At 38.2% G+C, this 122,991-nt stretch overlaps 4 protein-coding genes across 8 annotated transcripts; 2 read left to right on the forward strand and 2 right to left on the reverse strand.

Annotated features, from left to right (window-relative positions):
- The first annotated feature begins 4,295 nt into the window (after positions 1-4,295).
- Positions 4,296-15,347, forward strand: LOC117341501 (beta-1,3-galactosyl-O-glycosyl-glycoprotein beta-1,6-N-acetylglucosaminyltransferase-like). Its single transcript, XM_033903372.1, is given in 5 exon segments — positions 4,296-4,544; positions 7,317-8,095; positions 9,099-9,325; positions 13,014-13,228; positions 13,230-15,347. Coding segments are annotated over 4 exon segments (1,335 nt in total). The 5' UTR covers positions 4,296-4,544; positions 7,317-7,319; the 3' UTR covers positions 13,347-15,347.
- Positions 15,348-16,307: 960 nt separating this feature from the next.
- Positions 16,308-22,851, forward strand: LOC117341224. The gene is made up of 4 exons (XM_033903084.1): positions 16,308-17,587; positions 18,462-18,555; positions 18,756-18,953; positions 21,963-22,851. The coding sequence occupies exons 1-4, from the start codon at positions 17,291-17,293 to the stop codon at positions 22,127-22,129; spliced, it is 756 nt and encodes a 251-aa protein (XP_033758975.1). The 5' UTR covers positions 16,308-17,290; the 3' UTR covers positions 22,130-22,851.
- On the reverse strand, positions 22,849-34,592 carry LOC117341222. The gene is made up of 12 exons (XM_033903082.1): positions 34,381-34,592; positions 31,107-31,133; positions 30,244-30,603; positions 29,466-29,677; positions 28,765-28,926; positions 28,379-28,526; positions 27,666-27,823; positions 27,166-27,317; positions 26,513-26,637; positions 25,968-26,045; positions 25,099-25,164; positions 22,849-23,408 (listed from the first exon to the last, which is right to left on the reverse strand). Exons 1-12 carry the CDS (start codon positions 34,403-34,405, stop codon positions 23,221-23,223), a joined length of 1,701 nt encoding a protein of 566 aa, XP_033758973.1. The 5' UTR covers positions 34,406-34,592; the 3' UTR covers positions 22,849-23,220.
- An 11,955-nt stretch (positions 34,593-46,547) lies between these two features.
- On the reverse strand, positions 46,548-120,080 carry LOC117341221. 5 transcript variants are annotated; one of them, XM_033903079.1, is made up of 8 exons: positions 86,821-86,927; positions 61,002-61,096; positions 59,190-59,270; positions 57,021-57,357; positions 53,401-53,592; positions 52,158-52,447; positions 50,988-51,751; positions 46,548-48,835 (listed from the first exon to the last, which is right to left on the reverse strand). In XM_033903079.1, exons 2-8 carry the CDS (start codon positions 61,088-61,090, stop codon positions 48,492-48,494), a joined length of 2,097 nt encoding a protein of 698 aa, XP_033758970.1. In that variant the 5' UTR covers positions 61,091-61,096; positions 86,821-86,927; the 3' UTR covers positions 46,548-48,491. The 5 variants fall into 5 exon arrangements, with proteins under 5 accessions (XP_033758970.1, XP_033758969.1, XP_033758967.1 ...); XM_033903078.1 differs by lacking the exon at positions 86,821-86,927 and adding an exon at positions 65,969-66,425; XM_033903076.1 differs by lacking the exons at positions 61,002-61,096; positions 86,821-86,927 and adding an exon at positions 119,189-120,080.
- Between the last annotated feature and the right edge of the window lie 2,911 nt (positions 120,081-122,991).

The raw sequence follows: 122,991 nt of genomic DNA on the forward strand, positions 1-122,991 counted from the left end.
TATATTTTATCGTTGGGTGTTGACGCTGTGGTATATTTTATCGTTGTGTATTGACGCTGTGGTATATTTTATCGTTGTGTATTGACGCTGTGGTATATTTTATCGTGGTGTGTTGACGATGTGGTATATTTTATCGTTGTATGTTGACGCTGTGGTATATTTTATCGTTGTGTATTGACGCTGTGGTATATTTTATCGTTGTGTGTTGACGATGTGGTATATTTTATCGTTGTGTGTTGACGCTGTGGTATATTTTATCGTTGTGAGTTGACGATGTGGTATATTTTATCGTTGTGTGTTGACGCTGTGGTATATCTTATCGTTGTGTGTTGACGCTGTGGTATATTTAGTTGTGTGTTGACGCTGTGGTATATTTGTTGTGTGTTGACGCTGTGGTATATTTTATTGTTATGTGTTGACGCTGTGGTATATTTGTTGTGTGTTGACGCTGTGGTATATTTTATCGTTTTGTGTTGACGCTGTGGTATATTTTATCGTTGTGTGTTGACGCTATGATATATTTTATCGTTTTGTGTTGACGCTGTGGTATATTTTATCGTTTTTTGTTGACACTGTGGTATATTTTATCATTGTGTGTTGACGCTGTGGTATATTTTATCGTTTTGTGTTGACGCTGTGGTATATTTTATCATTGTGTGTTGACGCTGTGGTATATTTTATCGTTTTGTGTTGACGCTGTGGTATATTTTATCATTGTGTGTTGACGCTGTGGTATATTTTATCGTTTTGTGTTGACGCTGTGGTATATTTTCTAGATATTAACAGGTTTACAATAGACACAGAGGTAACTGATATTAAACTATTCCAAACAGCTGCTTCTTCCGTCCAGGATTCGTCAATAATATTAACGGCAAAAATGTGATAATTTGATATACATTGAGGATTATAAAAATCCACATTTGATATTTCGTCAAATGTTATCTGGAGTAAAGATCAGTAAGGTAATACTATTGAATACCCATTCACACTAAATCCTGTTTTATTTGCGTGTCATTTAGATGTTTCCTTTACATTATACAGTATTCATAATGTATAACATGATGGAATAAAAACGTATTGTCAATATGAATAATTTTCCCAAAGATACACATCTTTCCCATACATGACTTTATCCTACACTCACTTGGTGAACGGAACCTACTTATATAGACCTGCAGATTCAGGGTTCTTCTTTTGATAATTTAAGCTATTTGTATGTATGACCAACCTGATTGGTTGGGATATCGGTATCAGAAATCTGTCTGTGAACACGAAACTGACCACATTGTTTCACGATTAGATTCATAAGGATGATTGAGTTATCTCCCTTCCTCTACCTGATAAAGCATCAACAGGTTTGGTGTTCGAAACAAATTTTATTGTTATTGTTTGTTTATTTATTTGTTGGATTAATCTGTTTCATGAACAGTCAGTGTTGCTATGAGTTACTACCTCACGTGATATTCAGATCAATTAGGGCAGTGCCTCTCAGAAAAGACAAGAACAACTACAGCATTGTGTGGTCAATGATCTCAGATTCCCGAAATATCACAAACAGCTCCAAGTATAAAGACTCGAGACGCACACTTCCTATCTTCACCTGGAATCCATTATCTTGATACTCTACCGACAAATTAAACTATTGCGACCGTAACTGTAATCGAGACTAAAATGCTTACAACACAACACCTGCATGAATTTCAGTTAACACGTGAAATAACAACCGAGTTATGATGATAATAATCAACTAATCAACCAACCAGACAGCCCGACGGACGGACGGACAGTCTGATTGGACAATTTTTATATCGTCCTATTATAGGACAGCAGTTACTTTATTGACCTCATTATAATCTGACTTATAACATTACCACCAGGGCCAGCCTACAACTAAACTGTATAACACAGGCGCCTGCTTCTGGTTAGTATTCATAGGAAAACATATTAGACCCTACTCCTACTATATTATTAATGTGTAACACTTGCAGATCTACGATGTATTGACTTTGGAACGGAAGTAGACATGGTCGACAATCAGATTGCCCCTTTATACCACTATAAAATATACAGACTACTTCCGTCCCGTGGTCGATGCATCGTCGACTATCACGATCGCTTTTGATCCATCTTCTTACCTTAAAATCATTGTCACACGTCAAAAGAATAACATGCATTAATAATTAATTATTCTAAACCAAGGTACATTACTGAAGTTCGTAAACATTTGATATTTTAGTCGGATTGAACTTAAATCCAAAGTGAATCGAAGCTCAACCCCACTTTCGGTTTTCTAGTGTTATACCTGGCGTCTCGCTGTCGTCTAGGTGGTGTAGGTGACGTGTTGGGGGACTGATTGACTTCCGGTGTTGTCTAGGTGGTTTATGGGGACGTGTTGGGGGAATGATTGACTTCCGGTGTCGTCTAGGTGGTGAAGGGGACGTGTTGGAGGACTATGTGACTTCCGCTGTCGTCTAGGTGATGCAGGGGACATGTTTGGGGACTGAGTGACTTCCGCTGTCGTCTAGGTGATGTAGGGAACGTGTTGGGGGACTGAGTGACTTCCGCTATCGTCTAGGTGATGTAGCGAACGTGTTGGGGGACTGAGTGACTTCCGCTGTCGTCTAGGTGATGTAGGGGACGTGATGGGGGACTGAGTGACTTCCGCTGTCATCTAGATGTTTAGGGGACGTGTTGAGGGCCTGTGTGACTTCCGCTGTCGTCTAGGTGATGCAGGGGACGTGTTGGGGGACTGAGTGACTTCCGCTGTCGTCTAGGTGGTGTAGGGTACGTGTTGGGGGACTGAGTGACTTCCGCTGTCGTCTAGGTGGTGTAGGGTACGTGTTGGTGGACTGAGTAACTTCCGCTGTCGTCTAGGTGGTGTAGGGTACGTGTTGGGGGACCGAGTGACTTCCGCTGTCGTCTAGGTGGTGTAGGGGACGTGTTGGGGGACCGAGTGACTTCCGCTGTCGTCTAGGTGGTGTAGGGTACGTGTTGGGGGACTGAGTGACTTCCGCTGTCGTCTAGGTGATGTACTGCACGTGTTTTTGGGGAGTTAGTGACTTAATGTTGAAACCAGTACACAATATTTTGATAAATTAGGAGTTTTGACGATTGTCATTACATATTATTAAAAAATGTCGAATAATCAGATATAGGTTAAAATTGATTAAATGTGACAATATTGTTCTAAATCTAGTTTATTGAGACATTTGAGGATTGTAATCACAAATTGTAATTGGCGTTGTCAAGTTTAAACAGTATTGTTGTCTTCTGGTTTTGGTAGTGTCTGATTAACTCATTATTTTGATAATTAAAACATATTTTTACGTCGCTTCTAGCAGAGTGTGATAGATATTTTTATTCAAGAAAGAAATGAATTTATTTAAAGGTCATCTAAATGTTCTGAATATAAATTCATTACAGAAATACTTACATTACAATTTTACATAATAATGTCTATCCCTGATGCATATCGTAAACTTATTTCGAAATCACGACTTTTATCGCATAAGCTTTATATAGAAGGTCGGTACCGTAATACCACAGGGGTTGATATTTTATGTCGTTATTGTAACCAAAACCAAGTTGAGGACGAGTTCCATTTTGTTGTTATTTGTCCACATTATGTTAATTTTCGTAAAAGGCTCATTATAATATATTACTGGAACCGCCCTTTCGCGTTCAATCTCACCAACTGCTATCTGTACGTAATAAAACGAGCTTTGTAATCGTGGAAAGTATACCGATCAAGCTGGTTAGTACGCTTGATTCCAGCCTTTGGTACAGAACAACACCACATTTGTATCTGTTTATCTCCAGGTATACCCGTGGTGTGACCCATCTACAAATTGTTTATTTGCTGTTGAAACTAATTGTTCTGTGTACTTATCATCCCCTGACTACTCTTATAAATTATATATGTTGAAATAGTATTACGCGAGTCTCCTATCACCAGTTACGCCTATCGTTTCGTCCATCTCCTAACTTACATATTGATGTTGGAATTGATGTTTCTATGAACAGGCTTATGAGCCGCTAGGCTTCAAGTTGAATAAATTATTGAACTTTTGAACTATTAAACCTCTAACTTTCCCTATTCATTACTTATCAGCGCATATTTGTGTACCACAGGTAAGATACAATTGTATAATTTGGTTGATACAACAATCTTCAATAAAATTTTATCACTTAAAATGACCCAAAGGTTAAACACCTTCGGACATGACACACATTTACGGATATGTTACAAGCTTCGTCACGGATAGGGAAACTTTAATTTGTAGTTTATGTGGAGAACATCTTGTGCCGGACTAATTTAGTGTGATTTGTAAACTGTGGCCAGGTGAAGCAAGTTAATAAGAAGACATTTAGTGTCGGACTAAATCTGTGTGATTTGTAAACTGTGGCCAGGTGAATCAAGTTTATCAGAAGACATTTAGTGTCGGACTAAATCTGTGTGATTTGTAAACTGTGGCCAGGTCCAACAAGTTTATCAGAAGACATTTAGTGTCGGATTAAAATTGTGATTGGTATACTGTGGTCGGGTAAGTCAAGTTTATAAGCGATGTGGCCAAGTGAGTGGAAATTGAAATGACCTCTCTGAAATTAAAAGAATATCTGAAGTAAAAATAATAATATAGAAATGAAAATAAAATAAAATATGGATATTTAAAATAAAATAATATAGAAATAAAATTGAATATCTGAAATATAAAGAATATCCAATGTAAGATATAATATAGACATCACAGTAAAATATTAAAAATAAAACAAACAAAAAAAACCAAGAACTTCAAACTGAAAAAATAGAATAAAGATTACATTCATTTGAAAACAATACTACATGTACTTAGAATAATTATAAGTAATCAGCGAAAAATTAAATGGTGAGATATAAATACAACAAAATATAGCTACCTTAATTAAATGGTGATATATAAATACAACGATATATAGCTACAATGTACCTTAATTAAATGGCGATATATAAACACAACGATATATATCTACCTTAATTAAATACATGTAATAACTCAGGGAATGGTTATAACACATTGATACTAACGGAATAATATAACATCACGCTGGATCGGATATACACACATAATGTCCCTGAGCGACAAACTACAAAATAAGATGTAGTAATATTTACAAATAAATTAGCCTGTTAGCAGTGAGACTCATTTACAAAAATTAATTTAACCTTATGAAATAAACTGCCCTTCGGGTAATTTTTGTTTTTAGTTATCTCATAGATTTTTTTTGATTTTTTTTACATTTTTTTGACTGTGTTACCACTGTCGGGGCCGCGGTGGCCGAGTGGTTAAGATGTCCCGACACTTTATCACTAGCCCTTCATCTCTGGGTTGCGAGTTCGAAACCTACGTGGGGCAGTTGCCAGGTACTGACCGTAGGCCGGTGGTTTTTCTCCGGGTACTCCGGCTTTCCTCCACCTCCAAAACCTGGCACGTCCTTAAATGACCCTGGCTGTTAATAGGACGTTAAACTAAATAAACCTAAACACAAACACAAACCGTGTTACCACTGACATGGATCACAGTGATTTAGATCCTTGGTTAAACTGTTGTACCACTGACATAGATCAAAGTGATTTAGGTCCTTTGGTTAAACTGTTGTACCACTGACATAGATCACAGTGATTTAGGTCCTTTGGTTAAACTGTTGTACCACTGACATAGATCACAGTGATTTAGATCCTTGGTTAAACTGTTGTACCACTGACATGGATCACAGTGATTTAGGTCCTTGGTTAAACTGTTGTACCACTGACATAGATCACAGTGATTTAGATCCTTGGTTAAACTGTTGTACCACTGACATGGATCACAGTGATTTAGGTCCTTGGTTAAACTGTTGTACCACTGACATAGATCACAGTGATTTAGATCCTTGGTTAAACTGTTGTACCACTGACATGGATCACAGTGATTTAGGTCTTTGGTTAAACTGTTGTACCACTGACATGGATCACAGTGATTTAGATCCTTGGTTAAACTGTTGTACCACTGACATGGATCACAGTGATTTAGGTCCTTGGTTAAACTGTTGTACCACTGACATAGATCACAGTGATTTAGATCCTTGGTTAAACTGTTGTACCACTGACATGGATCACAATGATTTAGATCCTTGGTTAAACTGTTTTATCACTACATAAACTCTGAACAGATTATGATAGTTATACATATATATATGTTAGGCGAATGTAAACATTTCGGGGATAAAGAAAGCATTCCTAACAACATGTATGTTAGAATATGTACATTGACAACCAATATATTCAGCATGTACACAATATCCCCGTACCGAGGTTATGAACCTGTCAATCAACTGGTGTATCAAAACAGATACATCCGCTTTGGACGGTAAATTAGTATCTAGTCTGTATGAGTACATATTAGGAGTGACAATACTTAGTACAGGGACCTGGTCATTTGTTGGGGCAGTCGAACTGTATTAATTCCTATACTATAATATGTGCATAGAGTAAACAGGATAACTGTATTAGAGAAGTTGTAAAACGTCTAAAATACTCTTTATACACTAGGATATAGGTCCGAACTCCTAGATGGTAACGTATCTTAGACACAGTAGGTTACAGTCCATAAACACCTAGACAGTAACACATTAAACACAGTGTAACAATACCCTTGTCCCTGTACCATACACATCATTATAGGTCCATAGATACGATCACTTGTCCTTTAATGATCAATTGATATTCAACATATATAACATGAGCGGAACTCACCGTCCGCGAAGCTCGTTCCCGGTAACATATGTAAGTATGTAAACAAATTTTAAAGCTTCCTTAGACTGGATTACCTGCCTTGATACCATCTCGCGCCGCTAGGTTGCGCTCATGATCTGTCTTCGAAGTGACGCCTAGCGGGGAGTACAAAACCACGGCAGGAATCCAGTCCACATAATTCTTTGTCACAGAAGTAGCGAGTACCGGTTCTGTGACACAGGGGCCCCAACTCACGCTCCATATATTTACATATATATTTACATTCTGTGTTGAATTTGCCTGTATGTTGTTAGTAAACCAAAATGTAGATATGAGACTGTATACTACAGTTTACAGTGTTTCGGTCAGTGTAGGAATACAGCTCAAGGTGTTGTAAAACATACATTCGAACCTTTCATAAAGTTCAATAATATATTTGTATGTTTGATTATTCTTACTTTTTGTAGATATAAAATTTGGCATTGTTGTACAAATGGCGGCATTCTGGCCCAGGAATACATTTATACATTTCTTAACAACTTGTTTTTTTTTTTTCTATTTTCAGCCAATGGGAAACATGCTGTTTTACCGGAAAAGGAATCGGCATATCATCATACTGGTCGTGTTACTGTCTTCTATATATGTAATATTTCGGTATCAAATATCATCAACATCAAAGTTAATGGAACACTATATCAGAGATCATTTAGAGCTACCCAAGACAATTATTTCAAATTCAACTACTGGACACGCTTTTCCTTACACACGTTTACCTGTGGAAATCGACTGCAGAGCTCTGTTTGATGGGAAGGAGTCAGAACTCCTTATCGCTGACGCTCAGTATAACCTAATCACAAACCAGTACATCTCTAATCATGTTTACATTAAAGAGACTGTAGATTGTGCAACATTCAGAAAGTCACGTGGTTACATTACCAGTCCTTTATCAGAGGAAGAAGAACTATTTTCCATAGCGTATTCATTGGTTGTCTATGAGGATGCAAATCAAGTTGAAAGATTACTACGCGCATTATACCAGCCACAGAACTATTACTGTATACATTTGGACATAAAATCTCCACCTGATTTCCGCCGTGCCATTTCCGGTATAGCAAAGTGTTTTGATAATGTATTAATATCTTCCATGTCTGTTTCCGTCCTAAGAAAATCGTATACTGTCCTACAGCCTGATTTGATATGTATGGAAGATTTGTGGAAATACAATGACTGGAAGTATATCATTAACATTGCTGGCAACGAATTTCCTCTTCGAACTAATTTGGAACTTGTGAATATTCTAAAGACTTTAAATGGGTCAAATCATGTGGAGGGAATTTTAAACAAGTAAGAGGCAAACTATTGTGGCAGAAGTTTTGCTAGGATCTCTTTTCGAATATACAATTGCTTCTTCAATGAAAAAAAAATGTTTCTGATCTACACATTGATTCAGGGACAAGATCTGTAATATATATACCGCAACGTGCTGTTCTACTTATATCCCAATAACCAAAATCAAACTATGATAACATTTAGTATTGTATTTCATTAGGACACATGTCGGGACATACTTCGACCCATCATTTTATCGATAATAAAGGATAAAAGCGGATTGGGATATCGGGTATCACACACATCAGTAAATACCAGGACAAATATTGTATTTACGTGAAATGTGACATTGGAAGAAAGCATATATGGTACAAAACTGGCCTCATTGTCCAGTATCACAAGTATGCAGTGCGCATTAATGTAAAGTGACAACGAAATTCTTTACCTAGAATACAAGCCTCTTTATTGCTTAAAAACTATATCTCCTAACCTTTTCTATATTGACGATACAAATGTATGTACTCCTATGAGGTATCTAAGGTATGCGAAAGGTTGGTCTACAAAACCCCTCATTTGATAATTAGTATAGTAAAAACCAAACACTTTTCACAAAATCGCATTATTTGCTTTGATATAAAGTATCGTACAATATGTACATACAGTATATATATTTTTCCTTTTCTGTTTAATCATCTTTTATTTTTTACTTTTGCTAAAAACACAATACTATCTAAAACAGATCACTGTATATACCAATTATCTATTAGTAACGTGATAAATGAAATATCTTAAGCATTTTCGTTGCTCCTGCTCCATTTTGACCGCAATCATGACAAACGGAGGGAGACTTATTCACGATGAATCCCTATCAGAATCTTTAAGCTGTGGTCCACCATAAACTTGTGCCAAATTTAGTGTTTTATAAAAAAAAAAAAAAAAGTAGTTTTTGTACATATCTAGCTCTTAAACTTTCCATTATAAACATTGATATTTAACACGGCTCTTTTGTTGAATATAGGGCAAACACAGATAGATGGAAGGAAGCCGTGCTACCTCCTCATCACATCCGCCCTGTAAAAGGATCAATGCATATACTAGCCACACGAGAATTCGTGGACTATGTTCTCCATAACCAAGTAGCAAAGGATTTCCTCGACTGGACAAAACAGACCTTATATCCCGAGGAAACCTTCTTTTCTTCTCTCAATTATAATCCACACCTTAATGTGCCGGGTGCTTTTAAAGGTACGTGTATATTGATTGAACAATCACATTGTAATTTATATAAAGAACTTGGACAGTATTTCTTATTTACAATATCTAGTTAAAAACGTCTTTGACTAACTTTTAAGGAAAGCTCGGCTTCATCTCAATGATCAAATGCTCTTTTACCTGTTTTCAATTTATCCAGGTCAGGTAAATACAGGTAATTTGTTTTTCTCGATTTCATCGATGACGTCATGAAGGTCGGGGTCACGCCTCTGTACTCTAATTTATCTAATGTTAATTTCCCGCTGCTACACCAAACTCCTTTTCTGTTTCCGGACCAGCATAAGCGTACATGGTTTAATATACAATGTATTTTCCCATTCAGAAGAACTTGTCTCGATTTCGAGTTGATATCAGTGCACATAGTGACGGAAACATTTGCTATCACCCCCTACCTATTTCCTCATCCGGGTATTCCGCCATCGTGAGGCCTTCGAGAGGAAATGTCGCTTGGAAAAAGATTATAGTAATTGTAACTGACCTAAGACGGCATTATCTATTATGGGTGAAATGAGTTCAGATGTTTAGCTGACCGTGTCACCCTTCATGGTCAATTGATAACTTGAATTCCTGTAGAGCTTTTTGGACGGTATAAACAACCGCCGGAAGTCCACAAAACGACCGCTGCACAAGATCATAGCCATCGCCGGTTTACACAAAGTACATTTACCAGTGTAAAGAAGGAACCGGATTTTCGAACAGGGCCGGATTACAGAATAGACAGTGTCTCGATTAAGCAGAGCTTAACTTTTATGGATAAAGACATTTTCGGGGTCAACTCAGTTTTCCGGTTTAGATAAAGATCGGGATTTGACCCTTTGATTTTTGGAAAGTGGTCTTATCGTGACCAGTACTGTTGGTATCGAGTCCTATGTATTATGATAAGTGATCTTATCGTGGCCAGTACTGTTAGTATCGAGTCCTATGTATTATGACAAGTGGTCCTATCGTGGCCAGTACTGTTGGTATCGAGTCCTATGTATTATGATAAGTGGTCTTATCGTGACCAGTACTGTTGATATCGAGCCCTATGTATTATGATAAGTGGTCTTATCGTGACCAGTACTGTTAGTATCGAGTCCTATGGATTATGACAAGTGGTCCTATCGTGGCCAGTACTGTTGGTATCGAGTCCTATGTATTATGATAAGTGGTGTTATCGTGACCAGTACTGTTGGTATCGAGTCCTATGTATTATGACAAGTGGTCTTATCGTGACCAGTACTGTTGGTATCGAGTCCTATGTATTACGATAAGTGGTCTTATCGTGACCATACTGTTGGTATCGAGTCCTATGTATTATGATAAGTGGTCTTATCGTGACCAGTACTGTTGGTATCGAGCCCTATGTATTATGATAAGTGGTCTTATCGTGACCAGTACCGTTAGTATCGAGTCCTATGTATTATGATAAGTGGTGTTATCGTGACCAGTACTGTTAGTATCGAGTCCTATGTATTATGACAAGTGGTCTTATCGTGACCAGTACTGTTAGTATCGAGTCCTATGTATTATGACAAGTGGTCTTATCGTGACCAGTACTGTTGGTATCGAGTCCTATGTAGGATGATAAATGGTCTTATCGTGACCAGTACTGTTGGTATCGAGTCCTATGTATTATGATAAGTGGTCTTATCGTGACCAGTACTGTTGGTATCGAGTCCTATGTATTATGATAAGTGGTCTTATCGTGACCAGTACTGTTGGTATCGAGTCCTATGTATTATGATAAGTGGTCTTATCGTGACCATACTGTTGGTATCGAGTCCTGTGTATTATGATAAGTGGTCCTATCGTGACCAGTACTGTTGGTATCGAGTCCTATGTATTATGATAAGTGGTCTTATCGTGGCCATACTGTTGGTATCGAGTCCAATGTATTATGATAAGTGGTCCTATCGTGACCAGTACTGTTGGTATCGAGCCCTATGTATTATGATAAGTGGTCTTATCGTGGCCAGTACTGTTAGTATCGAGTCCTATGTATTATGATAAGTGGTCCTATCGTGACCAGTACTGTTGGTATCGAGTCCTATGTATTATGATAAGTGGTCTTATCGTGACCAGTACTGTTGGTATCGAGCCCTATGAATTATGATAAGCGGTCTTATCGTGACCAGTACTGTTGGTATCGAGTCCTATGTATTATGATAAGTGGTCTTATCGTGGCCATACTGTTGGTATCGAATCCTATGTATTATGATAAGTGGTCTTATCGTGACCAGTACTGTTGGTATCGAGTCCTATGTATTATGATAAGTGGTGTTATCGTGACCTGTACTGTTAGTATCGAGTCCTATGTATTATGATAAGTGGTGTTATCGTGACCAGTACTGTTGGTATCGAGTCCTATGTATTATGATAAGTGGTCTTATCGTGGCCAGTACTGTTAGTATCGAGTCCTATGTATTATGATAAGTGGTGTTATCGTGACCAGTACTGTTGGTATCGAGTCCTATGTATTATGATAAGTGGTCTTCTCGTGGCCTGTACTGTTAGTATCGGTTTTTGTTTGTTGTGTGTTGCTGCTGCTGTTGCCGATTTTTATTGATATTTGTTTCTTTCTGTTTTTAATTTAGACTCAAAAGTCAAAGGTCAAGGTATCTGTTACTTTTAATAGAACATTATCAGTTTTTGTATAATAGTTTTGGTCTGTTTTGTGTATTACACAGACTTTATCCAGTGTTTCCCAAATGAAGTGCTTGATTAAAGTAGCTTTACAGACTTAAAGGTCAATCTCATTCTTCACTGTAACTGTAAAGTGAAAAACAGTTTTTGAACAAATGCTTCGAGTTCCCTCGAATTGTTTTGACCTTTTTTTTCAAGATCACGCATGCTTCGAGTAGTTTTTTTCAGTCTAAGATGGTATTACAAAACGAAAATGTTTAGAGACACATTGATGAGTCTTTTCTAACATATTAGTACTTTATTGAATACATGTGGGTCACAGGTGCTCGCTTCGTCTGTCAATATAATTAATTTATAACCAAGATCAGTAGCAAAATCAGCCAATGGAAACAAACCGATTTCAGAAAATTGTCAACAAACCATTCAGGATATGTCACTGGGATTAGTTTAAATCGACAGATATATCTTCTTTTTTTTCTTAATAAGGTGTATGATTCAATATCTATATACTATATACCTGGCGCTACGCTGCATATAACTTCGCAATAAATGGGCATATCTAAGTTAGTCGGAGACCCATCTAAACGTTGATTGGCTCGTTGATTTAACCACACAATCAGCGTTGAGAATATAAAATAGGCTATGCAGATGAAAACAAAGGCGACGTTTGACACCAAGTTTTCATTGATTACGATGGACATGGGATCAGTAATAGGATAATCAATAAATAGCCTCTAGCATCCATGTAAGTTTGTTTTCTACAGAACTTTGATTATTATGAAGCGGAAGTGTTGACATGGCGTAATTTTAAAGCTACCCATTAAAGGCGTTGTATGTTATTCGTTGGACAGATGAGTGTCCAAGTGACATACCTTGAGCGGTTGGTCGACAATCTTTATTTCCCGAAATAACACCGTTACACTACCCTGATTGAGTTACTGACTTCGGCTATATAGTGAGTGTATCGACAGATAAAGCGAGTTATAGTACCTGTGCATGTCATTTTTATTTATTAAAATGTAATTCTTTTATACAGGTAATCTAAAGGAGAAGGATGGCTCCCTAAGGTTCTTCGGACGTTTTGTAAACTGGGTGGATTGGATAAATGGTACTGATCAGTATAAATCCGAATTCTATTGCCACGGCAAGTTTATACACGGACTATGTGTGTTTGGAGTACGAGATCTGCCCTTAATCGTCAGTCGTCCGGAATTATTTGTCAACAAATTTTACAGATACTTTCATCCCGTACGTGATGGACTGTATGGAGGAACTTTTATTTAATCGGACAAGGAACGATTATCTCACCAAACAGACAGTCAACACAGATGTCTATACTAAGGAATACGGGTGGATCGCTAATACGTGATACAGTGGTGGTGGACCTGTTGAGATTACATGTTAATCATTTTGTGTTCGCTAGGTTAGATTTTTTATTGAATAGGAATACACAGGCTGCCATTGAAGCTCATTTTTTTTCTTCTACAAATGTTACATATAAATAGAATACCAAAACAAAATTGAGAGTAATTGTCAATTTATTAAATGACTAAAATGTTTAGAACACCACTGGGAATTTTGAATAAAAACAAAACAATTTTTGTTAAAATCATCACATAATCATTCACAATCTCATTTATAAAACAGTAAAAAATATCTTGAAAAGCGGTGGCGAACCAAAAAAGGCAATTATGCTTGGTCTTTTTATTTTTCCATTTGCACTATTCTGCGGGTTTCCTCTGAATCTTTTGGAGGGGTGATATTGAAACTAAACACGGGTATGCGAGGCATCATTCAAGAGTTTTCTAAACATTTTCTTGTTGTTGGAACGTATGGTTTATGCTAGGATATTTCATTAACACAACCGAATTATGTTTTTACGTGACGTTTTGGTGACTATTACACTGCCACTTTCATCAGAAACACAACGAGGACAGCAATCAAGATTGTTTCAAATTACACTGTACTGAATTATGTTTGGATTACTTTTGTGCGAATGGATGGAGCGGATGTGTATAGGACATGGTCTAAGATGGAGTTAAAAAACAATAGAATTTTGCCCTTGATTTCATTTCTATTGTTTAATGCCCTTAGGGAGATGGCTTGTGTAGAAATTAGCCTGTTGCTGAATATCAAGTGAATTCATTCAATAGAATCTTTGTGAAATGAAATATCTTATCTACAGCATGGCCATTCAAGGACAGTCTCCCCTAAGGATCTATATAGAAGGCATACAGTCTGATCAACAGAAACGGTGGAAATATACCTCATCAAAACCATGAACGGCAATACCAGGAACTCGACCTGTCACATTATACTGACATCGTGTGAACGAGTCGTGACTTTTATAAACAGCTCAGCTTTATGGAGGAGTAAAAACTATCATTTTATAGACTCTAGCTTGTCTCCGAGTGTAGAACCCAGAGCTTCCTCATATGGGCGAACGCTCAACGTAACGCCAAAGTGAAGTACTCTATCAATAAGGAAGAAACAAACCAAATTATGCCACCACATACGAGTCATGCAATGAGGACAGCAATAAGCACGTGCCACTTGTTTAAACATATAAACTGTGATTATGTCGCATTATTTTTGTCGTTATTTCGTTCTGTCGCTGCGAAAAGACGATTTTTAGCGATACGAAATAATACAATAACGAAATGGCACATATCAGCTACCATAGATAAAACACAATTAGAAATTCGATTACCTCATTCCACATATGACATGTTTAATAATTAATTAGTCTTGTCACTGTTGTTGCTGTTTTTAAGAAACACAAAGTGATATCAGATGAACTCGTTTGTTATTACCACGATTATCATTCAACGGAAATTTTAATATTTACCGTAGTGTTACTCGTGGGGAACATTAAAAGGTTTTAATTAGATTGTATTTATATAAGTGTCAGTCAGTGGCGACATCTATAGGGTACACTGTCATTGAATAACGTAGGGACATGATAGCACTGTTTATTTTCTCATTTAGATGCTGTAGGGCGTACAGTTTGTCGCTGGCACTTTGGGTGTTGATAAAATCATCATATATATCATCCATTTTCAATACTTAGAGGATCTATCATACAAACACTGATTAAATATCATTTTATTGGTATGTGAATGATGTAAAACATGTTAGGAATGACATAGTTTCTATGTGTAAAGCTACATCAATATAGTCCAATTGTCATTGTATTATAGTGGCGCCAGACACGGCAGTTACTATCTAATTCTGTGAATATTTAATGCTAAAACTAATTTTCTACGTTTGTAAACTAATATACTACTTTGTATTGGTCAGGGGTGACAGAGTTCTCTAAATAGTACATCCCTATGTGTTATTAAAACAAACACACAGCAATAAGATAAAAGTACATGTTTATGTGTTATTCAAACAAAGACACAGCGATACGATAAAAGTACATGTTTATGTGTTATTCAAACAAAGACCCGAGTGGTTAAGGTGTCTCGACACTTTAACACTAGCCCTCCACCTCTGGGTTGCGAGTTCGAAACCTACGTGGGGCAGTTGCCAGGTACTGACCGTAGGCCGGTGGTTTTTCTCCGGGTACTCCGGCTTTCCTCCACCTCCAAAACCTGGCACGTCCTTAAATGACCCTGGTTGTTGATAGGACGTTAAACAAAAACAAACCAAAAAAAAAAAAAAAATCAAACAATGACACAGCAATAAGATAAAGTACATGTTTATGGACCAAAAGTTACTAAAGGTACAGAGGGAGGCGATAGATTTTTTTTACAGGATTTAATTAATTTTTGAATCACTTGAGATTAAGAATCGGAAAAACTTGGATACACTATCGATTTAAGGAATTTGAAGTTTATAGTACTTGGTTACAAAATTGTTTATACTGCTTATTATGATATTAGCTGTCTTTTATCACTGATTGGTTTTGTTATATATTAATACTACCACCTTAGTGAATCAAGGACCAAATATGCGGAAATATAGTCACATTATTTAAGCATGAATTTAGAAGAAAATTTTATTTAAAAAATACCAAAGGCTGTCTTTGTTACATACTTTTCTATAAAAAAAGCTTGTAATCATAACGTTACTGAAAAAACTTGTGTAGATATAAAAAGAAATAAAATAATCAAGCACAATTATGAGAACAAAATGATATGATTTCAACATATTTTATTATGAATCAAATGGATTGAACACCAGGCTAAGCCTATATTAAAGTTCTCTCCATAACATATTACATTTATTTCAAATAATTAGTATCTGATTATTAGTCAAGAATGGAAATTACAGTATATATATAGAAAGAGTATTTGTGAATAATATATAATGATAATCTTATGTATTTTCTTTTCCTTATAATAATTTTCAAATCATTGTTAAATATGTATTAGAACTCGTTCACTACACAGGAGAGAGACAAGTGCCTGATCAACAACAGAGTTTCAGACTATAATGTCCATCTGGTAAATACCAGTAGTCTTCTACTCATGTGTTGACCAAACACGCATCTCCCTACCGCATATAAACTGGTACCATATAAGAATTTAAAATAAAACATACAATTGTCTAATTCTGATTAAGCCCAAATCAAATAAGATTATCAACTGAGATTGTTCCCATGTATTTCCCTTTCTTTCCCATGTCTCTATCATATCTTCCCTTTCTGTTTCCATGTCTTTCTTATGTCTTTCCCTTTCATTCCCTTGTCTTTCCCATGTATTTCCCTTTCTTTCCCATGTCTCTCTCTCATATCTTTCCTTTCTGTTTCCATGTCTTTCTTATGTCTTTTCTTTTCTTTCCCATGTCTTGTCCATGCCTTTCTCCGTCTTTCTCTGTCGTTCCCATGTGCCCTTCTGGTATAATTTTCCGAGACACATGGCCTCTGTACATCGTTCATTCGAACCTACAGTGTGTTTATGTGGGAGGAGAATAGTGTATGTTCCAGTCATTTTAGCAGTCTTTGATATGCTTTCTATAGAGTGACACTTACTCCTGTCATTAAATTCTCTAACCGATCTGACGCCATGAGAAATGTTTCTGACATCATAGCATAGGAGTTGGTAGATGGTTCCATACCCTCAATAATGATCGATATCGATGCCGGTATGAGGATAAACGCGCATGCGCATTGACAGAATCTACCTTGCCTGAAGTAGACACGCCTACTATGTGATAAAACTCAAACAATATATTTTCATCAGTCAGTTACATGGACGTCGGCTGTAAGCCATATAATATGTCGCGGTCATACTTTGAATTAAACACTCAGAGTTAACCTGTGTGATGAAAACAAACATAGCAAATGAGTGAATCTTTGACAAGAATATGGATCTGTTTTATAGAAATTTCGTTATACTGGTGTTTATGGCAGTAAACAGAGAAGTTGTTGCGCACGTGACGTCAGCAATAGATAAGGGTGCATATGACATGTTCTGTACAAAACCAGCCCTGATTCTTTACGTAATTGGATATATACAGTGTCAACGTGTGTGCAATCGTCGCTCCGACTGTTACGCCATCAGATACAATCAAGATCAGCTGGCATGCCGTATCTACCAGGACGTAAATTGCATCACTGGTGTAGGAAATTACACGTTCATCAGGAAAACAGATATTCAAGAGGTTAGTATGCTTGGAAAATAATACTTGACAAATGTAATTACATGATAATAAGATCTTACTGACAGTACAGTATTGTCATATTCGGGTATAGTTTAGCAATGGAGTCAGTTATTGAATTCATCTGATTTCTTTAATCAAGGAACAGCATTTTATGGCATCCATCCTATATCATGATAATATCCATACAGAAATTTTCGATTGTGACGTCACAAATATTTAATGACATAGCAATGATGTCACATATGTATTGTAATTTTTATCTATCTTTTTTGTATAGCCATTCTGTAGGTCATCACGGCCCTGGATCAATGGTCTCCATTCTCTTAATAATCTCAACAATCCCATAATCAGTTTGGCAGGTCACCATCACAGGACTGTGTCCGTGGTTATGCTCTCATGTCAACATTTCTTTATTTCTTTCGGAAAGCTTATCTTTATTATCTGTTTCAATACAATTTTGGTTCTTTACATAGCTAACTGATGACCATATTCAAGACGGGTTCAATAAGGTATTACGATGTGCAAGGACCAGTTAAAGGAACAGTCATTTATGTGGGATACTACATTACATACAACCATAATAATGCTCTTATTCTATTCGGAACCTTTACAACTGAATCCGTCTCCAGCATATAGAATACACGATAATCACAGTTGCCTATATTAAAACTTATCAATGCATAAAGGAAATCGTAGCTCTACATAAACATGAGGAAAATTAGAACAACATCATTATGAAAAAAGTAGTATTTCCATGACTACGCCAATTACAACAGATGTTTAATATTGCGTTCACAAAATCATACAGATTACATTATGTCACAGGTAACAGCCATATTTCTTCAAAACTAATACTTTTCACTTCCTGATGCAGAACATTGAGGGGCTGTGTAAGAGGAGCGACTGTCCAGAAGGACATATCTGTCACTCTCTCCGTAACGGCTTTCAGACTTGTCTACCCGATAAAGGTAGGTTTTTGGTTTCAAACATGACCCCCCCCCCCCCCCCCCCCCTTTTAAGTGCAAATAATGTACACATATCTAGAGTTTTTTCGTTTGTCTTATGCTTAGACCCAAAATTGATGATGTCAGACCCATAAGATCTACTATATATAAGTCTATAATGTGTAATGAAAAGTTAATGTTCTTTTTTCAAATTTTGTTTTAAGAATTAGTATTTGGACGTCAAGTGGGAGAAACTACATTTCTTCATTTCGACGGGGTGGTGTTTATTCTGAAGGCGATCCAGTTCAACCGAACCACCGCAGCCGAGCATTGTTCAGTGGCATTTTCAGGACACCTAGCCGTTTTAAACACATTTCAAAAAAGACAAATCCTTGCGGATGCGTTTTCGGATATACAGACACGTAAGTTTCCTCTTGGTGTCTTCCGAAGTTGTACTGATTTGAAAATCAAATGGAGAGAGTTAACAAAATCACACACTAATACGTCACATACATGTATCTCTAACTCAGGGTAGGCCGTCCTGTCTAAGACATTATATTATACTGACTTTACACGTGTTCTTCCCCTAACAACTTCACAGTTTATAATACATTACCAAATTTATATCTTAAGATAGTTAACAAAGTATGTCTTTTTACCATTTTACTGTCTGGACATTTTGACATCAACCATACAAAATCAAACCAGGCCGAACTACGTTTAATACCCTGTTTATATTGAAATTGTATTATATTGTACCATATTAGACCAAATAGTGTCGACCAACTGTACAGAAGATACATTTGTATATAGACACACTCTGGAAGGTTCTAAGGGTTTCAAGAAGGACGAGCCAGCTGTATGGTTGTAACCAGGACTCGGGGTTCCTGCTGACATAATCTCATGTCTCAGAGATAGAATATCAAAAATTGTTATCTGACTCAATATATGGATATTAACCAAATTTGACTGTTTTCCCGAAAGATGAATGCTAAAACATGCTATTCATGAACTGTTGCCCGGTCACCAGATTTACCGTGAATGTTACCCATGAACTGTTGCCCGATCACGCGCTGCCCAATCGAACGCGCCTAATTCCAAACGTACAGATGACAGTGGCTACACTACTTGTCGTCTGTTTGTAAACATCGGTTGACTGTAAAAATGACTTCTAGGTTTGAAGACATAAGCGATGACGGTCTTTTAAATCTCATAGAAAACAGAGACCCAGCTAATACCAAGAATATCATCAAAGGTTATGTGAGTTATCAAATTTTGAATTTCAGACTGGACAATTGTTTTTTTGTTGTAATTTATTCACCTCAATAGTCAGATAACAAAACAGTTGTTTCATGCCTCATCAGCCGGTAGTCAAAACAGTTTTCACGAGGTGTTGGTACTGACCAGGTGAACTGTTTCCCCGAGGCCGAAGGCCAGTCGGCCTCGGGGAAACAGTTCACCTGGTCAGTACCAACAACTCGTGAAAACAGTTATGACTGTTGACTGATGAGGTATGAAACAACTGTAAAATATCAACCATGTGGAGGAATAAGACTATTGGAGTCCTTGAACCGTTTTTACGTTTTTCGGCCCATAGAGTCACTGACGAGCCCTATAAGGACGAAACAGCTGTACATGTATAATGCAGTTTGATTCATTGTATTTGGTCTATGTCTATGTATCGTATGTAAATTTAATGATGCTAAAAGGCTGTGTGTTTTTGTAGAATCCATTTTCATTATAACAATATTCAGTAAACATACTGGGTCGAGGTGGCCGAGTGGTTAAGGTATCTTAACACTTTACCACTAGCCCTCCATCTCACCTCTGGGTTACGGGTTAGAAACCCATGTGTGGGAGTTGCCTGGTATTGACCGTAGGTCAGTGTTTTTTCGCTGGGTACTCCGGCTTACAATGTACCTCCTCCAAAACCAGGAACGTCCTTAAATGACCCTGGCTATAGGACGTTAAACAAAATACCAAATAAACCAAACCAATAAACATTATAACTAGAAATTTTCAGTGGTGCTACTGACTTTCACATATTGTTACAACGATGAATACAGGAGACAGTTACAAAACCACAAGTCCAGCTAAAATGAGAGCAAAAATAGGAATAAAGGTATATATTTGAATTATAATAGGACCATGTGTTTCACAGGAATACGCGTCCTCAAATCAACCCTCTGATATAATTTGTTAGGTAACATATTTCTGGGTAATTATACCCGTTCAGTCTTTAAATGGCAGGGATAATGCCATTACAAGGATACCACTAAAATCTATTCTGGAATGAATTCCTCCTAAGTATCTCCAATATCAATAACAATAGCTGTAGTCGGTCTTCTAGTAAGCACAGTTGCTTCTTGACCATCAGTTTGAACATCTAAAAACTTAATATTTCCTTTGAACATTTCAAGTTGGGAAACACTTTATGTTTTTAGTTTAAGCATTGATTGAAGAGACTTACATCAACGAAACAGTCGCAAGATATTTTGTCTTGTGGACAGAGCAATGTACGCGGTTTCGCCCCCACCCCCTCCCTTTTTTAATATGAAATAAAACGTAACAATTCAAATGCAATCAACATAAAATGAGCATAATTGAAAATTATACATTCAGAAAAAAGTAGATATGATAGGAGTTTCTACAACAGTCATAATTGACCCGTGCCTCGATTCGGCCTTCACAATCACTGCCTTTTTAAGGATTACATTCCTGTTGCTTACATCTTGCAATTTATTGAAATCTCAATGTCTTGCTGTTTAAAAGCGAGATCTCAAATTTGGTTTTACTAATCACTCATTAGGATATCACTTTATATATTTTACTTCTAAACAACACATTTTTTATATGATATCGCATCGCTTTTGGTATTTAGTTGAACTCTTCCGAATGGGAGGAATATATCGAGGTTGTCCTCGGGCCGTGACAGATTATAATCACAAAGCTGGTACTCGATGCCAAAACTTGAAGTTACGCAATACAAGAGGTGTATAAAGGAACGTTAATGTCCATTTGGATTTGATGCCAATCTAATTACGCTGTGACATTTCTCTAAAGTTCTATCTTACTTAAGTAGGCGCCATCCAGGAATAGAGTTAAATGATGTGTTAATAGGATATTGTACACACATATTTTTGTTTCATGTTTCATTAGAATGAGATTTGTCTGAAATCACATTATTTGACGAACACTTAGCAACAGTTTCCGTTCTTCACCAACTACATGTAAGTATCTCCCTAACAGTGGAGGTCATTCTTATATGGTCATTTGTGCTGTTTTGAAAAAGACGTTAATCAATGAAACAAGATATAGGTTTTATGTAACACGGACGAATGTCAGCTTTCTATGCTATGTGTTGATACTCATTCGTTTTAAATCAATTCTTCTACACTTTATATAAAAAATGTTATTATTTATTTTTACAGCGAGTTATTGGTGGATTGGAGCAATTTATGACGGTGTTGAAGTATTTTGGTATCCCAATGATACGATAAGTGATGCCAGTAGCCAGTGGTGTATTTTAGTCAGCTATGATGGTATTTTGAGGTATTCGGATTGTTCTCAGGCTTATCATTTTGTGTGTGAAATGTGATACTCCTATTAAAGTACTTCATTGCTGTTTGGCGACAGAGGTGACTGACAGGAACATTTTTACGCGGATTAAATTTAGCATCATGCTAAAGGCCCACTGTATTCCATTGAGTATTCAAGGCTACCTTTGGACTGACGTTTGTGGAGCCCTAACAGGGTGGGGTTTTTTATTCTTAAGATTACTTATTTTTTCAACCGCTCAGTTCGGACCGACAGGTTTTTCAAGTTTTCAGACTGATTAAATGAATAAACCTTACCCAAAGTATTCCTTGTGCATATTGACATTTTGTGTCTGCAGCCAGCAGCTATAACACTGCCAGTCATCAATTTAGATGACAGCTTGAACTTTAAAATTTACCAGTGTAATAAATAACTAAAACGAAAGTAACTTTGGTTACTCATAAACAGGCTATGTGGTCTAGGCGACATCATTCAAACTAACTCTATCGATACTGTATGTTTTCACTGGTGTTCGATGTTTAAGGACTTAGTTAGGTTTGTTTATGCTGTACCAGTTACCTTGAATATTGATGCTGTTTTCCAATATTTTTTCTCTAATAAACTTTTACAAATTATTTATTTATTCATATTGTAATACCTACGTTGAATGTTGGTACTGTTTTCCAATAAACTTTTTTTTAATATTAAAAAGTACGGCTATTTGAATTTGTCATTAACAGTGTAACTATCCACAATCAACATAAAAACACGTACCAGTCCTTGGTTACATCCAATGAGAAGATTTATTATCCGCGTTGTACATTGATAAAAGAAAACACAATGATGAACATGAAGACTAAACAGTATATACACGAATAAATAAGTATTTTATGAGATAGTATATATGCATGTAATATATTTTGAAATTCTATTTTTTATAGAACTTTAATTAAATTCTTTGTTGACAAAACCGTCTTTTTGACCTTCAGCTCTTAATGCTCTATTGGACAGCGATACTTAATCATTGTATCTTGATGTGGATTTTCTATAGATAGTACTCTCCAGGTATATGAGTTTATTTGTACTTTTTTATATAGTATTTTAATTTAATCTGAAAGTTATTGTAATAGAATCTGAATGCTTGAACGAGTTTCATGGTCCTCTGCACGTGCCAGAACGCGCTACACAAGCTTTACTGTTGAAATCGAAGATGAGGTTTGCAGGACAGGGCCTTACAAAATCACCGCTTGGTGCGCATGTTAGATAATAATGGCATCCGTTGCAGGACTGATAGTCTCCAAGCTGTAGATTACGACAGTCGGAGGCTTTGTGACATCCCCCTGTAAATATGATGGCATTTCAAAATCAGACTCGTTATTACAGATCAACATTTTAAGCATGATTGTCTTATGTTTTTTTGTTGTTTTTTGTTTGTTTTTTGTTTGTTTTTTTGTTTTTTTTGTATTAACCAACCGTTCATAGTTTTTCTTTGTTATATAATATCGTACGCATAATTTGAAAGAAAAATGTCAAACACTAATAATAATGTCTAACTTAAACTGTATGGCATTTTAAATCATACTAAAACATCGGCTAACAAGGAAAACCTAACATGTTGTATGTTTCCACATTTCGAAAATAAAGCAAAAAGCGAAAATGAAAAAAACAAACAAACAAAATGAAATCGACCTTATTGATGTATCCAGTATATAACGTGTGTTGATATATTAACATCTCTCTACCTTTCACATAAAAAAACTAGGGTTTTTTCAAATTATGAAAATATTGATTTAAATGCATGAACAAATATTATATTGTTTCCCAAACGCACGCCTAAGTTTGCTTTCACGAGTATGGAAGCACACGTATCAAAGTGTGTACTGTCTAACTTATCTCGAAGTCAGTGAGGGTTATGAAGACTTTTGAATATTCAAGTATATTGTATATGTAATTTTTACTTACTGGACTGAAATTTTACTTAAGCAAGGTCTTCGAGTTACCAGAGTTGGACATAACGAGGCTTTACCATAATATGATGGCGATGTTGAAATATTTTTGTTAGAATACAAATTAATCTGATGGTTAAATCCACGACTACAATGCTCGAATCATATGAAACATGTTTGTAGGCGCAGAAGTTTAATTAATATTGTTAAAAGACGATAAAATGGACTGACTAAAACGCATTATAGACATGATACAACATTTTCATATGGTCGTCATCGTCAGCTATTTTTATACACTAATGATGGTAATCTATATAGGGAACAACCAACCAATTGAAAAAAAAAAACAGATTTTTGAAACATCCCCTGTGTATAGAAAGTTGAGCCAAGGATAAAATGTCTGGCAGTCTCTGATTGGCCAGTATGTTATGAAGTAAGAAAATAGATATTTAACCTGATAGGTAACTATCAATAAGAAATGTTGATATAAATTTCGTAAGTCCGATTGATTTTTCCCCCAAAAGTTCGGGTAATATTAATTAACAGGTAAACATTTCCGATTTTTGAGAATTTTTACTATGAAATTCACCCATTTTCAAAATGGCTACCCTGGAGAAAATTTGAGCTGCAGGACCCAACTTTTTTTGTTTTTTTGTTTTGATTAGGTGTTATATGAGACCCTAAGCTTTTGTTATAAACCATAATTGTCATATTGAATTCAAGAATTTGAATGAAATACTCCAAAACGTTAACACTAAATTCTATGGAAAAACAATTGGTTGGTTGGTCTCTATTATGATCTTTGAGAAGACTTGTGCTAAATTTCCTTCGCGCTGATGACTGAAATATCTTGCCTTGTAAGAAATTTTGATCGTAATGAAACCTGAACGATCTTTGTCATGCTAAGTGCTAGATTTTTATCGTGTTGACAACTGAAACTATTTTTTGTACATTAGTTCATTGTATATATATGCTATTAGTGTACCAATTAATGAATTGATACTGCACTTGAAACACAATACATGTGCACTTAAGAGTGATTTACACACTTCAGCACTATCAAAACCTTCCTACATATACCTACTTGTGAAGGTACTCTGCCCAATCGTCTGTACACTTCCGCCTATAGGGACTGGAATGTTAGAGTGTACTGCAAAATAACGCAACAGACATTATTCATACATTTTACAAATATGACTCAAACAAATGACAGAATTAAAAATGGTCATCTTATGCAACATGGCACTTTAATATAAACACATCATATGGCCACAAGAATGAGAACTCATCTTAAGATGGCTATAATGAAAATATCATGAAATGTGAAAAGGCCATCATTAGATTATAAATCACCACGACAGGAGATCAGATCCTTGGGTAGGGAGTTACATCACAACGTGTTCACTGCCTAACCTTGTATATATACACATGTACAATGTATATATACTGAGAGGGAAAATTAAAACCATTATTATATAAAAATATAATATTGACACACTCAGCCTTATTGTTTTAAAGAAATGAACTCTAAATGAACAATCTTTAATTATTTCAACAAAATATTGAATTATTCTGGAATATTATGTTGAAAAAAGAAGTACCGCATTAATAATTAACACGTTAATATAGAATTAGGTTTCAATGATTTCTTTATCTTGAGACTTAATTAGGGTTCTCCGCGTATTGAAATTCATCTAATCTTCATCAAACAGATGACAACGACGACGACGACGATAGAATTATCATGATATCGTAAATGTAAATTGAGTGATATCTATCCAAATTATTAATCTTATTTAGTAATGATTGTCTTTTTCTGTATTTAATTTCCGCAAAGGGGGGGGGGGGGGGGGGGGGTGTAAAGATAGCTGAATTTGCTTTACAAGTAATTGACATCAGATAATCCAGTATTGAGATTATTGTGGTTAAGCTACATGTACTGTAATATCTTACTTGTTGTCGGAGCCACTGTTGAGGGCGTTGTCGGTATTACAACAGCTGGGGTGAAATTGTTAACGGGTGCATTCCAGTCTGAAATTGATCAGATAATTTATCATTTCAATAATAAAATTTATTATTAGAGCCGATTTAATTATCCAGTTGGGCTAAAAAAAAATTGCAATATCATAATTTTGTGCAATATAATTACCATTTTATTAATAATTCTCAACGCATGAATTTCTTTTTCTAAGTCATTGAAAAAGGATACATAGACATACACTGTTTAGACACTGTGCTACTAAGACTAACTTGTTAATCATACCATTGAAGTAAGAAGATAACATTTTTGTAATAATTATAGCCTGTTTCGTCGTTAAATATTTGACACATAATGTAAAACAAACATTGGGTAAGTGTTTGTACATAAATGTATTTTGAATTGGTTTCCCTGGTGATAAGAATTTAGGCTTGACATACAGGATACCTGTACACCTCCATAAATCAAAATTGGCTGAAGCAAACAATATTTAAATTAATTTCCTAACATAAGAACTTACACTTCTTCTTTTCACATATGTAATTGATGGGGTTGTTACAGTTGATGTCGTTGAGTCCGGAATTCACTAACTCTCCACAGTGTTCTATCGTCATGTAATTATCCGGCATCTTGGGTAGCCAGGGACTGTAATATGTCAATTGAAAATAAACCATTAAAACTATTTCACACGTTTTAACGCATTGACGATATCCATGTGTTAGTTCTGTGTATTTATTACAGTACATTGATTTATTTATAAAAATTGTCAATATAATAGTATTATATTGAAAAGACAGTGGATCAAAATATCAAACTGAATATCTGCTGTGTATGGAAAAGAATAAATATTTCACATTTATCAGTATATATATCTATAAAATTAAACATTCACAAGACACTACAAAATGCTAGTAAAATTATATAAAATTAGCGATATTTTAATATTCTAACACACATTAAATCTCAGTTTTTAGACTAAAAAATAATTAATTCTCAATAATAACTTTACAGATTATTAGATGAACACGTGTGTGATTATATCATTTCTACTTTATCATCAATGACATTGATTCTATAGAAGTTTTGTTAATTATATTATCAATTACATTTTAGATATTTTCGTGATATTTCTGTTTCACCATTAAGAAACAAATATATAATTGTATTGCTCACACAATATTGGTATTATGAGGGGTCCCGTCTATCCACTTGTAGTCAATGGTGTCCCTACGCGGTCTGTTGCTAAGGCCAACCCACACTTGAAATAGGGGCGAGTTCGGGAATTGCGTGTTTTTAACGATATTCAACTGCTGAATCAGCCAGTTCTATAAATAGAACATGCATGTATTAATTAAAAACAAACACTAAACCAATTAATGGAGAGACATGATAATTGTTTACAATGGAGAACAATGTCCGTATGTTCCGGAAGAGCAAGCGTCTTCTACTTCGTCAATTACGATAAAAATCACATACATATAATATATGTACTCGATTCAAGGACCGAAAGTTAGGTAATCAAACCAAAAAGTATAATATTGAACTTCGCTCTAAGATTTCTCAAGGAGCGACCTCTCGTCAATATAAAATGATAATACCTCGTCGAAATTCAAAGTAAAGAAACATTCGTTAATAAGTTTAATGTGTGTAAATAGCCCTCAGGCCACACTTACTCTCTCCTGGACCGTGTCGATCTGGACGAGGTCGCCCTGAGCCAATCTACAGGCTTGTCTGGCGTCGTCGAATCCCTTGGACTGGTTTGTAGTGATGAGATAACACTCGTTACTGTTGGGTCTCTCCAACCACCCAGCCGGACACTGACCGTAAGGACCTTAAACAAGTATTACTCATTGGTAGACAGTTGTAGACTAGGTTGTACTGCCTTAAGTTAACATACGTTTAGTGATATCTGTTAGTTATTTGTAACAATAAAAGATGCAACATGAAATGAATGTCGGATCCAACTAATGAATTGATTACGTATGTGAGTTATGTTTATGAACTAACACATAATCTTCCTCGTTATTTCGAGATGTTTTCACAGTCGTATTTCAATGTTCGGTGTCCAACGCCCTTATTTGCATGTTTTCTTTGGTCCTCGTTTGCTCACGTGGTCACGTGACCAGCACGACAGACCTTGGTCGATAAATATGGTCATAGCATTATAATTGGGCGCAACATGAACCCACGTGTAAAGATATTTATACGACTATAAGATTATATTCATAACATAACTCACATATCCGTTTTCTTGTAATACATTCGAATTCCTTTCGACAATCATGTGCCATCATTTTTCTGACTTGAGCCATGCGATGCATATTCCCTATTGCATGAAACCTATTTTATGATAAAATCAAATATTAAATTGCTACATTGTACTCACTAGCATCAGTGGGGCAGCCAATAGCGTCCCATCTCAGAGACACGTGACTATCCCATGTGACCGGATACAGGCGAATATACTTGGCGATTATTGGACAGGGCAGCATGTTTGTGACCGGAGTATCCTGATCGGTGTTTCCTGGGAAAATCTGGAATTGATACAACGTGATAACTTTAGTAGACAGAATAGCATAGTTTCTTAGCTAGAAAGTAACATTTGTTTGTAAAAAGTTTAAAGTTATCGCTCAACAGTTCATACAAGGATAAGTGTCGAGAAAACCCACAGCCAGGATCATGTAAGGCGGGAAACCAACAGCGAGGATTATGTAGGGCCGGAAACCCACAGTGTTTTTTTTTTCATGATCAGATTACATGAATTTGACATACCATATCATTAGGTCCGTTTTTCACCATCTGCCAAGTGGTGCCGTCAATACTGTAGCCGACTTTGTAGCTGGTGACTTTCTGACTACAACAGTTGTCCTTAGGGTTAACATTTCGTCCCTGTGTAACCATTCCCCGAATGGTCGACACCTTCGTCAATTCGGCCTAAAATAAACATTAATGGATAACACAATAGTCAACTCGCCCAAAGTAAATTATTACTCTCCTTGAAATTATATCATTGCTTATCGTCGTATTGTATTGGCCTAAAGTTATCTTTATTTTTTTTACCATGGGTCAACGCTGTCTTGCTTACTACGTTATTAGATATTTGCTTGAGTAACAACTTGAGGTATTAGAATTATAAAGATGATTGTTACAGGGGCATAAACATGCTATTTGGGATCAATTATTGTAAATAAATACATATATGAACCTGTATTGAGTATTGTATCTTTCCTGTATGACGTCAGATAGTGATATCCTACCTACATGACGTCAAATCTAACATGTATGACGCTAGATAAACTACCAGAATTATTTCAAAAACTCTACATGTATGACGTCAGATTTGTTACTGGTATGCTGTCAAAAGTCTTATGATGACGGACACTATACCTGTATGACGTCAGCAATGTTACTGGTATGCTGTCTAAAGTCCTATAATGACTGTTACTATACCTGTATGACGTCAGACATCTTACCTGTATGTATTGGTTCTTGTCGTTCACCCCGGCACTCCATGCTCCCCTTAGGTACGTCCCGTTGGCGTAATCCACGGCGGTGGTGAACAGCCGAGACCGGTGAGGTTTGTGGTCATCGTTTGTTTTGTTTGACCACGTGGAGGAAGCAGTCAGTTTGTTGTCGGGGACACCTCGATTTCCGGACACCAAATATTCATGACACACCTGAGGAGCTGTAACAGGTGTTATGAGGATACGTTACGGATTGTAACAACTGAAGGGTAGTGATGTATTCTGACACACCTGAGGAGCTGTAACAGTTGTTATGAGGATACGTTACGGATTGTAACAACTGAAGGGTAGTGATGTATTCTGACACACCTGAGGAGCTGTAACAGTTGTTATGAGGATAAGTTACGGATTATAACAACTGAAGGGTAGTGATGTATTCTGACACAGATGAAGGACTAAGCAGCATTAGAGTGTATTTTTCGCTTTAAGGCTGCAAAGACATTTAATGGAATAATTGGAACTATTTTGGATTTGGAAGTTATTAACCACACATTATTAAGCTGTATTGGACAGCCTTATAAGATCATTTTCTGACGTCCTGCTGTTGTGTTGGGGTTGTTTTATGGGGTTTTTTTGTTGTTGTTGTTGGGTTTTTTTGGGGTTGTTTTTTTTTTATTTCGTTTTCTTTCTGTGTGTGTGGGGGGGGGGGGGGGGGGGGGGGGGGGTGTTGTTGTTTTTGTTTGTTTTTGTTTTTGATTTTTGTTTATGTAAATATAATTTGCGTTACCTCCTTGTTGCGTCACCGTCTGTTGTGTTACCGGGGCAGCTGTGGTGGTGGTAGTGGTGGTAGTGGTGGACGTGGTCGGAATGGGATCACAGTCATATTGCAGATCAAGGTATTTAGAAACTCCTGGACACGGATTTTCACCAATCACATTGCTGTCTGCGGTCAGCTGACACGCATTAAGTCCGTTACATTTGGTTGCTAGGTAACCAGTGGTTCGGCCAGAAGAGTAACAATTTGTCGTAGGATCATTACTGCACACAATCTTTGATGTCCGACCAAAGTTCACACTCCGAATTTTTAACGCATACCCACTCTTACAGGAGATAGAATCCGTCGAATGCTCACAGATGAATTTATTCACTGGAAACAAATGGATAAAAATTCAATAATGGAAGTTGAGCTATTATTTGTAATGTCAAAATCAAAAACCCGATCAACAATCGTAGCACACTACAAGATAAATCTGCGATGTATAGCTCTATAGGACTGATCGTAAATAGTGTATCGTAAAGCTGTCTATAGCAGGAACTTGGTATATTGTATCATTTAAGAGTCAAATGTTCTACGATATTCTGAAATTACCTTAACTCGCATTTATCTCTATAGTTGGTATAATCAGTCTAAAATTACACTTTAATGTTAAGATACAATTTGTATTATCAATATTCCTACTTAGAAATACGAAATGAAACTAGGTATGATACAAACTAGACAAAAGATAAGACTTATATCAACTTATAAATGCCGAACATGGAATATTGAAATAAAACATCATGAGTCTTCAAATGTCAACAACATCTGGACCGTTCACTGAAACAGAACTGGAACTCATTATTTTTGGACTGAAATGTTTGATTACTTACACGAGAAAACCACACCCGGCAAAAATACTGAAAACAAAAAATGAAAGGTTAATGATAGTAAACATATAGTATAGATGTGGAAAGCATTTTTTTTCTTTCCAAAATTGGTTTTTAATTACGTTATTATACATATATACAAATATTTCAACCGACATTCATTGGTTTGCATGTTTAGGGTTTACCTTCCACGTAGTACGAGGACGGTATCCAATAAAGCCTTGCAATAGTGTCATAACACATAGAAAACATACACACATACATACCATCATCATTTACCCCGTTAAAATTGTTTTAAAATTGCGCTACTCGGTTTTTTTTATCAAACCCATTTAAAGTTGAACAGCAGAGAGAAGTAAATGTCATAAATCGGGACAGGGCTTCAGATTCACTATTCCTTTGGGCATTTGGACCAAAATAGAAACATATAGTTTAGATTGTCACCAAGAGGACAGAAAAAAAACATATATACGACATGCAGCGTTCTCTACAGCAAATAGTTCTCCTCGTATCACAATGAAAAGACCGAAAAGGGAAGAATATAGGTTTTTTTCACTAGCAACATATGTTAACATACCAGGTAGAAAGATAGCAGCTGTTGGACGGTATTTTCCCCCTACCTGCATAGATAGCCACTCAAATGAGGGAGAATACTCAGGAAAAGGTTAATCAAACATTGAAAGAACGGCAGAAGACAAAAAGATAGAAAGACACGTGTGATATATAGAAGGGGTGATATATATAAACATGTTTTATTTCCAATCACCTCTTTGGTAAAGATCAACCGACATGACTTCACTTCCAAAACAAGGGATTATAGGTTTTTCAGGAAAACTGATCACAACGATAAACTGATGTGAATCTGAAATATAAATCTATACACACTGGAAAAACTACACTGAGATTAGGACCAGGTGTTTCAGAAGGGTCAGTAATCTCCAAAGGAGTTAGTGTTTTTGTTTACGTTGTATATCTGTGTGACGAATGAGGACTGATATTACATACGGGACCTGTATCCCCTCTTGGTTTTCGGCGAGGTTTTCCCTGGCATCTGTTGTTAGACTCCAAACAATTTGTCGCTGTGAAGTGTCACGCTACCATGTATAGGTTAGGCCAGTTAATGGATATGTCACTGTTAAGTAGTCCTTTGGCTGCCCCATCACCTGTGGACACCGCTTATAATTGACCTTAGCTGTTGTGAGTACTGTCACAGATAGAACTGACAAATATCTCCCTAATATCTGGCGTATACCCCGCATAGGTAGGAAGTCTTGTACGAGATTGACTCTAATTGTTATCAAACAGTGGCATTTTATTTTCTCTACCAAGCAAACAGAGCACGATTGGTTCTGTTAGACAAGGAAGATACCATAAGATATGTTTATTTACTTTACCTTGAAATACAGAGGAGGTTTGTCGTATCGCAGAGTGTTTATTTATTTCTGTAATCTTGGCCAAACACTAATGTCGGAGATGTCCACAAAAACAAGAATACCGATATGACAACAAAATATTAATTTTACTCGATAAAACGAGGGAATATACTAACATATATATCTATAGATTTACACAGAGACCCTGAGACAGTACAAGGATGATAAGACTTCGATGTTCCGGAAGAGTAACCGTCTTCTACTTCCTCAACGACACAAATCGTGGTCTAATTCATATCAACAAACAGAACACGTCTGACTTCGTATCAAACACGGACATATAGCATTTCTAAATAAAACTTCACCGTGATCTGCATCAACCTACATCTAACGTAATAATGTTTCAATATACAATTGTACAATGTAATAATGTGGCCTTACAGCGATAACTAGTAATTTTAAATGGTTACAATAAGAAATAATGTATATACTAGTTTATATCAATAAGTGTTTTTATTTATATAATAAATTCTTATTAAACAATTTTTGAAGAAAAAAGTTAAAACAAATGTTATAACTAATATGCAGAATAATTTACAGGATGTTCCGTGTACAAGAGGTTATGAATGTATTTGGCGAATCTAATATTCATTCTAAAGACATGATTTTTTTGTTTTTTGTTTTTGTTGTTGTTGCAAATATTACAAAATAAATACGTTTTCCATGTCAACCCTCGTTTTATGACTTCACATTAGGTAATATAATGCGAAAATTATTCAACATTAATTAATTGCATGTGTTTTATATTGATACATTATACTGGCAAATGGTGTAATATATTACAACAATTTCTATAGGTTGTTGAATTTAAATGGAACCATAGACACGCGTTTGCCGAAAATTCAATAACAAACTGCACGTAGAACTGTTTCGCCATTTTAAATCTGTTATGGATATCAAGAGCAAAAATGTGGAATTCCACGATCGTAAAAGGCGACACAATTTTGCGATTATATATTTTCTCTTCTTCCTAAACAACATTTTTTTCTAAATGACTCTCCTGGCACTGTCCTATGTTTGACTTTAGTTGAACATTAGCCCATGTGAGGACGATTGGGGGTTCTGTCCCCTGGCCGAACCATACCATAGTCTAAAGCAATGGTATTTACCACTTTTGCTTAACGCTCAGCATTGTGAGAGTGGGACGACTGGATTGTCCGTTGGCAATATAATGTGACCGGATGAAGCGTCATGCTGGATGTCTTCAGTATGTATTTCGTACATAGGGGAGACAGTCCTTAAATGACCTTAGCTAGTAACACGACGTTCAATAATACTAAACCGAACCAGAATTAAAGTCAGTAAAACAAGACAATGTTACGATACAATGATGGCTGTACTGACCTCATCTCCAATTTCAATTTGATAGCATCTAAGCGGTTCATCTGCAGTACAAAATCAATTTCGAAACTCCAGTCTTTGTTCAAGGTATTAAAACTAACCAAGGATTGCGCCTCTCTTTATCGTCAAAATTGTCATCCAATGGAAAATGTCATCCAAGGGAAAATGTCATCCAAGGGGAAATGTCATCCAAGGGGAAATGCAAAAACGTCCTCACAATGATATCTACATTTTTGATATTGATCGATTCGGATAAAAACATCTTATATATAAGTGATAGACTTTAATGTCTTCTATTACTGTGTTTTTAGAAAAAATGAAGCAGATTTGTATCTGGAGTAACAGTTTCGTCACCAAGGCAACCACTGTCATGAAAGCCCAAATGAAATGAATATAAAAATATACAGTGTAGACTTTGTACGAGGTCATCTTTTTAAAGTGATTTTCTTACTTTTGAAAACGTTAATATTATAAAGGTATTGAAAGAGAATAAACGTACTTACCGACTGCTAAAAAATATGTACGCATCTTTGTAAAATCACGAAAATACGTTTTGGAAATGTCCCGTCAATGAGTGTGCTCAACAGAATCGACACAAGTTATTTGATGGAACCAATCGTAACCTTAGGTGTCGTGTGTGCGGTTATGCCTCCATAAACCGTCTAAGTTCTGATGTGACAGAGAATACTAGGTCTATATATCCTTAGATCCACACCCTACTATCGAGATACCATCCAATGGTCATATCTTACATTCCATCACAGCATGTAACATCACGATCACTACCTAAACCGTGCTGTTGTTTCCAAGCTCGACCTTTTTGAATCAGGGGTCCGATAAGGGATAGTATTATAAATGACATAAATGGGTTTTCGCCCATAATTAGTAAATCAATTTGATTGGATAAATGTATCGTTTATGTGTATAACTGTTCAAACTATATCATCATTCAATGCAATTTGGCAATAATAAAATATAATTTAATTCTGTTTCTTTATTGTTGAATGAATATGGTCGCCGTGACTTTGTATCAGTGAACCGTTTGTTTTGACAAAAGTAGGAGGGCCATTGCTCTGTTTACAAAACTTTCCATTTGTGGTGAACTCAAACCCTATATTTGGGGATTACCAAGAGTGGACACGGAGCGGGTGGTCAGCTATCCCAGATAACGCGCCAGGTACGTACACACTCACTTGACACTGATGGGGCGTGGAGAGTCCACAGTACACAAAGACGTCACGAATATTCGGATGATATTTAGGAACTTTTTCATCCTGTATTTTAGTTAAAATGTTTACTTCCTAATGACGACATAAAGTTCCCAAACATGCAAATTCTTCATGTGATATCACGATTTTAATCTTAGTGAGTTGTCACGAAAACTTGTCCTTTTCCCTTCCATCTCGATAAATTTATCAGCATTAATGACCGATTCCAACGACTAAGGTCATTCACGCTTACTATAGTTAGAATGTAAGGGTTAACGTGTGTAAGAACGTGTTGTTGCAAACAGTCTGTGTTTGAGATTCTGTACTCAACGGACCCCTCCACGAACGTCATGTAATAGGCTCAATATAAAACTTCAGACTGAACTCACAACTGCAAAACACCTTAAGATATTACTGTATTTATGAATAATTAAATGGCATATAATGATTATAAACCTACATCATACAGCTTGTTCGTCCTTCCTAGTCTCATTAGTAGTACCAGGGAACGTGTGGAAATACGGGAGGCAGGCCAGCAAAAATAGTCTGTAAGTAAATATTTAAAGATAATAGGTTAGTGAACGTGTCCTACAATTTAATGAATTGTGTGCATTTTAAGAACAAGATTACTTTAAAAACATGACAAATATGTGGGTTGATTGGGGTAACGGAAATGCCTCTATAAATATATAAGATTTATTAAAACAAAGATAATTTTCGTAACCCTTTAGGTGTCGGATATAATTGGTAATGAATAATCGAAGAAACACATTTTATATTTCGGACAGGTTTGTTTTTCTTACCAAAATGTCTGCAAAATTACTGTCATAATAATTCCTTTTCATAATATCAATTAAAATATAAAAATGTAAAAATATAAACTTAATTTATCTTACAACATCTGTTAAACAAGTTATACCAACTTATATTAATCACGCCTGTTGGTCCGGCCGATGGAGGTACGCGAGGGTTCTTACTGTGGGAGGAAACCGGAGGACCTAGGGAACACTCACTTGCTACTTTGCCACCCCACCATATTAATTAACATGATGATTTTTTTCGGCATAGCCGTATAATATTATTTTGGCCCCGGATAGGACGCGACAGGTGGCGTTACTGGTCAAGATGAAGTGGTCAATGTAGCGGTAAATGCAAAATGCAGATATGCAGTTAAAAACGAAACAAAGTTAAGATTGAATATAAGCTGAATAAGTGGATGTATCTTTTCAAATGACACATTAATAAAAGTATATTCCTGATACAAATGCAGTCCTATTATCGTCAAAAATGATCCAAACTGATATATTTTCTTATCCGTGCTGAAACCCATTAGTTTGTTAATTTATTTCACCAGCAGTTTTACATTATAACAACAAGCATTAAAACTATGCCGTTTATCTTTTTTAAAGATATTTCTTTTTCTTTTTATTTCTATTTTTTTTTTTTTTTTTTTTTACAAATCTGTTATTATTCAATAAAACCAAGCTATAAACGTTTTCCGTCGGGATGTTCTTTGTTGCATATAACGTGAGACTTGCAGACTATCTCTGTTATAAGGTTACCCCTACATTTAGACAGTAAATGTACCCGAAAGGAACTCCGTCCGTATGCTCGATGCAGCATTTTTATTTTGAAATAAAAATGAATGAGAACTGTTTCAAAACTAAATTCAAGGTACATCGCAAAATTGACAATCGTCTGAAGCTTAAGTTTTAACTGGCTTTGGAATACTTTAGTTAGCGAAAATAACATTATTCTTATTTAAATAATGATACCTTTTACTTCCATAGGTGAAATGAAATTCAACGTTGTTCATATGAAGCGTGATTTAGTTAGCACTACCTCGATTCTTACTTGGAGAATGCGATCTTGCATGAAGCGGATATCACCTTTCCCAAACCTCCGAAGGATTCAGTGTAGACATTTCTATATATGGCTGCCCGCGTTTCGTCGTTTGATTGCATATCGGATCATATCTCGGCGACAGGTTTTACTGGTCATTTACTTTTCCGTGATATGTGTATTAAGCTTATTTTGTGCGTGAAACACTTAAATAGAATAATATTCTTAAAATATGTTAAGATAAATAGCTACTATTGTGTTCCACCGTGTCTGATATTGTGTCAAACGGCAGAAGAGGAATCGGTACTAGCACATTGTTAGGTAAACAAACGATAATTACGTCTCTGATAACAAAGCATTATATTGGTAATGTTACAAGGCTACAGTACCATTCGTCACCACCAGGGAGACTACACCCTCCCATAGAGGACAATAATAATGTGAATGATAAGGAAATATCTAATAACAAATATATGTACATTGCATAATTTTATTTCGTCATCATTATGTATTTTTATTTTTTTTATGTTTGCATTAAACACTCTCAAGCTTTATGAATAAACTTTATTATTACTGATTGGTGATTAGGAAAATAATAATCTGCTGGTTTGGTATTGTGTATCAGCTAATGGAGTCATCCACGGACGACAGGTGAATTATTAGTAGTTATTGTTGCCAATCACACGTAAACACTGACCAAACTTAAAAGTTCTGTTTCCATTATAACATTGACTTATTTTCAATCCTTCTTTAAATACTCCTTTACGTTAGATGTATATGTTAAATTTGGTGAGGTGTCCTGCTGGGTGTCTTCGGCAGTATGCTTCAGTGAGGTAGCACTATAAAGTAGACATCAGTTCTGCATAATCACAAGGAGACAAACAAACCTACTGCAGCTTCCCAATACATACACCATCTCGCACACATAGGAGTCAGTCCGTAAATGACCTTAGCTGTTGACATCAAACATCAAACCAAAACACACCCGATACCCTGCCTCTGTTGACATTGTGTTTACCGTTGTAGGCCGATATTTACTGCCATTTGGAATTAGATATACTTAAATACACTTATGAACATTTTCAAGATTGTTTTTATTTCGCGCTTCTGACCGCCATCATTAACATATCCTAAGGGACGAGAGAGTTTATGGTCGGTACAAAAAATCATATCTAATATTAATAAATATTTTGTGGAGAGAACTTATAAACCTCATGTTCAATCAAAAATGTTTGATCAATAGAATATGCTGAAATCTATATATGTTTACTCGGATATGGTTTCAAATAATAGATACAAGTAGGTTTGTGGATTGTCTATATCACAACCAAGCATTCTATCAGGAACCACTTGACATGGACGTGAGGTCAGGATGAGTGGGGTATGTATGATTCCATTGGTCACAAAGCACAAACATTATTCTTGTTGCGTTGAGAAACGAAATAAGTTGTTTTCTTATCAAATCAATCATGTTGACCACCAAATGAAAAAGTAACTAAATGGATTAAAAAATAAATTTAAAGCAATAGGTTCACAAATACAACATGACCCTCATGTTTGGTTCCATCTTAAGAATAATAGAATAAAAGCTAGCTATTGCTGCTGAAAAAAAAGTTGATCTGCTTCCGATAACTTTCCTCGTAACAGTAACCCCCCTTTATTGAAGTGGCACACCATAAATCAACTGATATAATTAGTATAAAAACGGTGTATGTATATAGAGGTTGGATGAGAAACCTTCTGTGTGAGGTTGATTTATCTATATTTTTTATGACTGAGAAATACAATGTTTTCACCTGAAAAAGGGGGAATATACCATAATAGATAAGTAAAGATCACAATAATAGCAAGTTTACGTACCAACAAAAGCGTATTGATTGTGTACACAAAGTCGGCAATAAGTAAATCAATCACTGTAGCTATATCAACAAATATACATGTACCTCCCATTTATAGTACAGTAGTACTATACAGTGTCTTGGACGGAATAGGTTAAAGGTCATAAATGTTTACCATAATATTTACAGAGATGAAAATTATATTTGCATCCGTACTTTATTCAGTGTAAACTAAGTGTAAGCAAGGATGAAAGCATGCGCATTGTTATTTTGTTTTTGGAGCATGAATTATTTTTCATTCATGGACTAAATTGATAAATCTATCACATTTTCTGATGCGATCACGTTTTAATACGTATTAAAATATGATTAACTTCTATTATGTTTACTAGTATATAACCTGCCACCCGACCACCTATCTATCATTGTATATGACAGCCTAATCATGAGAATCATAAATGGGAACAGATATCCACTGAAAGGGCACAACTATATGTGTCTGTCAACTACACGCAATCGTGATTCTCTTTCATATGTAATTGTAAAAACAGCAGATGTCATTGATCGTGGCGTTTGTGTGACCTATAAAGAATACCCCTCACCCTTTATTCTGACACGACTACGTACACTTCGCCCTCGTTCATGGGAATGTCTCTGCATTTTGTGTTGGACTTTTAATCAAAAGTGTTCCTAGATCTATCACCACATAATGGTGTCTAAAAAATCATCAAAAACACCATCACTACAACCACTGAGATAACATCATCATTCCGTCTCTACACCATTACACCATCACTCCGTCTCTACACCATTACACCATCACTCCGTCTCTACATCATTACACCATAACTCCGTCTCTACACCATTACATCATCATTCCGTCTCTACACCATTACATCATCATTCCGTCTCTACACCATTACATCATCATTCCGTCTCTACACCATTACATCATCATTCCGTCTCTACACCATTACATCATCATTCCGTCTCTACACCATTACATCATCATTCCGTCTCTACACCATTACACCATAACTCCGTCTCGCCACCATTACATCATCATTCCGTCTCTACACCATTACATCATCACTCCGTCTCTACACCATTACACCATAACTCCGTCTCTACACCATTACATCATCATTCCGTCTCTACACCATTACATCATCATTCCGTCTCGCGACCATTACATCATCATTCCGTCTCTACACCATTACATCATCACTCCGTCTCTACACCATTACACCATCACTCCGTCTCTACACCATTACACCATCACTCCGTCTCTACACCATTACATCATCATTCCGTCTCTACACCATTACATCATCACTCCGTCTCTACACCATTACATCATCATTCCGTCTCTACACCATTACATCATCACTCCGTCTCTACACCATTACATCATCATTCCGTCTCTACACCATTACATCATCACTCCGTCTCTACACCATTACATCATCATTCCGTCTCTACACCATTACATCATCATTCCGTCTCTACACCATTACATCATCACTTCCGTCTCTACACCATTACATCATCATTCCGTCTCTACACCATTACATCATCATTCCGTCTCTACACCATTACATCATCACTCCGTCTCTACACCATTACATCATCATTCCGTCTCTACACCATTACATCATCATTCCGTCTCTACACCATTACATCATCATTCCGTCTCTACACCATTACATCATCATTCCGTCTCTACACCATTACATCATCATTCCGTCTCTACACCATAACATCATCATTCCGTCTCTACACCATTACATCATGACTCCGTCTCTACACCATTACATCATCATTCCGTCTCTACACCATTACATCATCATTCCGTCTCTACACCATTACATCATCATTCCGTCTCTCCACCATTACATCATCATTCCGTCTCTCCACCATTACATCAGCATTCCGTCTCTACACCATTACATCATCATTCCGTCTCTACACCATTACATCAGCTTTCCGTCTCTACACCATTACGTCATCATTCCGTCTCTACACCATAACATCATCATTCCGTCGCTACACCATTACATCATGACTCCGTCTCTACACCATTACATCATCATTCCGTCTCTACACCATTACATCATCATTCCGTCTCTACACCATTACATCATCATTCCGTCTCGCCACCATTACATCATCATTCCGTCTCTACACCATTACGTCATCATTCCGTCTCTACACCATTACATCATCATTCCGTCTCTACACCATTACATCATCATTCCGTCTCTACACCATTACATCATCATTCCGTCTCGCCACCATTACATCATCATTCCGTCTCGCCACCATTACATCAGCTTTCCGTCTCTACACCATTACATCATCATTCCGTCTCGCCACCATTACATCAGCTTTCCGTCTCTACACCATTACGTCATCATTCCGTCTCTACACCATAACATCATCATTCCGTCGCTACACCATTACATCATGACTCCGTCTCTACACCATTACATCATCATTCCGTCTCTACACCATTACATCATCATTCCGTCTCTACACCATTACATCATCATTCCGTCTCGCCACCATTACATCATCATTCCGTCTCGCCACCATTACATCAGCTTTCCGTCTCTACACCATTACATCATCATTCCGTCTCTACACCATTACATCATCACTCCGTCTCTACACCATTACACCATAACTCCGTCTCTACACCATAACATCATCCCTCCGTCTCTACACCATTACATCATCATTCCGTCTCTACACCATAACATCATCATTCCGTCTCTACACCATTACGTCATCATTCCGTCTCTACACCATTACGTCATCACTCCGTCTCTACACCATTACATCATCATTCCGTCTCTACACCATAACATCATCCCTCCGTCTCTACACCATTACATCATCCCTCCGTCTCTACACCATTACATCATCCCTCCGTCTCTACACCATTACGTCATCATTCCGTCTCTACACCATTACGTCATCACTCCGTCTCTACACCATTACATCATCACTCCGTCTCTACACCATTACATCATCACTCCGTCTCTACACCATTACATCATCATTCATTAAATATTACATCGCAATTTCATTATTACATCGCCATTCAAATTATTCATTCACTGCTTCTCTACACAATCAGTCCATAATGTCATCACCATTCAGTAGCTATATCATCATAATTTATCACTACAACACTACCACTAGTGTTTTTTAATGTTTAACTAATCATAACATACTTTTTAACCTTTCCCCAAAAGTATAGCAATCTTAACAGGTAAGAAAGGATGGGTTAGTTTATATTTTTTTGTTTCATAATGTTGTCACCATTTCCTAAGCTGAATTTTGTCCACTATATTTGAAAACATCAATCAGTGTCTATGTTATATTTGTGAATAAGTCCATTATATAAAAACAATGGGTTCGTATCAGAATCTTCATACAGTCTCCTATCAAATAAATGCCTTTTACAAACCACCAATAGTTAAACTGTTATTATGTCATATAGATGTTTGCAAGAGTAACTTCCCTTTAAGTGCTTCATATTTTGGCAAGACAATATATCCTATTTACTCTGGATGACACGCGGCAGGCCTCCCATTACCCTATCTGTTCATGGGACGATAGACCCAGCAAACAAACAAACAAACACACTAAACGTTTTGAATTCCGATTAACTGCCGTGAATGTCTTTCAGGATTATGACTTTGGTAGATGCGGAAATGTTAACTTTATTGCATCTTATTGTATTTTATTCACAATGCCACATCCTGCGATTCTACTAATGTTTATTTACTTTTACAGGAAACATTACACATGTTAAATTTAATAAGTGAGTACTTTTTTTAGATTAGGAATTAGTATAACTAGAAATATGAATTTTTGCAAGAACGCAAACATTTAAAAAATGATTTGGATTTAGATTTCGTCCTCCCCACGTTCCATCTTTCAAAAAATAAACCAATTGGAAAGGATTTAGTCGTCGTTTGTTTTATGATAGACCTTATTCCTGCATCCGTCTTTTGATCTAGGTCTACAAGCCCTTTACTTCATTGCATTTTGATACATGTCTTCAAGCGCTTTGACTCGATTTCTGTTTTATCCATGTCTTCAAGAGGTTTGGTTCCATTGCCTTTTAATACGTGTCATCAATCGCTCTGTGTGTGTTTTTTGTCGTCACGAATTGTATATTTCCATTTACATAATTCAGTAATGTATTCATATTTACAGTTATACTACACGTATATATATAGATACAATAATCTTTAATGATATATTGCCGCTACAAAAAAATCATGATTTCAAAACTGAACTGAATTAAATATCTGTCGTTGGCGTGATGTCTCGCCGAAAGCGTACTATCATCTCAGAAATCGACGAGTACAAGTTATGTCCCTTTATACGCGATAACTATATATATCTACTCCACGAAGGCTAACCTTCGCTCTCGACCGTAGAAATACATCACGGGGAAATCGACGGCTTAATCACCGCCTTAATGTGGATAGAATTAGATACTTGTTTGATCTTTTGATGTGCATCAAACGAATAGCCATTAGGTTATGGAATGGCTTAGAACTTGGTTGTCGCTCATATGTAATCATCAAACAAAACGCATCAACTTAACGGTTTTCCTGGTACCAATCAAATAGCTAGTTAAGTGTTTTCGATTTGACATGATATATATTCCAGGGATACAGAGAGCAAAATCAAACGTGCACAGGGACTTGGCCCGGATTCCTAACCTACGGTCAATGATTTTGATTGATTTAAACATATTTCTATTGCCATAAATCAAAAAGGATTGGGCACAAGTTATAACAACATTATTAAAGCCATTTCCCACATAATTACAAAGGTTTAATATTTGCCAAATGTGAAAGGCATCAATTGAATATTTTTGTAACATTATTCTGCGAAGATTCAAAAGCCAATGAAGTACAGGGGAAAATAATTTTATACATTATTAAATCTATTGCTATTTTTTATAAACCTGTGCACATTTCTGAAAATAATTATGTTTGTGTCTAAGGACAGATAATCATGTCCAGAAAGAACTCTAAGTTGATAGCTACATCTAGATTTTGAAGACTAAGAAAAAGTAAACGCCTTAGCATAACATAATGTGGACAAAGAAAAAATGATAGGCATTTTCACAAGGGTTACCACAAGTGCATTCTGCATTTTCTATCAGGTTTACTCGACATAAGTCATATTCGAGAGAACTGTTTTGGTACCTTAACTTCGTATGGATCATATTAATTTTCCTATCGCCGAAGCCATTACAACTAGGATCTTCTGATGCATTTAAATCTGGAGTAAAAGGGTTTTTGAATATGCTCAATGAAGGTGAAGATCTAGTAGTATGATCTAGTAGTTCATTCCACAGACGAAGAGTTGAAGGTAAAATGTGTACTAGAAAGCCTATAGGTAGGAATAACAAAATCATTTATATTCCTTAGTACATACGGGTATTTTGACCAACCATTTGAGGCAATGCAGAATTTTTAAAGTCTGGAGTTGAATTATTTTTCATCTTGTACAGTTGTTGTAATTCTTGTTTTTTTATGTCTATTAGAAAGTAACTCTAAACCTGCTTCAAAATGTAAAGAATTGCTACTAGCATATGAAGGTAACCCCGTTATAATACGTGCCGCTTCACGTTGGGCCTTTTCTAATAAATTGGATTGTAGCACAATACACCCATCCCATAATTCACAGGCACATTCCAAAACCGGTAAGATAAAAGTTTTATATATCTTTAATATTGTACGTTTATGCATATATTTCAATTTCCTAAGATCCTAAGAGCTTTTTAAGAACAGATGTATAGGTGTTTTTAATATGGTCGTCCATTTACCTTTCGAATTAAAAGTAACACCCAAGTGTATATGGCAATTACTGAAGTTAAGGAACTAATTATGAAATTTAAGTTCTATATCCCCATCTTAATTTTCAGAAATCGAAATAAATATCACTTCTGATTTACTAGGGTTAAACTTCACCAACGATCTCTTTGCCCAATTACTTAAAGATTCTATGTCTAGGTTAATGTTTGTTTCAATTTCACTACAAGAGGAAGATGAACTCATCAGTGACGTATCATCAGCAAAAAGAAGCTGATTGCAAAACTTCATCAACATCATAATTGTGAATTAAATATAGTAGGAGACCAAGGATAGAACCATGTGGCTCTCCTGCTTTAATAACACCAGTGTCAGAAAATGAATTTGAAATGAATACTTACTTAATCATATCAGTAATTCACCTGATATACCGTAGGATTTTAATTTAGTTAACAAACCCTTATGCCAAACACGATCAAATGCTTTAGATATGTCACAAAAAAAATAAACAAGCATGTTTTTTCTCCTCTAATGCTAAACAGATGTTGTGATAAATTTCAATTAGCTGAAGAACAGTTGATTGACCTGGCATAAACCCCGATTGATAATGTAGAATAAAGAGTTTTCAATAAAATAATCATGAATATGTTTTAAAATGACACGTTCGGAAACTTTACCTACTGTTGCTAATAATGATATTGGCCTATAATTAGACGTATAATGCATATCACCTTTTTTTTAAACAATGACATAACTGTGGCCATTTTCCACATATTTGGATAAATACCAGAAGAAAGTGACAAATTAAAACTTATTTCAAGCGGCCTTGACTGAGCAGTATATTTGAGCATATGATGACTTATTCCATCACGACCCGAGGCTTTACCTAATTTCAAAGTTTTTAGTATATCTATAATTTCTGATGAGCTTACTCTTAAAGAGCTATTTTTCTGGGTTTGTTTTTCTAAAATAAATATATCTGCGTTGCTAACGTCAACATCGGTTAAAGAGCAAAAATACTTATTGAAAATATTACCTTTGTCACCATATTCTGTCACTATATTTCCCAGAGCTGGGTCAGTAAGTGTGGGGATACATTGTGAATTTCCTACTGATTTCATGAGTTTCTTATTTAATCTCAAATAGGATTTAGGATCAGGGGAAGAATACTGATCAACTAGTCCGTGAACATTTTCGTAAAAACCTTTGGTATTAAAAGGTATTATGAATTACCTATCTCATATCTTAATTACTCATGAAAACAACTACAAACCTCAGAAACACATTTCCTTAAACAATGAAACTGATTGGATAATTTAGTTATGCGAGACTTAAAACCTGTGTTCTATTATCATACAGCTGTAATGTACACTGTTCCGTCGGGCAGCTGTGACTGATGAAACTGATCCAGCTAGCGAGTCTAGATAAATAATAATATAATATACCACAATATCACCAGAGGGATAATGTTGACATGTGAAAATTGAATTTGAACTTGATGTAATTTAAGAGAAATAGGCGACCTACTTTATTATTTATTTAACTGTGATCAACAGCTTATACTCGAAAGCAGGCGGAAATATGTCTAGATATTATTATGATAGACCAAATACATGTAATTTCATACATTATTCAATCACGTAACTCAATATGAACTTAATTCATTAGCTAAATTTATTATTGATATAAATGAGATAATTAATTCACAATACTATGTCCATCCTGTTTTACCAAATTGTTATCCATATTCATATTCTCTGTACTGTACTGTTTACGACAATATACTATTGTCATTGTCATGGTATGATGACGCTATATTTGTTCCGTCAGTGGCCTCTTCTGTGTTATGACATGATATGTCGCAAGAATCTAAACATTTTAACAATCAAACGATTTCAGGAATAGTGTTAATACAAATTAATAAATAACAACATTATACATGCTTGTCTTCTGTTTTATTTAATGTTTCCTCATACACAGAACATGTATTAATGTTACACAGTTAAATCAATAAATAAATGAACAAACGGATGTGTTGTAAATTTGTACCACAAACGATATGAAAGCACCTTGCAAACTACAATCTGTATGGTGATTCAACGACTAAATCACCTCTGGACAGCTTGACTTGTCTACAATATCACTAAGATGGACGGATAAACAAAAGTGTAATGGAAAGTCTGTATTTTGATGTAGATTCGATATTTGATGACGCTGCAATAATCCATTGATGGCAGGGTGAAGCTACAACCACCCATGTATATCAGGACGTAGCTACATATAATAACCCATAGAATATCTGATGTACAATAAACCATAGAACATCTGATGTACAATAACCCATAGAACATCTGATGTACAATAAACCATCAAATTCTGATGAAGCTACATATAATAACCCATAGAATATATGATGTACAATAACCCATAGAATATCAGATGTACAATAATATAACCCACACTCAAAATTCTGATGTAGCTACAATAACCCACAAAGTTCTGATGAAGTAACAATAACCCATAAATTAATGACGTAGCTACAATCACCCTTTAACTTCTTATGTATATCTTCATTAACTCACCAAGTATGATGAAGCTACAATAATCCATAACGTTATGATGCAGCGTCAACACAACCAAACAAATTTTGATGTAGCTACAATTACCCGCAAAGTTCTGATGTAGATACAATAACTCATACAATTCTGATGTAATTACAATAACCCGCAAAGTTATGATGTATCTACAATAACCAATAAAGTTTTGATGTAACTTCAATAATCCACAAAGTTCCGATGTAACTATGATAACCCACAAAGTTCAAGTGTAGCTATAGTAACCAACACAAATTTGATATAGCTACAATAACCCATAAAATTCGGATATTGCTACAAAACCTCGTAAAATTCGGATGTAGCTAGAATCCATACTATTTTGCACAGCTACCATAATACATATACATTATGATGTTACTACAAACCTATAAAACTCTGATGGGTTTACTGTAACTGAGAGGAAATGTAGAAGCAACAATCCTCGTCTGTTCCACCTTCTTGATATACCATCAATTATAAGGTACAATTATCAGATGTACACGAATAGATTAGTTATACTCCTAGGTAGTTTTTAACGAAATGTGCAATTTTATTTAAAGTTAGCATGACCGGTTTTAAAGCACATAAGGTATATATATATATTAACTGAATATTTCATGGTTTGTTTAAATTGTAAAGCACTACCCACGTATAATGACGTCTGTACTATATTAATTATACACTTATACATCAGTAATTATACACTTATACATCAGTAATTATACACAGTGATAATAGTTTATGGTGTAAGGGTATGGGTCGGGTGTCTCGTCTCGCTAATATACAAACTCCGACATTCCAGTCGTACACATATGTATTCAAATAACATTCATTCCATGAATGGCGTCTTCAAAAAATGTATAAATATATTTTCCTCTTTTGTGAAATAATGTGATCATTCCCCATCGAATGTCATCAGTTTCCCACAGCTTGGATACCAACAAATGAGCTTGAAAATGCATCATAATATGAGCGCTAGTATCATATTATAAGTGTTGCTAATGACGTGTTCTTTAAAGTTGTTCCAATATATATAACGGAATTGATGAAATTCTAAATCTGTTGTGTATGGCACGATTTCAAGGATATCATGTATTCCGATTGATATTGACATCATTGAAAGACGAGTGTAATTTCTGCTTGAAATAATTGCCTTCTAACGAATGACTATAAATATCAACGTTTATATAGACCTCATAAGCATATGAACGAAGCAGATATAGTTTTCATAATTGATGTAAATATACGAAAATATGGCTGATTTAATATTTATGTAAAGTACGAAACTATGACTGGTTCATCACTTCAAACGAGTCCAAGGTCAGTTCCTTGCTGTCCTTGTGACACTGATTGACAACAGTTGCTACGTCACCACGTCCCATGTCACGAAGGGCGGTTGCCAGACGATCCACGGCGCCATCTTTCTTGTCTTTCATCTGACGTTTCCAATAGAGAAGGATCTTATACGTCACATCCGCCATGCTTAGGCCGTTAGATATTGCGTCGAAACCGAGTCCGGTAATGGTGCTGTCCGGAAGATCCAGATGCACCGCCAATGTAAGCCCTTCCGGAACTAACTTCGATAAAGTCCGTAAACTCTTCCCGGATATTGTCTTTGATTCTTTTTCCACTGAAATTACAAAATAAATCCATCAGAAATAGCACATGTAGGATACGTTTTTTCTCTTACCCTGGACAGGGATATCAGAAATTTTACCAGGACATGATTTTCTTATCTCACCCTACGGATAGGACAAGCTACACGTGCTCTTTGCACGTTCTCAAAAATTGTATGACGTCTTTGCAACAATACAATGACGTCACGTCGACAATTCAATTACGTTACGTCAACATTGTCTTGCATTGATGTAATGGCTGCATAAGACACATAAGAGGGTAAACAGGGTAAGAGAAAAATAATCATTCACCCCCATGGAAGTGAGACAGGGGAATATCAACCCTCGTAGTCAGATACTTGAGCTGGCAAACACTCGGCAAGCATCGTGTACGGCAACTTAAGATTTCGGGTCGATATTTACCTGTCCCGTCCCCAAGGGGTGAAATATTTTATCATTCAAACATGGTTAAAGGTACATGGAGTTGAGCATAACTATAAAATGTACAAATGCCCTTTCGTTTTGTTAATACCATCCAAACTCAAACACTGACTAAATTAATTAAATATAAATTGAAAGTGTTGCCTATCGAGTGCCAGGTCTTCTACATGATCTAAATGTCCTTCACTGTTCTGATAGTTCTTAATTTGTCATCGAATTACACGGCTTCAAAACTCGACGAAATTCCCCTCTTACAATATAACTTCCTTATCAACCAAATTTGTTATAAAAATTACTCCCAAACAACGTTTGTCATTACAGAACGAAGTTAATTTACAACAATCAAGCATTTCCGTCTGATCATATTCCGTAATGATGTAATGTGTCTGTATGTGTACTTTACCCAACATCGAGGAACACAACCATAACGTGCATGCTTCAATTCTGATGTTGAAATATGAAAAACGCATGCATATCAATACCCGAGAAATGAAAACAGAAATCCACTAATGTAATACTGAACATAACCATGTAACATGCTCACAATACAATGATGTACTAATTGATAACAAAAATTATAATAAGTCTCTATGCTGTTCTCTAGGGTCTGAGAATTAAATGATTAGGGCTATAAAAATGGCTTAGCCGGCATTTTTTTCCTTTTCTCTGTCGAAAAATGCATTTATTGTAAGCGAATTATAGGAACAAAGTAGAATATATTGCGGCTAATGCCTGCTTGAACAGCTAAATATAGATATGTATTTTTAGCTGCGAAGTTCTGTAGTAACTTAAAAGTACCCACAGGAGATAAGCAGTGCGACCAAACAGCCAATATAAGGCCATGATGTCTTTATACTACACTCCTATTTGTTTTTAAAGCCTGATGTTAACATATAACGCTTATTAAAGGATCAACTCTTGTATTCTATTTTTAGTCATTATAAGTACATGTATTACCTACTACTTCAGGTGCAAGTTTTTTCCGTCAAATTTGTCTTTTTTTGTCAGTATACCCATTGTATTTATTGTCGGTATAACCATTGTATTTATTTTCAGTACGAATATTCCTTATTTATTAGTCGCCATGTTGTGACTTTTTCTCCGTAGTCAAAAATATCAAAAAACAAATATTCATGCATGGAGAAAAAAGGGAGATAATTCTGGAATCTACATAAGCATACTATACACACACTATATATCATTGCTACTGAGGAATGACGGAAGTCTGCTGTCTAAATGAAAAGCGCATGGATTACAACAATACCTACCTCTTAAGACACGTCCTAAAACACGGTAAATACTGGTATAAGTTCTAACAGTCTTCTCAAGATAAGAATTTTAACATTGATGAAATATCAATCAAAAATCGAATTTTAGTAGAAATTAACATCTACATTTAATATTTCATTCTAGAAAATGTTGTGTTATATTGCCTATTATAAAAACACTTATTTTCGCGAAGTCAAATAATTTTAGAGTATTTTAAAACTTTAACAGATTAGCGCAATTGTGAATCAATAAAACAGTGCTACTTTAAAAAGAAAAAGTATATATGTACGCTAAGATAGCCTTACATTTTTTATTTTATAAAAAATGAAAAAATAACCCGATAAAATTCCACGTACAGGTAATATAACCATCCATTTAAAGTTTTATCTGGTAGGAATATCGAAAGACTCATTGTTTTACTTAACATCACCATAACGACAATTCTACGGTATCTACCTATAATAGGTTTCCTGCTCGTCTTCATCAGCCGTTCCATGACTGTCGCCGGAAGTGGTTTGAATTTTGGAATTGTGGGTATAAGTGGCTTCTCCTCCTTCACAGTGTTCATCATTAGAAGGTCTAGATTTGGCTTTTCTTTGACTGGTTCCGGTTCCTCCGGTACAAACTCTGGCCGGAAGTAGGCTTTCACTGTCTCCTCGTCTAGTTCGATCTTCAGGAAAAAGGTCGACGCCTCCTTCATTTTCGCATCATTCTCCATATTCACAGGGAGCAGATTTATTGCACCGCTTATTGCTTTTTCATCGTTATTTTTCGGCTCAATTATAAATTTCCGACAACTATCCGGTAAATGTCTGAAATACTGAAATTCCCTGTTCTCCATGTAATCACTGTCAAAACTGACTTTAATATCCTCTACTACCTCCATTGTCCACTTCATACCGTCAAACAGCTCAAAGCCCTGTATCTCCTTCACTTTATTGTGTTTTGGCTGTGACCTTCGGAACCCCTTATTTTCTACCACTTCCTCGCGCCGTAGAACCTGTTTACCAATATGTTTGAATCCCCTGTCCTTCATCTCCTTAATCCGGGTCTCTGTTTTAGTTTCAGGGAAACACTCCAGCACAACGAACCACAACTTCTCCTGGATGTTAAGGAAGGCGATCACCTCCCCTTTTTCTTTGTCACTCCTTCCCTCGACGATAGGCACCGCTGCCAGCACCCGTTTTGCCCGATCAGGCTTGGTCTGGACGACACAAAATCTATAAATAAAGCAAGGCGTTAACAATGGTTGAATGTGGAATTACTCACTCCGGAAAATGAAAAGAAAGAAGTTTGAATATTTGCAACGTATGTTTTATAAGCGCTTAACTTAAAGAGCGATGCCAAAGTTTCAGGAATAGCTTAATGCAGATAATATGTGTTATATAGGACAATGTAAACAATATTGATTTTATAATATTGATTCGCAATCGTCATGTTTTAGATATAACGTTAATATCACATGTATGCTTTCCTCCTATTCATGCTAAGGTTGTGCCAAACATATTCATAATAACTTAACATATAATTTCTCACTATATGTTGCATACAATTATTTGTATATTCTGGTAACAGAATGCATTGTAAAGTAAGCTTGACAGACAATTGATATATTTAGACACTTACCGTGATAACGATTTGACGTCGAAAGTGACAGTAGTCCGTGTGTATTTGTATTTACTCTCAACTAACTCCCAACCTTTCTCCATTTTCTGGAAAACCCCAATGGTGTTCGAACTTTCATCTTCAATCTCTACACCGCCCGGTAGAGGGAGCTTTACAGTTGCCGCTCTCCGGAAGTTGCACGGAACGCTGGGAATTAAGTCTATAAATTCTGTTGTCTGAACAAGGTCGCAGAGCTCGGTCGGATAAAAGTCTTTGGCTAACTGTAACTTGTCCGGAGAGATTGGTGTGATCTACAGAGTAAGACAGTCCTAACAATCAGCAGTGGTTGATACTGAATCAATTAAGACAATCCTAACAATCAGCAGGGGTTGAGATAATTAATGACATAAACTTAAACACGGATAAAATATAAGCTTGACGGCAAATGTGATTCGGTCCATCGACATTTATTTCAATTTTTATTGAAACAGGGCTCTATAAAAACTTGTCGTTAGTCGTTTCTATTGGCCATTAATTTTTCCTGATTACCATTGTATTACTGAATCTATAGCTAAATTCAAACTACTCAAAAGAGCGTTAAGCTATAAATTCAGTGATACGAGCAATGGCAATCAGGATAATAATGATTAATTCGCCCGCTCAGAAGAAAAATTTTGGGTAATTGTCAAATGTACAAAATATTGACAAATTAAGAAGTGCATTGATCCGTCATTCCTATTTATTATTGTTTCATAAGATCATTTTATAGGGTCAAAAGATTATCTTTCCTTTCCCGATGCCTTAAATCTGGATATTGTTGATAACATCATTACTCATTTGCGACGAAAATAGGTTAGATATTTAATGTTAGGGAGAATATGGTCATCACAGTTGTTTGTTTATCGTTATTTCTGTAATTCTTTACAACATGTTACACGGTTCCTCAGTTATATTCCTCTGTGGAGAGGGCCTGTATAATGTGTGAAAACCAATCTCCAAGTCTGTTGCATTACATTATGATTTCAATGGAATGATTATTTTAAATAAATCTGATCAGTACATATAGGACAGTGGTGTATGGACACCCAGGCTTCTAAATTGAAGGCCTTTAATATTCATGAATGCAGGTTGGCAGTACTGCGTTCGTGTTACAGAATTTCAACATACTAATGTCAAATTACAAAGTAATTGAATACTCGACTGGAGTAGTTCTCAAATATATCTATACATATATCGAGAGATAATTAGTTGTCGGTTTACTTACCTGTATTGCGCACTGGAAGGACTTGTCTGCAGCCTTCTTTGGGAAGCGGATACTGATGTACCTACTAATATGTGCATTGTATAGACAGCCCTGGGGTGTGACGTCAAACAATTCCTTCTTAGGTGTAAACGTCACCACGAAAATACCAAGACGGTCAATCTCGAGTTCAACACATGGAGTCGAGCTGTCCTCCTAGAGAAACAAGGAAAAGAAATGAAGGTTTTAATATACGTCTTGTTGTATATGTGAAGATCTCTGTGAATTTTTTACGTTCTATTCCCATGGTTGTCACCTTGACTCTAACTCGACTTCATTAACAAGACAGAATATCGAGGTTGAATTGGACAACTGTATATTGCTTCAGAATAATGACCAGTCGTCTAATAATGATAAATATTTCCGGTGGAGGTGCCATATTATGCTGTTCATATATCATATGTATCCCACATTGTCGAATATACGTACTACAAAATAAAACTGTTAATAATACACTAGGGACGTTTTAGTAAAACTACATTATAGTTTAAGTTATAACAATTACGACTGAACGTGTTCCTCTGTCACTTCAGTGTCATTTATAAAAATACTATATTCTAAACTTCATTATCATTACCACGTTATACCCCTACAATGACTTTTGCGTCCTAAAAGTTGGGAATAGCTGTAAGATGCAGTTTATTTACTTTTGGCTCTCCCGTATCTAAATTTTGATTTGTATTGAAAGGTGCCAATAATCTTCTGTCTATTTGTATAATTCTTTAAAATATAAGTGAAGAGCAGCTTTAATATGGGTTTACTGAACACTATCATAAAATAAGTAATATTCTATGATATAAAAAGTAATATTCTATCATACTATAATTAACACACTATTGTACAATAAGTAATACTCTATCATACAGTTGTGTTCTTTCTCGGTAGTGTAACTAGGGAAGCCAGAAATATTGAAACCGATCTGAATCTTTAAAACACTAGAGCTAAATTGTAATAGTTTATACAATACACCTGTGAATTCTACCTTCTACATTCACCGATATGTCTTAAAACTCAAACCGACCCTAATCGTGTTATGGTGTCTTATAGTTGTGTTTTGAATCCGTTTCATCTCCCAACATTAACTACAATTAGTTTAGTTTGATTGGTATGTTTAACGTTCTATCAACAGCCAGGGTCATTTAGGACGTGCCAGGTATTGGAAGTGGAGGAAGACTGAGTACCCGCGGAAAAACCCACCGGTCTGCGGTCAGTACCAGGCAACTGCCCCACGTGGGTTTCGAGCTCGCAACCCAGAGGTGGAGGGCTAGTGATAAAGTGTCGGGACACCTTAACCGCTCGGCCTTAAACTACAAGACGGCGTCCTCCACGATTGTAGACAAGGAAGCAGTGTTACAGTGTATAGGGGGTTCGTACTTTATGGATTCTGCCACGGTCTGAAGTGTGGATTACAATAAGTTAATCTTATCAATTGAAAATGATTGGAAATTTATTATATAATAGGATTAATCTTCTCTCCCGGTACCGAGTAAGGGTGAACTTAACATGGAGTAAACAAGTTTATAGTTTTTCAGGCTGACACGGATCCAGTGAATTGACGACAACAATAAATTTGTCACGTATATCGTAACAAATAAATAGGAGATAAACAACCAGATTTAAATGCCTTGCGTTCCCTGGATGTTTTGGCAGGGAATGTGGATCGCTCATAAAAACTGAAAATGTCAGAATCTTTGAATAGAAGAATATCGTATTTATAGCAGCTTCCAGACTAACAGGCAGCGACTCGAATTACTACCTGATCAAGTTAAACAAAGTAACTCTCTCGATGTCACTGTTTATAAGTATTATATGAACGCATTGTGTCTTTTTATCTTCTTGGAACAGAGTAACTAAACAACACACACACAAAACAAACTGTTCTTGGGTTTAGTGCATGTACTGTTCTACATTATATTTGTAATGACAGATGTAGTATCATCCATAAGTATTATTTAAATGGTCAATAAGTACCTTTAGAACACAGTTTAGGACATCATATATATAGAGGATATCTAACAGTGTCTTCAGTAATACCAAATACATTTCACGAGTGGGCTAATATTTTGATATTTTTCACGAGTGCGCAGCACGAGTGAAAAATATCAAAATATTAGCAACACGAGTATCAAAATATCAAAATATTAGCAACACGAGTGAAATATATTTGGTATTACTGAAGACATTGTTAGATATTCTGTTTATTACATTTTTTTATCAACGAAAACCCTACCCCGTATGCTAACTAGGCCTAATGTAAACATAAAAAGTAGTTTCCCCTGTCCAGGTGCTGACATGTATGTCGGGCTTTCTGATTGGTCAATTATTTTGCTATTTTCTAATCATTGATTTGATTGGTCAAATCAGCAAAAATGGTATTTTTCACTAGTGAAAAATATCACTTTTATAGAATGAATAATTTTTGATATTTCACTGGTAAAAATGTAATAAATTGTAAATATTTGAAGATTTATTTGTCGTTCTTTCAACAATGGGGTTTCTCTATCGTTTGGTTTTCGTCGAGAATAGATTTGTTATTTCGTCAATATTTTGTCGAGATTGATTGAAGTATTTCACGTTTATTCTGTATTAATGATTAACATTATAACGATTTATTTGACTTTTTCTAGAGTTTCCCACTGGAAATAGTCTTCATTCATGTGTTAATTTAACAGGAAGCACACACCTCCGTAACCTGCTTGCAGAAAGGTCTTGTTGATTTGTAATACGGGAGTGACAATCGTTAAACAGAATGTCAAGCCAATAATTGAATATTTTAACATGTAATCGGCTGTGAATGCTTACTGCCTTTGCCAATAATCAGTGTGCGAGCTGACAAAGAACTCTTGTCGACCTTTCGCGATGACTGATTTTTCATACTTGAGGTTTCGAGGTAAAATGCAGCCGATATTGTGATTGCTATTTGAAGAGTTTGGCGTAAGTCGGCACATCAAACGCATAAATTAGATTATGAGTAGCTATATGGATACGGAATTGGCGATATCACTGCTGTCCGGATATTTGCCATTTTAAATACACATTATAATACTTTGTCCACTGGCTTTGTCAAATTTGCTGTCATACTGCAAGTGACGCGTACAGTGGGAACGTATTATACAGTCCAATGACACGGCTGTATACACATTGGTCCACAGGTGCCAATACATACCTCACCTGTAGATATTCTGTAAGCAATATCGGCTCCAAAACAGCCCGATATATCTAGGTTTTTGTCATGATTGCTATCGTGTATAGGACGTTTGCTTAGGTCGCCAATTCGTGTCTCTGTTTTACCATTCTGTTCCATTTAGATGCTATTCACCATTAATGGTGTAAGGTATGTGTGACTGATGGGCTAACGACACTGGGCTACGGGGTGAAGGAAACAGCGAAAATTGAGATTATAGGTCCCCGTACATTTACATTTAGTCTAAGTGGCTGTGCATGTACTTAGAGGCCACCAGAGGGCGTGCGTTCGAGCCCCCGTCTCACTGTGAAGTGAAATACTATTATAACATTTTATACAACGTGAGACAATATATTTTACAAATTACAACAACATGATGTGTCATATAGTAGATGTTTACCTTTTTAAGAAATCCCACGTTGACCCATTCATTTTCGTCTTTCCATTTGCCTTTCACGTTCAACTCATTGTGTTCGGGGTCTATCTGATAAAACGGTATTTGCACAATTATATTTTTCTTCAAAGTTTGAACAGTTGATGTCAGAACAAAAATTTCACTAGTCATGTGTTCGTATGGTGTAAGAACGGGACAGTGGCGCCATCTTTGTGCAGGTGGCGCCACCTGACATGTTATTGAGTCCTTCTTCCCAAACAGGCCTTCCGGTACGACTAATTTAGCTCCGACTGGCAATCCGTAGCTCCCCCCTTTCTTTCCGGGTGTGTAGGTCACCTTCAAACTGTAAATATAATATTATCATGTTAATAATCAACTCTCTATAGAGATATTTCTAATATAAGCAATATATCACGTCATGCAAATTGTTTTATCAGCATTTTCCTTTTGTTTGCTTGCTTTTTTTATGTTTTTTATTATTGAAGGTATATAACATTCAAACTGTGTAATAGATGTTAACTCTTGATAATGTCCAAAATGTCCTATATACCTATCGGCTGTCGGAGATATCGCCTTTGCCAGAGTCTTATAGTGGAGTTCACTCAGAAATAAAAATAAACATTCTTTTTGATCTTCTGTGAAAATTATGGATGCCGTACGTTGACTAGAAAGTATACACTGGGAATTACATGGACTACGTGGTAATATAGAAATAGTCAAAAGAAAACATCCGAATTGGGGATTACGTATGGAGATATCAAATGGCATTAAAGTTATGGACAAAACGAGAAAGGAAGAGCTGACTAATTCAAAGGTTTGTTTGTAAAGAATGTAAAATGATAGACATATGATGCTTTAAATATTCAAGTTGATATAAATATTAATATACTAAAAAAAAAATGGAATATGTGAACGAAGATTCCACTGAGTTTTATTTAAACCGTACTGAGCCCGATGTACATGTTTTAGGTGGGTTCGGGTTAAATGTCTGGTGATCATGTCAGTCTGATATGAACCAATCCCTGATGATAATGACTGTTAATATGATGTTTGTCTGTATTAATGCTCGTCAATTACAGTGTTTATATGTAAAGCAATAACAACCGGAGAAAACAAAACTGTAAACACAAACGTCAGTCTTAATTTAAATCTATTAAACAAACAAACAAAATTGTTCCGTGGAGATTCGTGAAAACGCACGTAGGCGAAAAGTAAGTATCGAGTACTAAGACAACCTGTCAGCCTCACGAACCTACATTGTATCACAAACCGGAAATGGGAGTCGGGTAGTGACAACAGAAGCATTGTGGGATATTGTACCCAGCAAGCAAGACGACTTCATAAACATGCCTGTTACGCCTGTTGTTATAACTGAGATGCCGTGGTATACTGATTTGATTCTGTACCGCGTGTTCTATGTTGACATCAAAAATGACATAATTGTGTTGATTAACACTTCCCCTGTTCATCATTCACATCCAAACTTAAATAGTTTTCTATGTATATTGGTTCAGTTGCCACCCCACAAGATCTTATTTTGAGGACATGACATTAATTCACATCCAAACTTAAATAGTTTTCTATGTATATTGGTTCAGTTGCCACCCCACAAGATCTTATTTTGAGGACATGACATTAATTCACATCCAAGCTAAATAGTTTTCTATGTATATTGGTTCAGTTGCCACCCCACAAGATCTTATTTTGAGGACATGACATTAATTCACATCCAAACTTAAATAGTTTTCTATGTATATTGGTTCCTTTGCCATCCCACAGCTATATTATTGAGGGCATGACATTAACATTATTTTAAACAGTGTATCATCGACGAAGTAGAGTATGCGTATCATTCAAGACCACCTGACCATAATCTCATCAACATTCCTAAACATAGTAAAATCTTTAACATTTCCCATAGGAAAGCATTACATTACAGAATACAAGGAAAGTTCCTTAACATTTCCCATAGGAAAGCATTACATTACAGAATACAAGGAAAGTTCGTTAATATTTTCCATAGGTAAGTGTTACAGATTTTAAGGAAAGTTCCTTAACATTTTCCAAAGGTAAGTGTTACAGAATTTTAGGGAAGTCCTTTACTAAGACTTTAAGCCACTTTAATCCAACTATACATTCATATGGAAAGTTATCACTCGTATGTATTGTACTTACTGTGCATCGTCCTCCAGTTCCCCGTTCACCGGACAACCGTTCGTAAGGTCTTTGTTTTTCATGCTGCCTGGATTTTCGGACCTGAGTAAAGATTTAAAAAAAATATATTATTTAACCAAATAGAAACACAGAAATGTTATTGTAATTTCGAACAAATCAGCAATCATTAACACGTCGTTTTTCCAGACACCATGGGAGAATCGAAAAATTTTACACATACAGTTTCAAACGATGTTCATGTATGAGACCTTGTGGTTCTCTAGACACCCTTGACCAATGACCTTCTACTAGTTCTCTGGACCATTGACCTTGTATCTGTTCTCTAGACACACTTGACCATTGACCATGTAATGGTTATCTAGACACCCTTGACCAATGACCTTGTATTGGTTCCCTAGATACCCTTGACCTTTGACCTTGTATGCACTTACCATGGAAACCAGATTCATTCAAGTGTAGCATTTCCCAGCACAATTACAGAACAACAAACGTATGAGATTAACAGTCAAACTAATATAGGCCTCTGAGTTTACTGTTGAAATTACATATTGTTAGATTGTAAAGGGATTAACGTCTATCATTCCCCCTCAATGTACAGGTATTTACATATATCAAGATCTTAGATTTAATATGAAATATATAAAATATACATAATAAAGTCTGTACAATTCACAAAGGTTTCTTCTTATTAGTTTACTGTGGATATTATATATTGTCACATTATGAAAAGGATTAATTTAAACATGTGATTGAAGTTTGATTCAAACCAGCATACATATATAGTGACACCATCATGTAGCGACATGCCAGGGAAGTTACACCAGCTATCCCAGATTAGTTAAAACTTTCTTTTATTTTCATTTTGTTAAAAATGTTATTTCAATAAAAAAAGAAAAAGACAATGGGAAGAAGGAACAAATGTCAGCAACACTTACGTAAATCTACACGTGTAGAATGCAACTGAGAAAGGCATTGTATTTTAATTTTGAAAATTAATTGCATTCATTTAATAACAGAAATGTAAACATTGAGCGATGTATCACAGGAATAAGTCACTTGAAATAAACTTGTGCATAATCTGGATGTCGAATTGAATAAAAGTATGAACGTTGATATCACTCCATAATCAATATAGCTTAATAAAGTGTTAATAAAAAGAGTATTAATGTTCTATAATATTATAATATAAAAATGTATACCAAGAATAAAAGATATATACAGCGGGTATTAGATAGATGATGACACCAGTGTCCCAGACGCATGCTATACCCACATGTAACCAGTGTTAGTTCAAAAATTATCAAAATGAAACACAAGAAAATCAGGCTTCAATTAAACTGTTTCTTTAAGTACATCAGGTCCAAAATAGTAACAGTATTAAGTTTTGTAAAAGCATCGTATGTATAACATTAAACAGTATTCCCACTAAGATTGTATGGACTCTGGCAGACGAGAGCCTTATCAAACAGGAGTACAGCTTTGGAGTATCCCGTTTCTATCTTTGAGAACATGACATTACATTGACTCAGTGAAGCAGAATAAGATTTATGTACTCGTCAAATCACCCAACCTTTGTTCTTTTTGGATGATTTTTTTTCCTCGCTTTTCGTAATTGTGTAATATACCCACGCCTTTCTGACAGAGATGTTATTAGTAATGTTCAGCTTGAATTACCCTGCTGTTTCTTACCCACCCGATCTTAATCAGAAGAGCAGACACCAGATTTACCAGTTAATTAGAGACCAGACACCAAAGTAGACTAGACAATAGTTGAGGCTAGGCGACTTAGTAATATGTATATCGCTTTCTTACGAATCATCAGGCATGGACTCTTCATCTGAATAGTCTAACTTAGGAATGGACACATTCAATGTGCCACCCCAAAGCGAGTCGCCTCTCATGACAGTCTGTGAATAAATACAATCACACCGATCTAGATCAAGTTAGGAGAGATACGTCCAATGCAAATATTATAATGGAATCATTTGGTCATGTGACCATGCATTCTATTTTTGTCGGGCCGGAAATGTGACGTGACATCGGACATAATCGGACAATCGGGGAATCGGGCATAACGCTAGGAAACACCGATGTCTCACGCCTTGTGAGGATTCCCGAGGTGTTCCGATCGGGTAAATATCTCCAGCACACCAGGAACATTCCAAAACTAGTCTAATTACATTGTCTATATACTTGTCTATACTAAAGAGTTATTAACAATGGACTTTTACATTTCATATCAATCCCTGGTCTTTAGTTTTCATTTTCACCAAATTGATCAATACTTAACTAATTAACTGCATCTTAAAGTTTCATAATTAACATTGCTGTATATTAATCAAAATTAAACGATCAATTACTACAGAAAGTTAAATGGTTCACATAACCAAAGCCGAAGTCAGAATAGAATACAATTAAGGAAATTACAATTCGATAAAGTCATTTAAGACTGTGCCGCTGGGGACTCCACAAATGTGACGGTCTCATCCGAGGACTTCTAATTCACGCGCAGACGATAAGAACTTGGACCCTTCTCCAACATAGTTCATTAGAACACATATATTACAAAAGCGAACATATCTATATTCGGATTATATCAACTTATTTAAGCTGGCAAGGTGTAAACTTGTCGATTGATTCTGTGGACGGTCGACACGGCTGACTTACTATGTAGTCATACCGTGCACTTTTACCTTTGTTTGGTATGGATTTCTGACCCTGTAGATATAAAATCTCGGGGATCGTTATAGACTGATAGAAGTGTGACATATCAGTGCCGTATAAACCTAGCCATTCACACTGTCTCCATATCAATATACAATCTCTGGCGAGAGAATCCTGGTTTGGGCCGAAGACAAAATCCGAGTGCTTAATTAGCATTATTTTACAGACCTATATTCGGTAATCATTCGTATAACATGCCTACCATTGGGAAGATGTGGGGTAAATTCTTGTCATTTAACGAAACAAGATGATCAAGTTTACAGAAAGATGAACATACTGACTATAATACCTAGAATAACGTTGATATACATGACGTATATTACGTCATTGTTTGCGTCCTCACAATGTCTCTTTACAGGGTTATAGTAACAATGTGGTATAGCGGTCAGGTTTCTATAATATATCGTTCATGTAGTTATATAACCAAAATTATCCATACAGGTCCAATACAGGAATCGATTAATACATATCAATTACACAAAACTGATTAGAAAAGTGGAGTGTTCTCTTTGTACGGCCCCTGTATTACAGAATATAAATTCATATAATCACTGGGAACAATTTCAATATCGTATTTCTTTAAAGTTTTTTTTACACACTTCTTCGTATTCAAGAAGTTTTATCAGCAATATAGTCGAAATACATGTATATTACATGTACGAGGAATCATCGGTCAGAGCATAACCAGGCTTTAAGCCATCAAACTTCTAAAAGACTACACAAATGTCAGTAATGCGTTGGTCTAAAGACATCCACTCCACTTAACAAGATAATTACAGCTTTAGTGTTCAACTCCACGTCAGACCATAATTAGGAGGGATCTGATCAGGCAGGTCGTTATCTTAGGCCTACAATGGAGTATACCAAACAGGTAGTATAGGGTTTCACTCGTCCATGGAAATAGTTTTACTGATTTAAAACGCATGTTTATGAAGATTCAACATTTAAAATACTTAATCTCGAATTTGTCCTTGCGTGTGATTGAAGCCTTCACAAGGTAAACAACTACACTATAGATAGTTATGATATTATCGGTAGCGAGTCTTCTATTTAAACGCTTATTTGGTTTCGGAATTAATATTTATTTCCAACACGGTACAGCTAATGCGAAAAATATGTAAAGATCTGTTCAAAAATAAATCCCAAAACCCAATAAATCACGGTAAAATCTTAATCTCTCTTATACAATGATAGCAAAAGTTTTACTTTAATCGCTCTATAAAATGTTTTAATCTAAAAGGTCCTAGGCTTGAAACAAGTAAAGTTTACATAAACCTTCCTAATTATTTCACGGTGTCGGTTTAATGATACTTTCAGCTAAATGTTCAAATCGGACATAAATGTTTCAGTTAAATATAAATATAAAATATCTGGATACAAGGACTGGCCAAACGAGTTGTAACAACTACCGGGTCTATAATGGCCGATACCAAATAAACACTGCTTTAAATAGCCCCGTATTTCATGTATCCAAGGATTGGTTAACAATTAATATAAATATGTTTTGGACGAGGACGATTAAAATTACCTCATGGTATTAAATTCCTGGTTTATGTATTTCAATAACACCGGTTTAGGCGTTCACAATGACTAACTACCTCCAATCACTAGTAAACAAGATCGGCCGTGCTCGAGTCATTCAGTAATTTACTGAACAGTCTACAGACCAGGGATAATGGAAACAAACATTGGATTGTCAGGCGGGAGACAATGGTCACTCCAGATACGAGAACTTACTCATTGATGGTAGGATATGGCTGAATTCAGATAAATGAATGCTATGATAGAAAGATAAAAAATTGATGAATTAATATTCTAGATCAACAAACACATCATGCCTGGTGCACCACACAACACCCTCGCTAAGGCTAGGACATGACTATGGTTACAGATTATCACAATAAACAAATATATTCATCACAGAGAGGGTACCGTTATACGGGTATTCAATCCCCAACCCACACTCTTGGGATCTTATTTAATCAAACTGTATTGCAGACAGATGATATAGTCATTCTTCATTATAATAGTTGAAGTTATAAAACGAATATTTCGTTTTCACCAAATACCAAGCATAATAAGAAACGCGGATTCTCTGGAGAATGTTTAAAATTATTTAATTTTACCTCTGTAATTGAAGAAGAAAACCCAAACATTTTAATTAATTTCAAAGCAGAATAAAATACATAGTAATATATATTCTCATGAGATTGCCGCATGGGGATCTCATTTTCCGTCAATGTTTGACACCATTGGTGTCGACTGTATGTTTGTAGATCGTATTATGAACAGAAAACATGCTTGTACAATACAGTATTTGACGACTGTCCTTGTCAATACTCCACCGTTTGTTCGGACTGGGCTAGTTACTTAATCAAATCAGGTGACCAATACCCTGTGTTACTTTTAAAGAGACCACTGTCATCTCCGTGAACGAAATCGTAGAGAATTAATCCGCATTTGTAGATACCGTGAAAGACATCAGAGGAAATCTTCGCCATTAAATGTCCGTTCATTATCACAAGTTCATCGATAACGATTTTCCAGGTAGAGCGAGATGTATTTCTACCCAGTCTACTTGATCTACGATCACAGCTGGTTAATACGCCGTGGTGTTTTTATACTCGCTCACATTAAATTGTACCGGCTGATATTAACAGGGGAAATACCATTATGTGGACTTCTAAACACGGGTGATACTGTTTACACCACAAGTCCAGACTAGCACGGGACAAGGAAATGTCTATTTCCAGTACATCGTCTGGACAGAAATATTCATGGTCGTAATTTTAGTAGTCAGTGTACATCATTCTCAGAGAAATGTACATGGTTGTTCAATGTAAGACACCATACTGTTAGAAATGTACATGGTTGTCCAATTTAAGACATTACACTGTCAGAAATGTACATGGTCGTCAAATTTAAGACACCATTCTGTCAGAAATTTACATTTCGTCCAATTTTTAGACATCATTCTGTCAGAAATTTACATGGTCGTCTAACTTAAGTACGGGACAGGAATTTTATATAATCGCACAATTCTAGAACATTATTATGACAACAATATACAATATTATTTAATTTTAGATCATTTAGGTGTATATTTCTTAAAACGGTAGAGAAACCATGGTTTGATTTCACAAATAGGAAAACTTCGAAACACATCAAACAACTCGTTGACACTCATATTAAATCGTACGTTAAATGTGTTAATTGATTTCTCAGCCCATTAAATAGATACACTTTTAAGTGTCAACAATTTATCTTAAAAAGGTAGAACTGGAAATAGCACAAGAGACAAATGATCCACATACGTTAACAGCTACTGTTTTTTCACTCTCAGTCAAACGTTACTGTTCAGTTGTACAGACATAAAATACCCATTTTCTTAATAGGCCAAGTCGACTTTATATTTACCATAGATAACGCATCAGTGACAAACATTACAACTAACATCAAGAACATACACTGATAGTTCACTGATCTTACACACGGGAAAGAAAAGAGAAGAAAGAGAAGTTACAAAAGGTTCCCATACAGAGCCACTCTCTCACTCGCTCAGATTCGTCAAACAACCCAGGAGATAAGAAAGATGGTAGAAAGAAAAGGTGGTTGATTCATTTAAATGGAGTCTGTCCACTGAAAGCTTAACGTAAGAAACACAATTTAAAGTTAACATAAAGTGGTCGTATCGATACATTCACTCAGTTACGTTTATGAATTGTCAGTAACTCAATGATTCGCAGCCTGGAGGGAAACACGTAATACAGATAGATAACTACTGTTAAATATAATGGCATACGTGTTTGACAAAAGGTTCATTAAATCGTTCATTGTTTATCTTGAAAATTTTAAATTTATTTTTAGGGTTTCAATTAATAATCAATTGAATGTTGAAGTTAAGAAAATAATTTACCTATTCAAAGTATATGGATTTATCAGTTTAAGTCATTTGTTTACAGCTGCTTTGTTTAATTGTCTCTTTGTTTCCATCTCTAGTTTATCTATTAAAGTAATTCGTTACTACGTCGGTGTTGTGTTTGATTGTCACTTACTTTTTGTGTCGTTTCTTTGCCTTATTATCCATATCTTTGGCGGTACTGTTTAATCCAGGCATGTTTCTGTTTATCTGTAAAAATCCTTCTTCTCTTTATATCTGTTACTAACACTGGTCTCTAAACGTAGGCTAGCCGAGACATTTCTCCACAACACCACATTACTGAGTCAACCTTCAAACATTCATGTGGCCCAGACACATATATACATTCAATTAAAAACCTCAGATTAAAAGTGCCGTTGGTCACAATCTTAGTCCGTCAAACGCTTGTATTGTTGTGCGGTATTTCTATCTACTATCTATATGGTAATTGCTCTCCGAGCGATACAAAACACGTCCGGGTTTTTCGATCCGTTTACTAGACACTACATGAGCAATGGAACTATTCATCCCATGTGGTCGCAAAAGTCAAATACATTATGCATACCGATCTCATTGGTTTTCATCCAAACATGGTTTACTCAATTTATGAATCAGTGTTAGTAACGGAGAAGCGGAACGAATCTGCGCTTTTACGGTCGATTGGTCACATTGAGACCGTCTTGGCCAATTGTAGTCTACTGCTGACTGCGGTCTATACATATATACAAAACAGTGTTGACGCAATAGGACGGAGGCCCATTGAGGTTTAAGTTTACTAAATGATAGACGACATATTACCTATATGACGAAATGTTCACACTTCTTTTCCCTGTACCAGACACATTTAAAGGGCATTGCCTACATGGTACCAGTGGTAGCCGAATCAGAATATCCGTCATGCATTTGATGGTGTTAATTGAACGCGTTATCGGAATGTATATCAGATGCATATTGATAACGTTAATTGATGCAGATGTAAACAGGTAATATATATATTATATATATATATATACAAACAGGTAAACAGACGCCTACACCTCCATACAGGACCCTCATAGATCAGCCGATCAGCATCGGACAAATTTACTTCTGATAAAGGTCGGGTCTCTAATAAAGATAAAGGTCGGGTCTCTGATGAAGATAAAAGTTTGGTCTGTGATAAAGATGAAGGTCGGGTCTCTGATGAAGATAAAGGTTGGGTCTCTGATGAAGAAGAAGGTCGGGTCTCTGATAAAGATAAAGGTTGGGTCTCTGATGAAGATGAAGGTCGGGTCTCTAATAAAGATAAAGGTCGGGTCTCTGATGAAGATAAAGGTTGGGTCTCTGATGAAGATAAAGGTTGGGTCTCTGATGAAGATAAAGGTTGGGTCTCTGATGAAGAAGAAGGTCGGGTCTCTGATAAAGATAAAGGTTGGGTCTCTGATGAAGATGAAGGTCGGGTCTCTAATAAAGATAAAGGTCGGGTCTCTGATGAAGATAAAGGTTGGGTCTCTGATGAAGATAAAGGTCGGGTCTCTGATAAAGATAAAGGTTGGGTCTCTGATGAAGATGAAGGTCGGGTCTCTAATAAAGATAAAGGTCGGGTCTCTGATGAAGATAAAGGTTGGGTCTCTGATGAAGATAAAGGTTGGGTCTCTGATGAAGATAAAGGTTGGGTCTCTGATGAAGATAAAAGTTGGGTCTCTGATGAAGAAGAAGGTCGGGTCTCTGATAAAGATAAAGGTTGGGTCTCTGATGAAGATGAAGGTCGGGTCTCTAATAAAGATAAAGGTCGGGTCTCTGATGAAGATAAAGGTTGGGTCTCTGATGAAGATAAAGGTTGGGTCTGTGATGAAGATAAAGGTTTGGTCTGTGATGAAGATAAAAGTTTGGTCTGTGATAAAGATGAAGGTTGGGTCTCTGATGAAGATAAAGGTTGGGTCTCTGATGAAGAAGAAGGTCGGGTCTCTGATAAAGATAAAGGTTGGGTCTCTGATGAAGATGAAGGTCGGGTCTCTAATAAAGATAAAGGTCGGGTCTCTGATGAAGATAAAGGTTGGGTCTGTGATGAAGATAAAGGTTGTGTCTGTGATGAAGATAAAGGTTTGGTCTGTGATGAAGATAAAAGTTTGGTCTGTGATGAAGATAAAGGTTTGCTCTCTGTTGAAGAAGAAGGTCGGGTCTCTTATGAAGCGAAGTTCGGATCCCTGATAAAGGTCTGAGTTGTGTGGTTCGATCTCTAACCAAAAAGGTTTGTGCTTCCCATGAAAGATGAGTTCATGGACCATCATGTGTAGTTGTAGTTGTGTCATTGGGTAAGACACGTTGTCCCAGTTCCTATGGAGAGCATGTGACAAGTCTATCTTGTTTTAGTCAGTGATGTAGCAACATCCACTACAGTGTCTCAGAGTGACTCTGTCGCCGGGGCGATAATTCCATCTATCTACTAAACAAATTGTATCCCTATACAAAATTATACATAAAATGGCCACCAATAAGAAGTGAGCTATATTGTCCAATATAAAACCGGAGGTTTCAGAAGTGTTTTCGTGGATATATAACATCTCCGTAGAAATATCATGGTACTTTGATTTCTATCGGTCAAGGGCTGTTGTGGACATCTTGAAGGAAGCACTACGATGAAATGTTATTGCACATATCAAGTTTCGTTGGAATCCGACTTGTATGTTTTCGAAAACAATAACAAAAACGGGACAATGTAGCGAACGAAACAGGGATGAAAACATCGTAAACCAAGTCTGTCTGTGGGCCACTACGGACTTGGTACTGTAATACACGAAAGGTTTCATTTGTATTTCATTATTGTCAGCAACATTATTTCACCGCGCCGAACCTCGAAACTAAATTACACAAAAAAAAAGTCATACAAACAGTAGAAAGCGATGTACGTTAACATTGTTATGTTGTCGGAATGACGGATCGACGTACTAGACAAATAATGATATATAAACCATGCTGTGACCTCACACAAGGTCATGTTTATCACGCGCAAACACAGTTATTCAATAGGTATATTTCTTGTAATTGTTCTTACATAAAAAATAAACCAGGATCGATAAGCCAAACAGAACATGTTTATTTTAGGATATAAATTCCACTCTTTGTGTGGGGACACGTGGCGGCGTTGACAAGATGTGAATGATGGCCCTAATACAGAATGATAGTCAAATAGATACTAACATACACCGCGGTGAGTAAACAGTGGACACACAAGTTCTTTATCAGGATATTGTCTGTTTTGTATCCCTGGATATCATTAAACTCAATACTTTATATTTAACACATAAGTAATATTGACTTACATGTAGGTATTACGAAACTATATCTAATATAGGCATGGCATCATCAACTTAACAGTTATCACAGTATGACAATTCTAACATATGACAAATGTAACTCCAATCCGCACTGATGCCGCCATACATGTTATTATCCAACCTTGGCGTTTTATTAAGCATTGAATTGTTTTTGAATTGTATGTATGATATATTTGAACGCCAGAGCATAGCAAGCAAACAACATAATGTGCGATGATGTGTTGTATAAATACGCTGATAATTGTGTCGCGTGATGCATGGTATTTATACGTACATCAACGTCACAACTCTCAAACAGACTATAGAGTAACAATGCCACGAAAATGTGAATATTTTATTATGACGTCATAATCATTACGATGAACAACAATGGCCGTTCCTGATGGCTGTTATGTGAATATTTTATTATGACGTCATAATCATAACGATGAACAACAATGGCCGTTCCTGATGGCTGTTATGTGAATATTTTATTATGACGTCATAATCATTACGATGAACAGCGATGGCCGTTCCTGATGGCTGTTATGTGAACTGAAATGTGAATACCAATAAATTAATGTGAAATTGATGTTAATGCAACCATTGAAATATTTGTATGTGCATTTATAGGCTATATGACCGCAATGCCGACTGGAGGCACTTCAGACCTTGATCAATGAACATGTAGCTGACGTTTAAGTAGAGATTGCGTACAAGGCCAGATATCCGAGGAGGTATTGTACAGGTCCGAGAGACGGGTCTAGTTATGGATAATACCACCAAAGTTTATTGTACAGGTCCGAGAGACGGGTCTAGTTATGGATAATACCACCAAAGTGTATTGTACAGGTCCGAGAGACGGGTCTAGTTATGGATAATACCACCAAAGTGTATTGTACAGGTCCGAGAGACGGGTCTAGTTATGGATGATACCACCAAAGTGTATTGTACAGGTCCGAGAGACGGGTCTAGTTATGGATGATACCACCAAAGTGTATTGTACAGGTCCGAGAGACGGGTCTAGCTATGGATAATACCACCAAAGTGTATTGTACAGGTCCGAGAGACGGGTCTAGTTATGGATAATACCACCAAAGTGTATTGTACAGGTACACTCCGAGAGACGGGTATAGTTATGGATAATACCACCAAAGTGTATTGTACAGGTCCGAGAGACGGGTCTAGTTATGGATAATACCACCAAAGTGTATTGTACAGGTCCGAGAGACGGGTCTAGTTATGGATAATACCACCAAAGTGTATTGTACAGGTCCGAGAGACGGGTCTAGCTATGGATAATACCACCAAAGTGTATTGTACAGGTCCGAGAGACGGGTCTAGCTATGGATAATACCACCAAAGTGTATCTAACACGACCTTAATCAATATGTCTGATTTTTAAGCGATATTCGAGATCTTTAATCTCGATTTCTTCTATACACTTCAGAGCATTATACACCAAGAGTTCTGCTTTTGCATTTAAAACTGAGGCCTCTTTGACAGGCTTTTCACAATTCTTGTACAGATCTCCTCGTGTCATGTATTGTCAGTATTGAACACAAAATATTGAAATATCCAACTCCATACATGTACTAAGTGGCCCAAGGGAGACAGGAATACGGTCCTGTATGTGAGTGGTATGTCGTGTGAAAATCCTTAGTGTATAATACTGGCCATTGTCGACAGCAGACAAAACAAGTCCCTTAATGTATAGGAAATAACACAGATTAATGGTGAACACCAAATATTACTTCTTATTTATACAATGAATTATTTTACACAATAGAAATGTCAGTAAACCCTTTATAAACATAATCATATTAAATACAGAAAACCAGGCTATCCGATAGTGACTATACCAACTACCCTGTTATCAGTGTTATAACACCCATCACATAACTACCTTGTTATCAGTGTAATAACACCCATCACATAACTACCCTGTTATCAGTGTAATAACACCCATCACATAACTACCTTGTTATCAGTGTAATAACACCCATCACATAACTACCCTGTTGTCAGTGTAATAACACCCATCACATAACTACCTTGTTATCAGTGTAATAACACCCATCACATAACTACCCTGTTATCAGTGTAATAACACCCATCACATAACGACCCTGTTATCAGTGTAATAACACCCATCACATAACTACCCTGTTATCAGTGTAATAACACCCATCACATAACGACCCTGTTATCAGTGTAATAACACCCATCACATAACAACCCTGTTATCAGTGTAATAACACCCATCACATAACTACCCTGTTGTCAGTGTAATAACACCCATCACATAACTACCCTGTTATCAGTGTGATAACACCCATCACATAACTACCCTGTTATCAGTGTCATAACACCCATTACATAACTACCCTGTTATCAGTGTGATAACACCCATCACATAACTACCCTGTTGTCAGTGTAATAACACCCATCACATAACTACCCTGTTATCAGTGTCATAACACCCATCACATAACTACCATATTATCGGTGTAATAACACCCATCACATAACTACCCTGTTATCAGTGTAATAACACCAATCACATAACTACCCTGTTGTCAGTGTAATAACACCAATCACATAACTACCCTGTTATCAGTGTAATAACACCCATCACATAACTACCCTGTTGTCAGTGTAATAACACCCATCACATAACTACCCTGTTATCAGTGTAATAACACCCTTCACATAACTACCTTGTTATCAGTGTAATAACACCCATCACATAACTTCCCTGTTATCAGTGTAATAACACCCATCACATAACTACCTTGTTATCAGTGTAATAACACCCATCATATAACTACCCTGTTATCAGTGTAATAACACCCATCACATAACTACCTTGCCATCAGTGTAATAACACCCATCACATAACTACCCTGTTATCAGTGTAATAACACCCCATCACATAACTACCCTGTTGTCAGTGTAATAACACCCATCACATAACTACCCTGTTGTCAGTGTATAAACACCCTTACAAACTACCTTGTTCATCAGGTAATAACACCCATCACATAACTTCCTGTATCAGTTGTAATAACACCCATCACATAATACCTTGTTTCAGTGAATAACACCCACTCATATAACTACCTGTTATCAGTGTAATTACCACCCATCAAATAACTACCCTGTTATCAGGTAATAACACCCATCACATCCAATACCCTGTTATCAGTGTCAATAACACCCATCACCTAACTACCCTGTTGTCAGTTGTAATAACACCATCCAACATAAACTTCACCCTGTTATCAGGGTAATAACACCCATCACATAACTACTCTGTTGTCAGTGTAATAACACCCATCACATAACTACCCTGTTGTCAGTGTAATAACACCCATCACATAACTACCCTGTTGTCAGTGTAATAACACCCATCACATAACTACTCTGTTGGCAGTGTTATAACTGCGTTCTATATACCCTTTTATTACATAATGCATTTTATTTTCCTTAACTATACGCATAAGGTATATTATGAACTATTGTAAGGCTAAAGTGACTATTGCATGGTCACGTGCGAACTATTGAACACCTGTGACGCTTCGGAATTTGGTCACGTGCGAACTATTGAACACCTGTGACGCTTCGGAATTTGATCACGTGCGAACTATTGAACACCTGTAACGTTTTGGAATTTAATCCTACCATTTCAAACGTCTAAGTCACTCAGATGTCAACACTGCCAGACGACTCTAGGCCTACATGGAAGACGAGATTTCAGCGATTCTAACTGTTTGAAGTGATTATGTAATAAACCAAGTATATCATCGATATATTTGTATAATATGGAATGGAGGCGGTAGTATGCTATCACATGACTAATATTACGTGTTTTGTAGACGTAGCAGAAACATAATATTAGACTGAGAGTCAAACTGAAACAGCGAGGCTTTCATTCCAAATCCCGGTCTGTGGTGACGTCACAATGCCCATGACGACATTACATTACCGCTACATGTCAATCGGAACTCCTCGGCTGTGCTGTGATGTTGCGTAGTTACATCCGAGGAGTTCCGAGTGGCTACATGTAGGTGTTATTACGGGTGTGTTCATTACATCATATATTAAATGGGTCCCAATATACCTCGCCAGATCCCCCCCTCCTACCCCCCCCCCCCCCCCCCCAGACGTTCAATGAAATTATAAAAAAAATCGTAAACATCCTCAAGCTTAACAATCAAGTACAAAACTAAATTCATTACCCGTGGTTCCATAGGCCACAGGGATATGACGTAAATTCCCATCCCATACTTCATACCGGGTACACATGAGTTTGGAATATGTTACAAGTCCCTGTGATACTCAAAATTTTATATTACATAAACATTGCCGATCCTCTATATATTGAATGTGAGCTGTCAGACCAACATCTGTCGGGAGAGCTGTTTCCTGTCTACACCGCTAATCCCTGGTTCCCAGGATACCACTCAGCTCTGTAGCACTAACATTTCAGATATAAATTATTATTATGTAAAAATGTGTTTTTAAAAGTATTGATTAAAATTTATGCTCGAACGAAAACATAATTGTAAAGAAAAACACTTAAGACTATTGATTGTGACACAAATGGACAATCCTGTCAGGAAGCCGGGATGTAATTTATCAATGAGTTAATCCCGGCTGTAAAGGAAATCCTCAAATGGCGGTTCTGTTGACGTCAAGTTCGGTTATATATATAATTATAGTCTATACCATACATCATGGGGGATCAATTTCACAAGTAAACAACTTAATACAACGACCAAAACTTTTACAACAGATTCAATACATCCCCGTAGGTTTCTTCGTCAAGTTTGAATGAATGTTTATTGAAAAAATACAACATGGATTTAGCTACCATGCAGTCCCTCACACGTGGAGCTTCTCGACAGACGGAGAGGCGTGTTTGTATTGGCCAAACTTTCATCCCTTACCAAATACAAGTAAATCTAGACTCAAGCAGACGAGTTAATTTCAGACTAAGCCCTTTATGATCTTATCGCTACATGCCTAATTTGCCACTGTTTAACAATCCGGGGGAGCAACTTGACGAGGTGAAAGGTCATGGTTTAGTCACGTCTCTTGCACTTGTTTACTTTGAATAGCTTGGTAACGTAGAAATGACATCCACAAGGATCTATACCGGCATTATCCTCCGATTAAGGACTATTGAGCTCGATAATCAAGTGTCGAGTTCTCACATACGACCATACTGGTAACAGATAAACAAGGAAAAGTTAATAAGTCGATACAATACTAGAGAAGGAAAATGTCCATCCTACTTGTATCTCTTATTCCTAATGTTTACGAAAATGTAGCTTCTTGCTTTGCATATATGATATATAGTATGTTATTATCAGTCTGTTCATGTTTACTCTCACAAAAAATAAACACATGGTATTGTAGCATTTCCCCCAAAATCATACTCTTTTTTTTCATTTTTGGCACAAAAAGGACGCTATATTCCTCCGTATGTACATGTTCGGACTTCAACGCCCATTTGTAAACGTGGGACTACAAAGGCTACCAATAGCAAATACAAGTTATCGTATTTGCTTGTTAGTCCATTTTGAAACCCCACCTTTAAGAAATAAGTAAACAAACTAACAAAACGGGGGAAAGAACGCAATAATCATTGTTTGTGTAAAATTGTTCACTTTAGCAAAAACATTTATATCAAGATATTGACTTGATATTTCATCACGTGTTTGTTCAACCATGCCGTGTATACTACTGAATAATTAAATTGGCAATTAACAATTATACTAGGAAAAGTGACGTCATCGTTTTGTGTATTGTGACGTGACCATTTGTTAAAATAATGTTTGATTATTTATTTAGAACTTTTGTCAACAAATGGGCTCTCCTTGACAGATCGAGAGGCACCAGTAAATAAAACGTTGTGCTATTTGTTGTTGTTTTCGTTGAAGTGTTGTTGTTTACAATGGAATCGTTTATGGAGCAGTGTACATTAAAATGTGTTTAATAATAAATAACTTGTTGACAATAAAAGTCCATCATTTTCGAAACTGAATAACGTCCACGAAGTATATTTTATATCATATGCCAAGGTTTCCTTTCACTCGTAATTGAGAAACAAAGCAAAAATATCGAGCTAGAACTGAAATTAGAATATTTCGATAAATCATGCAGATAGTAATGATACACGGTTGATCGATCCTCCGAATCTGATATTACATACTCTCGAAAAATAACTTCTACATTACGACCGGCGCATTCGCTTCGTATCAAAAGTCAATTTTGCATTTTATATAAACCGTAATCATGACTAAAGAATGGCACTATATAATCTCGAAACGGTATTAAACTGCCACATCGATTAAACACTGATATATTGGACATTATGTCTATTATACATTCATTTTGGGTTTAAGACATTCCATCGCTATGCAGTGTGCTTACCTGATCAGGGCGGTATCCCCATCGCTATCGTTGGCATTAAGACAATTCCTCTCCGCGTCCATACTTTCGCAACCCTAGACATTCCGTGAAGGATCAGACATATAAAGTCAAAATATCAAGCTCCTTAGTGTCAAAAAACAATTAGCCTTAGTCGACAAATCCCTAAAACAGCCAATATTTACGTCACTATTATCGATTTTTACTTTGTATTTGAAATGTCTGGACCATTGCGTTTTATTTTTAGTCTGAAGAATAAATAGACAATATTTTAGTGGTGCGCCGGCCCACTTGAATCTATTAGTCTTGTTCACAGAAGTATTGCAGAATAAACAAAGGACGCAATAGAGCGCGTGACACGGAGAGTCTGAGTGTAAGGTACCCCCACCTCTCTATTGACTGTATGTACACACTCACGTCAGGACAAAATCTACAGTGAAACCCCGTTAACTCGAACTCACCAACAAGCACTCTCGAAAAAAAAGCTGGGTATAATAATTAAAAAAACCGCATCAAATGTATCAATACATGAAAATAACACCCCACAATGATTCAGAACTATATCGTTTTACAATTTGGTGTACATAAAGCGGTATTTGTGTGTTTTTTGCATTACGTGGCATATGTTTTTTCTTGGCGAAGTTTTTGCTGTTTCTTGACGGGTACGGTCTGAATTTTTATCGATGTATTCAGTTGTTAAAACGGTATTTGTTTTTGTTTGTTTGTTTGTTTTTTGCTAGGTTTTTTTCCCGATGGGTTTATTGTTTCTTGGCGTGATATTTGATGCTTGTTGATGCGGTATTTGCAGTTTCTTGTTGCTGTTTTTATGCGATATTTGCAGTTTGTTGATCCGGTATTTGCAGTTTCTTGATGTGGTATTTGCTATTTTTTGATGCGGTATTTGATGTTTTTATGCAATATTTGCAGTTTGTTGACCCGGTATTTGCAGTTTCTTGGTGCTGTATTTGCAGTTTCTTGGTGCTGTATTTGCAGTTTCTTGGTGCTGTATTTGCAGTTTCTTTAATGTGGTATTTGCTGTTTCGTGATATCAAACTTTATATAAATACCTTATATATCTACACACACGTCCCAGGAACACGTAGGGTGTACCTGATCTACCCATTTAACCTCTGTAGTATATTACTGGGGTCACCAAGGGGTCATACACCCTGGCCGGGCCTGATACACCAAGTCCTATTATATATAATGTGACTGTTCGTGGGTAGATTATGATTTTAAAGCTCGTATTAAGTACCGTTTATATTGAATGTCAACTTACGGTACAGTACGGTATCTGCTGATCCTTGTGTGTGTGTATCAGACCCCCGTTATAGGCCATGCATTAGGTACATACACGTAGGTACAGTCAGACATGTCTTATGGCTGACTGAGTGGTAACACACTTGCCTTTCACCTGGGCAGCCGGGGTTCGATTCCGGACGGGGAACGATTCGAAGATAGAAACAGTAAGACCCTCCCACAGTAAGACCCCCCCCCCCCCCCCCCCCCCCCCTCACAGTAAGACCCCCCCCCCAGTAAGACACCCCCCACCCCCCTCACCCACCCCCACCCCCCACAGTAATGGAGAACACCCGTTATACCGTTATATACTAACGAGATACAAAGACACAACCGAGATACAATGTAACACAATGTATAAGTTCACTGATCTTAACAAACAGTCCAGATCAGGAATCCAAGCGTATGTTTATATATCTTTGAGGTTTTAGATATATGTCAATGACTCCTTTCATTATCTGATCTTTATCTAATTCGATAAATGATTAAATTATCTCCATTAATGTCATACGACTATTGAAATAATCCGATCAGTTTATTTGACCAATTTCGGTGAAAGTTGTTTATCCAACTGTACTGTGTCTATCATCTTAGCACTTTGATCAATCTGTGAGTCTAAGTTGGAATCATAATGTACAGTTGTTTAAATGGCTATTAACCAGCTGCGGTGTACAATGGGAATCCATCATTCGGAACACCTCGCAGCTCGATTCCGGTAGTTTCCAACAAATGTTGGATGTTCACAGAAAATCGGCCAATGTGTTTCGAATGACACATTCATATTTCATTCGGACAGTAAGCTTACAATACATCAAGGTGTTCTGGATGATACATGTGCAAAATACAAAATGTATTATAAAAGATCATTTCTGTACAATATCAATACCCACATAGAAAACAAGGAATTCTACTTTAAACTCCGCGGTGTATTGAATTCTGTACAACGTGATACAGCACAGGGACTTGTTTGACACTTTGGCCCCGGACGATGAGTGTAGTCTAATGGTGGTGTTGAGAATTTTGCCAAGTTCCCTTTAATGTAAGAGCGATACGTTGATATATAATATACATGTACAATGTATGTAGGTAGAAGAACCCCGAATTGGAATATATTTCTCTATACAGACATATCTGTATAAAGTTAACAAAAGCTATCCCATCAGCACGCTCTATCGTATACCCCGGTATCTACACGATATGTCGACAAGGAACTTAACGTATCCAGTACCATTAATCCTAACGACACCGATGACGTCATTGAATTACTTCCAGACGTTTAAACTCATCAAAACATGCCATATTGTAATTAATATTGACAATCCCGGTGTTAATTAGGGTGACATGCAATACCCTGATTTAAATGACAGAATGAATTGACACGGAATTTTAAATTGTTAACACTTTACATATTCGTCATTCGGTGACAATTCTAATGTTTAGAAATGATATATATGCGCAGGCCCTGACTAATTGGCAGAATCAATTGACACGGAATTTTAAAAAGTTCAATTTTCTTAAAAGTAAACAAACAATCTGATGAAGAATTCTAGACACGTACATGTATATATTACCTGTTTATACAGGTGGACTAATGAATATATATATCACCTGTTCGGGCAGGATTTAATCACGTGACGTCCATACAAATAACTTTTAAAACGTCACACACAACATATAAACATGTATATATAAATCTGTACCAAGCTGATGACCACCGTTCTTTATTTCGTATACGTGTTTATATATATAATTACCACTTTGTTATATGATATCAACATTCTGGTTTTACTTGTCACGTGATAAAATTTTACTTAGCTGTTTGTAATAAGTATGTACAATATGATTTTGGTTTGGTTTATTTTGCCTTACGTCCTATTAACAGCCAGGGTCATTTAAGGACGTGCCAGGTTTGGAGGTGGAGGAAAGCCGGAGTACCCGGAGAAAAACCAACGGCGTACGGTCAGTACCTGGCAACTGCCCCACGTAGGTTTCGAACTCGCAACCCAGAGGTGGAGGACTAGTGATTAAGTGTCGGGACACCTTAACCACGCGGCCACTGCGGCACCTTGTACAATATGACTCCTACGGTGAAATATTGTACAATAAATAAGAGGGCGAGGAACTGATCATTTTCATCGAACGATGGTTAGCCTTGAACTAGCCCGAGGTTCCTCTGGCCCTGGCACCATGTATGGTGTAGGTGTCAGGGCCAGAGGAAATTCGGACTAGCCCTAAACCTAGTATCATACTGTTACACTGTTTAGTATACTCATCATTTCGGGTGGTCGGGTGGCACAGTGGCAACACGCTTGCCTTTCACCTAGACGGCCGGAGTTCGATTTCCCGATCGGGCGTAAGATCTGCCTGACGACGTGGTTTTTCCCCAGGTACTCCGGTTTCCTCACACAGTAAGACCCCTCCCGCGCTTCAGCCCGGGGCCAACAAGCGTGATTAATATAAGTTGATATAACTTGTTTCGCAATTGTTGTAAGATAAACATAGTTTGCATTTATTTTACATTTTTAAACTCATACGGATAATTCCAAATACGCTTCACCTGACTTACATTTCCTGTCCCTGTGTATATAGGATCTGGTACAAGGCGCCATTAATTTACAAGATATTTTTCTTTCTCAATCGTATATTTTCACGCGTCATACTGATTGAGTGAGCGACATTCTACATTAAGAGTTAGTTGAAACTTGTCCAGTTTACAGTTGTATCCAGGTTTTAAAGGGACGACTTTCCTGTAGGTGTATCAGATTACACTAAAGACAGGTGTCCCGTGACGTGTATAGAGGGATTCATAAGAATGATACTACATGTCTGACGGGGAATTGTGTTTTAAATCAGTACATAGGTTGGAATTCCGAGTGTAAACGTTTTAAGATTTTAAGAGATAATCTGGTCCATTCAGTTTACTTAGCAGAGTTTTAGTCCTACAAAGTGATTAACCGAAAAAAAACATGTCTCATCAGCGAAAAAAATCCAAATCCTAACTGGAATGTCCTCAATTAGGCCCGTCACAAATAAATATGTGTTTAGTGTCCCTGTTTACCCACTATACTGTTTAACGATTCGTTTCGCTCATTTCGTTTCGTTTCAATTTCATTTCTAATTTTAGTAATTCCCATATCGCTATAACAATATGGCGTCCCCGTTGATGCGAACACATCTATAACCAATTTCAAATATAACATTTTCTGGGATAAATCTTTGCCATGGTTTACCGGAAAGTTAAACAAGATAACTGAGTCCAAACATGTTTCTACAACAAGAAACTTTGGTCTCGCCAAACTTTTCTAAAACCTATGACAGAACAGATTTAACGGAAGATTTTCAAGAAACATGTTGCGATTTCCCAGAAGTTTAGCCGAACCAGACCAATGAAGTTGTTTAAAAGTTAAGTAGCTAAATCACTTGAGTGAAAATCTCATTTTTAACTTTAATTCAAAACTTTTGTTATTTACCCCTTAGAATTAATCAGGTAGGAAGAGGCCGTAGAGTCCTGTACGATTTACCAGTAACTATTTCACGAGGATTTAAACACTGTTGTTACACTGCGATTACGCACTAATCACCTTCTCAACAACTGGGCCTTCATTTTATTGTTGGTAGAAATTAAGCCCGAGCCGCTCAAATTCTGAGTCATGCATTATTAAGTATATTGAATCATGTATTAATAACTAAATAATTAGTCATCATACTTATCAATTAACAGTTGTCAATGGCGAGGTCTAAATAGATTCTGAAGGCCCTTATCAGCGTCCGCCTATATTACATTGAGAGACATGGTGTAGGGTCGATCGGTAAAACATGTATCGGGTCGCACGTCCTAGAGATCTAGAAACTGAAATGTCGAGGTTTGAAAATAAAGTTAAATACAACTGTATCCTATAATATTCAAAAGTATATACCATAGGAATGTGAGCACTGTCCATAACTAAGTATAGGAACTAGAGTAAATCGTAACTAAATCAGGCATGGTCTTTAAAAAATGATATTGGCCCTGCTTTTAAAACGTGAAACTGCTGACAGTTACGATAAAAGAATGTGATTTGTATTATATTTTAGACATGTCTCACCTTATTTTAATACATATATTTGTTTGATAATTCTTAATTCCTGTTGTTTGTGAATTTTTAGATTTTGCCACACGCATTTTTTTTCCAAAATGGATTGACATCGATCTTAATATCATTGTTGAATGAGACATCAGTTCGAATTTACAATATATTCCTAAATAAATAAAACGATGGTCTAACCAAAAGTCTGGTGAAAATAAAGTCGGCCTCAGTTATATGGAGACAAAAAACAAACATACCCAAGTCTGCCAAAACACACGCCTGTTTCTAACACACAGCGGAGACAGTGATCATGGCTGTTGATAGATAGTAACTAAACCAAACTGGCACTTTATGTAAAGAGAAATAGGCGACCAAATTCATTATTTATTCAACTGTGATCAACAACTTATACTCAATAGTGGACGGAAATATATGTCTAGATAGTATTATGATAAACCAAATGCATTAAAGTTTCATACATTATTCAATTACGTAACTCAAAATGAACTTATTTCATTGGCTAAATTTATTATTGATACAAATGAGATAATTAATTCACAATACTGCTGTCCATACTGTTTTACCATGTATCATTGTTATCAATTTGTTAAAGTTCATATTCTCTACACTGTACTGTTTACGAATAAACAACTGTCATTGTCAATTACCATTGGGGAAAATATTGGAACGTCATCAAACCCCTGGTGTGCCTCTATACAGACCAATGACGTACGGAAACTTATAAATGACAGGAATACCAATACACGGGGACAAACAATCGTACAACACGTCAACTAATGGCATTGTCCTATAAAACAACTCGTCAGGTAAGAAATTAAGTTTGGTTGAAAATCCAATGCAATATTAAATACTAACCAATCTTGAATCGTCAGACAAAAATAACGCATTTGCGTTTCGCTTGAAAAAGTTTTATATTATATTTTTGAAAATGACTTATATCTGTTGAGGGACCGGGCATTAATACGACCGTATGCATGTTCATTTTCTCAAAGAAAGAACGAAATGTGTTATTAATACGTAAATCGTTATTTAAATTATGATATTCAACTCTCGATACCCCTTATAAACCGGACACTTGTATAAGCTGGACATATCAGCATATCGATCCGGTATAACTATATATACTATATATTGATATTGATATACTAAACTTTATGTACATGACCAAAACAGCCATTGTAAGTAGTCAGAACACGAGGCGGGGTCCCATTACATAACGTATATAACATCACCTGTGTACTCAGACCGACCCTATCAGTTCCGAATCAAACAAAGGTCTCATTCAGTTGTAATTTTCAATTTTTGCAAACCTGACTGATTTGTGTGGCGAAGGATGAAGTGTTTATATAAATAATTCTCCCGTGAAAATTAAATGTCTATATTCGTTTTGTAATTGATTTAAAGGGATTTGAGGATCTAACTACATGGACGATATAAATCCAGATATAGCGGATTTGTCATGTCCCTATGATCTAAACTCTGTTAAAAAATACATGAAGAAAATACTGTGAACACCCGCACTACCGTCTGACGTGGGGCCACCTAACCAAAGGCTAAAATATCACAGAGATTCGACACTACTCTTACATCGCTTACCAAACTCCGCCGGAAGTAGATAACGTCTACTGGAGAGCCTCGTTTTAAAACCCAGGTGGCGCCAAAGTCTCAGACCTAAGTAAGTACACAATAAACTGACGCCTACTTACATACTGTATTGTATACTTAACTCTTACGGCGTGTGACATTGGCAATAATGAAAGATAAAATCATATTATAAAGCTAGATTGAACGTTCTTATGTAAGAGTGGGGACGGGATAATGGAATAACGCGCCACGCTGATGTAAGATCTCGCGACAGATACCAAGTTGACCTTTATGAACGAGCTGACATAAAGTGTGATGTTCAAGGCCGGACTACCTATAGGACCGGACGGACACAAAGTGAGATGTTCAAGGCCGGACAGACAAAGTGTGACCTTTGTGACCGGGCGGACATAACGCGTGACAATATATATATACAACATATAGAATGATACACAAAGGAATCATAAACACGTGTCAAAACACCTATATATATAGGTTGACGTTACAGCATAGACATGACCTTTGTGACCGGGCGGTCATAACGCGTGACCTTTGTGACCGGGCGAACATAACGCGTGACCTTTGTGACCGGGCGGACATAACGCGTGACCTTTGTGACCGGACGGACATAACCCTTGACCTTTGTGACCGGACGGAAACAAGTTGACCTTTTATTGCGGAGTCATTGATGTCCATGTGTTACTGACCTGAAGTTCGGTATTAATAGCCTTTAATATTGTGTTATTAACCTCAATAGATTCTAAATTTTAACCTTGAAGTTTCTGTTTTATTAACCTACAGATTCACTCGTTATTGACCTTTAGTTTCTGTCATTGACCTTTAGTTTCTGTTATTGACCTTTAGTTTCTGTTATTGACGTGTTATTTAAACTAAGAGTTTTCCTATAAACATCGCCAACCATTAAATCTATCCTGACTTTGTACTGTCAAGTATTTCCAAACCACTCACTGTTATCCTCAACAAGACGAACTCTATTAAATCATGATTGTGTCAACATTTCAGACGTTTCAAAGTACAAATCGCCTTGCTCCTCTAGACCTTTCTATCAGGTATACGGCCCCGGAGTGTTTAAAAAGTTTGTGTTTATGTATGAAGTGTGGTTACACTAAGTTACAACAAACACGGCGCGCGATCCAGACGTTTTCTGACAGATAAAAATAAGTTATAACGATTTACAAAACATCGACGTATTCTACCTTTGTTTACAGTCGCATCATTCCGGCAAATTATATCCTGGATGGAAATGGACGAAATGTTGTGATGGCCGTTAGATGCGATAAATAAAACCTACCGTTCTGATTGGATAAGATATATTTTCATGGTTTGACGTACATGTATATCAATTTTTATTTATTTGACAGAGTGGAGTCATTTAGATATAACAGAACTGTCGATCTCCTGGAGGCGAAATGGAGATTTCAACATGAGATTCTTGAATTACTGCAGCATTTCAATAACTTCTGAATCTGTCCGAATCCCAGCAGGTTGAGATCACCGCCTTACTACACAAAAAGTTACTAATTATATCCCTTTACAAGAAAATGTGGTTCAACTTGCTCAGGACATGAGAGCATATTCTGACTTTTGAATAATGGATAGATGTTATACAATATATTGAAAATATTGTATCCAAATGAATGTCTGATGTTAAAATGAAATTCAGTTTCAATAGCCATAACTCGCTCGATAATAGGCTACAGAGTAATTCGTATTGAAACTAATATAAAACCATTTGACGCCGGTTGGAGAGTTCAAAGTGATATTCTGTCAGAGCTTTGACGTTCTACAAACATACTGGAGACTGTGTAAACATGCACGTAACTAGCCTGTCATCACACGTGTTTGTGCAGCACGGATAAAAAATAAGGTCAAGGGTCATCGATATTCGTTTTTTAAATGAAATTTCTGATTTTCCTCACTGTAATTTAGGAACAGCACGATGTTTTTCCTTTCAGATACATTGTCACTCATATCCCTATATGGTACAGTAAAATTGATACTTTATCTAACATAAAAAGCAGTGACACTACAACAATTAAAAATATTAAAGGCTCACAATCTTACCAAAATAACTAAAGGGAAATGACCCTTTAAATCAATAAAAACAAAGGTCGAATGGTCATGTGTACTAAAGTAAATAAAAGGGAGACAACTCTGTACATCAATAAAAACAAATTGTGACAGTGCCGTATACCAAATTAAATAAGGGGAGACAACCCTGTATATCAATAAAAACAAATTGTGACAGTGCCGTATACCAAATTAAATAAGGGGAGACAACCCTGTACATCAATAGAAACAAATTGTGACAGTGCCGTATACCAAAGTAAATAGGGAGAGACAACCCTGTTTATCATTAAAAAGGCCAATAATGCTGTGTACCGAAAGTAAGGAAGACAACCCTGAATATCACTGTAAACATTACAGGCCACAGTGACCCGGGACACGCGGACAAACCCTGAAGGAATTAAGATTTACAAAGTTGTTGAATTCCTTCAATACGGGTAAATGATCTGTTAATATAGGGACACGTGGCTTTACCTGTGGTCAATATCTACCTGAACAGGTAGCTATATTTAGAATAATGTCATATAAAAATAATCATTATTTACAATAGCTACCATTGCCTTTGTTCACATCTATTACATATCATGATGTCATTTTACTTCGATTATCCTGAGAAGGTTTCCTAAGGATTAATTGTGTGCCCTTTTCCAAGATGATATACCCACAAATGTCACACGCGAGATTTGAATGGTCAATGATATCGAGAGGACTGACATTATAAATAGCATAGAGAGTAGAAAGTCGACGATTAATTAACGCGTAGTAGTAGGATTGCATTAGATATCTCAAAAAATTTGTTTCATAAATGTAACACCCGAGGAAGAATTGCTATGGACATTTCGTCAACAACATTTAAGCATAGCACGATTATATATTGTAGTTTCCGTAATTAATCCAAATTATAAACATGTAAATCTTTTTTACATTCTATATGAATTAACAATCACGGCAGTCTATTGACAAAATATCGTCAGGTGCCCTAAATAGCCAGTCTGTAAAGAATCTACGAATTACGGACATCCCTGGAGGTACAGTTATGGTAATGCTTTTATAAAAAAAATATACACATCGATATTGTCATTTTTATATAGTTGAACAATGCGCTTTCATCGACAATTCGTAATGAAAGCATTATGTCATTCATAGGAATATGAACGCAGCTCTACAAGAGCTGGTGCTTTATGGCACAGTAACTTAAAATATGTTCAAGTTAAATCTGATAAACTGGCATGCATTAATTCCTATCAATACAATATTGTATATACATTTTGTATTCATAATATTGTTTTCAATGCATGTTAAAAAATCGGTATATACCACAATACATTAGTATATTTTTACCGCTGTGGTATATTATGTAGATATGTATGACCCACCATTTACTATACATGTGAGTCTATATCAAAGTTATTTGTACATATGTTAGAATCTACAGAGGATTTGACCGCGAGGTTCTGGTAGTTGACCAAGTGTTGTATTGCACAGGCTAAGTACAATTATAATATACCGCCATGTTGGAATGTTGATAAAATTTTAGAAAAGGGAAATTCGTAATTGTTTGAATTATTATCAAAATATGACATGTAATACTATTTTTCAGATATATATGTATACATTAAGAGCAGATGTATACAATCCATTGTACATTATATATTATGTATATCTATACAACTACAATTTAATTAAGCAATTTTTACATCTTGTACGTCAGTATACTAAGGTGTCATTTAAAGAGCACGTGCTGCATTAGTATATTTTATACAATTGTAACTTAAATTTAATAGACTGTTTTCTAATGTATTTTTAACCAAGACATAATGTATCTTGTAATCAATGCAATGGAGTATATCGTACATTGTATAAAAGTGTAATCTTCACTGTATTTTCTATAAAAAATATAATCATTCAATAAATTATAATATATATATATATATATATATATATTATGCATAATAATGACGTGAGGAATAAGTGTTATATCTTACCAGATATCACTTATATACGTTGCATAATTCAATGTGTACCTGTTGTAACTAGCTATGACTGACAATGGCGTATTACACCTCAAGTATGTCACACCGGTCCATGTCATTCTCAGATATAGATTTATTCCCGTATATAAACATATATTATGATAATATATTACATACTGATGAAGCATTTAAAATTATATATAATTCTAAGTTGATATTTACCTTGTTAGCAGGCCGACTGGGCTAGAATGGACATTGACACAAATTAGATAGTTCCCCGGCCGTGTAATGATATTAAGTTGTGTCCCGGACCGTAATTACTGAGTGACGGGTCTGGCGCGCCATGTATCTATACACGGTAAACAATTGTTGCTATTTACCCCGGTTATAGAGTTGTTTAAACACCGAGTTATACCTACACGGTGTACTTATCAAACCTGTAGAAGATCAAATTGTTTTAAACGCCCGTCTAATGTAACATGGTCGAGGTGGGGGCACTTTTTTAAACGCCCACATTTTTGGAGTAAATTGAGACTTTTAAAGAGAACTGTTTAGTCATATTGTAATGGGTACAATTTTCAAGTCTTTTATTATTGTTGTATATTTTCCGGTGTTATGAAATTAAGCATTAAAGTAAATACCCATTGAAGATAGACTAAAACGGTTGTCCGGGTACAAAGCGTAATACATGTTACGGTCCATAAAGCTGATAATACATCTGTACCGGCGCCACGTCAACTTAACCACTTACATTTAATTGTTTTTGGTTTTTATTTTTCTGAATTCAAATTAAGGACAAATGGATCAGCGAACACAGTAGTAGATAGTTGGAAACATCAGTTTACTGTAGTGCATATAAATGTATGCGAAAATGTAAATAGGTATTGTCATCTTATTACTTATGTAATTATCTGTAGAATTGTGTAATAAACGTTTTAATTGAATTGTAACAGGATTATGTACAGGTATACGGACGTTTATGTACTTGTGAATTTGTCCAAGAATTATGTGGGAAAATGTTCATCATGATTTCCATATCTTCATTTTAATTGACTCATAAGTTCACAAAGTATTGCATGAATCCTCGGAAAGTCACCTACCAATGTCCGTCAAGCTGTCCTTAGATTACGTGACAGTCCAATTTACCATATAGAACGGGTTTCGGCTCACAAAGGGTCATACATTTCCTCGGAAAAGAAGCATAAGGTGACGATCCGGGGAGCGGTGGTCCTTACCCGTGTCGGTTTGTGTTTCTCGGGAGGCTGAGATATGTCTTTGGGCAAGATACATTAACCTATAGCTAGTTGCTCTGAATCACAGGTATATGTGGACATGATTATGATGGTTTTAATCAAAATATTACGTTAAAAACGAGTAAATTATTGTTTAAGATCGCCTGCTTATTTATAATACATATATATATATCATACCATGGCCTTATAGATACTAAAGGACCAAGGTATGACTTATACATGAATATATATATAATTCATATAATCATGCGATCTAATACAATAATTTACTCGTCTATAACGTAACATTTTAATCAAAAACATCACAATCATGTCCACAAATACATGTGCTCTGAATGGCATGCGACGGGCCTCCCGTATGTTGTTCATTGAAGTAGCCACCAACTACTACAAGGATATCCCGGCCTCAAAATGGCCCAACAAACAAACAAACAAAATTGTGCTAGTCCAAAATGTTACATACAATTTTAAGGACAGACTGCATTTTTATGTACACCTGGACAAATCTATATCAATATTGTCTATGTTATACGATTGTGTATACATCTAAAATAAAACAGTGCCCATGTACATACGGACAGTCCCGTCTATAGGTAAATATATCCGGCGCCTCCTACCTGACAAAAACAATAGGCCCCCTGATCACGTAGTGGTACCGTTTTGTAATGGACACCGATATGTAATGAATGGAGGTTGTGTTACGTTACAGATTGTAACAGAGATACGTATGTCACGTGACTGTATGTACATAATCAAAGAAACACAGACAGCTTAGTCGTCAAAATGTCCTCAAAACGCTGGTCAATCTAACAAGACACTTGTGTATAAGTTCGTACGGGCACCTGTAACTATCTCCAGGTAGGTCCGTTTATATTTAGTAACATATTTTCTATTTATATCAATGACCAGGCTAATCAAAAACGTGTGGAAAAAAACCCAGGGAAAAGCACATTTCTGCTGAGTGTCCTGTGTTCCGACAAGATTCGAACACCGATCCGCGGCTTGATAATCACCAGATCTACCGACTGGGCCAGAAGCATGTTCCGTCACAGTAAAGATAGAAACCATTCAGTATACACTGTATATCAGTCGTGGTGTCCAATGAGACCTACATGAATTGTACAGAGAGGACCGGTCAGTAATTGAATCCCGGGAACTACAATCGAGTAATTCAATTGTGCAGGAGATTTAATGCCAGCTAATAGGTTAGTCCGAGAGGTTGGCTAATATATCGATTGTCACAGGTGTTGGAGGAGAGTTAAATATAATCGTGTAGGACGCTAATACCATGATAACGTTGACGTTGATCAATATCAATGATAGAATTCTCTTTTCAATCTCAAATTTCTATGTTAGCCCTAAACATATGTTGACAAGCTTTTATCGTTATTGACATTTCATCTTTGAAGTTCTTTATAAACAAACTTATAAAAGAGGTGTTAACAAAATAAAACTACACTGCGCTTAACCGGAAGTAGTATTGTGTCCGTTTGAAAAGAGCGATCGAACTAATTTAAGTGGTTAGGAAACGGTGGCCTTTGCATTGTTAAAGTATTGGACCTCACGTCGGACAAACCCACATTATAGACGGGCATAACATACACGGAAGTGACGTTGGATCAATATTAGCCCGCCATCTGAGATTGATTTCCAAGTTCTATTATGTTATGCTAAAAACTAATAGAACCGGAAGTTCGCTAAAATGTTTTACAAAAACAAAAATTGTCAAACTTAACTATAAACAACTCGTTGTTAAACCAGTAATGACATGCCAAGTTACCTTGGCGTGTGAAGATCAATACAAATAAATAAATACTTTACTTTTATATCAATATATAAAAAAAAAATAAGATAAACAAACCAATCAATCAAGAAAGTTACAGTTATCTACCCTTGATGGTCACAGAACTTACAACACGTTCTCAACCCTTTAATATCATGGAAATATTAACACAAATACATGTACCGACATAGTTATCAGCTCTTGGGTATCTATCCTTACAATTGTAATTGGATGTACATGTTCTCGATGTACTCATGAAGCATGCACGATTCACAAACGACAAAGTAACCTAGCTACCATTGGTTTGGATGTCATAGAAATAGTAACATAGTTATCTGCCCTTGGAAGTCACAGATATGTTTAAGCAGTTACCAATTCATTGTATTATTACACAAACGACTTCACATTTTTGTGTACCACAGTACGTACTGTAGTAGAAATGATTCAATGTCCAATATTTAATTGTGTTTGTATCATACAGATTATATATACGGGTTATAGATCAAATACACCCGTCACTGGAATAACCAAGCTGAGTGAGAGGATTTTAATTAAGGAATCATTTATCACATTGGTGCAATACATTACAATCTCACGATACAGGCGAGGATTTACGAGACATTGTGTGTGAAGAAGGAGACATTATCGCCCCACCATAACTTCATTACGTTCTAATGGCCCAGGATTTAATACCGACATTTATCAGCGCGCCGTGCCCAACACAGAAGGGGAACCTGGTTGTTGGGATCTACATGTAACACTACTGTATATCCTCACCAGTTCTATGTTCTGTTTCTCACAGTATAAAGAAACCCTGGTCACTATGATGAGGAAACAATTATAGCCATTTTCAGAGGTGAATCTAAATATTTATTAACCCGAAGTTTGTAAAACAAACGGACACGATGTGATGCGGTGGTAAATGTCATAAAAGTTGAAGTGATACATGATTAACAAATGCTGAAGACAATGATTATTATACTTTAAGTAATAACGAATGTATGTTAATTTCACAACGGTTTCGAAAAAAAATATTATAAATCTATATCACGTCCATTCCTTGTGTCGCTTGACAATGACGTCATCAAAGGGTTATATGTACCTGTAATAACAGCACGTGTGACTTATACATGTATAGTAGACTATTAGCCCGTCATGTGGTTCTTGTTCAATGTTTACAAGTTTTATTGTGATAATATTTCTCAGGACGAATATGTGGGTAGAATTGCGATACTTTCTCTTGCTTATTCTTCTTTAAAGTGTTTTTAGATTTAAGACAAAATGAATGGTCCACGAAAATGACTTGCATTGGATAAACGGGAACATTAAGAGGACAGAAAATCATAACATTCATTTGTGGGCAGGAGAAAATCTATCAGTTTAATCAATCATAGACAAATCAATGTTTTATGGCAGACTTAAGATAAAAGTTATTATGTAATAAACGTCAATTTTCCATTGGGAGGTGTGCCGAAACTATCAAATAGATAAAATTGTGAGTAATTGTACTAAAAATTAACTTATTACTATAGACAGGAAGCTAGATCTATAATTAAAGATGGACGTAAAACTAGAATCCTCACCAGTCATGTTTTGTTGTCTCAATTCTAATTATCGCTCAAGTTTTTATTGTTTTTTAAAAAGCTTTTCTCAGCTATTGAATAAATGTAGTAAAACCCTGATAAGTTTCATGTTCATTGATTTCAACCACATGGTATGTGTCTCCTTAATTTCAAATTGAAACAATTACTGGAAAATCGATAACTACAGTTATATAAAGATACTTTATTTGACATTTACATACTTCAAGTTAAAGTTTTTGTCAATGGTGCGTTATAAAAAACATGGCCTTATGTATGAAGTAAAACTATATCAAATGAAATATCAGATGGTCTCAAATTAAGTAAATGACGTCAGAGACTAAAAACTGTACACATAAAACACGCAGTATTAGAACATGGAACGAAATAGACAGCGAGATAGACAGCAATGATGACAGGGTACCTGTCGACAAATTCCGGTTATTTTCTTTTTATCAAACGAACTACTTTACCTTCCAGTCGCCATTATTCTGCCATCGATTTTGCTCAAAGATAACTCCGCAAGGTATAACACATTTCACGTATCCATCCGCGTTAAGTAGACTCTCAATCACCTCAGATGGTTTCTGAGCAATGTAAGCAGAACTCTTGAGTTTCCACTATAACGAGGAGATATATCAAACATTGTATCGACCCTGACGAACTCTCGCGATAACGAGTATTTGATCAACTTCACACAACGTCAAAGTTTTCAATATAAAGTGTGATAGCTTTGGGGGATATTTCCATCAGGACATCGCTGATTTATTACACACGCAAACTAGGTCTTTAAGTACCATTAGGCTGGACATATCGCTTGTTCGCTCTGGAAATAAGTTAGTTTGTATCTGCCTAGTACAATGACTGACGTCTTGTGACATCTGAACCACTGCTGGTGTTCTCAACGTCACGACCGCCATGCTTGCTCCATTGATTTTAATCAAAATATATCAATTGGGCGAAAAATACGCTGAACCGTCTTCATAACAAATATATACTGAGGTATGTTCCTTTACGGAAACTCGATAGTCCAAGTAGGTATTTCAGGCGATAAAGAAATCTTAACTTTAAAATGACACGGTTTACGCACGACGTAGCGCCATGGACACGCCACGTGCTATGGATTTTGACGTCACGTTAGGACGATAATCAATATGATAGGTATTGATTTTACAGATCGATATCGGAATATCGAATTTCATCTACTATTATATCGCCTGACACTAGGTATGGACTGGTTGGTATATTGTATACAGGGACTTGTACATATATTTACACAGGGGGTCGAAATGTGAGACCAGTCCACCAGACACATGCTTAATTAATAAGAAGCATGGTTGGATAATTAATGCACGACGCAAATCGTGAAATAAAACAAAAATTAAAAGAGTCATATTTACAATTATTGAATATGATAAAATAGAACGGATTCAATTATAATGAAAACGACCATGAAGTCTAATTAATCAATTAATCAAAGTCTAATTAATCAATTAATCAGTTTTAGATAAAACACTTAAATAAGATTTACCTGGTCTGGCCTCAATAATCAAGACGGATCAACTTGATATCTGAATGTAGGATTACGCGGTATGTTGGGGAGGATGATAAAATAGGTGAATCACGTGTGATTGGGTTTCGCGGTCCCTTGGGTGGGGATTATAGTCCCCGTTGGTTGGGAACATGGCCCCATGGGTGGTGATTGAATGAAATGTGATGGAAACATCAGGTAAAATATCATATAGTACGATAATTTAGTCCCTAAAACTTGACGAGTGTGTCGTTTTGTTGTGTCCGTACCGGTGTTTTTGAACAGTCAGTGTCCCTAACTCTGGCCGAATGTGTTGTTGTGCAGTGTCCCTAACTCTGGCCGAATGTGTTGTTGTGCAGTGTCCCTAACTCTGGCCGAATGTGTTGTTGTGCAGTGTCCCTAACTCTGGTCGAATTTGTTGTTGTGCAGTATCCCTAACCCTGGTCGAATGTGTTGTTGTGCGGTGTCCCTAACTCTGGTCGAATATGTTGTGCAGTATCCCTAACTCTGGCCGAATGTGTTGTTGTGCAGTGTCCCTAACCCTGGTCGAATGTGTTGTTGTGTAGTATCCCTAACTCTGGTCGAATGTGTTGTTGTGTAGTGTCCCTAACTCTGGCCGAATGTGCTGTTGTGAAGTATCCCTAACCCCGGTCGAATGTGTTGTTGTGCAGTATCCCTAACCCCGGTCGAATGTGTTGTTGTGCAGTATCCCTAACCCTGGTCGAATGTGTTGTTGTGCGGTGTCCCTAACTCTGGTCGAATATGTTGTGCAGTGTCCCTAACTCTGGCCGAATGTGTTGTTGTGCACTGCCCCTAACCCTGGTCGAATGTTTGGACCAGTATCCCTAACTCTGGCCGAATGTCTTGACCAGTGTCCCTTATCCTAGTCGTATGTGTAAATGGACGTCACCATCCACATGTCCAACCCTTCTTGGTTTTGCCCCATTATTCATGGACACCTTCACACCCCTAACAACCGTGGACACCGCACGGCCCCATTCTGATATTTCTCAGTTACTCCCCTTTGTTCCACTCTTTCTATAGCGATACGTACAAATGTACATTACACTAGATATTTCATTACACTAAAGACAAACACTTCCATTTACTTATCTGTTGGAAAATTCACTCATTCGGTAAATAATTGGACACCTGTCCATTGTCATAACGGTGTGTCCATTTTGACAATCTTTAAAAGATGCCACAACATACGTAGCTAAGGAATTTCCTAATGAGTGACAGGCCTCAGGATAGTGATGTATCACCACGTGGAGCTATTTATAGTGATAGTTACTCTACGTTTATCAGAACATCAGTAATGTCCCTGTACATACCCGACCATCAGCTGGTTAAACAACCACCTGATCATATAATTAATGCTAATAAAATGCTTGACCCTCTCGGTCATACTATCGAGCCTGAGGCGTGGTCAACTGGAACAAATATCAACATAAAACTTCAATTTGAAAATGTAACAAAATGTAACAGCATATATAATGTCTGTAATAAATCCCACCTCCTAGATGTTAATCCTCAGTTTTCGATATGTTGGTAAATATATGAACTCCGACTGTTTACCTCCGTATTGAGTTGACGACATTACATATCAACATTAACAAACAGCGTTGTTGACATAACGGATATCGTGTCTAGGTATACACCACTGTGATAGGTCTAATCTTCTCCAACACCTCTAGATCACAGACCTCTACATCACAGACCTCTACATCACACCACAGTGTTACTGGTCAGTCACACATCTACATCACAGACCTCTACATCACAGACCTCTACACCACACACCTCTACATCACACCACAGTGTTACTGGTCAGTCACACCTCTACATCACAGACCTCTACATCACAGACCTCTACATCACACACCTCTACATCACACACCTCTACATCACAGTGTTACTGGTCAGTCACACCTCTACATCACACACCTCTACATCACACACCTCTACATCACACACCTCTACATCACACACCTCTACATCACACACCTCTACATCACACCACAGTGTTACTGTCAGTCACACCTCTACATCACAGACCACAGTGTTACTGGTCAGTCACACCTCTACATCACAGACCACAGTGTTACTGGTCAGTCACACCTCTACATCACACACCTCTACATCACACACCTCTACATCACACACCTCTACATCACACACCTCTACATCACAGACCTCTACATCACACCACAGTGTTACTGGTCAGTCACACATCTACATCACACACCTCTACATCACACCACAGTGTTACTGGTCAGTCACACCTCTACATCACACACCTCTACATCACAGACCTCTACATCACACACCTCTACATCACACACCTCTACATCACACACCTCTACATCACAACGACCTCCTACTCACTAGACCTCTAACAATCACAGACCTACCAATACAATCTACATCACGACTCTCACAATCACACCACAGTGTTACTGGTCAGTCACACATCTACATCACAGACCTCTACATCACACCACAGTGTTACTGGTCAGTCACACATCTACATCACACACCTCTACATCACACACTTTCTGTCAGTCAATCACACACACCTATACATCACACACCTCTACATCACACACCACAGTGTTACTGGTCAGTCACACCTCTACATCACACACCTCTACATCACACACCTCTACATCACACACCTCTACATCACACCACAGTGTTACTGGTCAGTCACACCTCTACATCACACACCTCTACATCACACACCTCTACATCACACACCTCTACATCACACCACAGTGTTACTGGTCAGTCACACCTCTACATCACAGACCTCTACATCACAGACCTCTACATCACACACCTCTACATCACAGACCTCTACATCACACACCTCTACATCACACACCTCTACATCACACACCTCTACATCACACCACAGTGTTACTGGTCAGTCACACCTCTACATCACAGACCACAGTGTTACTGGTCAGTCACACCTCTACATCACACACCTCTACATCACACCACACACCTCTAACAAACAGACTCTACATCAACACCTCTACATCACACCTCTACATCACAGTGTTACTGCGCATCACATCCACCTCTACATCACACACCTCTACATCACACACCTCTACATCACACCACAGTGTTACTGGTACCATCGCACAACACCTCTACATCACACACAGGTACTGTCGTCAACAACACCTCTACATCACAACCACCACCTCTCTCACAATCACACAACCTCTCTCACACTCTACATCACACACCTCTACATCACACACCACTACATCAAACACCTCTACATCACACACCTCTACATCATAGACCTCTACATCACAGACCTCTACATCACACACCTCTACATCACACACCTCTACATCACACCCGTACTGCAGTCACTTCAGTCACACCTCTACATCACACCACATGTTGGTCATACACTCTACATCACACCTAATCCACACCTCTACATACACACCAACCTCTACATCACCTCACATCACACCACCTCTCATCACACTCTACATCACAACCTCTACATCAACCACATGTTACTGTCAGTCACACTCTCTACATCATCAACACAGTACTCTCAACATCTACATCACACACTCTATCATTCCACATGTACTGGTCAGTCACACCTCTAACAACATACACACACCTCTACAACCACTACACACCTTACTCACACCTCTACATCACACCTCTACATCACACACCTCTACATCACACCACAGTGTTACTGTCAGTCACACACCTCTACATCACACACCTCTACATCACAACCAATACAGTCAATCACACCTCATCACCCATCACACACCTCTACATCACACACCTCTACATCACAGACCTCTACATCACACACCTCTACATCACAGACCACAGTGTTACTGGTCAGTCACACCTCTACATCACAGACCACAGTGTTACTGGCCAGTCACACCTCTACATCACAGACCACAGTGTTACTGGTCAGTCACACCTCTACATCACAGTCACACAGACCTCTACATCACAGACCTCTACATCACACACCTCTACATCACACACCTCTACATCACACCACTTACGGTCAGTCACCTCTACCACACACCCTACTAACATCACACCACAGTGTTACTGGTCAGTCACACATCTACATCACACCTCTACATCACACCACAGTGTTACTGGTCAGTCACACCTCTACATCACACACCTCTACATCACAGACCTCTACATCACACACCTCTACATCACACACCTCTACATCACACACCTCTACATCACAGACCACAGTGTTACTGGTCAGTCACACCTCTACATCACAGACCACAGTGTTACTGGTCAGTCACACCTCTACATCACAGACCTCTACATCACACACCTCTACATCACACACCTCTACATCACAGACCTCTACATCACAGACCTCTACATCACACCACAGTGTTACTGGTCCCATCACACTTACTCAACCTCTACATCACAACCACAGTGTTACTACTCCTCTCATCCACACATGTCTAGTCACACCTCTACATCACAGACCACAGTGTTACTGGTCAGTCACACCTCTACATCACACCACAGTGTTACTGGTCAGTCACACCTCTACATCACAGACCACAGTGTTACTGGTCAGTCACACCTCTACATCACAGACCACAGTGTTACTGGTCAGTCACACCTCTACATCACACACCTCTACAGCAGTCTCACAACCACTTACTCACACACCTCTACATCACACCACAGTGTTACTGGTCAGTCACACCTCTACATCACAACCTCTACATCACGACCTCTCAACAGTCCAGTTACTGCAGTCACACCTACATACATACCACATGACTACATCCACCTCTACATCACACACCTCTACATCACAGACCACAGTGTTACTGGTCAGTCACACCTCTACATCACAGACCACAGTGTTACTGGTCAGTCACACCTCTACATCACACACCTCTACATCACAGACCTCTACATCACACACCTCTACATCACACACCTCTACATCACACACCCTCTACATCACACACACACACAGTGTTACTGGTCAGTCACACCTCTACATCACAACCACAGTGTACTGCCAGTCACACCTCTCAACACACACACCTCTACACACACCCTCTACATCACACCTCTACATCACAACCACATTTCTGTATCACACTCTACATCACGACCCTCTACATCATAGACCTCTACATCACAGACCTCTACATCACACCACAGTGTTACTGACCAGTCACACCTCTACATCACACACCTCTACATCACAGACCTCTACATCACACACCTCTACATCACACACCTCTACATCACACACCTCTACATCACAGACCTCTAACAACCTCACATCACACCTCTACATCACAGACCTCTACATCACACACCTCTACATCACACACCTCTACATCACACACCTCTACATCACACACCTCTACATCACACACCTCTACATCACACACCTCTACATCACACACCTCTACATCACACACCTCTACATCACACAACCACAGTGTACTGGTCAGTCACACACCTTCTACAATCCACACACCTACTCACACCTATCACACCTCACACCAACTTACTCAGTCACACCTCTACATCACACACCTCTACATCACAGACCTCTACATCACACACCTCTACATCACACACCTCTACATCACACACCTCTACATCACACACCTCTACATCACACACCTCTACATCACACACCTCTACATCACACACCTCTACATCACACACCTCTACATCACAGACCACAGTGTTACTGGTCAGTCACACCTCTACATCACACACCTCTACATCACACACCTCTACATCACACACCTCTACATCACAGACCTCTACATCACACACCTCTACATCACACACCTCTACATCACAGACCTCTACATCACACACCTCTACATCACACCACAGTGTTACTGTCATCACACCTCACACACAGACCTCTATATCACCACCACAATCACACTGTACATCACACACCTCTACATCAAACCTCTACATCACACCTCTATACCACTCAATCACAACCTTACTCACACCTCTATCAACGACTCTCCTACATCACAACCACTGTTACTAACTTACACACACTCTACTCCAGACCTACTCACACCTCTCGACTACTCACACTCCACAACCTTATCATACACTCTACTAACCTCTACATCACACACCTCTACATCACACACCTCTACATCACACACCTCTACATCACACACCTCTACATCACACACCTCTACATCACACACCTCTACATCACACACCTCTACATCACACACCTCTACATCACACACCTCTACATCACAGACCTCTACATCACAGACCTCTACATCACACACCTCTACATCACACACCTCTACATCACACACCTCTACATCACACACCTCTACATCACACACCTCTACATCACAGACCTCTACATCACACACCTCTACATCACACACCTCTACATCACAGACCACAGTGTTACTGGTCAGTCACACCTCTACATCACAGACCACAGTGTTGCTGGTCAGTCACACCTCTACATCACAGACCACAGTGTTGCTGGTCAGTCACGCCTACAGTTACCATCAGTTACTACAATAATACCTCGCCTCAAAATAACACAGGCTGCTAGTATTCAAGGGGATATAAACCAACCAAACATATATATAATGACTTGGTTTATAGACTCACATCATAAATTTACACTACACCGTGAATATACACTACACCATGAATATACACTACACCATGAATATACACTACACCATGAATATACACTACACCGTGAATATACACTACACCATGAATATACACTACACCGTGAATATACACTACACCGTGAATATACAATACACCGTGAATATACACTACACCGTGAATATACACTACACCATGAATATACACTACACCGTGAATATACACTACACCGTGAATATACACTACACCATGAATATACACTACACCATGAATATACACTACACCGTGAATATACACTACACCATGAATATACAATACACCGTGAATATACACTACACCGTGAATATACACTACACCATGAATATACACTACATATTTTAGCATACTCTGGTAATTAGATGTAACAAGCATTATTTTCAGGAGACGGGGAGCTCTAGAACTCACTCACGGGTCCCTACTCCCGCGATAAAGTACAGTATATGCACTCTAACGGTTAACTACAGGTGTAGTAGGTTCGACATTGAAACTCTGGTAAAACACCATAATCTCATTTTAATACTGGTTTAGTGTAGTTCGTTGACGTTGGCATTTGTACAGTTAGATATACATTACTGGCTTGTGTAGCCAGATATAGGTACATGACATACATGTACAGTATATAACAGTACTTACCTTTAAATGCCCTATCGCAGATCCGGGAGATATTTTTTCCAGTTAATTTAGATGCAAATTATTACGAATTTTTTCACCGTTCTTTCCACATCCGGGTTTTTATCACACATTTAGACAAGCATCAAAATCAAATCCTTTCAAAAGCCATCATCAGTTCGGCATTTGAAGCGTTGTAATTTACATGTGCCCCACACCCAGAGTATTGTAATTAACACGAGTACAAACTTATCAGCCACACGCGGCGGGAACGAACGCAGCCATTTAAACCGGGCATTCCGGACTGTAGGTACAATGTATGGCTCTGACTTTTATTGTGTCCATGTTTGTGATATCGCTCCTATCAGGGCACGCTATAAATACAGCATTGATAGTTTTTCTCGCGACTATTTAAATTAAATCAACATTTCAAATACCGTTAAAAATTCCAAGGAGCTCGTTCTAAATGTAAAGTATATGATTATTTAAACCTCATTTATTACACAACAAAATCATCATAATTCTACATTTATCAATATTTGTCTAAGTATTACTTTGAATAGTAGACTATGCTGGCAATACTTCCCGATGTAGGTTGTAACTGAAGTAAATCGGTAAGTAATTTGAGGGCACATTCCGTTTACATCAGTCGTACGAGTCCCAGTCATTCAGATACATAATGTACAACCGGTAAGTTAAGTGTATGTGCAGTGCTTATAAGATTAAAATGTCAAAACGTACACATATATATCTTTCTTACTGTCTATCATTTTCCGATTACAAGTAGCAATTGATATAGAGTAACCTCCCTTGATTATATACAATAATGCTCTGACTGACATTTTCGGAAACGCTCTCTTCAGAAACATTATGAGTGTCATTCCTTCCCCGTACGGATTGTAGAATCTCCGAAATCTCCGAAAGGGGTTGGCTTTAACACGAGATTGTCTGAAGGAAGACCCGAGACAATGGTTGATTCCTTGATGTTCCGGGATACGATATGTTTGGTTTGGTTTATTTTGTTTAACGTCCTATTAACAGCCAGGGTCATTTAAGGACGTGCCAGGTTTTTGAGGTGGAGGAAAGCCGGAGTTACCGGAGAAAAAAACACCGGCCTACGGTCAGTACCTGACAACTGCCCCACGTAGGTTTCGAACTCGCAACCCAGATCTAGAGGTGGAGGGCTAGTGATAAAATGTCGGGACACCTTAACCACTCGGCCACCGCAGCCCCACTATGGATACGAGATGAAACGCCAAAAGATGGATAGAAGGATGTTCTGGGATTAGGCGCCAGAAGATTGATAGAAGAATTTTCCGGGAGTAGGGATGAAACGCTTTAAGCTTTGATGAAAGGATTTTCCAGGATAAGGGATGAAACAGAAAAAGATGGATAGAAGGATGTTCCGGGATTAGGCGCCCATAGATAGAAGGATGTTCCGGGATTAGGCGCCCATAGATAGAAGGAGGTTCCGGGATTAGGCGCCCATAGATAGAAGGATGTTCCGGGATTAGGCGCCCATAGATAGAAGGGTGTTCCGGGGTTAAGGATGAAACGCCATAAGTTTGTTGAAAGGATTTTCCAGCATAAGGGATAAAACAGAAAACGATAGATAGAAGGTTCCGGGATTAGGCGCCAGAAGATTGATAGAAGAATGCTCTGGGATTAGGGCTGAAACGTCGTAAGATTGATGGAAGGACGGGCCGGGATTAGGGATGAGGCGCCAAAAGACTGATAGAATGATGTTCCAGGATTAGGGATTAGGCGCCAAAAGATAGATAGAAGGATGTTCCGGGATTAGGGATGAGGTACCCAAAGACAGATAGAATGATGTTCCGGAATTAGGGATTAGGCGCCAAAAGATAGATAGAAGGATGTTCCGGGATTAGGGATTAGGCGCCAAAAGATAGATAGAAGGATGTTCCGGGATTAGGGATGAGGCGCCAAAAGATAGATAGAAGGATGTCCGGGATTAGGGATTAGGCGCCAAAAGATAGATAGAAGGACGTTACGGGATTAGGTGCCAGAAGATTGATAGAAGAAATCTCTGGAATTAGAGATGAAATGTCGTAAGATTGATGGAAGGACGGTCCGGTTTTAGAGATGAGGTACCCAAAGATAGAAGGATGACCTGAGGCAATGGATGAAACACGCTTGAAGATTTGTGGAGGTATGTTACACGACAATCATCGAAATGCTTGAAGATGGAAGTAATTAAAAACATTCGGGACAGTTTTACTATGTAAACATAGATTTTATTTTTGCCATTTATTGCCCTATTATCAACAGGATAGGGTACAAGTTTAGAAAATACAAAACTCTGGAGATTTACGGAAACATGTCGGAACAATTGTTGAAATGCTTGGAATAACATTCCATGATAATAGTGAGGAGGCCGGATATCTATTGGCTGTGACATCAGGAACTGTATAGGTTTTAAGTGATAACACGCGTGCAGTGGGGAAGTTTAAATCATATACACTAATATAACACTTGATGTTCGTATGAACACTTGATATTGTAACCCCAGTCTGTAGGAGATCCACTCTGAATCCAATCTTTATTATTTATAGGTCGTAATTTCTCTAAATTGGCCTCTATATCGGACAGGTCTATAAATATTGGCGAGTACTTGAGGACAAGTGTACCTATATACCGGCTGGGACACCTGCCAAACATTCAGAAGAAAATAAAACTGGACAATTTAATGACGTGAATGTGATCGGCCCATGTTGTGTATTACAATAGCTAAAATACAAAGGAAAACATGGACTGTTATGTGATCAGGAAATCGTGTATATATTTTATAATTACCTTTATCTTTGTTGGACAAATGCGCTATTTGTAGGGGTTTTGCTCAACTTGAGGAAATCTTAAAGTAATGACATTGATAAATACGAGAAACTTTTTTCAGTAAAAATCATAAAAAATGCCCCCAACAACAACCACATTTTTTTTTTTAAGTTTCATTAGGTAAAAAACGCAGATTTTTTGCTATAACAAAATGAAAGCTATCTGCCAATCGAACTGGAATTGTGGGATCTGTTTTGTTTGAAAGTATGAGATGAACAATACCAAATATAGATTTCTAATTTGTTATGTAGGTCTGTCAGACAATGTAATTTGTATGTGACTTGCCATTAAAACTCGAGTGTCAATCGGGAGCAGTCGGTAATTTCCGTAAAATAGACCGGACAGCTCGGATGATTTCCGACGGCTCGCGTGCCGACAAAATCGACACGTATTTATTTTGTAAACGTGAAATAAGTGGATACATGGCACCCGTATATTCTAGTAAATCAACACGCGACTCCCGGGGATCAAATCTTTTATAATCACGATTGTTTTACGTTTAAACCATAACAGACAAAGCTCGCGCTCAAAAGTCAGCGGTGTTGGGTTAAATTACAGCCGATAGATAAAATTGTTTATTTGTATCGGTATGTAATCGTGAGGAGACGATCGCTAGGTCTAACCATGATTTGGTAAAATCCGTTAAATAGCGGACGAAATAACCCGCCATTCAAAATGCAACACCCTGCTGTGTACTTTTGGAAGTAAAACATGCTGGTGATCATATACGCACTGAGTCAGTTAATTGTGCTTTACCAAGTGTTCGAAGGCAGACAGATAAAAGATAAAAAAAAAAAACATTCGCAGTGCTGGTATTATACAGCCAGACTGGCCACCATCCCCTAGGTTTGTTTTTGAGAATTGTTCCACTACATTATGACACTAGATTATCTCCCCCTAGTTTGAAACTTGAGACTTGACATATCCTAGAGACCAAAATTGTATAACTCAATCATATTGATAATTTTAATATTCTGGAGACAGGAGAGGAGGCAGTCTATTATACAGCTGAATTGTCCTATGTCTAGATTTGCGTTTCGACTGAAATTCAGCTTTTAATTTCTTCCGTTTAAACTACATGTATCTAATTCGAGTATGGAACAATGAATTGTCCTATTCTGCATTGGAAATCATATCGTAACATTTTGAAATATGAAATAAAACAATGATATACCGGCAGTGAATTTGATCGCCCAATATATATTGAAATAATCGAGAAAATCAAATCATCTCATTGGACAACAATCTAATAGACTATTTAAGTTGAGGTTGGGAAACTGAAGTATTGATTTTGATCTTGTTTCCATTTAAACCAGATCACAAATTCGGTGAACACGTGATGCTTCGTTCAGGATGACATCTACGGTGCTTCTCACAAGGATACACAAAATGCCCCGTGGTATAGAAATCTAGGGGCCGCAATATAGCTCAGGATCAGTAGGTGAGAAAGCCGACCACCTATTCAAGGTGCGTGGTTCGACGCTCCCTACCACGCTCCCTACCCTACCACGCTCCCTACCCTACCACGCTCCCTACCCTACCACACTCCCTACCCTACCACACTCCCTACCCTACCACGCTCCCTACCCTACCACACTCCCTACCCTACCACACTCCCTACCCTACCACACTCCCTACCCTACCACGCTCCCTACCCTACCACGCTCCCTACCCTACCACACTCCCTACCCTACCACGCTCCCTACCCTACCACGCTCCCTACCCTACCACACTCCCTACCACACTCCCTACCCTACCACGCTCCCTACCCTACCACACTCCCTACCATACTCCCTACCCTACCACACTCCCTACCACACTCCCTACCCTACCACGCTCCCTACCCTACCACGCTCCCTACCCTACCACACTCCCCTACCCTACCACACTCCCTACCACACTCCCTACCCTACCATACTCCCTACCCTACCACACTCCCTACCACACTCCCTACCCTACCACGCTCCCTACCCTACCACACTCCCTACCATACTCCCTACCCTACCACACTCCCTACCACACTCCCTACCCTACCACGCTCCCTACCCTACCACGCTCCCTACCCTACCACACTCCTACCCTACCACACTCCCTACCCTACCACACTCCCTACCACACTCCCTACCCTACCACGCTCCCTACCCTACCACACTCCCTACCATACTCCCTACCCTACCACACTCCCTACCACACTCCCTACCCTACCACGCTCCCTACACCCTACCCCACCTCCCTACCCTACCACACCCCCTACCCTACCACACTCCTCCCTACCACTCCTACCACACACTCCCTACCCTACCACACTCCCTACCTACCACACCCTCCACCCCTACCACACTCCCTACCCTACCACACTCCCTACCCTACCACACTCCCTACCCTATCACACTGCCTACCCTACCACTCCCTCCCTACCCTACCACGCCTCCCTCACCCTCCAATCACACTGCCCTACCCTACCACGCTCCCTACCCTACCACCACACTCCCTACCCTATCACACTGCCTACCCTACCACACTCCCTACCCTACCACACTCCCTACCCTACCACACTCCCTACCCTACCACACTCCCTACCCTACCACACTCCCTACCCTACCACGCTCCCTACCCTACCATACTCCCTACCCTATCACACTCCCTACCACACTCCCTATCCTACCACACTCCCTACCCTATCACACTGCCTACCCTACCACACTCCCTACCCTACCACACTCCCTACCCTACCACGCCCCTACCCTACCACACTCCCTACCCTACCACCCCCCTCCCTACCCTACCACACTCCCTACCCTACCACCACTCCCTACCCTACCACACTCCCTACCCTACCACACTCCCTACCCTACCACACTCCCTACCACACTCCCTACCCTACCACACTCCCTACCCTACCACACTCCCTACCACACTCCCTACCCTACCACACTCCCTACCCTACCACACTCCCTACCCTACCACACTCCCTACCCTACCACACTCCCTACCCTACCACACTCCCTACCCTACCACGCTCCCTACCCTACCACACTCCCTACCACACTCCCTACCACACTCCCTACCACACTCCCTACCCTACCACACTCCCTACCCTACCACACTCAGTAGTATAAAAGTGAGGGTTCTGGCGCAGTGCCTCCCCTATATAATCCTTACCACCTCCCTGGCACCCCCCTAGTGGCACCCCCCTTGGCAGGGGGGTACCGATGACGTCACAAATGGAGGGTTATACAGTGCATAAAATGACCATCAGGGGGGTACCGATGATGTAACGGAGGGTCACGCCCCCTCTCCCCATCAGGGGGGGGGGGGGGGGGGGGGGGGTCATTGATGACGTGTTGGGGTTTTCCAATCTATTTCGACCGATTGTATCGCGGTCAGACTTCTACAACATTATATAAGATAACAAGACACCTCATATGTACAACATTTTATTTTCCCCGTCGCGATTGAATGAATGTAGGTCGGAGAGCCATCCCACATCCATCCTTACAAAGAATACCTACTCTATCATGGACAAATGAATATTTACAACTACACGAGAGCCATCTATCATCCGTTTTGATGGTACTAGGATGATCTGTGTATATGTACACCATTTTTCTCTTCAAACGGGGTCTTGATATTAGACCTTTCTAGGATAGTTTACTCTCCTACAAATCGGTTACATCAGACACATTGATCCAGGAGTTAAATTTCTTCGGCCAGTGAAGCCATTTCACATAGTATTGTTTGTTTCGACCTTTTCCTCTGGTTTTCAGAATGGTCTCCACCTTCCACATATCATCGTCTCTGACATCTATTTTCTGTAGCTCAGACTGGTAGAACGTTCCTTTGATCTCGTCTCCATCATAGTCTTTGACTCTATACACTGGTAAGCCTCCACGAAGTATCTTTTGAGAAATAGTAAATATCTCCCCCGTCCATTTTTGGTCATATTCTCGGGAGAAAAGGTTTCTCAAATGGGACAGCCTTACTTTATCCCCAACTTTGAACTTAAAAGGTTTACGAACCTTCTTCGTTTTTTCGGATCACAGACTGTTTCTTCGGCCAATACATTCTCCACCAGATGGAAGTTTCATTGGTTTTAGTTGCATTTGCTGGGGCCATACCGATCGTCCGGTGATATGTCTGATTGTAGCTATCAGCAAACGTTTGTAATTGCTCAACGTATGCGTAGTTTCTTCTGTGTGTGAAATATCTGTACAATCTGGATTTTATGGTCTTGATGACACGCTCAGACACCGCTGCTTTGGATTCGTTTTGCGCATAGAGATGTTGTATGCCGTATCTATCCAGCAGTGCGTTCACCTCTTTTGATCTAAATTCCTGACCCTTATCGGTACGTATCCGACCGGGCTGTCTACCCTCGGATAAAATGTCTTGTAGTGCTTTTACAACAGATGCACCTTTCTTGTCTCTGATCGGTCTCAGCCACAGATACTTGGAGAACACGTCAATGACAACGAGTACATAAGCGTAGCCATCGTTTTCACTCTTGAATTTGACCATGTCCATGAGATCAGCCGACCATTGGTCGTCGATACCCATCACGATGATTTTGTTTCGCTTGAATGGACGTCGGAGGGATCTCTGAAGGCTGTACGGCTCTTGACGTTGTAAACATTTTCTTATTTTATATTTGCTGATGACGTATTTTCGTTCTTTTCGTACATATCTAAACAATTTGTCGGGTCGGGAGAAACTCCCCGCCTTTGCAGGGTTAAAGTAAATATCTCTTAAATAATCCTCCCAGGAAGGCATCTTTCCTCGTCGAGTGTTGGACGTTGAAATGAACTTTAAGACGCAATACACCATATTTATATCAGTTTTCTTCTACTTCGGAGTCATCATCCGATTCATCAACTTCGGAGTCATCGTCTGATCCATCCTCTTCGGAGTCATCGTCCCACAACTCTTCTAAAACATGACGATTCTTTTTAAGTGCCATCTTGATCGCTTTACTATCTCCATATCCATCTTCTATGAATTCTGTTACATCATCCATGATCTTTTTGTGAATCTTGCCATTTCTTAGCTGAAGAATGTACAGGATAATGGCTTTATAATTTTGGTAAAATTGCTCCATATCTTCAGATTCCATCTTCTCGTTCGCCTTTTTCTGTGCTTCGTCATCAGACATGCCCTCGTTAACATATTTCTCATACTTTTGATTCCATTTAACCTCATTCGAAGACTCTGCTTCATTCATCAAGGATTTGAAAACTTCATTTTCTTCACTTTCACCACTTTCCTCATCGGACTCTTCATGTGAGATCCATCTTTTGGATTTCGGTTCCTTTTCATCTATATATTCTCTTTTTCGTTTAAGGGAATCGTTTTCTGGACACCAGGTTTTCAAGTGTCTCTGTAAATCGTGTACGTCTTGGAACATGATACCACAATCATCACAGGCAGGCATATCTTCTTGTAGTAGCTGTGTGTCGTCTACAGTTTGCTGCTGCTGCTGCTTGGAATACGTCTGCTCCGTTGGAGTGTCAGCCTCAAAATGAGCCTTAGTTTGATATCTTTGTCCTTTTATAGACTGTACAGAAAATATGTTACTGCGCATGCGTAACGATTCTGGAGTGGATGGCTTCAAATCGACGAGAAGATATCCGTATGGTTTACTGGTAGCCTGTTTGAAATGCATCATCAGATGTTGTACATTTTCGGGATACATCTGTCTTGCAAGAGTCATGACCTGCTGTTTGTCGATAGGATTGTTGAACAAAACCAAATAATGGCAATTCCTCCTCTGTGTTGGATCTTTGTTGTAGTATAGGTTTTGATTGATGGCAATGACAGACAGGTTTCTATGGTGGCTCCCTTCCGTAAATAATTCGTTAATACGAGGGTCCTTGCTCGCTGACGACATGAGATCGTCCAATATCACCAAGTTTTTAACACTGGGATTTATGAAAGAATCTTGATCTAAATCCAAAGGAATCCCTTGGATGAACTCTACTGAAGGGTAGACTGTTGCTTTGATGACGTCATAAAGTGGTTGCTACCTTTTATACAGCCATATAATACGCTGTGGTGGTGGTGATACCTTTACTATACAATTTTGAAGCAGTGTTTTGACAAAATAAGTCTTTCCGCACGAGGTTGGTCCGGAAACAGTTGCAGTGAATGGATGTTTAAATACCAACTCTTGCTGCTGCTGTTGTTGTTGTTGCTGCTGCTGCTGTTGTTATTGTTGCTGTTGCTGCTGCTGCTGCTGCTGCTGCTGGGTAAATTTATGATGTGCTAGCTGTACAAAACCATCTTTATTGGATAGTTCGTCCTGCTGCGGCGGCTGCTGCTGGTTAAATCCATTGCGTGTTGGCTGAAGCAAGCTCTCTCTATTGGGAATCTCCTGTTGTTGTGGCGGCGGCGGCTGCTGCTGAGGAATAAAATTCTCTCCGTCCACATGCTTAAGTCGAAGTTGTATCTGAATCGACCAATTTACGTCGGGTTCAGCATTTTAGACATCTCCAAAACTCTGATGTATGATTTTCATTACAATTACATCAAGCAGAAATTTGGACCGAAAGCAACTCTACTTTTTACAGACACCGACTCTCTAGCCTACCTTATCCGAACTGAGGACATCTACAAAGACATGCTAGAAGACAGGCATTTATTTGACACCTCGGACTATAACAAAACTCATCCCCTCTATAGCTTGAAAAACAAAAAAACACTGGGGAAAATGAAGGACGAAACTCATGGAAATGCGATTCACGCTTTTGTTGGACTCAAGGCTAAAATGTATTCCTACACATACAACACCATGACAGAAAAAGATGGTACAGAAGTAATGACTCACGTAGAATCGAAGAAGGCAAAAGGTATCAAAAAGTATGTTATAGAAAACCACACTCGTTTCGAGCATTACAAGGAATGTCTTCTCCAGAGGAAAGTAATCATGTCACACATGAATCAGATTAGAAGTTATAAACATCAACTTTACAACATATCCATGACCAAACGGGGTCTATCGCCATTTGACGACAAACGGTATCTGCTAGACGATGGGATCACTAGCTACGCGTACGGACACTGGAGAATATCAGGAGAGTGAACTATCCTAGAAAGGTCTCATTTCAGGACCCTGCTTAGTGGAAAAGGGTGTACAATCGACAGATCACTTGAGTACCACTATGCTGGTGGTAGATGACTCAGTAGTGTAAATAAATAATATTGTCCATTTTAGAGTAGGCTCTATGTACAGTCAGACACAAGATGGGTCCCTGACTTGTGTACTGTCTTATTGACAGGGACTATAAAATATTGAATGTTACCAATGGTCGATTTATTTTTACCCATAATGCATTGCTACATAGAGTATAAAAAGACCTGAAATCTAAAACTTTTCATACATACCTGTCATTTCATACCTTGACACCGACGAGAACACATCGACATGAAGCACCAGTGCCGTATTTGTTTTAGTGAATATATCTGGCCACATGATTTAAAACGTCACATCAGACATAAGCATTCGGACGGAGAGAATTTTATTCCTCAGCAGCAGCCGCCGCCGCCACAACAACAGGAGATTCCCAATAGAGAGAGCTTGCTTCAGCCAACACGCAATGGATTTAACCAGCAGCAGCAGCAGCCGTAGCAGCAGCCGCAGCAGCAGGACGAACTATCCAATAAAGATGGTTTTGTACAGCTAGCACATCATAAATTTACCCAGCAGCAGCAGCAGCAGCAGCAGCAACAGCAACAATAACAACAGCAGCAGCAGCAACAACAACAACAGCAGCAGCAAGAGTTGGTATTTAAACATCCATCCACTGCAACTGTTTCCGGACCAACCTCGTGCGGAAAGACTTATTTTGTCAAAACACTGCTTCAAAATTGTATAGTAAAGGTATCACCACCACCACAGCGTATTATATGGCTGTATAAAAGGTGGCAACCACTTTATGACGTCATCAAAGCAACAGTCTACCCTTCAGTAGAGTTCATCCAAGGGATTCCTTTGGATTTAGATCAAGATTCTTTCATAAATCCCAGTGTTAAAAACTTGGTGATATTGGACGATCTCATGTCGTCAGCGAGCAAGGACCCTCGTATTAACGAATTATTTACGGAAGGGAGCCACCATAGAAACCTGTCTGTCATTGCCATCAATCAAAACCTATACTACAACAAAGATCCAACACAGAGGAGGAATTGCCATTATTTGGTTTTGTTCAACAATCCTATCGACAAACAGCAGGTCATGACTCTTGCAAGACAGATGTATCCCGAAAATGTACAACATCTGATGATGCATTTCAAACAGGCTACCAGTAAACCATACGGATATCTTCTCGTCGATTTGAAGCCATCCACTCCAGAATCGTTACGCATGCGCAGTAACATATTTTCTGTACAGTCTATAAAAGGACAAAGATATCAAACTAAGGCTCATTTTGAGGCTGACACTCCAACGGAGCAGACGTATTCCAAGCAGCAGCAGCAGCAAACTGTAGACGACACACAGCTACTACAAGAAGATATGCCTGCCTGTGATGATTGTGGTATCATGTTCCAAGACGTACACGATTTACAGAGACACTTGAAAACCTGGTGTCCAGAAAACGATTCCCTTAAACGAAAAAGAGAATATATAGATGAAGAGGAACCGAAATCCAAAAGATGGATCTCACATGAAGAGTCCGATGAGGAAAGTGGTGAAAGTGAAGAAAATGAAGTTTTCAAATCCTTGATGAATGAAGCAGAGTCTTCGAATGAGGTTAAATGGAATCAAAAGTATGAGAAATATGTTAACGAGGGCATGTCTGATGACGAAGCACAGAAAAAGGCGAACGAGAAGATGGAATCTGAAGATATGGAGCAATTTTACCAAAATTATAAAGCCATTATCCTGTACATTCTTCAGCTAAGAAATGGCAAGATTCACAAAAAGATCATGGATGATGTAACAGAATTCATAGAAGATGGATATGGAGATAGTAAAGCGATCAAGATGGCACTTAAAAAGAATCGTCATGTTTTAGAAGAGTTGTGGGACGATGACTCCGAAGAGGATGGATCAGACGATGACTCCGAAGTTGATGAATCGGATGATGACTCCGAAGTAGAAGAAAACTGATATAAATATGGTGTATTGCGTCTTAAAGTTCATTTCAACGTCCAACACTCGACGAGGAAAGATGCCTTCCTGGGAGGATTATTTAAGAGATATTTACTTTAACCCTGCAAAGGCGGGGAGTTTCTCCCGACCCGACAAATTGTTTAGATATGTACGAAAAGAACGAAAATACGTCATCAGCAAATATAAAATAAGAAAATGTTTACAACGTCAAGAGCCGTACAGCCTTCAGAGATCCCTCCGACGTCCATTCAAGCGAAACAAAATCATCGTGATGGGTATCGACGACCAATGGTCGGCTGATCTCATGGACATGGTCAAATTCAAGAGTGAAAACGATGGCTACGCTTATGTACTCGTTGTCATTGACGTGTTCTCCAAGTATCTGTGGCTGAGACCGATCAGAGACAAGAAAGGTGCATCTGTTGTAAAAGCACTACAAGACATTTTATCCGAGGGTAGACAGCCCGGTCGGATACGTACCGATAAGGGTCAGGAATTTAGATCAAAAGAGGTGAACGCACTGCTGGATAGATACGGCATACAACATCTCTATGCGCAAAACGAATCCAAAGCAGCGGTGTCTGAGCGTGTCATCAAGACCATAAAATCCAGATTGTACAGATATTTCACACACAGAAGAAACTACGCATACGTTGAGCAATTACAAACGTTTGCTGATAGCTACAATCAGACATATCACCGGACGATCGGTATGGCCCCAGCAAATGCAACTAAAACCAATGAAACTTCCATCTGGTGGAGAATGTATTGGCCGAAGAAACAGTCTGTGATCCGAAAAACGAAGAAGGTTCGTAAACCTTTTAAGTTCAAAGTTGGGGATAAAGTAAGGCTGTCCCATTTGAGAAACCTTTTCTCCCGAGAATATGACCAAAAATGGACGGGGGAGATATTTACTATTTCTCAAAAGATACTTCGTGGAGGCTTACCAGTGTATAGAGTCAAAGACTATGATGGAGACGAGATCAAAGGAACGTTCTACCAGTCTGAGCTACAGAAAATAGATGTCAGAGACGATGATATGTGGAAGGTGGAGACCATTCTGAAAACCAGAGGAAAAGGTCGAAACAAACAATACTATGTGAAATGGCTTCACTGGCCGAAGAAATTTAACTCCTGGATCAATGTGTCTGATGTAACCGATTTGTAGGAGAGTAAACTATCCTAGAAAGGTCTAATATCAAGACCCCGTTTGAAGAGAAAAATGGTGTACATATACACAGATCATCCTAGTACCATCAAAACGGATGATAGATGGCTCTCGTGTAGTTGTAAATATTCATTTGTCCATGATAGAGTAGGTATTCTTTGTAAGGATGGATGTGGGATGGCTCTCCGACCTACATTCATTCAATCGCGACGGGGAAAATAAAATGTTGTACATATGAGGTGTCTTGTTATCTTATATAATGTTGTAGAAGTCTGACCGCGATACAATCGGTCGAAATAGATTGGAAAACCCCAACACGTCATCAATGACCCCCCCCCCCCCCCTGATGGGGAGAGGGGGCGTGACCCTCCGTTACATCATCGGTACCCCCCTGATGGTCATTTTATGCACTGTATAACCCTCCATTTGTGACGTCATCGGTACCCCCCTGCCAAGGGGGGTGCCACTAGGGGGTTGCCAGGGAGGTGGTAAGGATTATATAGGGAAGGCACCGCGCCAGAACCCTCACTTTTATACTACTACACTCCCTACCCTACCACACTCCCTACCACTTTCCCTACCCTACCACGCTCGATTACCCTACCACGCTCGACTACCCTACCACACTCCCTACCACACTCCCTACCCTACCACACTCCCTACCCTACCACGCTCCTTACCCTACCACGCTCCCTACCCTACCACACTCCCTACTCTACCCCGCTCCCTACCCTACCACCACTCCCTACCCTACCACGCTCCCTATCCTACCACACTCCCTACCCTACCACACTCCCTACCACACTCCCTACCCTACCACACTCCCTACCCTACCACGCTCCTTACCCTACCACGCTCCCTACCCTACCACACTCCCTACCCTACCACACTCCCTACCCTACCACGCTCCCTACCCTACCACACTCCCTACCATACCACACTCCCTACCCTACCACACTCCCTACCCTACCACACTCCCTACCACACTCCCTACCCTACCACGCTCCCTATCCTACCACACTCCCTACCCTACCACACTCCCTACCATACTCCCTACCACGCTCCCTACCCTACCACACTCCCTACCACACTCCCTACCACACTCTCTACCTTACCACGCTCCTTATCCTACCACGCTCCCTACCCTACCACACTCCCTACCCTACCACGCTCCCTACCCCACCACGCTCCCCACCCTACCACGCTCCCTACCCTACCACACTCCCTACCACACTCCCTACCCTACCACACTCCCTACCACACTCCCACCCTACCACACCCCTACCCTACCACGCTCCCTACCCTACCACACTCCCTACCCTACCACGCTCCCTACCACACTCCCTACCTACCACGCTCCTTACCCTACCACGCTCCCTACCCTACCCCCCTCCCTACCCCACCACGCTCCCTACCCTACCACACTCCCTACCCTACCACACTCCCTACCCTACCACACTCCCTACCACACTCCCTACCCTACCACGCTCCCTTTCCCTACCACGCTCCCTACCCTACCACCCCTACCACCACACTCAACACAACTCCCCTACCCTACCCACACATCCTAACCCCCCAACCAACCCCTACCACACTCCACCTAAACACCACAAGCTCCACCCACTACACCCCCCACCCACCACACGCCCGAACCACCACACCCCTACCACCACCCCCCCACTCCCTACCCAATCAATAACCACCCACTCCTCCCCACCCACCAAACCCTACTACCCACACCAACCACCACACCCCTACCTACCACCTCCTCCCCACCCCTCCCCCTCCCACCCAACCACACTCCTACCCTACCACCTCCTACCCAAACCACCTACCACAACACTCCCTCCCAAAGCCCTCCACACCGCACGCCCTACCCACACACCCTACAACACAACTCGACACCAACAACACCCACCCTACCACACATCCCTACCCCCACACTCCCTACCCACCACACGACCCGACCACCACCGCTACAGCACGCACACAACACGCCGACGACCACAAAGCCGACCCACCACACCCTGACCCGACCACACGCCGACCCGACACACGCCCGACCAACACACGCCGACCACCGAACCAACACGCCAGACCCACACACACCCACCCGACCAAACAGCCGACGACACACGACCTGAACGCGACCACACGACCACCGACCACACGTCCTACCGACAACACGCCACCACCACACCCAAGACCCGAACAAGCCCGAAGAACAAATGCCAGACCGACCAACGGACGAGAACAAAGCCGACCACGAACAAAGAACAAAAGAAAAGAACGAACGGACACACGAAGACAAAAACAGACTACAGACAAATCAAGGAAACGAAAGAAAAAAAGAAAGAAAAACGAACAGCCACAGCGAAAACACGAGCAAAGAACAAGAAGAAGAAAAAAAAGCAGCACAACCAAAAAAGAACAAACGACGAAGAAAGAAAAAAACGCGAAGCCCACCCATGCTAAAGACAAAACGACAAAGAAAAACGACCGAAAGGAAGAACAGAAGAAACAGAAGCGAACATACCTAAAGCGAAAACTACTCACTACAATACGCCAACCAACACAAAAAAAGCACTAAAACAACACAAAAAAAAACAACCAACCACAAACTACTGACACACTACTCTACCACACTCCCTACCCTACCACACTCCCTACCCTACCACACACCCTACCCTACCACACTCCCTACCACACTCCCTACACTACCACACTCCCTACCCTACCACACTCCCTACCCTACCACACTCCCTACCCTACCACACTCCCTACCCTACCACACTCCCCTACCACACTCCCTACCCTACCGCACTCCCTACCCTACCACGCTCCCTACCACACTCCCTACCCTACCACGTTCCCTACCCTACCACGCTCCCTACCCTACCCACACTCCCTACCCTACCACACTCCCTACCCTACCACAATCCTTACCACACTCCCTACCATACCACAATCCCGGAAGTTACAAATGAATCATAGTGACGGGGAAAGATCGAATTCCTTAGGGACGAAATAACTTACTTATTATTTATAACCTTAATTTAAAAGATAAAAAAAGAGATGTTTAAACTTTCGGAGGATGGTGATAGTGTAAAAATATATAACAAATAATACTTGTTTCCAATCGATCATTATTATTTTTGTCGGCGATGTACTGTACCAGTTGGCTTAAGTTATATTCAATAATTTTGTGAGGTACGTATACGGTGGTAGGACGCAGGGCAACGTGACTGAAGGGTCGTTAGTTCGAGTCCCGGCACTGGGGCTGTGTTGTATCCTTGAACAAGAAACTTTAGTCCATTGGGTTCCACTCAGCTGTAAATAAGTACGTGGTAGGGCAGTGTAAGTGATATCATATGTAAAGCGTTAGGCACCGAAACGGCAGCTCTGGCTGTATACTTCCCAGGGAGTTGAGAAAGACACTGGATGATGATTAAAAGCGAAATAAGCGCGGAGAGTAACGTGTGAACCGCTTTAAGGCGGCTATGTTACGATGATATTGCGGTATATAAAGCTCCAAACTTTCATCTAAATAAGCTCGAGACATGTTCCCCGGACGCTGTACCCGACGGACGTACATTAGTGAACGACGATCGGACGGACTAATTAGTGTGAAATCGATTTTTTAATCTCCCGTCCAATTTAGTCCTTTGGCTGTTTTTATTCCTCCATTTGACGGGAGATTAAAAAATCGATTTCACACTAATTAACAAATTACAATAATCAAAAAAATAAATCCGTGTGACGCGTGATTACATTCTGTCCAGGTCGTGACCAAAGTAGACCTCAGACGTTTAATCCTATACTCACGGTAATCTCTGTTAAATGGATTATATTTATTCACACTAGCTTAATCAAAAGTACAAATCAGTCACCATGGGGTTACTTATCGTCCTGTGTGTAACCACACTTCACACTGATCTTTTGTTAAAAACATGAGACTTTTCAATCGTTTATCAATTATTATATAACGGCTTCCATCTTTCAGTCCACAGGAACTTGAGAATTAGTTACAGTCTACGTGTATTTGGACCTCCCCTAGTGTTTATAGCACAGGGACCTGAGAATTAGTTACAGTTTACATGTATTTGGACCTCCCCTAGTGTGTATAGCACATTTTCAGACATGTTTTTGTTGGGGTTTTTTTGCAGTTTAAAATTCGTTAAAAATGACATCCCCGGTTTTCATTGTGTCTAGTCCCCAAAACGTCTCAAAATATGCTATACACACTAAGGGAGGTCCAAATACATGTAGACTGTAACTAATTCTCAGGTCCCTGTGCTATACACACTAGGGGAGGTCCAAATACACGTAGACTGTAACTAATTCTCAAGTCCCTGTGCTATACACACTAGGGGAGGTCCAAATACACGTAGACTGTTACTAAGTCTCAAGTCCCTATGCTATACACACTAGGGGAGGTCCAAATACACGTAGACTGTAACTAATTCTCAAGTCCCTGTGATACACACTAGGGGAGGTCCAAATACACGTAGACTGTTACTAAGTCTCAAGTCCGTGTGTTTCAGTCAGGCTCTCAAAGCCGAATATCAGAGACAAGGCACTTAAACAGTACATTGTATTGTAGCCTATGTATTGTATGTAATTTACATCATATAGGAACTGTATTTGTCTGGGTAATTTTGTCTTTGTCTTGGTAATTTTGTCTGGGTAATTTTGTCCGGGTAATTTTGTCTGGGTAATTTTGTCCGGGTAATTTTGTCCGGGTAATTTTGTCTGTGAAATCTGTACAAAAGACACATATTCAGTAAAATTGAGAGAAGTAAACATCACATGTGTACAGCTGTTTGCTTCTAGGACTCGTCAGTGATGCTAAGGGCCTAGAACTGGTGTGAAGGAGGCGACAAAAACAGGTCGTAAAATATATTAAAACCTGGATGGAGAGGTGCAAAAATAAAAAAAAAACAAAAAACAAAAAACAAAAACAAAAACAAAAAATTTAATTGTCAAGATTTGATCTGATAAGGATTTTGAGTACCTGTGTATATTCTGAACAGTGTCACTTTTAAGATAAATAAAAACATGACAAGCAGGTTTACGATAAACCTGGGCGACTGAGAAGTCTACCAACATTGTGAAGTACCTTTTACTCTTCAATTTTTCGGTTAGACCCAACGTGTTGATATCCAATAGGCGTCTATAAAACTCAAAATCTGATGAGATGAGATGATGAGATGAGATGAGATGAGATGAGATGATACACTAAGATTCCATCCTCTGTCAAAAGTTGTCCCTTACCCTCACATGGAAACTCTGAAGTCGTAGAACTTTAAAACAATCTAGTCTAGTGTAGTATATAGTGTAGTATTTAGTGTAGTATGTAATTTGAAAACAATGTTCTATTGTCCTAGAAACTTGATACCGAGGACACGATTTTTGTCCCGAAGATATGTTATATATCAGTGTATTCAACCCCAGGTTCATGAATATTCATTAACCTTAGGAAATACCCTAACTTTTTTTCTAGGGAAGAATTGATAGAATCTAAGGAAAGTTTGTTAACAAAGATTTCTCCTGTTAAATCCAACAACGCTTTCGTATGGGCAATCTTAAGACATGTCCTGTGAATCAACGTTGTTGAGACCGGGGCCGTGTTACCCGGCGACCTGTATACTATATCTACCCTGTGCAGACATTACCCGTACGTGTCATGTGTTGCGGGGAATAATGTGGATAGTTTTGGTGTAAGTTTGAATTTAATATCATCATATAACTTAAGGTATACAAGCTATAAGTTTTGTGTAGACAATATATATATTTACCCGCGTTAATGTATGCCGATCATTTGGCTCTATAAACTATAACAGTAACACGTAGCCCAAACAGCTTGGAGCTGTTATATTGTCTTTAAAATGATAAATATAATTTTATCTTTAACTTGTCCCAAAGGCCATATAACTTAGTCCCTGTATATAACCCTAACATTGTCTTACCTTCGTCGTTTGCTCAGCTTTTTCTGTCTCGGAACTGGTTCGTCATCTACCACACTCCTGACATCGTCCCTTGGCTTCACATCTTCTTCTTCCTCTACTTTGTCCTCTTCTTTTTCCTCTTCCTCTATATGTGCAAAGATTAATTGCTGAACCGCCCGACTCTGTGTTCGAATCTGATCCTCGATAGGGAGAGAAACTTGGTGCGGCTCACACGATCTAGGTTCATAATTAATGCAATCTGCGTAATCAATGTCCGGAATTTCATCAGCAGAACTAGGTAAGTCTGATTTATTTACCTCGGCTAATTCCGGGTCAGGAAAATTGTCGTCGGTCAGTTCCGGATCCAGAAGACCTTCGGATGTATCGCTATTGTGGCCTTCCGCTGTTTCCTCGCGACCGCCATCCTTGTCTTGATATGGAGTTCCAGGGCGTCTTTGTTTCAGAGTATCCATGCCGTTATAAGTAGCAGTCTCCTGAATACTTTCCGGACTTTCAGGACTTGCGGTCGGATGATCCGGAAATGTGTTCCAATTACACTCTTTGGAATAAGACTGGTCCGAGCTGCTTCCGTTCGGACTGTTTCCAAGGTGATCGGCATTTGGTTGATAGGGACAATCCGGTGGTGATTGTTCCGGGTAGTTTTCAATATCGGTGCCATTGTCTTGATTTGAAATTTCCATGTCGTACCAAAACACACTAATTAGTCCAACAAAGGACCGCTGGATACAATCCGATAGTCAGCGTCACTCTTTCAACTCTCTACGACATTTAACTGCAGATAAATAGTCGAGACATATATAACTCGGTCCCACATTTGAACTATTGTGCTCTACCCTTTTTCACAAAATCCATTAAAAAATCTATATCCCTAATCCGGAAAACGATTTTCTGAAGTCGATTTGTATTTGAGGTTTCTAATTCACGTGTGACCGTTTCGATTACCTGGCGTACAGGTGACTACTTATTATGACGGGGAGGTTTAACGCCTGTAATTCGAGGGCTGTGTGTATTATCGCTATAGATCTCTAACACCCGGTTAAAATGTCGTTACAAACATTCACCCTGTCCTAATCTTGCCTTCCTTTTTGACAGTCTAGAACACGTGAAAAATATACTCTGTAGTATATACCTAATTAGTAGTTGGCGAGAAGAATGACGTAGATATTTGCATTAAAGTCTATATTTAGATAAGGAAAAAGTCGATACAAATCGTATTGTTATTGTTGTAGTGTTGACACGCGTTAAGGAAGTGTAATCATTAATAACCGAGTCTACCAACAAACACAGCAATGTATCGATAGGTACCTAGGTGAGGGGGTATAGGAGCAATCGAAACACATTGTCATTTTCTTCGAACCTATACGTTCGCAGAAGAGGGCGAAGTGTTCCGATTGGGTATAGGAGGTTACTGTAAACCCAGAAAGGTACCGATGGGTGCCTAGGTGAGTGGTTATAGGAGGTTAGTGTTAACCCAGAAAGGTACCGATAGGTACCGAGGTGAAGGGGTATAGGAGGTTACTGTAAACCCAGAAAGGTACCGATTGGTGTCTAGGTAAGGGGCAATCGGAACACCTCGCCTCCGTCTGCGAACGTTTCGGAGAAAATGACGAGGGGTTCCGATTGGGTAAAGGGTATAGGAGGTTACTGTAACCCAAGAAAGGTACCGATGGGTACCAAGGTAGGGAGGAATAGGAGGTTAGCGTAAAACAAGAAAGGTACCGATGAGTGCCTAGATTAGGGGGTATAGGAGGTAACTGTAAACCAAGAAAGGTACCGATGGGTGCGCGGATGGTGAAGTCTATCTATCCTTGTATGATACGTTACAGTACCCTTTTCCGGTTTTAACACAACGGTAGAGAGAGATTTATTTCTTATGTACGCACGAAGGAATTCCTATATTGCTCACAATTGTGTGCAGGTACTGCGAGAGGCTTTGAATGTTTGGTGACAATTCTCTCAACAATATTCGATGTGATGTAATTATCGAAATATTTAGATTTGATGGTTCTTTTTGGTTGTTGCCAGTTTAGAAGCAATAGTAGCTTCAGATCGTCCGGCATTCTTGTTTTTCGTCCATGTTCCCCGCTCGTATAGTTGTTGGTAATAAATCTGGTGGCCGGTCTCTATGTACACTCAATTTTGTTTATTTCTTTTCTTTGTCCTTTTTTTTTTTTGTGTATGGGTCCCAAACTATGGCGCCGTCCTCAAGGATGGAACGAACTAGTGTTATGTATACTGTTTTTTAGAAACTGTCACGACGAGGGCAGTATTTTCAGTTTCGTTTTAAAAAAACCTAATGTTGAACAAGAACGTGAGTGCTTCATTTAAAAGTCATCAGAAATTGTCGGTCCAAGATATGGGTTAGTTTTCGCATTTTCTAAAACGCGACCATTTAATGTGTAAAACTTGCTGGTCTTTTCTTTAATATTCCTGATGTAACTTTTTTTCCGTTGAATTTCATTCCCGTTATGTGCTCAATTTTCTAGACAGTGTAGGTCCTCTTGCAGCTGTTGGTGGTCGCTGTATTGGTTTATTTCTCTGTAGAGAATGCAGTCATCTGCAAAGAGCCGTATTTTGAATTTTTGAATTCTCCTTCAAGTGCGACTCTCATCTGAAGCTGTGTCAGAGAAGTCGAGGGCCACTTGTGTAGATTTCCATTTATATAGGATGTGCTACTGTAGAGGAAATATATAGATGGTAGAGGATTGGTGCTACTGTAAACCCAGAAAAGTACCGATGGATACCTGTGTGGTGAGGTATAGGAGTGGTGCTACTGTAAACCCAGAAAAGTACCGATAGATACCTGCCTAGTGAGGTATAGGAGTGGTGCTACTGTAAACCCAGAAAGGTACCGATGGATACCTGCCTAGTGAGGTATAGGAGTGGTGCTACTGTAAACCCAGAAAAGTACCGATGGATACCTGCGTGGTGAGGTAGAGGAGTGGTGCTACTGTAAACCCAGAAAAGTACCGATGGATGCCTGCGTGGTGAGGTATAGGAGTGTCATTACTGTAAACCCAGAAAAGTACCGATGGATGCCTGCGTGGTGAGGTATAGGAGTGGTGCTACTGTAAACCCAGAAAAGTACCGATGGATGCATGCGTGCTGAGGTATAGGAGTGTCATTACTGTAAACCCAGAAAAGTACCGATGGATGCCTGCGTGGTGAGGTATAGGAGTGTCATTACTGTAAACCCAGAAAAGTACCGATGGATGCCTGCGTGGTGAGGTATAGGAGTGGTGCTACTGTAAACCCAGAAAAGTACCGATGGATGCCTGCGTGGTGAGGTATAGGAGTGGTGCTACTGTAAACCCAGAAAAGTACCGATGGATGCCTGCGTGGTGAGGTATAGGAGTGGTGCTACTGTAAACCCAGAAAAGTACCGATGGATGCATGCGTGCTGAGGTATAGGAGTGTCATTACTGTAAACCCAGAAAAGTACCGATGGATACCTGCGTGGTGAGGTAGAGGAGTGGTGCTACCGTAAACCAAGAAAAGTACCGATGGATGCCTGCGTGGTGAGGTATAGGAGTGTCATTACTGTAAACCAAGAAAAGTACCGATGGATGCCTGCGTGGTGAGGTATAGGAGTGGTGCTACTGTAAACCAAGAAAAGTACCGATGGATACCTGCGTGGTGAGGTATAGGAGTGGTGCTACTGTAAACCCAGAAAAGTACCGATGGATGCATGCGTGGTGAGGTATAGGCGTGGTGCTACTGTAAACCCAGAAAAGTACCGATGGATGCCTGCGTGGTGAGGTATAGGAGTGGTGCTACTGTAAACCCAGAAAAGTACCGATGGA

The sequence above is a fragment of the Pecten maximus genome, chromosome 13 (genome assembly GCF_902652985.1).
Source record: "Pecten maximus chromosome 13, xPecMax1.1, whole genome shotgun sequence".
NCBI lineage: Eukaryota > Metazoa > Mollusca > Bivalvia > Pectinida > Pectinidae > Pecten > Pecten maximus.

Excerpts from the sequence above, each read along its gene's own strand:
- LOC117341224 (XM_033903084.1), top strand. The coding sequence starts at position 17,291 with ATGGATCTGTTTTATAGAAATTTCGTTATACTGGTGTTTATGGCAGTA. Across the intron at positions 17,588-18,461 it reads GGAAAACAGATATTCAAGAG|AACATTGAGGGGCTGTGTAA; the intron begins GTTAGTATGCTT and ends TTCCTGATGCAG. Across the intron at positions 18,556-18,755 it reads GACTTGTCTACCCGATAAAG|AATTAGTATTTGGACGTCAA; the intron begins GTAGGTTTTTGG and ends TTTTGTTTTAAG.
- LOC117341221 (XM_033903076.1), bottom strand. The coding sequence starts at position 119,868 with ATGGAAATTTCAAATCAAGACAATGGCACCGATATTGAAAACTACCCG. Across the intron at positions 59,271-119,188 it reads AAGCTGAGCAAACGACGAAG|GTCCGAAAATCCAGGCAGCA; the intron begins GTAAGACAATGT and ends ATCTTTACTCAG. Across the intron at positions 52,448-53,400 it reads CCTTCCAGTGCGCAATACAG|ATCACACCAATCTCTCCGGA; the intron begins GTAAGTAAACCG and ends CTTACTCTGTAG.
- LOC117341222 (XM_033903082.1), bottom strand. The coding sequence starts at position 34,405 with ATGCGTACATATTTTTTAGCAGTCG. Across the intron at positions 28,927-29,465 it reads ACAAGAACCAATACATACAG|GCCGAATTGACGAAGGTGTC; the intron begins GTAAGATGTCTG and ends TGTTTATTTTAG. Across the intron at positions 26,638-27,165 it reads CCTCATAATACCAATATTGT|TCCCTGGCTACCCAAGATGC; the intron begins GTGAGCAATACA and ends GACATATTACAG.